The sequence below is a fragment of the Panonychus citri genome, unplaced genomic scaffold (genome assembly GCF_014898815.1).
Source record: "Panonychus citri isolate SS breed McGregor unplaced genomic scaffold, ASM1489881v1 Contig00093, whole genome shotgun sequence".
NCBI lineage: Eukaryota > Metazoa > Arthropoda > Arachnida > Trombidiformes > Tetranychidae > Panonychus > Panonychus citri.
Window position 1 is genome coordinate 54116 of NW_026515498.1, and position 121622 is coordinate 175737.

The 121622-nt window shown below is 31.2% G+C and overlaps 21 protein-coding genes and 1 long non-coding RNA gene across 33 annotated transcripts; 8 read left to right on the top strand and 14 right to left on the bottom strand.

Moving 5' to 3' along the window:
* The first annotated feature begins 15770 nt into the window (after positions 1-15770).
* Positions 15771-19781, top strand: LOC128387802 (uncharacterized). The gene is made up of 3 exons (XR_008325178.1): positions 15771-15915; positions 16066-16227; positions 17166-19781. It is a non-coding gene; the product is annotated as an uncharacterized LOC128387802 (long non-coding RNA).
* Positions 19782-20334: 553 nt separating this feature from the next.
* LOC128387788 (ataxin-10-like) lies at positions 20335-23215 on the bottom strand. Its single transcript, XM_053347061.1, has 6 exons — positions 22023-23215; positions 21722-21931; positions 21482-21649; positions 21342-21416; positions 20999-21264; positions 20335-20925 (listed from the first exon to the last, which is right to left on the bottom strand). The coding sequence occupies exons 1-6, from the start codon at positions 22322-22324 to the stop codon at positions 20516-20518; spliced, it is 1431 nt and encodes a 476-aa protein (XP_053203036.1). The 5' UTR covers positions 22325-23215; the 3' UTR covers positions 20335-20515.
* Positions 23216-23482: 267 nt separating this feature from the next.
* Positions 23483-53181, bottom strand: LOC128387783 (plasma membrane calcium-transporting ATPase 2-like). Of its 9 annotated transcripts, XM_053347050.1 has the most exons (17): positions 52876-53180; positions 52644-52761; positions 51745-52454; positions 51430-51555; positions 50072-50206; positions 49245-49280; positions 47160-47243; positions 45519-45707; positions 44861-45066; positions 44166-44408; positions 37941-38447; positions 37136-37702; positions 36472-36685; positions 35613-35824; positions 35172-35465; positions 27535-27603; positions 23483-24844 (listed from the first exon to the last, which is right to left on the bottom strand). In XM_053347050.1, exons 3-17 carry the CDS (start codon positions 52388-52390, stop codon positions 24545-24547), a joined length of 3828 nt encoding a protein of 1275 aa, XP_053203025.1. In that variant the 5' UTR covers positions 52391-52454; positions 52644-52761; positions 52876-53180; the 3' UTR covers positions 23483-24544. The 9 variants fall into 9 exon arrangements, with proteins under 9 accessions (XP_053203025.1, XP_053203026.1, XP_053203027.1 ...); XM_053347051.1 differs by lacking the exon at positions 27535-27603; XM_053347053.1 differs by lacking the exons at positions 23483-24844; positions 27535-27603 and adding an exon at positions 27875-28797.
* Positions 53182-53512: 331 nt separating this feature from the next.
* On the top strand, positions 53513-55453 carry LOC128387793 (DNA repair protein RAD51 homolog 1-like). Its single transcript, XM_053347067.1, has 5 exons — positions 53513-53829; positions 53986-54123; positions 54207-54324; positions 54400-54700; positions 54760-55453. Exons 1-5 carry the CDS (start codon positions 53662-53664, stop codon positions 55142-55144), a joined length of 1110 nt encoding a protein of 369 aa, XP_053203042.1. The 5' UTR covers positions 53513-53661; the 3' UTR covers positions 55145-55453.
* Positions 55454-55497: 44 nt separating this feature from the next.
* Positions 55498-56187, bottom strand: LOC128387800 (uncharacterized). Its single transcript, XM_053347075.1, has 2 exons — positions 56034-56187; positions 55498-55952 (listed from the first exon to the last, which is right to left on the bottom strand). Exons 1-2 carry the CDS (start codon positions 56035-56037, stop codon positions 55585-55587), a joined length of 372 nt encoding a protein of 123 aa, XP_053203050.1. The 5' UTR covers positions 56038-56187; the 3' UTR covers positions 55498-55584.
* Positions 56188-56443: 256 nt separating this feature from the next.
* Positions 56444-57344, bottom strand: LOC128387799 (bursicon-like). Its single transcript, XM_053347074.1, has 3 exons — positions 56880-57344; positions 56686-56802; positions 56444-56620 (listed from the first exon to the last, which is right to left on the bottom strand). Exons 1-3 carry the CDS (start codon positions 57069-57071, stop codon positions 56495-56497), a joined length of 435 nt encoding a protein of 144 aa, XP_053203049.1. The 5' UTR covers positions 57072-57344; the 3' UTR covers positions 56444-56494.
* Positions 57345-57564: 220 nt separating this feature from the next.
* Positions 57565-59943, bottom strand: LOC128387798 (guanylate kinase-like). The gene is made up of 5 exons (XM_053347072.1): positions 59143-59943; positions 58980-59021; positions 58494-58590; positions 58110-58419; positions 57565-58017 (listed from the first exon to the last, which is right to left on the bottom strand). Exons 1-5 carry the CDS (start codon positions 59303-59305, stop codon positions 57982-57984), a joined length of 648 nt encoding a protein of 215 aa, XP_053203047.1. The 5' UTR covers positions 59306-59943; the 3' UTR covers positions 57565-57981.
* An 829-nt stretch (positions 59944-60772) lies between these two features.
* On the top strand, positions 60773-64619 carry LOC128387784 (ionotropic receptor 93a-like). Its single transcript, XM_053347054.1, has 7 exons — positions 60773-60938; positions 61023-61193; positions 61275-61532; positions 61622-61932; positions 62025-62987; positions 63058-63713; positions 63787-64619. Exons 1-7 carry the CDS (start codon positions 60818-60820, stop codon positions 64421-64423), a joined length of 3117 nt encoding a protein of 1038 aa, XP_053203029.1. The 5' UTR covers positions 60773-60817; the 3' UTR covers positions 64424-64619.
* LOC128387785 (vacuolar protein sorting-associated protein 35-like) lies at positions 64582-68052 on the bottom strand. 2 transcript variants are annotated; one of them, XM_053347056.1, is made up of 3 exons: positions 67825-68052; positions 67238-67709; positions 64582-67154 (listed from the first exon to the last, which is right to left on the bottom strand). In XM_053347056.1, exons 2-3 carry the CDS (start codon positions 67675-67677, stop codon positions 65159-65161), a joined length of 2436 nt encoding a protein of 811 aa, XP_053203031.1. In that variant the 5' UTR covers positions 67678-67709; positions 67825-68052; the 3' UTR covers positions 64582-65158. The 2 variants fall into 2 exon arrangements, with proteins under 2 accessions (XP_053203031.1, XP_053203030.1); XM_053347055.1 differs by having other exon boundaries at positions 67238-68051.
* Positions 68053-69322: 1270 nt separating this feature from the next.
* Positions 69323-70235, bottom strand: LOC128387797 (STING ER exit protein-like). The gene has a single exon (XM_053347071.1). The coding sequence runs from the start codon at positions 70121-70123 to the stop codon at positions 69467-69469; it is 657 nt and encodes a 218-aa protein (XP_053203046.1). The 5' UTR covers positions 70124-70235; the 3' UTR covers positions 69323-69466.
* A 75-nt stretch (positions 70236-70310) lies between these two features.
* On the top strand, positions 70311-73607 carry LOC128387786 (N-terminal kinase-like protein). The gene is made up of 11 exons (XM_053347058.1): positions 70311-70500; positions 70639-70905; positions 71004-71230; positions 71310-71400; positions 71465-71620; positions 71714-71872; positions 71929-72036; positions 72118-72231; positions 72304-72459; positions 72561-72825; positions 72912-73607. Exons 1-11 carry the CDS (start codon positions 70387-70389, stop codon positions 73544-73546), a joined length of 2292 nt encoding a protein of 763 aa, XP_053203033.1. The 5' UTR covers positions 70311-70386; the 3' UTR covers positions 73547-73607.
* A 78-nt stretch (positions 73608-73685) lies between these two features.
* On the bottom strand, positions 73686-79307 carry LOC128387791 (signal peptide peptidase-like 3). The gene is made up of 11 exons (XM_053347064.1): positions 78677-79307; positions 78326-78596; positions 77637-77714; positions 77485-77552; positions 77290-77409; positions 77118-77196; positions 76907-77019; positions 76396-76712; positions 74974-75121; positions 74748-74857; positions 73686-74554 (listed from the first exon to the last, which is right to left on the bottom strand). The coding sequence occupies exons 2-11, from the start codon at positions 78349-78351 to the stop codon at positions 74486-74488; spliced, it is 1128 nt and encodes a 375-aa protein (XP_053203039.1). The 5' UTR covers positions 78352-78596; positions 78677-79307; the 3' UTR covers positions 73686-74485.
* On the bottom strand, positions 79303-80415 carry LOC128387794 (uncharacterized). The gene has a single exon (XM_053347068.1). It carries the CDS (start codon positions 80301-80303, stop codon positions 79329-79331), a length of 975 nt encoding a protein of 324 aa, XP_053203043.1. The 5' UTR covers positions 80304-80415; the 3' UTR covers positions 79303-79328.
* A 1439-nt stretch (positions 80416-81854) lies between these two features.
* Positions 81855-83129, bottom strand: LOC128387796 (protein bunched, class 2/F/G isoform-like). Its single transcript, XM_053347070.1, has one exon. It carries the CDS (start codon positions 82925-82927, stop codon positions 82190-82192), a length of 738 nt encoding a protein of 245 aa, XP_053203045.1. The 5' UTR covers positions 82928-83129; the 3' UTR covers positions 81855-82189.
* A 364-nt stretch (positions 83130-83493) lies between these two features.
* LOC128387792 (serum response factor homolog B-like) lies at positions 83494-85125 on the bottom strand. The gene is made up of 2 exons (XM_053347066.1): positions 84288-85125; positions 83494-84119 (listed from the first exon to the last, which is right to left on the bottom strand). The coding sequence occupies exons 1-2, from the start codon at positions 84892-84894 to the stop codon at positions 83605-83607; spliced, it is 1122 nt and encodes a 373-aa protein (XP_053203041.1). The 5' UTR covers positions 84895-85125; the 3' UTR covers positions 83494-83604.
* Positions 85126-85463: 338 nt separating this feature from the next.
* LOC128387801 (keratin-3, type I cytoskeletal 51 kDa-like) lies at positions 85464-86247 on the bottom strand. The gene is made up of 2 exons (XM_053347076.1): positions 85724-86247; positions 85464-85626 (listed from the first exon to the last, which is right to left on the bottom strand). Exons 1-2 carry the CDS (start codon positions 86008-86010, stop codon positions 85554-85556), a joined length of 360 nt encoding a protein of 119 aa, XP_053203051.1. The 5' UTR covers positions 86011-86247; the 3' UTR covers positions 85464-85553.
* A 231-nt stretch (positions 86248-86478) lies between these two features.
* On the bottom strand, positions 86479-90408 carry LOC128387789 (high mobility group protein DSP1-like). The gene is made up of 5 exons (XM_053347062.1): positions 90238-90408; positions 89761-89968; positions 89171-89394; positions 88284-88643; positions 86479-87305 (listed from the first exon to the last, which is right to left on the bottom strand). The coding sequence occupies exons 1-5, from the start codon at positions 90256-90258 to the stop codon at positions 86781-86783; spliced, it is 1338 nt and encodes a 445-aa protein (XP_053203037.1). The 5' UTR covers positions 90259-90408; the 3' UTR covers positions 86479-86780.
* A 224-nt stretch (positions 90409-90632) lies between these two features.
* On the top strand, positions 90633-93007 carry LOC128387790 (CCR4-NOT transcription complex subunit 10-like). Its single transcript, XM_053347063.1, has 3 exons — positions 90633-90841; positions 91015-91227; positions 91767-93007. The coding sequence occupies exons 1-3, from the start codon at positions 90821-90823 to the stop codon at positions 92814-92816; spliced, it is 1284 nt and encodes a 427-aa protein (XP_053203038.1). The 5' UTR covers positions 90633-90820; the 3' UTR covers positions 92817-93007.
* Positions 93008-93864: 857 nt separating this feature from the next.
* On the top strand, positions 93865-95135 carry LOC128387795 (serine/threonine-protein kinase Nek7-like). The gene is made up of 2 exons (XM_053347069.1): positions 93865-94065; positions 94148-95135. Exons 1-2 carry the CDS (start codon positions 94045-94047, stop codon positions 95000-95002), a joined length of 876 nt encoding a protein of 291 aa, XP_053203044.1. The 5' UTR covers positions 93865-94044; the 3' UTR covers positions 95003-95135.
* A 2645-nt stretch (positions 95136-97780) lies between these two features.
* LOC128387787 (protein Aster-B-like) lies at positions 97781-100844 on the top strand. Of its 2 annotated transcripts, none has more exons than XM_053347059.1 (2): positions 97781-98354; positions 98617-100844. In XM_053347059.1, the coding sequence occupies exon 2, from the start codon at positions 98960-98962 to the stop codon at positions 100754-100756; it is 1797 nt and encodes a 598-aa protein (XP_053203034.1). In that variant the 5' UTR covers positions 97781-98354; positions 98617-98959; the 3' UTR covers positions 100757-100844. The 2 variants fall into 2 exon arrangements, with proteins under 2 accessions (XP_053203034.1, XP_053203035.1); XM_053347060.1 differs by having other exon boundaries at positions 97781-98086; positions 98204-100844.
* Positions 100845-101641: 797 nt separating this feature from the next.
* Positions 101642-104926, bottom strand: LOC128387778 (kinesin-like protein KIF2A). Of its 2 annotated transcripts, XM_053347041.1 has the most exons (7): positions 104586-104926; positions 104325-104339; positions 103332-104219; positions 102769-103233; positions 102395-102571; positions 102221-102322; positions 101642-102144 (listed from the first exon to the last, which is right to left on the bottom strand). In XM_053347041.1, the coding sequence occupies exons 1-7, from the start codon at positions 104811-104813 to the stop codon at positions 101941-101943; spliced, it is 2079 nt and encodes a 692-aa protein (XP_053203016.1). In that variant the 5' UTR covers positions 104814-104926; the 3' UTR covers positions 101642-101940. The 2 variants fall into 2 exon arrangements, with proteins under 2 accessions (XP_053203016.1, XP_053203017.1); XM_053347042.1 differs by lacking the exon at positions 104325-104339 and having other exon boundaries at positions 104586-104925.
* A 1727-nt stretch (positions 104927-106653) lies between these two features.
* On the top strand, positions 106654-111519 carry LOC128387777 (ras guanine nucleotide exchange factor P-like). The gene is made up of 2 exons (XM_053347040.1): positions 106654-107756; positions 108803-111519. Exons 1-2 carry the CDS (start codon positions 107321-107323, stop codon positions 109870-109872), a joined length of 1506 nt encoding a protein of 501 aa, XP_053203015.1. The 5' UTR covers positions 106654-107320; the 3' UTR covers positions 109873-111519.
* Positions 111520-121622: the final 10103 nt, after the last annotated feature.

The window sequence follows — 121622 nt, forward strand, 5'->3', positions numbered from 1 at the left end:
GGGTCAAAAGGTTGATTCTGCTGGACTGGATCAGAAGGTTGGATCTCATTGATTGGATCAAAAGATTGAAGCTGTTGGACTGGATCAGAAGGTTGGATCTCATTGATTGGATCAAAATATTGAAGCTGTTGGACTGGATCAGAAGGTTGGATCTCATTGATTGGATCAAAGATTGAAGCTGTTGGACTGGATCAAGATATTGAGTCAAATTGATACCATCAGGAAAGAGTTCGTTGAGATCAGGCAAGTAACGCTCTATATCAGCGATGATTTGGCTATCAAAATCTTCATTAAAGTTAACGTTTACGTCCATCACCTCATCATCTGAAGAAATATTGATCAACTCATCGTCATCACTCGTAAGATCTATGCACTCAGCCTGGACGTTTCGTGAAGTATCATTCCTGATAGCATCTACGATGGGAAGACAGCTTGAAGATCCTAACGTAAACAAGCTATTTCTCGAACAGGGTTGGACCAAACAGATACAATCATGTAGAATATACAATTGAAAATTTCCATAGGAATGTTGACAACATGGGCAGATGATAACCTAATATAAATATAAATATAAATATTTGAACAAAAAAAATTAATATATAGAATGATCGGTTTTAATTATTAGAAACGAAACTATATTTGTCAAAATACAATAAGATCAGCTTTTACAAAGTGAAAGCTAAGAAATCTTACGTATATTGATAGTAATGTGAAGAATTTCTCTCAATGAAAAATAATATCTAAAATGAAAACAACTCACCATTTTGTTAACAGAAAGATGAGACAGATTGACGAAGAAAAAAGAAGAAAAGTTTAAACAGTTTGATTAGAGATGAGAAAGATTGTTTATTTGATTGTTGACAGTTAGCGAGTATGAATTAGACTGATGTTAAAGTGAAAGTAATCTTGTCTTTTTATACTTTCTTGTTAAAAACATTATTTTAATCTTTAATGTGATTGGTTAAAACTTGTTTGTTTAATTTTAACATTTATTACGTAAGACATTCTTGTTACTTTAATCTTTAATGTGATTGGTTAAAACTTGTTTGTTTAATTTTAACATTTATTACGTAAGACATTCTTGTTACTTTAATCTTTAATGTGATTGGTTAAAACTTGTTTGTTTAATTTTAACATTTATTACGTAAGACATTCTTGTTACTTTAATCTTTAATGTGATTGGTAAAACTTTTTGTTTAATTTTAACATTTATTACGTAAGACATTCTTGTTACTTTAATCTTTAATGTGATTGGTTAAAACTTTTTTGTTTAATTTTAACATTTATTACGTAAGACATTCTTGTTACTTTAATCTTTAATGTGATTGGTTAAAACTTTTTTGTTTAATTGCAACATTGCTGTTCATATCTACAAATAATCATATAAAGGCTTCGGTTTTTACTACACTTAGTTCACTTAACTTTATTCCTTTCAATCATCAATTTCACTAAACTTCATAAAAATGGATTTACTATCGTTTTTTTATTGGTCTCTCATTTTCTGATGATGTTCATAGCTTTTTGTTGGTTAGGTGGTATCTTCTTCCACAGAAGAAGATTATAAAAAAGTAGATCTACTCAGTGTGGGTCAACTTAGTAGAAAATCGCTGATGGATGACGTTAATCGGATTGAATTACTTGCGTAAGTATTTTAACTAATTTATGTTTCAAAACATGTGCTAATCTTATTAAATTTTTTTAAACGCATCTAAGAGATCCGAACGTATCAATTTCCATAAGACATCTCCGTATGATTAACATGCTTTCCATGAGAGACAGTCATTGGACTATCACACCAGTGATCAAGTTACTAGGAGAACTTCGTTGGATGATTATAAGCGAGCTATATCAAACAGATGGAGAAGCTTTCGATAAATTTGATATGGAAGAAGAATTACTAAAATAAAAGATTTAAAAGTATACTTGATATCAAATTGAAATTATTTTATTTTTTATTCACTTTTTAAATAACATAGTACGCGTACAAAAATCATTCAGAGATGAATCAATTTGATGAATCTCTTTAGCTCCGGTTATTATAATTGAACCTGTTGTATAATAAATAATTGTTACATTTTCTATTTTCATATAAATGGCTGGATATATTTCTGGCTCATATTTAGTTACATTGGAATAGGTTTTAATCAGATCGTTAGTGTTGAACGCGTAAGGAAGGAAACTGTGGGCAGTGATATTTACTACTTTAATAAAGTTAACACTCCGATTTGAATAGATTTCTTGTAATAGATATCCTGGTAGTGTTACATCTTTGAATCCTGTTGCGGTTATTTTGCCAGATGAAAATACTAGAATACACCTCCATTCTTTCGAATAACTTCGGCATTAAATCTTTTCTCCTTCCGGAATTATCGACATTTATAACAACAGGACCATCTAATTTCCATAAGGATACAATGTTAACGATCTCATATTTTAAAGAATCGGTTTCCATGATAAAATGAAATATGACGGTATTGTTTTATTAAGCACTATCCATAAAGTTGAGAACAGCAATATGATCGTTAGTATCAATATCACCCTTTGATCATTCTTTTCATCAGTAGATCCAAGTTCTTTATCTTCACTGACAGTTTCAGCTGTAGATGTTGATGGTATTGATTCTTTGAAATTGTACCTGGCTGACCTTCAGAATCAGATTCCTCTATTTTAGCGATCTTTTAGCACTTTCGCTGTTGTATGTTTTATCTTGAGGTGGAGAATCAAATTCAGGTTGGATAAGTAATATGTATGTACGAGGTTGAATTATTAATTGAGCGATCCGATCACCTCTTGATACAATATGATCACTTTCACCAAAATTGAAAAGAAGAACTCTAAGAGGACCTTTGTAATCTGGATCTATTACACCGGCGCCAACACTGATAAAATTGTTCCAAGCTAATCCAGATCTCGGTAAAATATGACCAAAATGATCAAATGGTAGGTCAATCGAGATATCAGTATTGATCAAACTTTTACCTTTAGCTGGTACAACTGTATCGACTGAGCTATAAAGATCAAGTCCAGCGGAATGAGCTGTACCACGAGTTGGAACGTGAGCGTTTTTAGAGAGCTTTTGGTACCTAATAAAAACAGACATTACGAAATATTATTCTCGAATGAATGTCATTTTGAGGTTGTTTGCCTTTTATACTGTTTAATTTGTCCTAGAGGTGACAGTAGTTAAACTGATTAAAACCTGTTTGTCTTGGAGATGACAATGTATTTTAAATGTATTGAATTAAAACAGGTTTGAGGTGGAGTAGAAATGGCAGTGTTACTTCTAAGCCAAATTATACGCGCTGTTTTGAATGGGGTGGGTGGAAGTGGCAGGACATTTCTGGACATGGGGTGAAATGACAGTGGAGTAGAAATGACAGTGGAGTAGAAATGACAGTGGAGGAAGTGGCATGTAAAAAATTATGGTGGGTCCGGGGTGGACATTTATTGCTACTAGTGACTTCTGTGGGACGATGAATGACCACCATAATCTTCATGGACAATCTTCATCCTTATTCTTTATCATGGAAACATGAACCACCATTTTCTAGTTTTGGTTACACCAGATTCATGAGATTTTTTTTCTCTGCTTCTTTTCGGGTTTACTCAGCGAAATAAAGATAAAAAACTAAAATGATCCTCTTTTCATAGAAAATACTTGTATGGGTTAGTAAATAGCCTGTGGACATTCAACCCATGGGTATTTTCAAGTAGCTATATACTTTTTTCTGCAAACTATACATGAATCAAAAGATCCACGTTTTCCATACCAATCATGATAAAGAGACTGACAAAGGCAAAGAATTGAGTTCAATAGTTAACATGATGGTTTCCATCAAGATGAGGATGATCATCATCATAGTGGTAAAGATAATGAAAAGATAAATCTAGATGATAAAAGAAACTATCAAAGATGAACATGAATCAAGGTTATGAAAATAAGATGATGAAAAGTAGGAAAAAGTTTTCACAAAAGTGAGAGGAAAACTCTGAATTCTGATAAAAGTTTCATCCTGATTCCATATCATTTTCATTGGCATTTTATCACTCAAACAGTTGCCATGAAATCAAAAGTAAACAGTAATTATACTTGAAATTCATGTATATATATACGTTTATATAACTTATCGGTTCATACTCGGAATTTTTTTCATGATAATTTTTCGTTGATGAAGCAATTTCAATTTTGTTTCATTTTATCAAATGTTATAACATTTTATTAATAGGAAAAGGAAAACGTAAAACTATAAGTCAATACAAGAGGAAAACGATGAATGAAATTCATCCACTCTCAGTACTTTCACTCCCAGAGTTTTATATTATATTGACTCTTGACTTTGATAACTATAAACAAGATATTTGAACAAGGAAAACAAAACTACAACATGATAACAAGAAAGACTTGAATCATTTCACAGAACGAGATTCAATCAGATGATCAGTCTAGTGAGTTGATGTGATACCTTTCTGCCACCAACTCAGCCTCATCTCGCCAATTCCTGACTACATCCAACAGAAAAGACCCAAAAGTTTGACATTAAATGTCCGTTCAATCAACAATATAAGAGATATAAAATATGAAATAAAAGTTATTGCCAATGAAAAGCTATCATATTACCGATATAATATCAGGGTGAAAATATATCTACATCTATCTATTATTTTTGTTCCTCTTATAACAATATTAACAAAGAAAATGAAAGTAAATATCGATCCATTGGATATAATAAACAATCTCAATGTCTACACAGTTTACCGATTACATTTTATCCTTTTTTTTTCCTCCTATTCTTTAATAAAATCTTTCAGTTGATCGAATCATCTTGTTATTATTTACTTGAATTTTCATCATGTTCCATCATGTTCATTAGTTTGTACATGAACTTTTTCCTCAGTGATAAAAGCAACTTGATTATTGATTAGCCAAAGGAATGGATTAGATGTTTATGTTTTTAACATTTTTTTTTCTTCTTCTCTCTTTCATAAGTTAAATTAGTTTATCATTCACGATGATGAAGATGATGATTACCGTTATTTTCATCATATTTCACTTGATCAATGAATCTCAAGTCAATGACGTTGATTAGATGTATGATTGATAAGGAAGCTAATATTTTATAGTTAATGGCAATGGAATCAAGATCAATTTCATGAAATAAAAGTGGCAAAGAGAGATAATCTTTAAGGGGAAGAAAGGGTGTTCGGAAGAGGAAATTCAGGGAATCATCATGATGAAGGATGAAACAGAAAAGAAAACGAGAAAAACTTTGATGGAATAATATGAATCGGCCAAGAAGATATTATCATGATTCTGATAGGATGCTGATGATTATGATTATGATGATCTTATAAGAGATGAGGAAAGATCTTTTTCTCAACATAGGTATTTATCCATTGTAACTCATTTAGAATCTTCACTCCCACTCCCACTCTCTCTCTCTCTCTCTCTTTCACTCACTAAATGAATGAAACTGAATCATTTTGAGTGAGAGTAAAAGTCTTTCCTTTTCCTTTACTTCTCATCTTATCTTCTTGATCCTCATCTGATCCCAGGTTTTATCTCCTTTTTGCTGAATCACACATTTCGCCATATTATTCTTATCTTCATCGATTCCCTGTGTGTGTATCATATTATTTACATGGATTCAGAATAACTCAAATTTTCACCACTTTTTCCCCTTTACTCTTTAACTGATAAGATTACCATTCAACTATGAGATAAGCTTAATCTTTAGATTATCTTTGCATATCTTATAATAAGTAAAATGACAAATAATATTTGGATATTTAAAGAAAGGGAAAAGGTGAAAATGACTTGAAATAAGATTCTCATGAGAAACTTGAAATCCAAGTAAATGTTGTGTAAGTTTCAAGTGAGCAGATAAAAGGGAGTAAAACGATGATTAGGATGATTACTATCAAGTTTTTGTTACTCGAATCGATCTCTTAAAATTACGTGAGAAAAGGGAACCAGAGAGAGAGAGAGAGAGAGAGAGAAAGGGATGAAGATGGAGAAGGAGAAGATAAATCCCTTTTCCTCCCTCTGTTCAGGGCAAATTCAGGGATGAAATAAGAATATTAACTTTGCCTGTCATTGGATAAGAACCATTTTAACTCGAGAGAAAGAGGACAACATCTGAGTCTGATTGGAACAACATGAAACATGTTAAGATTAATATGTTACCATTATAGAGGAAAAGAGGGCGAAAGAAAAAACCTTAGACCCAAAAAAAGATCAATTTAAAGGTCATTTTATGAACAAGAAATTGTCGAAAATGAATAAAAGTTTTCGAAATTATTTTCAATCAAATGATTTCCATGATCAATTTAAAATAATGTGTCATTTTGTCAACCTTAAGGAATGAACAACATGAGAGTAAGTGAAATAAAAGACTAATCTGAATTTACCATGTAAAAGTTGAAAAATTTTCATCACGAGTTTGAGGTCACATTGAATGAAAAATAGTATTGGTAATAAAAAAAAAGTTTCTTCCAAGATGAGGGAATCAATTGATAGTATTATCATTATCATCATTCCAATCGTATTCATTCATAGATTCATTGATCAATGTCTTTTTATTACATGTATCAACCATCATCATCATCATCATGAATCCTGAGAATCGTTTGGAATTTTTTTTTCATTCCTTCATCCCCTGAAATGGAAGAGGATGAGAAAGAGAGAGAGAGAGAAATATTCTTAAAGATGAGGATGAAAAAAGTTCCAAATGCTTTGGATTATATAATGTTATTGTTGCCTGATAAAAAACCATTAACAGTAACAATGGTTGAGATTTTTTCCTCAATTGCTGAATAAAAAAGAGGTCAAAACATTTTCATACTTTTGCTCAATTGTTATCATGAGAAATTATCATATCATGATAATATCATGAATGAGTTGAAATAGTGAAAAATTGACAATCAAATTTCATTACAAAGGATAAAGAGAGGAAATAAAAAAGTTTCCATCTTTTTCATTCAATTGCTTGTTAATCATTAACAATTGATTTCGATTGGATCAATATTATTACATTTATTTAAATTGTCGAGTGAATTAATTGCGATGACGATTATCGTTAAATTAGTTTCAATGATCATCATCATCATTCTGATAATCATAATAAATGAATTGTAAGCAATTATTTGTATTAATTTTGAATGGAAAGATGATATTGGGAGAGAGTAAGAAAAAAGTTCTAATCAGATTCGAGGAAAAGTTAACTTAAATGATAAATGGTTCGAATATAATTTTTTTTTCTTCTTCTTTATCATGATGATGATCACTTTCTTCATGGTATCATCAATATTGTTCAACATATTAGTGATCTGTTCAATCGTTATCTTTACATGTTTTATCTTACACCTTAATCTTATTTGAGTTTATCAGTTGACACCATGTTTATATCTTTTAGGAATATCATTGAGTCTTTTTTTCATGGAAAAATGTTATTATTTCATATTCTGTGTGAATATTATGGGAACAAATTTTTTACTTCGTCAAGTGCTTTGTCTAAACAATATCAAAGTGTAGACAAACTTCAACATATTGATGATAAGGTTCACTGAATATATTTATATTTCCATGAGCAGAGAAAAAGTCAAAAAATTTTTCGGATACACTTTTTTTTCATGATACTTTTTGTTTGAGAGCTGATTTGTTGAACTGAACTCTTTTCATCAACTGTATCTTCACGTTGCTTGGTTTGATAAACCAAACAATTGAATACAATTCAAGTGAGAATGGAAGTGGGTGAAGACATGGGTGGGAGGATGAAGATGATGATGATGGTGAAAAAAGAGAGAGAGAGAGAGAAATGCTAAATGTGAGCAAATGTAAAACTTGAAATGTCATTGAAAGATGAAAATTGAATATCAAAATAGTTGAATGATTTCATGATAATCATAAGTAGAAATCACAATGAGAATGGAAAACTGTTCAGTTGAAATAGATAAAGGAATGAATAAGAATAGATATTGAGAGAAATGGTGGAAAAATGTTGCTCTTTATTTTCCTCATGTTGAAAAATCGATATGAAAATTTCATTGGAATTGAAACAAAATTGAAACTTTTGTGTATCTGTAATCGGAAGTTAACAGGGAATCAGAATCTCTCTCTCTCTCTCTCTCTCTCTCTCTCTCTCTCTCTCTCTGTATTTTTCTGTTTCAACAAAAATTCTGGTTAATATCTGATTCTATTTACTTTTGTGCTTACTTGATTGTCTCATTGTGTCTCATTAAACATTAGGTGATAATGATTATGATGATGATGCACAAGTGATATTATCAATTTAAAATGCAAATCAAATGCCAATTAAACATTAGGCCAATTATTCAATCAAAAGATGCAAATGAATTGAATTAATTGTCATTTATCCCATTAGATTGAGACTATGAATTAATATAACTATTATTATTATTCAAATGATAATGTTGACTAAGATTCATGAGACAGGGTGAAAAAAAAACTCTTTTTTGAAATGATGATTATCCTCAAGAAGAAGTTGAAACTTTTTTTCTCACTCATTGCTTGTTATCATTCCCTGCATGTTCATTGTATGTAACCGAGCATGATGAAAATTAAGCTCAAAATCAAATTTCATGGATAATTACGAGCGATAAGCGGAAAAAGTTGCTTCAGAATTGAGGCTTAAATTGATTGAAATCAAATCGTATCAGATTTTCCAATAACGAAAGATAATCAATCTGAAATGTCAACAGAACTTTATTTTTTTTCATTCTCTCCTTCAACCCAACAATTGATAATTAGGTTACGAATATGAATATAAATTGTTTGAAACTTTCTCTTCTCCATGCATTCATTGAGATCAATTACATTTCCATGTATTATATGAGCTTTTTTTCAACAATCAAGATCATTTCATGGTGATGATGATAAAAGACAATGTTACATGTCACCAATCAAGATTATATTGTAACTTGAATTGTTATTTTGATTCTTAGGACAATGTGATGATATATATCATTAGGAACTTCCGGTCAAATCGGAAACAAGTCATCGAGTTTATGAAAAATGATTAGCTGACAATCAATGAATTAATGTTTCATTCATGTAGATTAATTATAATTTGATACAAATTGTTGGACGTAATTGTGATTATCAGTTTTGTTCAGACAAATACGTTAATTTAATTGTTATGATTAATTGTTTCCTACTGAAATTCAATTAGTTTGGGAAGCAATTTTATGAATGAACAATTAAAAATCCATTAAAATCAATTGTTACAACAATTAATCGATATTTAATTTTGCAGTCTACGATTTTGGATTTTGTTTTCACAATTTAATCAACACTTGAATTAATTTTATTTTTCTTGTTTTGATTAAGTAAACTTTTATAAATTTAATTAACAATTTAGATTTTGATGTGAAGTGTAACAGGAATAAAAAAGTTAATTCATTTGCAGATATCAACAATTACTTTTTCATGATACAGTTTATTTTGTCTTGATGGTGATGAACAGCAATTAACATTAACCAGTTTCCGGTTTCATCAATGATTTAAGGTGAAAATCAAGAAGATTATCTCTGGTTAATGATTAAAGTTAACGAGCTTTAGTCTTATCGATGATTATCATTTGGTTATCATGTAATTTTCTGTTGTTACTCTTGTTTTTATCATGAGAACAGGAAAAAGGAATGTGTTCAGCAGAGAGGAGAAACATGGTCAAGGTAAATGAGTTTGAAGATGCTACTGGGAGTAAAAAGGGAGGGAGAGAGAGAGAGAAATGAGGATGAGGATGGATGCTGAATGTTAGGAGGAAGGGAGGGGTTGATGGGGTGGGGATGCTTGTTATTGATGCAGTGAGATAAATGGTATCATTTGGGCAAAAGGAGATGAACTGACGCCTCAAAATAGGAAATAACACTTTTGGGAGATGAAATTGAAGGGAAGGTGGGAAAGACACGTAAAAGAATTCGGATAATTAGGGTGACCTGAAATGGCCTCAATGTACAAATGATGATGATGATCATCAATGATTGTGATGCATCACGGAGATTCAATGAAAGAATAAGATGAAGAAAAGAAAAATGGTTAAATAAAGAAACGACAAAAAAGGTTATCAAATGATCATCAACTCAATTCCAATAAAGTGAAGCCTTAAGGCTTCAGGGTAACGATCATATTCAGTTTTCCATTTTGGTTATTTGCAGGGAGAGAAATGGAAAGATGAATAAATCCTATAACTGAATTACTTGAGTTTATGAGGATAAGAGAATGAGAATTACTGTTCACATTATCATTTCCGCTCTACCGCAATTCTCGGCGGATTAACGAGATGATCGATAATACAGTTAATACGATATTCGATTCCAAGTCTCATTTTTCGTCTTTTTCTCATCCATTCATATCGCTCTCTCTTTCTCTCTCTCTCCTCGAACCTTGAAATGAGTACATGGTAACATGCTCACTGAATTCAATTCAGGAATAGATCAGAAATCTGCTGAATTCAATTAGTATCTCATGTCCTTGGCTGAAACTCAAAGTTTTGAAAATCTTTCCCTGAATAAAATCACAATTAAACCTTTGATATATTTACATTTATCTATTAACTGATTACCTTTACCATGAGTGAAAAAGTTTCCGGTAAAAAATTGAGCAAAAGTTGAAATAACGATTAATTGTAATGAACCAGAAATTAATCGTCAATTAATTAATTAACATTGGACATTAAATCCAATTAAATCAACAGCTAATTATCTTTATTTATATAATATATAAAACTAAACTGTAATTAAAAAGTAGTCAAATAGAAAAGGTGATAAATTAGTTAATCAGTGTTGGATAAATTTCAACAATTAACATTTACTGTTTTATTGTATTAACCTACTAAATTACAAGTGAACAATTTGATTAAATTATTATTATATTACACAGAAATTATCATCGGTTTGAAAGTGTTAATTGAGTAAACGATTAAGTGAATGAACAAACAATTTCCTTGTAAAAGATAAACTTAATTCGTTTAATTGTTTCCCTTTTACCGTTAATCCTTGAAATGAAAAAGTGAATAAGTTACATGATAATGACAAGGAAAAGTTAATTTTTCTCATTTCCTCATTCACAATTTTCTGTTGAAAATTTTAGAGCAAAAAATCAATAATTTCAAGTTAGAAGGCAAAACATGGCTCAGAATCCGAATATCTCTTTCTTCATCATCATCAGCATCCAACATCTTCCAACTTCATCTTTTTAATATTCTCTCTCTTATTTTCTATTCTTTTTCTATTCTTTCCATGTTCAAAACTCTTCCCATGTTCCCATGAACGTTCCAATATTTTTCTTCTTTATCATCAACATTTTCTTCATATTCTTTTCTCTTTTTTTCTTCAGCCAATTCATTACAATTTTGACCAAAAGAAAGAAACTGTATCATTTTAGTTAGAATGATTAACGATCTTGTTAAAGAAGATGATGAACATAATAAAAACGACAAAAAAAGGCTAACGAAAATGTTACGTAAATTCTTAGCACTTTCACCATCATCTAGACTGAGAATGCTCTCATTTTTTTCTGAGATAATCTCGAATCTTTTTCATGAAATTTTCTTTCTTTTCTTAGTCTTAAATTATGTCTTAAGAAATTTTCGCATCCATAATAACCTCTAATCTTATCCTTGATTCAAATTAATTTAAAGCCATTTTATGTTAATACTTAATCTCTGGGATATCTATTAAATTTTCTCAATCTTTATCATCATTATAAACTAATTTAATACTTTAATTGTATTAAGATTGTTAAGGATAAGATTTTAAACATCAATTGTCTTAATGTCAGTTTCATTTCTCATCATCATCTTCTTCATCTCTCTCTCTCTCTCTCTCTCTCTCTCTCTCTCTCTCTCTCTCTCTCTCTTATTTCTATTCTTCCCCCTTTGAAAATTTTCCAATGAGGCTCAACGTGAAACTTGAGGATAACCGTCTTAAGAGCTTTGATCATCATCATCATCTCATCATAGGATGAAGAAGAACGAAGGAGGAGGAGGATGATGAAAAGGAGCATCTTCAGAGAGAGAGAGAGAGAGAGAGAGAGAGAGAGAGAGAGAGAGAGAGAGAGAGAGAGATTTAAAATGGAAATAGATGAAGAGATGGGAAGAAAAAAATAGAGAGAGAGAGTGAAGATGATTCAAAATCAGAACGCAAACTTGAGCCAAATGGAATTAAGGAGTGATGAATGTGTGTAAAGAAGATGATGTTGAAGATGCTGAAGAGAATTAGAAAACGAGAGAGAAATGATGATCATCATGAAGAAAAGAAATAAGAAGACAATGAGAAAAGAAAATGATTTGGTAACATTGGTAAAGAAAAAAGATGTTAGATTAACATTGCTCTCGTTTTTTTTCTGTCTATTGATCTTTTTGTTGGGACAATTAATTAATTATATTGTTTTCCATCAACATACTTAACAAGTTGATATGCAGAACAATTAATTGTTACAGAAAAAAAGAGACGATGACATTTTATTAAGAAAAGCGAGAGGGAAAAACAAAACAATCATGATAATTATGGTTAAGATGATTAAGATGAAAATGTGAATATCTAATTAACATGGTTGTCAGAATTGTCTTTCAATTAATAAGATCAGTTTAATCATGTTAATCATAATTATCGTAATCAGATGTTATCATCACTGAAAGAGGGCTCAGTTTATCATGAAAGATTATGAGTATTTTCTTAATTATTTTAGTAAATATTTTGATTGGAGCACAAAGTTTACAATCTAAATTGGACACTGGTCACTAATGATAATGATAACCAAGCATTTTCCATATCATTGACTCTTGATAACCTTAATTTTGATTGAAATAAATGATTACTTTATCAAATTTGTATTCGCAATTTGTTATCATTGCCGATGATGATTCTCATGATGATCATCATTCCGTATAGGATAAAAAGATATGATGGTGATGAGAAGATGTTGAGATATTGAAACTGATTCAGCATTCGGTATAAACTGAAAGAAGATGATAAATAGTTTGATTCATATCAATCTTTAGATACGAAACTTTGACATGACTTTCAATTTTGTTTTTCGATAACAACAGAAGAAGAAGAAGAGGAAGAGAAGTGAAAGAGAGAAAGTAGAAGATTGAAAAGGTAAAGAGAGTGGGAGGATAATCAGGGAGGAGGAAGAGAGAGAGAGAGAGGAGAGAGAGAGAGATGCTGAATGATCTTGAATCTTTGGTGAATAGTTCTGAGGGTAGAAAAAAACTCTCGGAATCTAAATTGAAACATCATCCGTATTCTCAACATTTTTTTCACTTCTTCTCACAATGAATCAAATACCGTGACTTAGTGTCCATAGAGATGAGGTTTTCTCGGATGATTATGATGATCATCATCATCGCTGATGATGATTCTTTCTTGAGATTTATATTCTAAGAAATGGCTGATATAATGTTGTTGAATGATGATCATGATCATGATGATAATGATGAGAGAAAGAAAGAAAGAGAGAGAGAGAGAGCTGATATTTCACATAAAAAGGATGGATGCTTCTGAATCTTATTCCTTTTTCTTCATCTTCCTCTCTACAATATCGATTGATAAGTATTGATCATTTAAATAATGATTCTCATTGTTGGATACAATGAGAGAGCTTAACTGTCATTAACCAATTTAGTTTTCTATGTATGTTTATATCTGTTTATCTATTTAGATGAACAAGACAAAAGGAGCATCATCATCATCAGAATCATCTGACAACTAATTTACTCTTTTTTTTTGATTGTTTGTTTGTATGCTTTTTGCATTTTGCTTGGGATGAAGATGAGAAGATGATACTGATGACAAGAATAAGATGATCGCCTTAAGATAATGATTATTATATAAGCGCTCGATTGTCACATCGGTAATTTGCAGATAGTTAATAGTTTTCCTCGAATCATTGTAAAAGAATAGATTTTCTCGATAAATGAATGTGTCGAGAAGATGATGATGAACAACAAGAGAAAAATAGAGATGAAAAAGTTCGAAGAAGAAGATAATTAATGAAAGAAAAACTGTTGGTGATAACCTTTAATAGTGATGAAGAAAATGAGAGAGAAAGAGAGAGGGAGAAGCTGATTAACGGGAATATCTTTTGGCTTTGTGATGAACACGCGCTTCCCCCTTTTCTTATCTCCATCATGGAGATAAAAATGATTATATTAAAGTTTCAAAGTCTTTATAAGGATGAAGAAAGGTCATCATCTTGATACTCATAATCATCATCTTCTTATGAGGGGTTACAATGTTATTAGTTGTGCGTGTGTGTGTCTATTTCCAGAGTGTAAGGTGTGAAAATGTGGAATGAGATTCATGGTGATGAAGAAGATGAGGAAAGAAAAGGAAGTGGAAAAAGAAAAGAAACTGCTGATGATGATGATGATGAAAAGAACTGTGAAGTTTTTTAAGAACAAATGTAAGTCTCTCTCTCTCTCTCTCCATTTAGCTCTCTATTTGACCTAAGCATGAGATGAGAATAAAAAGAAAGTTGAATCGATGTTTGGGAATGAAAGAGTGAAAAGAATAGAACAGGAGAGAAAAAGAGAAAGGGAAATGGAAAGGATGAAGTAAAAAAGATGAAGAGAAAATCTTCTGGAAGAGAAGGAAGTAAGAATGGTGGAAAAAGTACTTAGGATGCTTGGCACCCTTTTCTTAATTTTCTCTCTCTTTTTTCTCTCTCTCATTTTGTGTTACTTTTCCATGAAAATGATGATGATCATCATCAGCATCCTCATCATCTATTTCATCATTTTCTCTTTCTTTTCTTACAATTTTTCTTACCGTTATCGTAGAAACTTAAAGTGAAGCTAATCTGAAACCAGTGATTCCAATGTTGCCAAACTGTGTTTATATTCATCTTTATGTCTGGAGAAATCGAAAGAAAGAGAAAAAGAAAGAGAATCGGAGAAAGAGGATGAATTTCGTTTGCGCAAAATCTTTTACTTTCTTTTTTTTTTCCTTTCATTGAATGAGCATGAAAAGAGATGATGATGATGAGGGAAGATGAAGAAGAAAAAGAGATTGAAGAAGTGAATCTAAATCTGGAGATAAATTGGTTACCATTCCTTGGATCCGATTCACCACTAAATATAGTTTGTAAAAGGATCGACTTATCTGCTGAGTTTAACTTTACCTTTACGAGTTTAACTCAATGTTCATCCTCATCCCTTATCCTTATCCTCATCATTGACTGAGATATTTCCAGAGTTTCCAAATCTTTACCATCGACAAGGACAAAAATATTTGATCCCAAATGAAGTCGCTCCTTCCCTGTCTCTCTCTCTCTTTATATCTCTCTCTCTCTCTCTCTCTCTTTCGCTCTCTCTGACACACTCCCTGTGATACTTTCACATTCTCATCATTGTTACTCTTCCAGTTACTCACTAACCATATAAACTTGTTCTCATATGTTAACATCTTTACCTTTCAGTTTTTTCTCTTCATTTTCATCACAACTTTTTCATCTTCATCTTCATCTTTTTCTTCTTCTTCTTCTCATTTTCTCTCAGTGTTAATTTTACTCTTTTCGTATTGTTCAGTAATAAAAGTCTTCTTTTTTATTAAAGTGTTTCACTTTCGAAAAGTTGATGATTATCATGAAAGATAATTTAAAGTTCTAATTCAATTATTTGCCTGAATGGGATTGGAAAAAGAAACCCGATTAGTATTAAATTGTTTTAGTGTTTCTTTTAATTTTTATACTTTTCGATTTTTCTATTTTTCTTTCATGGTGTTTTTTTTTCATTCATGATATTTCTTTGTCTCTCTCTCTCTCTCTCTCTCTCTCTCTCGAATCCATGGGAGAGATAATATCTTAAAATGCTGATGAATATTCTTGATAGAAGAAGAGAAAATTTGAACCTGAAATTTGATGAAATCGTTTCCTGGTGTTCCATGAGATTAACAGTAAGAAAGATCGATCAACTTAATTTACTTAATATCTTTTGATAATCTTACGATTATTTGGATTATCCACTTTTTTAATCGAAACATTTTCAATCAATTGGATATTTAATTTACCTTTTCTTATCCCTCTGGAAACACACAATGAACAAGATCAAGGTTCAGATGAGACAAGATGAACATTACATGTTCATTTTCACTGAAAACATGGGGAACAAAAAAAGATGAACTCTCTTGGGATCCCCTGAAAGCTTCATGATAACCAACATATTCAGTGAATTTTTTTTTCTCCATCACATGTTCAACGATTTTCTTGTAAGTAAGAGGAAAAATATATATATCAATTGAAACAATAATGTCCAGATAGAGTTCAGTGAAGATTCAGCATAACATTATCTCCTTAAATTGAATGATCAATAACTTGAGTTAGAATATGAAGAAGAAGATGAGAAGAAGATTGAACAAAAGAATAGAGGGAAAGATGATGAATAAATAGAAGATAAATGGGATGAGAAAGAAGAGAGAAAAAGAAAAAGGATGTTAATGATGTTGAGTAGAAAAAGATTGCAAAGCAAAATGTTCGAGACTTTTTAAGGTTGACTGATTACTAGAAGTTCATGGGAATAATGAACAACCATGAGTAATTTCTCTCTCTCTCTCTCTCTCTCTTTATTGTCATTAAATTGTCTCAATGGTTAAGAAATAATGTCAACTGAAATTCAGTAGGAAAAATAAACCCAAAGATTAAGATGATGGACAAGAAGAGGAGGAAAAAAAAGTTCTGAAACTGATGATTAATCCCAAATGCTGATCTCTAGTTGGTTGAATCCGGGCCAAATTGATTTTGTTTCATCACAAGATTATTAAATAATATTTGGTCCCCTTCAACCAGCTGTAGTAAAGCATTAATCAACCTCCACAATCAGTTGATTGTAATCAATATTTACGAGACATTTGTATTAATGAAAACTTCAAATCACGTCAACAGTTTCATGTTTTGTTTTCATCTCATCTTCATTCATGATCAACTTTCCATTTGCTATTCCATGATAAAAGTTCAGTTGAACGATTCAGTTGAGATATATTTTGTTACCCTTTATAATGTGTATGAAAAATATTCAATCAATTTAATCAACTGAAAATGAATACGAGATTGATTAATGTTAATCGATTTGACCAATGGTCTCTATTTGTTCAATTCAATCATCACCTAAATCTTACCTTTGATTATTTTGTTTTCCCTTTGTCTGTAGCTATTGATCAGAGTTGTTATTGATTCTGGTGTAATAGTAATAACAATTAACTTTGATTGTCAACCATCAACAAGTAAGTAAAACAATTTCCAATGAAACCGTTGAAATCACAATTTAATTATCCAAGTTGAATGAATGAAAAAAAAAACTTCAATCAACAATATAAACAATCAAAAGGTTAACCTGAATACGATTGATTTTTTTTCTGTTCACAAGTTCTTAATCATTATCAGGGGATTATCATCTGAGGCGTTGTCCACTTTCATCATTAGTATCATGTCTATGGTCAGTGAGCTCAATCAGGACTGAAATTAGGTTAATAGGGTTAATCAAATGGTTAATTGTTACAATTGTGTTACGATTTTCATTTCTATCTCTCATCCATTGACAGAATAATAATAATAATATTTACTCAAAATGTTAATGTAAATACTATTGAATAACATAATCATCTTATTTATTTTGTCACTCAATGAATTATTTAAGAATCAATAATAATCTCAATTGAGTGTAAACGATTTGCTGTTGTTTTCCATGATTAACTCAATATAAGATTGTGAATGCTGAATGGAAAATAGGAAATTTTTATCAACTGAGAAAACAATTTATCTATTTAATGTGAACTGGATCAGAATTTTTTTCTTCTTCTTTAAGTGTTTAATGTGACTCTTGGGATAAACTTATAATCGTCCTGAAGGTAACGAGTAAAAGTACTGATCAAAGGATAAGGTGAAATAATTCAGTTCCAAGTTTATTTTATCCCTGAAACTGATCAACTAACATTAGGTAAACAATTGAAATCCATTGAAAGTTAAATTGAAAGATAATTCAGTTCCAAGTGATTAAAAAAGTTTTTCTAATTTTCTCAGGGACCTTAACATTATTTTCCTTACAGTGCCAAATATTATTCAAGATATTTTGAGTATTGGCACTTGGAATCATTGGTAATTAACATGGTATTTCCTTAATTACAGAACTGAGTTATTATTATGTATTGAATTCATTATTATTGACAACAATTTGAATTGATAAAAGTTCAAGTTCAAATTTGATTTAAAACTTAACTAATTAGATTTCAACTGAACTTTTTCATGACACAGGAAAATTATTGAAAATTTGTGTGTCTTTCAGCTCGTTGATTAACTTTAATTATTTGGTAACATATTAGCTTGATTATTCATTAAGATTATCATGTTGATCAGTTGATACTGATACTCTGTGAGTAGATAAATGGATTAATTAAGAAATTAATTGACTTTAGATAAGCTGAATTGAGAAAGAGTGAGAGAGAGAGATGAAATTAATGAGCAAGGTGAAAAGTTATTCGAGTGTTATTATCTTTAATCAAGTTTACTCACAAATAATCAAGGAAGTTGATTGAAACAGAAGATGAATCGAAGGCAACTTCCGGTTTAAGCTCAATAAAAGACATGGTATATTCATGGAGGCAAACGGATTTCCTTTCAACTATTCACATTCAATCAGAAAAGTTCAGAAAGTTTCAGATGAATATAATATTAGAAATCATTGGATAACAGTATTGATCACAACATCTAAATTGATAATGATGATTACGTTGAATCTCATCAATGAAACAAGAACGAGAATTAATCAAGAAAAAAAAACGATCCGGAAGCAACAATCAATTTCCAATTGTGTTGCTATCACAATTTACCTTTCAATTTAAAATGATTATCTGATTGTTATCAACATTGTAAACTATTTGTAACTATTGATATTGACCAATTGTTGTTATAATTAAATTGATGAAACCATTGTGATTGAAATTTGATTGAAAGTTCAACTAATTGCTGGATTAATTTACCTTCATGTTATATATATTATGTGACCATCATGAAGTTAATTCTGAACATTAATAATGAATTGATTGATGATTGATCAACAATTAATTGACTACGAATTGTTGATTCATATTTAGCTTCATTATCAGCAATCAATTATCAGTCAATTAATCAAATGAAAAATAAATTATTCAATTGAATTGTTATTAAATCATTTTGATAACTAGGGACATCTTTTGGTTACCAATGAAAGTAATTGGATCACAATTAAGAAAACAAATTAAATTAATTACCTTTGGCAATTGTATTCTAATCATCGATAGTTAAACTTATCTAGTTAATTTAGTTGATATTTATGTATGAAAATTGATTAATCATTTTAATTACTCTTTGTTAACTGTTGTGAACTTGATTTTTGGTATATAAAGTTAATTGTTTAATTCAGTGTTAATGATTAGTACAAGTTGGTGACAATTTAGTCAACCATTTGATCATTAGATTAGTTTAATAGTTAATAAAATAACGGTACAATTAGGTCAAGTGTAAATCAAGTTAAATATTAAATTAAATGATTGTCTGATGTTGATCAAGTTTATTTGTTTTGGAAACAATTTATTTTATTATTAAATTTGATTATTTAAATTATTAAACAATTTGCTTCGATTACATTATCTTAATTGTTAAGGGTGAAATTTAACCGGAAGATTAATGAGCTAATGAATATAATTTCCTATAACAATACAATTAATTAAATTGATTCAATTAACTTAATGATTCTGTGATTGTTTTTGGATATCACATCGTATATGTAGACAAACATTAAACATTCAATGTACAATCAATTAATTGTCTCAAGTTGAACGTTAATTGTGACAAAAATTTAGTATAAATATAAAGATTTTATCGAACTGAAAATCATTCCAATCAACGTTCAACAATCAGTCAACAATCAACTTTGAGTATTTTCAATTGTTCTAAACTTTCGTCCTCTCGAATCAACCAAAATGCGTCTTTCGATCATCTTTGTTTTCATCTTCGCTGTTCTCGCTCTTATTGGTACTAATGCTGTCGAAGCGGGAAAGAAAAAGTCTTATAAGAAGTCCCCACCACCGAAAAAGTCTCCACCACCACCACCAAAGAAACATGGACATGAATAGTGTTCCAATCGGCGATTTCATCAGCTGATCAAAAAATGGTTCGTTATTTGATTACCTATTTCATCCTTCAGAATTTTATATTAACAGAAACTTATTCAGATTCCAAAAACTTTTAAAAAAACTTTTTACTTGCGAAAATTTTTCCATATGAAAACTGTAAGCCCGAAATTCAAAACTTTTACCCGATTAAAATGATTTAAAACTAACTAATTGTAGTCATGATTTTTTTACTGTTCAATTGTGTTGCTGAATTTGCATTTCGCTAAATTAACTAACGATTATTACAAATTTACACCATTTTCGTTGTCAGAAAATATGTCATTTATAACGATTTAGCTTTAAAATTATCACAAGAAACCTAAAGGTAGTGACAGTTATTAAAACGAATCGACTATTCTTGTTCTGGTGATTTTTTCGGTACCAATTTACCATCGACCAGATTAAGATTAAGTCTATCCATTAGATCAGAATCGGTAGTTAAATTGAGATCTTTCAATCCTCGAGCTATTTCCATGTTTTCGTTACAATTAAAGAGTAAATTTCTTGTCGCATACGTGGCCCATTCTCTGATGAAAGGGTTATTCATATCGAATGAGTGTAAATCAAGAATCAATGGAATTGCATCGATCTGAGAAGCAATTAATTGTAAATTTGGTCGATTGTGAGCTAGATTGGATACTAAGCGAACTAAATCTTTTTTCAATGTCGCCAAATTGCCTCCATTTTGTTCAGAATTCTGATTCGATTCTCGGTCTCGCAAGGCTTTCGCTTTATGTAAGAAATGAATCCTTTTAAGAGCTCCTATGGAAAGAGAAGACGAAAAAGAAAATATCAAAATTAGAATATATTAGTAAACGTAGAAGAGCAGTAGTACCAATAGTATTTCTGAACAAATTATCGTCATCAAGTGAAGGTGATTGATAAGTTTCGTTACAAGAAATCTCACAAACAATACTGATCAGTCTTGCAATGAATGTGACCTCATCCGTTGTCCAGTTTCTGACCTCATCTTGTGACAACATCAAGAGTTTTTCCTTCAATAGATTAACCAGAATATTAATATTATTCTCCTTGATTCTTATTCTACATCGATTATCATTATCCTCGGTAACCATTTTCCAAATTACATCGAGAATATTTCTGAAAAGTTAAGAAAAAAAAAAGAAAAGTCAAATGAAATAGCCAATGAAACAGAAAGAAAATAACAATAAACTTACAGATGACTTTTGGACTGATCGATAATCGATTTGAAATTGATATTTTGTCCCAACAAAAGCTCCACAATAAATAAACTGCGAATGACAAGTTAACATTAATTTTGAACTATTAATACGATTCAGATTCTACTTCATCTTACCTCCATTCTGAAAGATCATCAAAAGATTTCAACAAAAGCCCATTGATCAGACTTGCGACATGAGATTCATTTGAAATGAACTGATTGAGAACCTCGTTGTCCAATAAGCAATGATAAATAACGGCACTTGCAACTTTCACCAAACTATCATCAGGATTGACAATCAGCCTGAAAATGGAAAAGTCATTAAAAAGAGATTGAAATTGAAGGCAACAAAGTAAAGAGATTGATCTGAATTACCATGGATCAGATTTACAATTTAAAACTTGGAATATAAATTTTCTGATTGGCCTTTTTTCCGATTCTGGTCCAGCGGTGATATTGGCATAGAATTGTAAAAGACATTTGATAGCATCAAGTTTATTTGTTTTCTCTTCACTTTGATCGAGATTAAGGTGACAAGAATTAACTGAAAGCCAATCACCTGAAAGAAAAAGTAAATCACTGTGTCTATGATAAAAATAGAGAATAGAAAACAAATAATTAGAAAAACATAAGAAAATAAAATTCGAAAATTGTGACCAACGAAAAATCAACTTACCCTTCGATAAGCTCAAGATTAGCTGAACAACCGGCGCAACAATTTCTTAATAATCGAAATATATTACAGAGAATATGATAATAACATTCATCTTTTTTATCTCCGTAATGGTCATTAATTAACCTGAAAAGAGAATAAATGTTTTGAAGACATGGACAATCAAGAACAATTGATCTCAATGAAATGTGACTTTTTTTCACAACAAGATCAAGATGAGAATCCAAAGAGATCCAATCCTGTTGTTGGCAAGTAAATAGACAATTACCAAGAGATGAATCAAAAGATTCCAAGTTCCACTCCATTAGAAATTGGTGGGTGAGGGAGAGAGATAATTAATTACTTTGCTATGGGTAGTAAACAATTAACATTAATCATTTAATTGGGAAAAAAGAGAAAGAAACAAAACAAAAACAAAATTAACCGAAAACCAGATCAACACCAGACTCCACCTTCTCCTTTGCTGTTTGTTTACATCCGAAAACCGCGACTTTTAGATGAAGACAATTAAACAAATTACCGAGAGAATAAACAATTAAAAAGATTATATAAACACGAATGTAAAACCGATAAACAAAATTAATTATATAACAAAAGAAAACAATTAAATGATTAATGATCGGAAATTTCGCTTCTGTAATTAGCCTTCTAGACTTTAGATTTAAATCTAATTAGACTTGAACCCAAGTCTAAAGTCTAATGAATATTTAAAAATTTTCTAAAAAAAAGTTTAAAATTTTCCTCGAATCCATAAGTCCAGGCTAAAGTCCAAATAAACCGTTCGAATCCAAGTCCAAAGTCTAATCATTTAGTTGTGAAAGTTAAACTTTTAGAAGCTCTGATCGGACAAAAAAAGAAAACCAGAAAATCCTTGAAAGAATTTTTCCTCTTTTCTCCGATAGATGGCGACAAAAAGTTCGAAATTATAATTAATCTTTTGTTTCGTTGGAGTTTTTTTTTCTGATCTCTTTCTCTTGTTGTTTCATCTCAATTAGAATTCTTGATTAAAAAGGAAACAATTAACATCCATGTATCCGAAATGGAAGAGAGAAAAAAAAATCACTCTCGATGAAACTAATTCGTGTCCCATTGACCCATTAGATTTATTGTTCGACTCATTAAAGATTAATTGAGAGTGAAAAGATTAATCTATTTGATGATAAACAACAATAACAACAACATAAGGTTGAAACATAAATAATTAATTAATTAATTAGTTAATTAATCCATCATGAAAAGAAAAGAGAGTTTAGTTGTATTCATTATGTTTAAGGATTTAAAAGATAAATGAGAAGCAAATTAATGTTAATTGACGCGAATTAATAATAATTATTGTATAAGAAGAAGAGTAGAAAGAGAGAGAGAGAGAAAGAAATGGAACTGAACAAATTTCAAGTTAATTGTGATAATCAAATTAAGAGCGAAAGTTAATCACTCAATAGAAATAAAAACAATAATAATGATTAATTGTATATGAAAAAACAATCCGCTGAGGAATAACCTTTATTCAACATTAGTTTTGTATCTAGAACTTGATTTGCGCTGTTTTGTGATTTACCACAAACAAAATGTATTTGCATCGCAATTTAAAACAATTTAGTTGCAATTTGTTGCTGATTAACAGGGTAGAGGAAAATTTTAAGAGAAAACAAGCCAGAAAGAAAGAGAAACAGAGAGAGAGAGAGAGAGAGAGAGAGAGAGAGAGAGAGAGAGAGAGAGAAAAGATTATGAGATTGAAGATAAAAATGATGAGTATGATACTGATGATGGTGATGAAGAAAATGAAAGGATGAGGATGAGGATGAGGATGAAGATGAAGATGGAAAACGAAAAGAAAGAGAAAGAGAAAGAGAAAGAGAGAGAAAGAGGGTGTGGTTGTAGGAAGAAAAAGGGTATTCATGATAATGAACAATTCAGAAAAGGAGCAAGAATTTATGGTGAATGAAAAAATGCTCAAAACTATAGAATTTTTTGTATTTTTGATATTTTCTTTTTTTTTTCGTCAATTTCAATTTCTAACAATTTATTAATTAGCTTTATCATTAATTAGCTTTGTTTCGTCGTCTTTGTCATCGTTATTATCGTTATGTATCAACAATATCATCGGTGTATATGTCGTGGGGTGAGAGAGAGAGATAGAGAGAGAGTTTGTGTAAATGTGTAAGAGAGTTTAGTGTATATGAGTGGGTGTTTTTTTCTTCTTCTTATATATAAATGTTTTCTTTTTTTTTCATCACGATTCTTGATTCTTTTCAGGCATTAATATGAAAAGGAGATTAAGGAAAAGAGATAAGATTTCATGATGAGTGAGAAAAGAACGAAAAAGAAAATGTCAACAAATGATTTCGATTTTTGTTTGTTGGGTTGTCGTTTGTTTGCTTGCCAAATGTGATTTCAATTTTATCGTCGTTTCATTTTTTTTTGCTTTAATTTAGTTCAATTTGAAATTCGAAATCTATTTATATATTTATATATATATATATTATCGTAACTAATGTTATTATTATTATTGAAAGTTTTCATCATCAAACCGCTGTTTCGATACTTTGACTGTTTTCTGAGTCGATACTTCGAGCCTTTTGATTAATGGTTTCCGGTTTATCCTTATCATCGTCAAAACTAAAACTATGAGCCACACTTGCACTTGCACTTCCTCCTCCACCACCACCTCGGTCTCCGGTGAAAGGAGATTTACTTGTTGGGGACATCATGTTGGAACCAGTGTCAAGGGAAGCTGATTTCATGGCCGCTGCTCGACGGAGAAGTGACTGGGGAGGAGGATTCCTAGAGTCAACACCGCTCCTAAATGCGTTCACAACACGAATCTGATAAAATACACGGAAGAAATTAAAGTTTAAAGTCGAAAACAAAGGAAAGAAGAAAAAAAAACGAGAAAAAAGAACAAAATTAGAACAAAATTAACTGATAATTGCGATTAAATCATAATAATGATAATAAAAGACAAACAAACATTGAGAAAATTGATTAGAAAAAGGTGAATGCAAATTGCGACAATTTTTATAAGCAATCAATCACTAAAACAAAAGTGAGCAAATGATAAAAAAAACAATCAAGTAATTAGAAAGCATAACAATTAACAAATAAATGACATTAATTATTATCTATTGATTAGTAATAGACAATAACATTAATTGGAAAAGGGAGTTAAAGATAATATATTCATGATCCATGCAAATACCACGAGCTTTAAGTTTTTTTTTTGCAGAACTTGGTGAGATAACAATTAACTTAATTGTGAAAATAACAATGACAATAAGGTGTTCACAGTTAATTTGATTGATTGGTGATAGATTCAAAGTGTGTGAGTGAGCATTGTGTTGATGTTATTGTAGATATTAGGTTAGTATTGATACAAAATGAATACTTATATTATTTTTCTGTGCATTGTTGTTGTGTTACTATTAATATTAATACAATTAAATTTAATTACCATTAGATTAGTTTATCAACAAGTCAATTCTAATTGCATCCAAGTAATAAATGTTGTTTCTAAATATTGAAACAATTAAAGTGAGTTGAGTGAAGGTGCTTAAAGGCTGTTAGATAATAATTTCACTCGTTAACAGTTAATCCATTAATCCAAATGATACTTAGCAAATGATTATCATGATATTAAACTAACAGGGATCACACCCAATGTGATTACATGTATACACTTGGATGCAAACATGAGAAACTATTGAAATAACATGAGAGATAGATAATGAGTTCATCATCAATTCATCTTTCACAATGAGATTGAAAAGTGAATGAGAAAAACAAAATGGTTGCTAATTGTGCGAGTTGATAAATATCATTAGAATTATATAATTGATTGATTTGCTTAATCTCATTCTTACATCTAAATTGTTATTATTTTGGTTGATTATCTTCAGTTTATATTAATACATTAAAGTTAAATTATATTTTCTCCTTGTAGTTTTTTATCAATTGGGAAAAAAATTGAGGAAAAAGTGAAAACCGAAACAAAATTTACACAAAGAATCATGATAATGAATCCCTATTACCAGAATTATTCATTCATCATGCTACTCACCATTTGAATAATAGGTTGGAAATACCATGTTAATGATTAATCATTTAGTTTACAGGTTAATTTTCAGCGCTGAGAAATCACTACGTTCTAATAGGCTTCTCGGTGTACCCTGAATGATATTGTTACATATTATATTTCAATCAAAAGTAATCAGAATTATATTATAATTAAAAAAAAAGTAATTGTTACTCTGTGTTCAGTGAGAAAAAAAAAGTCAAAGCTCAGTGATTTTTGTTTATCTTCATTTGGAGTGAGAATATGTTATCAGGGTGAATTTGAGTGTATCAATGGAGAGAGATGATAAGTATTAGAAAAGGAATACAAATGAAATTAAAACAGATAAATTCAGGGAAAAGGATGAGGTGTTGATGAAGAAAATGGTGATAATAATGATTATATAATGTGTATATTATCATTTCTATCATTATTATCAACTTCTTATTCAAATATTGGGATTGATTTGATAATGAATATAATACATGGTAATGATGATACGAGAAGGAGGCAAGCATGAAAAAAGATGATAATGGTTTTCTTTCAGCTCATATAATATATAAATCAATTCATTTTTTTCCTCTTCCTCTTGCAAACACAAGCAAATATGAAAGGATAATAATATATATATACAGTCAACTGCCAGATAATGAGACTCTCTTAAAATAACGTTTCTATTGTAACCAAGACAACCGAGCTGTGTTTTTAATTGTTTACTTTTGTTAATTAATCATTTTTAAGAAATTTGATCGAAATTTTCTTAATTAAAAATGATTAAAATTAGTATTGGTCATTCAAAAGGGTAAATTGATAGGAAAAGGGGCTCAAAAAGCTCATTAAGTGTTTCAGTAATTAATTAATAGAAATCAAATTTTCTGTGTAAATAGTGATTTTAAGCTATTTTCAGAGAGAGTCTCATTATCTGGCAGTCTCATTATCTGGCAGGTGACTGTATATGAAAGAAGCGACAAAGAGATAATTAAATGCAAAGAAGAAAAAAAAACAAACTGATAAAATGAATGAAACATTGTGAACAAAATAAAACGTGGTGCAATTGATAGTAATCAATGAATTCATATGAATTTGAATTTCATGAGTGTTGGTTAAAGAAGCGGAAACAAGAGTGTGAGCGATGTTGACACTAAGTATTGTGAGTGTTTTGTGTGTGTGTTATTATGTGTGTGTTTGTGTGAGTGAGAGAGTGAGAGTGAGAGTGATAATTGTGAAGAAGACAAGATTCAAGGTGAGAATTAGGAACAGAAAATAACAAAATTTGATATAAAAAATAAAGAAAATGAAACATTGTGACATTTAGGGAAATGCTGGACGAGCGAGGACGTGTAAGTGAGTTTATGTTTGTGTGACTTTGATAATCATCTTTAAATGATTAGTTGATTCAACTAATTAGTACAATTAATTGAGAGACTGTTTTAATTGTTTGGGAGGGATAAATGAGGAGCTTACAGCTTGATCAGTTGCACTTTTACTGTAGGGTACAGGGATCAATCGATCCTGTAGTTCACCTCCAATGACCTTTGGTGGGTATTCAAGATGTGGAATCAAGTGAGTGTGTCAAAGTGTATTTTGTGTGTGTGTTTGGTTGTGGTGAAGAAATGGAGAGAAAGAGAGAGAGAAAGAAAGAAAATGAAGATAAGAAGAAAAAAGAAAGAGAATGATAAAGAGAAGAAGACAAAAGTAGAGAAATGATGATGATGATGATGATGATGAAAGATAAATGATGAAGATGAAGAAAAAAAAGTTTAACGATTAGTAGATAGAAAATGAAAGCAAAGTGACCCAAGGATAAAATTAATTAGGTTTTAATTAACAATTAAATAAATTGTGAATTGTAACTAAGATACAGATTAAAGTGTAATAATAATGAATAAGTGATTAGGTGATGAAGGAGAGAGAGAGAGAGAGTGATGGAGAAAGTGATTTAAAGGAAAGAAAATGTGATGAGGAAGATGATTTATTCTTCTCATTCGAATGGGATGTTATTCTAATTTATTCTAAACTCGAGCTACTGACGGATCGTTAGGAATCAATTAATTATCGTAAATTAATTTTAAATCGTTAGTATTGTTTCCAGAAACTAATTTAATTCTCAATTGTTATCGCTAATGAGCAATAACGTGTTCCATTAATAATAATAATAATAATGATAATAGTCTAACATGTAAGATGACAGGATCGAAGTGGGAATTGGAGAGGACGAAAGGAGTTCGGTGTGAATGGACAATAAACGATAAATATATAAGAATTATATATTCAAATGGATAACAATTAAATGAGTAATTTGACTGATTTAACAAATGAATACAATTTGATTGGGGATTAGGATAAGTGTTCATTTGAAATTACAATAGGAAACGAAACGAGAAAAAAAAGAGATTGGGATTTATAAAGTGACTTTGTTGTTCAACTAAAATCTAAATTGTTGTTCGTCAAAAGGGATATTTGGTTTTAATTGTTTTTCGTTTTAACGATTAAGAAAGTTGATTAAATTGACTGTTAATCAATCTACGTTATTGTTTAGAACTAGATCATTTTTTTCGTATTTTGTTTTCGCATAAAAATTAACAGCACTTATCCAAAGAGAGTAATAGATTTGCATCAGCGCTCCAAAAAAAACTGACCTCAACCAAAGAGAAGGTAAAGTTTTGTTCTTATAACGAGATTATTGTTACTCTACGTGGGGCGAAAGGTTGAGCACCAATGGTCCGTCTGTTTGAGTGAATGAGTGATTGATAATTGAAGGGAAAGTGATCGTGATGAAATAAAAGGAAATGGTGATGGAGATAAATGAAAGAAAAGGCGGGAAAAGGTGTGAAAAAAAAGAGAAAAAAGAGAAAAAAAAAACAAAAAAAAAACGTAAAACAAAAAGATAACAAATAAAAGTTTTGAAATTGGAATAGGAAGTGGCCTGAGATGTTCAGTGAGACATGATAACGATTGAGACACCAAATTGATTGTTAATTATTAACCCCAATTCTGATGACAATAATCACTGTTTACCAAAACTCTTGAATCATTTAGATGATCACAAGTAAATAATGATCAGAATTGAAGTTAAAGTTTCAGCGCAGTTTTAGTTGAATGTTAATTGTTAACCATTAATCTTTTAGCAAAATATTTACTTAATCAACTTTTTTTTTCGTCTTTGTTATTGTTTTATTATCATTATTATTATTTTGTCTTCAACTGTATGTTTGTTTTATATGTTCAATCAGTTGAGAAACTTGAAGAGATGAACTTTTTGTGTTCTACTTGACTTTTTCGTTTGAATCTTATCATGAGATGATTATCATCATGATAAGAGGTGAAAACAAAAAGGGAAATGAATGGACAAAGTTGTAATAGTAGTAGTGTCAGTGTGTAAGTGAGAGAGAGAGAGACAGACAGACAGAGAGGGAGAGAATATGTGAATCAGTGAGTATGTGAGTAAGAGAGAGAGAAAGTGAGTGTGTGAGAGGTTTTTATTGTATTTGAAAAAAAAATGATTTCGTTTTAAATAACAATTGTAAATTCAATTTTGTTTGTCAATCAATTTGAATTATCCTATGAGATTTTTTTTTGGAACAGAGAAAAAGATTCATTGTTTTCATGAAGAAAGATGAACAAGAAGAAAATTTTTTGTTGATTAAAGTTTTTTTTTTGATTTACGATTCGTGGTTTTGACCAAATTGTCGAGTCAATAGTTAAGTTTATAGTTCATTTATTAATTGTGATTGATTAAAGAAGAAGAACAAGATTGGATGAAAGGATGGAAAGAGAAAAGAAAGATGAGGCAGGACGATGAGAATGATGACAAGGATGATGAATGAAAATGAATCTTAGAGAGAGAGAGAGAGAGAGATAGGGAGAGGGAGATAGAGACTGAGCTTTGTTAATCGTTGTTTTCATTTCATTGTAATTTGTTTCTGATTAATTATAATCAATTTTTTCATCTAAATTATAATAATTATCATGAGTATTATCATCATTCTAACATATCGATTGTTATATTTTCATCCATAATTATCATCCTTTTCCAATAGTAATAATAATAATAATGACTAACCAAGAAAAAGGATCACAAATGATGATTAAGAAGCGAATAGTGGATTAAGATAAAGATGAAGAAAAAGGAAATGAAAATGAAAAAGGAACTAGAGGTTGACGATAATGATGGAGAGAGAAAAAAAATAGAGAGAAAAAGATGAAGAAAAATTGATACAATAAATGGAAAAGAAGATAATTATTATGATTATTGTGATTCAATTTAGAGAAAGGGAGAGTGAGAATGAGAATGAGAGAGAAGGATTAAATTGCTATTGCATTGATTATTATTAATTTGCTTTTTCTTGTCTGATTAGTTAATTAACAAACACTCATTGACACTTTCTATTCCTTTAAGTGGCTAGGAATAAGGCGTCGAAGGCAAAACTTCAATATATTGACACTGATTAAGAGATAATAAGAATAATAATAATTAACTAGTAATTACAATTATACTGAAAGAAGATGAAAGGCTTTTCGTTGTATTGAGAGAAATTATGAGTTGACTCGACAGAAAAAAGGATGAAGATGATGAATGGATGGAAGATGAAAGGGTAAAGGGTTTTGTTCAGGTGAGAAGGTGGAATAGAGATGGATAAGATTATCTAATGACAAGGGAAAGGATCAATTGGAAAGATTAGATTCCCTTAGCACATCTTAATTCACTTTGATTAATTAGAATAACAAACAAACAGAAAGAAGAAGAAGAAGAAGAAGAAGAAGAGAGAGAGAGAGAGAGAGAGAAGGTGAAGAAAGAGAAACTAATAGTGATTTAAATTTTCAGAGAAAAAAAAAGTTAAGCGTCACAATTAAAAGTGAGAAATTAAATTAAGTTATAAATCAGCGACCGAGGCTCATACAGCACGAATGTTACAATCAGATGATTGTAACTCACTAATTAGAATTAAAAATCAAAACAAAATCAAATAGAACTTTTTTTTACCGTTATCTTATATTCTAATCGAAGCAAACAAGAGAGAGAGAGAGAAAAGAAAAACAAAGCAAAGGATTGTAAAGGTTAGAGATTTTCGAAACAGACCACGTGATCCAATGAAAGAAAATAATTATTAATTAACTAGGGAATATAATTAGAATTCTTTATATTAATGTTAGTAGTAGTAGGCGATAGAGTGAGAGAATAATAATGATAATAAAAAACCGTTATAATCGCGCACGGAATTAGTTAAATTAGCGAATATGAAACAATGAAAATGAAATTTGAATTGTAATTGTTGACGAAAAACTAATTTCAATTATAAAAGGAGAAAAATCAACAAAAAAAGTTTGTTTTTTGTTTATTTGGATTGTTAACCGTTTATATATTATATTAGAGTGTTTTTTTTTTGTGTATATATATTTATATAAAGCATTGAAAATAAAGTTTAATCAATTAGTTTAATTGTTGTTACGCATAAAATGCATAATTGGTAATAATAAGTTATATTAATAATAATAGAAAACAAAAAGCTATATCAGCTAATAGACTAAATTGTAAATTTTGTCTTTTCCATTGATTTAAACAGTTGAACAATTTAAAATCTCAATTGGGTTGCAGGTTATTGTAATTGTGTATTGGGAGGTTTAATCAATGGTGCTGATTAACTTTTATCTTGTCTTTGTGAGTTTGTCGTGATCAATATACGTAAGAAAAATTAAAACTATTGATTAAACTTCAATTTCAATGCTCAATATCAATCATATATATATTATTGATTAATATATATATTAGGTTGTTATATACTCTCTCATCAAATGCTTGTTTCATGAATACGACTAGGTTCAGTTAGAAGGTGATAACCTTGGACTAGAGGGTTATTAAGGGCAGCCTGAGATCGCCCGTTAGGACCGACTGGTGATGGTGAAGAGGAGCTTATTGATGTTGCAACTGATCCTTTGTTACCTCCGTTTCCTCCTCCTCCTCCTCCTACTATTCCAGTTTTGGCCTCTTCTGAGATTCCGATTGAACGAGATGATTTAGAACCATTTCCGGCTAACTGCCAACTCGATAATGGAGCACTTTTACTTCGTTCAAGTTCACGTTGTTGAATTGAAGATGCTGATTCCATTGCGGTTGAACCTTTAGAGTTAAAGGGTAACCCAGACTCTCCATAGGGACCAACAATGTTACCAGCAAGAGTTGCACCTCGATAAAGAGGAGGTGGATGACGACGAGATGATTGATTTGTATGATTATTATTGGAAATCATTGATGATGATGATGAATTATCTCGAGATGAATGTTGAAAATAAGATTGTTGTTGGTTTGATGGTTGATGTTGTTGATTATTTAAATGTTGATTCTGGTATTGTTGTTGTTGTTGTTGTTGATTTGACTGCTGTTGTTGTTGATGTAATGATGGTGCTTTACTTGAGCTTGAACTGTTGATGCTAAGATCGTACGGATAATCGTACGGAGAAGGAGTTTTATCATCCTCATCGATATACGATATATCGGACATCGGACGAGGACCAGGATGACTACGACTGCTTCTCAGAGAATGTAAACTATGAATGCTACGTTTGTCCTCCATATCTTCCAATGTGCTCTTAAATGCCCTGACTACTCGAAGCTGTTTGTAGGAAGAGAGAAGGGAAAAAGGAAAGAGGCGGAAGAGCAAGAAGGAAGAAAAGTGGATGATAAACAATCATCTTCACATCAAATTCAATTTGAACTGAAAGCGAGGGCACCACATACATATAGAGAGATACATTTATGTGTATATATTTATATATATAACATTTAGAACAAACAAAAACTAATTCGACGAAAAGAAAAATTATATAAATAAAAGAATCGAAAAATATAAAACATTCAAATTCATTTTCATTGGTATACTTAAATATCAATGTGTTAATATGCAATCTCATTGATTGCAATTGATTGGAGATCAATATTCTAGTTAAAATATTGATCACCGAGAATAGGATAGTCCTAATTGTAGTAATATAATTAAAACAAATTGATATTAGTTTGATTAATATTATGCGATTTTGCGCAACCCAAAAAAGTTATTAGTAAAGTTAAGATTTTAAAATAGTCTAAGTTACGAAAATGTATATAAAAAGAGGTGCATGTCTATTGGGAGAAACGATGATAATTCAACATGGAGCATGTCAATGAAATGTATTCATAAACAAATATCGATCTCCTTGAGCATGAATCAAGAAAACCAGAAGATTGAAACTGGTTCATCATCATCATCATCCTCATCATTATCATTCTATTACTAACTGTAAATGTTACCCAAAAAAATTTGGATCGATTTGACCTTCCCTTTTTTATCTTACTCTTCTTGTCCCGGAGTCGGCTCTGTTTATTTTCTGGTTCTGTTACCTCTGAAAGGTCATGATAAGGTCATAATCATTCATGATGCTAAGTAGGAAGAGACGGAGAGAGAGAGAGAGAGAGAGAGAAAGAAAGAAAGAAATATGGAGAGAAAGACTTTGCTCGAAAACAAATATATGTAATTATAAACTCGATTGGATGACGATTGTTATCAATAATAATGACTAATTAATACTAATCAATGTTTTCCAGACAAATGAATAGTTACCATGTATAATGAAAAGATTTTACTATCATCATGAAGAAAGAGAGAAAGAGAGAAGACAAGAGCAGATAAAAGAAAACACAGTTAACAGGGTGACCCGAATCTATGTGAAGATTTTTTCACAAGATGATAGATGTCACTAAGAACTTAGATTGAAACATTTTATCATTATAACTACTGGGAGGTTGATTGGGAAGGGTTTTCAAGGATCAAGTAAAATGAACAACAAGAAGATGATGAAGGCGAAAAAAAGATGAAAGAAAAATTGAAAGAAGATAAATAAAAGAAGATAGAAAAAGAGAGAAAATATCAAGTAAAATATGAAAACAACGATAAACAGAAAAAGACATTAGTTAATTTGGTCACGTGGTCGAGGTTTTTAGTAGCAATTAGCAATCAACAATTAATGATAATTAGAGGTTGGTGATTGTGCTCAATCATAACAACGATAATAATAAAAATAGTAATGATAATTATAATAATAAAGGGTGTGGCTATCATCATGATGATAATAATGTTAATAAAAAATATATAAGTATGATTGGTGAACAAAACAGAAAGGATTAGGATTAGGATTTAAATCAAGAGATTAGTGGATTAAACATAAAGGTGCATTATCATTAGGTGCGTATTGGCTTCGGTCGCTATGTTCAAATAATAATAATAATAAAACAAACAAAACATAAAACACAAAAGTGCCAATGATGGCAAATGGCTAATCCGAAATGATAATAATCAAATTATAATTATAGTAATTAAAAGAAACTGATTAACCTTAATTTAGTTTCTCAGTCTGCATCATCTCAAAGTATAAAATAAAAGTATAAACACTTTTCTTTGTCTTCGTTAAAAAAAGTGCACATTTATATATATATGAGTGTCTATGAGTGTATGTGAGAGAGAAAGAGATAGAGAGAGTGTGTGTGAGAGTGAGTGAGTGTGTTAATGTTATTTAATGAGTGAGTGAGAGAGAGAGAGATATATATAGTGAGAGTGTGTGAGTGAGAGTGTAATAAGTGCGTTTGTTTGAATTATGAGCACTTGCATCGGTACAAGGGAATCTAATAGATCCATTTATTTGAAGTTCATCTTTCTTTTTGATTGCAAACAGATAAATTTAATTATCTGTTAGAGTATGAGGATTCTAAGAGGAGGGAGAATTGGATGTAATGAGGATGAGGAGGAGGAGGAGGATAAGGAAGGAAAGTGATGAGAGGTTGTGAGTGTGTGTGTGTGTGTATGTGAGTGTGAGTGTGTTTGTGTGTGTGTGTGTTTAGTGTCAATTGAGAAATAGAAACAAGTATTAACTTATTTCTATTCCTCAATGGTGGTGACGCCGCCGCCGCTACTATTGCTGCTACCAGCAACTCCAATTGCACCGGGCCCGGGAATCGAGGTGGCACCAGTGGGGGACGTAGGTGACCCTACACTGAGTCTTTTAAGACCTAATTGTTGTGCTTGATGCTGTGCCTGGGACACAGTCTGATTGTGAAGTTGGATCAGACATACCTGGGTCTGTAGCCTGGTTAAACCACGAATCCAGAGGATTTGTCCGGTTCGTTTAACATCTTGTGACAAAGATCCACTGGAACCATCTTCAACAAGGGAACTTCGGGCAGCCATAATATCTTCCGGTGTTCCACTTCCCCATGTAAACTTTTTTGGTATCCTTTTGGTGGGAACGGTGGTGATTACTTGACCCCAAACAAGGACTCCAAGTCCGAAAAATATGCACCAAAGCCATTGTTCTAGTGTTAACCTTGCTGTAGAAAAAGCTCGTCCACCGAACTGTACAATTATTATCTAATTTGATGAGGGAAAGGAAAAGAACAGCAGAAAAAAAATAATAATAATGAATAAAAATAAAATAACAAATCGATTAAATTGATTATCGATAATAAAAAGGTAAAGAACAATGTAAGATGGTAAAATAGATGATAATATATGTACCTGAGCACCCGCGGTGATAAATAAAATGGAATAGAATATGGGATTGGTGAAAAGACCTTCAAAGATGTTTCGTTCCCCATGAATTTTACGGGAATTTATCTCATTGAACAATGTCATCATTACGAAAGTATTGAAAATGATAGTAAAATGTTGCGATGGTGGCGCATTCAATGGAGCATACATTCCAGAATCGATATCAAAAAATTTATCACCTTTCATTGTATTTGCAATACAAAAAGAAGATAAGAATGAGAAAAGAGAGAAAATTAAACTTTTGAAACTTTTTTCATTTTGAGAAAGAAGAGAAAAAATCGAGAGAGAGAGAGAGAGAGAGAGAGAGAGAGAGAGAGAGATTACAATTGGGAATGGAAATGGGATAAGTCAGAGAGAAAAAGTTCCAATAGGAAAAAGATCGAGAAAGTTGTATGAAAATTACATTGATACTGAAAATTCAGTAACTTTGATAAATCATCTTTAATTGATTACAGTCTCTTTGGGTTACCCAAAGGATTGTCATCAGGGAGAGAGAGAGAGAGAAAAAAAAATTATTCTATTCTTTTATAAATAATGATCATCATCATGAAGATGGTAATATGATAAAGAAAAAACTTCAAATGCTACATTAATTCACATCATTTTCTGTTCACGGTGATGAATGAAAATGAGAATAACAGTAGAAAAAAAATCCAAATATATATAATATATTAATATATGAGAATGAATATAAAAAAAAATTGTGAAACTAATTTCAAGAACCGGAAAAGAAAGAGAAATAGAAAGAGAAATTAGTGGTTAAGGAAGTGGGTGGTTAACGGTAAAGTAGAAAAAATATATTTTCTCGTCTCTTGTTTATAATTACCTCCAAATAAAAGAAAAAAGATTATAATTAATTGATAAATAGCGTGGCCTAGAATATTTTTAAACATAGTTCTCGATATAAGAGGTTTAGTCCGTCCATAGGGTTTACGTAAGAGCAAGGCTGGTGTTGGCATTTCCGTTGCGAGTGCTAATGAGGCTAAAGTATCCATGATTAAGTTAACCCATAGCATTTGAACAGCTTTCAATGGACTGTCCTGTGATGTTCATGATAATGTCCAGGTAAATAACGGTAATTTAAATTCGAGAGAAAAAGAGAGAGAGAGAGAGAGAGAGAGAGAGAGATTATGATTAATATTTTGCAAGTTTTTTTCCATTTCCAGATGATCTCCTTATGGGAATAATAGTGTTGCAAATTATCAATCAATTATAAGAAACAACAAATTAATCATATCAATAGTGAACATTGAAAACTTATGATTGATAATCATGTTATTGGTATAATCTGATTATTGATGAAACTAATGGAGCATAAAGTTAGTATTAAAAAAAACAACAAGACTGATGATATTAAATGTGTGATATTAACAAAATGCTGATAATTGACATTAAATTGAAAGCATTAAATTTGGGTCAAATATCAATGATTGACTTGTAGATAAATAGGTGATAGATATAAATCAAGAATTGACATTTAATCAACTTACTTCAATAGCACAAGCACCAACAAAGGCTACAATAACGGCAACAACATTAACGGTCAGTTGAAACTGTAAAAATTTGGCAATACTATCGTAAACGTTTCGTCCCCACATAACGGCTTTAACAATGCTACTGAAATTATCATCAGTCAAAATAATATCAGAGGCTTCTTTGGCTACATCGGTACCTGCCATTCCCATGGCAAAACCGACATCAGCCTTTTTCAATGCAGGACCATCATTGGTACCATCACCGGTAACCGCAACAACCTCACGGTTAGGGTTAAGTTTACTTTCAATTATATGCTTCACTAAAATATATTTGTCTGAGGGTGATGATCGGGCTAAAACGCGTAAACGAGGCCAAACTTTATCAAATAACGATTGTTGTACTTGTCCTGCTGAATCTCGAATTCGTTTATTAAATTCTTTACCTTCCAAAACAATAAAATCTTCACCAGGTTTAATAATACCACATTTTAACGCAATCGATCGTGCGGTATTCACATTATCACCAGTTACCATACGAACTGTTATACCTGCCCTTTGACATTTACGAATTGCATCAGGGACCTTTAATTAATTGTTAAGAAAATAGGTAAACATAATGAGCATCATTATCTAAATGTAATGTAACGTTAACAATTGTAACAATAAACCAATCAAAATAAATTGTTTCACGGTTACTTAAATTGCCAAGTTTAGTTATGCTAATTTAGACATTGATGATTTTTTTGATTCCATTTAACATGTGATAATATATAAGATAGATAGAGAGATATATATATGTGTGTGTATAGGGAATACTAACCTCAGGTCGGACGGGATCTTCGATGCCAAGTATACAGAGACAAGTTAGACGAGAGATGATAAAATCTTCATCTTCCCAATTTGGCTCTGTTTCGATTTGAACCTCATTTGAGGATCGAGGCTTTCGCTTAACAAAATCTTTAAATGCCACTGAGATGGTTCGTAAACCATCACAGGCCATTGGTTCAATTACTTCTTTCACCATTCTTTCTTGATCTTCTTTGGTGAACCTTTCGATTTTACCTCCTTTACCATAGATAAACATACATCTTCTCATAACAATTTCGGAGGCTCCTTTGGTGAAAACACGAAAACCATCAGGAATCCTAATAACGGTGCTCATTGATTTACGAACTGAATTAAATGTATAAACTTTGTACAATTTGTCTTCCGGAATTTCATCCCGTTTAGTTTGATAGTCTTTTCCAAGGGCAAGAACGAATCCCAACAAAGCACATTCAGTTTTATTACCAACATGTTTGGGAAGTTCACCAGGGTTATCAGGATGCTGATATTCAATAATAATGATTACAATTAATTATCAATTGGAAAAAAAGTCAATCGTTTTTTAATCAAATTCAAAAGCAAAGACATTGATTGATTTTCAATCTCTTGTTTTTCTCATCTCTCTGCCTCTTTCTCTCTCTCTCTCTCAATTTATTTTTCAATTAAAAATTAATACTTTTTTTCTGGTCGATTGTTATTACTATTTCTCTGTGTTTTATTTTTCTTTATCATAAAGAAATGTCATAGAAAAGAATGAGATTTATGATTAAGTGGTCAGTTACACAGAATGTCCATAAACAATGATTGATAATCATTGATGGTTTTTCATAATAACAGTTTCATTTACACCTTTATAAGAGTTAAAGGATCTCTCTATTGTGTGTATATCCTTTTTGTCGCAACTTGTACCCCCTTCTAATAGATTAAATATCTTTTATCATGTAATCATCCGATTTAAACTAAATTAGTTATCAACAGTTAATGTGACAAAATAAACTATTGAGAATCGTAAGAGGGATAAATGAACTTGAAGATAAGTTTCATGATAGAAAAACGAAATCAGGTTAATTCAGCGATTGTCTAACAGATTATAATGGAAAAGGTTAACCAAATATGAGAGGAGAAACAGGTAAGAGTAGAAAGAGAGAGAGAGAAAGGAGGTGAGAAAAGCAAAGAAAGGAAGGAGAGAGAATAAGAAGATGAAAATTTGGATGATAAAGATGAAGAAGAAATTGATTAGATATAAAGTGTAGATTGCAATGGAATTTGCTGTTGAAGGATCAATGGAAGGTGGTTTTGGGCACCTTCCATTCCAAGATGGCTCAACTATCTTTTTACTTTTCTCCTCTCATCATTTTCATTCTTTCTGATTTCTCTTTCTTCTCTTCCTCTTCTACATCCACTTCTCTCTCTCTCTCTTCATCTCTCTTCATCCCTTCTCTTTTCTTCATCACTTACTCACTATTTTTTTCTAGGTTACATAAAAATCAATATTGGCCTCAAAATGATTCTATTTTTAGATTTGGAAAAAGCAAGTCCAGGTAACGACTAAACATTCAATGAGAATGTGTATTTAAGGCAGAAAGACGAAGAGTTGGGATGATGATGATGATGATGATGAGGTAGAAGTGGAAGGATAAGGATGAAGGGAGAGAGAGGGTAAAGAGTAAAGTATAAAGAAAGATACAAGGTCAGGTCAAGTCTCGATTCTAAAATAATACAAACTAAGAGAAGCGATAAATTGGCAGCCTATCAGAACGAATCCTTTGCTCAAACTCAATTATGATTCTAATGCAGAAAAAGAATGAAACAAATAATCTTTACGATGAAAGAATATAAAAAAAATAGAAAGAGAGAGAAAGAGAAAGATAAAAATAGGTTGGAGTTTTTAGTAAATGATCAATTAATTGTTAGAACATTTTGTCACACGACAATTAATGCGATCATCATCATTTCCATCATTCTCTTCATCGTCGTCATCATCTTTTCTTTCGTTTACTTTTTGCAAAATAAGTAATCTCAAGATTCTGAATAAAAGTTCATATTCAAGTTTCTTTGTTTGGTTCGTTAAAGTAAAGAGTAAAGTACATATCATGACAATAAAAGAATAAGAAAAGAAAGACCCAAGTGTCTCTCTAAATACATTGTCTGAATATTCATAGGACCTTGGAATTGTTCATCACTACATGAGCTGATAACTAAGAATCGACTTGATTCAAGATAATCAATTTAAAGGTATCATCAAGTAATTCAATACCTTTAAGACGAGAGAGAGAGAGAGAGGAGTGAGTGAGTGAGAGAAACCAGATAAACGTCACATTCTGTGCGTCACAGCATTTAGAATCCATTTGATAAAAACATTGCAAATTAATTTCATCTTTTCTCAGTCTCTTATTCTGGATAATATTATTGACTATCGTGATGATATCAATCATCATCAAGTGCATCTCAGAGCGCTGATTATTGCAAAGGTAGAATTGATAAATTAAATGGAAACAAAAAAATAAATAACTTATTAATCAAGGAAAGCAATTTAAGCAAAGATATTTATCTATTAGTTTTTTTTTATTTTCTGAATAAAACTATTCATTGCAATCAAATTGCTTATTTCATGATAATAATGATGATGATGAAATAAAACACATAAACACAATCAGCCCAAAGGCAAAATAAATCAACAACACATTCTAATAATTTAGTTTCATAGTCAAGGAATAGAGAGATAGAAAGTGTGAGAGAGAATTAGTCAAGATAATTTCCAAGAGGAAAAGGATGCGGAAAAACGTTCGCACGTTCAAGTGTCTATGTATATTATGCAAATATAAATGAATTCCAAGTCATGTGAACTGAGATTGTGATAAGATATCTTCATGATTATATTGAGAGTATAATGGAAAGTAAATGGTTCTTAAGTTGGTGAAGAGTGATGAGGATAACCAAATAAAATCAATGTAATGTTAGTTAACAAGAAAACAAACGAGGTTTTAGCTGATGAAACCTAAATCAAGTAAAACCAATTTTTATATCATTTACCCAGGCGCATACAAGAGATGGATGATGATGGAAATGATGAGAAGGATGAGAGGAAGAAAGAATAAAAGAAAGAAAGAGAGAGAGAGAGAGCATCGATATTTATTCAGAGACCAGTGTAGATGCTTTGGTTCCTTGGGAAGGAGAGAAAGAAGGAGACAGGGAAGGGTAAAAGAGGAACAAGCAAAGGAAGAGAGGAGAAGAAGAAGATGATGATGATGATGATGAGAAAGATAAAGAAACTGGATAAAAGGAAAAAAAGATGAAAAGGGGAAATTGAATGCAGGGACTGAAGAGTATGTAGGCTTTCATTTGTATCTATCAAGATATTGATCTTTTTTCTTTTATTTTTCTCTCTTTTTCTTCTGTTCTATGTTAAGATTCAACTTTGGCCCAGATAAATGTAATGGTATGTCAACATATATTCTTGAACAATGCTCCAGGCAAAACGCCCCAAACAGAATCAAGATTGCCCAATGTAAGTATTTCACCTCCAATGCTTAACAGAATCTTATCTCCATCCCTCATTATCATTATATCTTTAACATCATCTCTGCAACAATAACAACATAATACAATGAAATAAGATGAGCAAGAGGAAAAGAAGCAAGAAAAAAAAAGGTTACAAAAAAACTACAACATCTTCTTTACGTTTTGTTATTTTCGCTTGAATAAGTTTTGAGTCAAGAAACAATTCTGCTAAAGTGATTTTCAGCCAAGACGAAGGCTTATTTTTCCTAGAGATCATTTCATCTTCTCACCAAGGAAACTGTTATCTTTTTCCTTTTTCTTTCAATGGAAAGAATTGAGAAGATGATTATGATGTAGAATGGAGCAAAACTACAAATCTTTTTTACATGGAGTGAAAAGTTCGTAAGAAAGAGAGAGAGAGAGAGAGAGAGAGAGAAAAAATGAGTCCGGCGAAAAAAATAGAGGCGAAAAAGGAAATGGATAAAAATCCCGAAGAACATAAGATAAAATTCTGAAGATCATATTTTTCATCCTTTTTTTTAAGAAAAAAAAGTTCCAAAGAGAAAAAAAGTGACATAAACAGATATTACGAGAGAAAGTATAATAAATATATTTTAGAAAAATGAGAATCATAATTTGATTGGTGAAGTTTCATGAAATTCAAAAGAAAAAAATATTGAAATGAACTTGTAAGTGACAGACTCGATTTACGTCATGTCTCTTGTACATTGGCAATAATCAACTTGCAAGGAGAGAGAGAAGGAGAGAGAGAGAGGGATATCATGTTTCCATGCTTTACTTTAACCAGCTAACATTTTGCATCATCATCATCCCTAATTTCATCCTCATCCTTATCATCCCTCCTCCTACACCATCAAAGGTCAGTCCTGGGGTTGCTGCAAAGCTACAATAACATGATAATCATGGTAGCAATAGTAATCTCAATTCAAATTTAGCTGAAATCCCGAAAGCAATGAAGGAAACTTTCTCAATATTAAAGTTTCTCACTACACTTTCACCGTAAGAGGTAAACATGTAAACAAAAATTACATCTCTGTTACTATCAATTTGTTATTCGTTTATTTATTTTAAAATTGATCAATTTAAACTATAATTTAACATATTCATCGTTTATTATCATCATTATATTAAATGTAATATCTATCATTTACTTTGAATTAAGATTGTAAGGTTATTTTTCTTGGTCTTCCAACTGATTACCAGTATTATTATTCATTGGGTTTTCCTCTCAAAGTTTTTCATCAACAAAAATTTGAATATAAAAATAATATTAATTCAATGCGATGTTTATCCAACAGAGATGGAGAAAAAAAAATTCTTATATCATTTGTAGATAAATATACAAGTCAAATAATCTAATTATCAATTAGATTGATATCAAGATGAGACAGAATATTTTTCTAATTCTTACTTCAGATTCATATCAATTTATCATGAAAGTAACATCATCTCAGGAATCATTCAAGAAATAAGGACAAGATGAAAAACATTGTTTCCTTTTCTTGTTTCTTTTACAAATAACATCATTTCTCGAAATGAATAAACGGTGAACATGATGATGATGATTTAAAGATATATAACTTGAAATGACAAGTATCATGATATATATTATCGTGAAAACTTTACATTGGATATCAAAAGTTTCATATGCTGATGGAGATGCTGATTATCCACTAGAAAAGGCTAGTAAAATGATCATAAATAGAAAACAATGGTAATAATGAAATAAATGTTAATAAGTATCAAGTAAAAGGCAAAATGGTTGCCAAAAAGATGAACAAGTTTGTCAAGCAAGAATGACAATCGAACGAGAGAGAGAGAGAGAGAGAGAGAGAGAGAGAGAGAGAGACGGCAGAGAACATGAAAAAAGGATAAAGACGATCAAGAGCATTTCACTTTCTTTTCTTCCATATCTTCATCTTCTTTTCTTACTCATGTCTTTTTCGGTTGATAACATTTTTCTCTCTCCTTCATCTTATTCTGTAATAAAAACACATCTCTGAGCATAAGAACGAAAGAGAAAATAGAAAGAGAGAGAATATTTTTACAAAAGAGTTTCTACATTTTCTTCCTTCTTACTCTCACAAGCTAATCGATCATATCGATTGATCCTTCTGTACTTGTGTGTACGTCGATTGTTATCTATAAGTAAAAATAAAATGTCTCAATGGATCGTACGTTATTTAACATACATCATATATATTATCGACCAAAAACATAGGATTTTCTTTTTTTTTCTTCGTCAATTTATTATGAGATGATAACACGAGAAAAGTGAACCAGAAAAAAAGAGAACCATTAACAGATTTTAATTCAGATTCATGAAAACAGGTTCTCCATCGGATGAGAACATGAACAAGGAGAAGATGGAAATAAGCTACTGACTTATGTTCCTTCAAGAAAATGGCCTCACTTTTTTCTATTCTCTTTTATTTTCTCTTTTCTTTCTTTCATCATGACTGAATTTCTCTGAGAATAAATTTATTCTCTACAAGAGAAGAAGAAAAAAACAGTTTCTTTCTATTTTCCATCTTCATCTAAATACTAAACTGGGTCGTTCAGTTATTCCAGTCTCTTGGTATCATCATTATGCTATTTTTGAATTACTTCCAACAGACAACATAAAAGTAACACAGAGAGAGAGAGAGAAGCAGATAGAGAGAGAAATATAATTGAAGTTTTATAATCATCAGCTTACCATGATTCTGGTGGTATATGCACTATTGATGGATATAGCGTCAATAGAGGTGCGGGCAACCTCTTCCGGAAGTTGCGCATAATTAGGAATAGAAGTATATCTTTCACCGCAAATGTGACACTGAACCACAGTCATACGATTTGTTGTTAATGTTCCGGTTTTATCGGAGCAAATTGCAGTAGCATTACCCATAGTTTCACAAGCGTCAAGGTGACGAACCAGATTATTGTCGAGCATCATTTTCTATTATTTCAATTGGGATCATTGTGGTGATGGTGATGGGGGAGAAAAATAATATTTTCGTTACAACGAATTAATAAAATATTAATAATTGACCTTGATAAATGTCAATTCAATTTATCCCATTAGGTTAGATGTTTAGATATATATTATTGTTTAGTAATTAAAAAAAAATTCTGTACAAATATTAATTGAAAAGTAATCATGATAACAATAATAAGTCATTGACTTAAGTAAATATTGATTGTTAACTTGAAATTTTAGTTTCAAGTAGCTTTCATCTCGTAATCTTAATTATCATTTTAAATCATCATCATTCGGCTTCCTCATCTCCCTCTCACTTACACACAAACACAAACTCTCTATTACTCTCAATCTCTCTCTCACTCTCTCAATGAATGACGTAAATAGTAACTCATAGTCAATTACATGATAGTTTTAAGTGAGTAACTCACCTTGACAGAATATGCAAGTGCCAGAGTTACGGCAAGTGGAAGACCTTCAGGGACAGCAACTACAAGAACAGTTACACCGATGATCACAAATTTGACAAAATATTTTAAATGATGGGCTGTTGACCATCGCTCTTTCTTGATTATAAATTTTTTCACTACGAATCGAAAAATTAAGATAAGAACAGTGAATATTGCTACAGCAGAACCTGTTAATTAAAGAGAAAAGATAATAAGTTAATTAATATCATTAACGACAGAAGAAAAAATAGCAACAACAACAACAATAAGTATATCAATTCCCCTTCTTTCTCTCTCTCTGTTTCCTTTACAAAACTTTAGTTTTTTCTTCAGCTTCTTCTCCAGATTATGAGCTTACATGGTTGTTATTGTTTTCTCAAGTCATCACAATTTACTATTATTATTATTACAAACACATAAGCTTAACAATCAATCAGCTTGAAAAATCAATTGATTGTATTTTGTTTTGTTTTCTGTGTCCTTCAATGATGTGATGATCAGAAAACAATTAGAGAAAAAAACAAAGATTCAGCTCGATAAGTTTTGTTTCTTTTGGTTCTTGCTTGATGAGGCGGAGAGAGAGAGAGAGTGAGAGTGAGATGTTGCTTTGAGTGAGTTAATTTGTCAACAATTAATTTACCTCCATAACCAATTTGAATAGCTAATTTAGTCAATTTAGCTTGTAAAACTGATTTCTCTTTTCTAGGATTAGTGTCATCTTCTTGTTTCTGTTTATCCGAGTCAACTGGTGCCTCTTCTTTACCGTGAGTATTGGCAGTGATTGCATTCATCGTATGTGAGTTACCAGCATCTTGATTAGATTCGTCGTCTAGTTTAATTTCATTATTAATAATTATTATTAACCAATGGTTGAGATGTGAGAGAGAGAGAAAGAGAGGAGAGAGAGAAACGGAAGGAGAAGAAAAAAGAGAAAAAGAAAATTTTTTTTAGATTGAATAAGATAATGATTATAATCTGAAAATAATGATCATAATAACGATAATGATAATGAAATTATATATATAACAAGAAAAAAACATTAAAGGTAAAAAAGGTTTCAACATGATTGAACTAAAACCCACAATTATTTCAAAATAGTTTCAGAAATTATCTGTAAGGTCAGAAATATATATATTCATTGAAAGATCATCATGTCATGTGATCTTGTGATAAATAAAAAAGTATTATGTTGATGATAAAAGAGAGAGAAAGGGCAAAGTGAAAGGTAAAAGTTGAGATAAAAAAGTGATGATCATGTTGGTGATGATGGAGATAAGAAGAAGGAGCATTCAGGTGAGAGTAATGATCATGACGATGAAAAAGATGAAGAGACAAGGAAAAAAAAGATGCTCAAAATGAATTGAAATGAATGAAAAGGAAGATGAAAGGGGAAATGTTTAGAGAAAAAGCTATTAGTAAAAAAGATGAAGATTAAGATAGAAATGGAGACAGGAGATGGAAAATGATGATGATGATGATGATGGTAAGAGTTTGACTGAACAATCTACAGAATTTCATCCATGGTGATACATGACCCTTGTTTCTTTCTTTCTTTAACTTCTCTAACTCTCTCTCTCTCTCTCTTATATTCACAATGATCTATTTCTCCATGAAGAAGACTTATTACTCTGTATTTCTATTTATTCATGAAAATGAATTTAAAATCATTAACTGCATATGAATTCGATCTAAATAGCTGATAATGTTCATCACACATTAAGGGAAAATATGTGAATCTATGCTAATAACAATACAATTATCTAGTTTAATCATTCTTTTTATCTTCATCATCAACATAATCATCATGTTAATCGCAAAGGAAGAGAAAGAAAAAGATAAGAGGAGTAAATAAGGAAATGCAGGCGAGAGCATTTTCTAGGTGTGTTTAGAAAGTATAACTAAATATATATGTTGTTGGTAAATGAGATGATGGAGAGTTGCCAAAAAAGAAGAGCAAAATTTCAGGCAAAGAAGCCAAGTTAGTATTAGATGAATGCTACATTTCCAATCCTAATTTTGGATCCATTTGGCCAAGGTGAGACAGAATTTAATCTTGCAATTGTTTCGAGAATTCATAAAAGAACAAGAAACTTACATTCACAAAATCACATGACATGGGAAACTTTCAATGTTGCTCTTGTTATATATCTATTTTTTAGATGTGTGTGGATGTGCTTATTTTGCTTGTGTGATTATCAACCAGACAAAATTAACAATTGCTACGCAATCAATTAGATGGTGGAAATTTATATAAAAAGATAATTAACAATTTGCATTTTACCATATATATTTGTGAAGGCACTGGGTTGGTTTAAGGGAATCAATTCCGGGCTTAGATCGTTTTTGGAGCATGCACTTTTCCTGGCTGAATATATGTGTATAAATATATTGTGTTAACATGAATCGGGAATCAACAGAGTTATATTTTTAAGTGCAGGGTTTTTTATGCATATATATATATTTATATGTGTAGGTTGGGTTACCAGCAATGTTTTTTATCATCCAAAGTTTAAATTGGCAACATTTCGTAAAAATCAACAAAAAGAAAAGGAAAAAAAAAAGAAAGTCAAGCAATTAAAATTATAATTAAATAAGAAATTAAATAACATTAAATAACATTCACATTAAGAAAGTTTTTTATCAAACAGGGGAAGAGGTGATAATGGGTGGACACAAACATTGGAATGGTCAATGGGATTGAGTTGAAATAATAGAAATGAAGTAATATTTAAAAAAATGAAAGGACAATTAATCAATAGTAAAAATTATTCAGAGAGAGAGAGAGAGAGAGAGAGAGAGAGAGAGAGAGAGAGAGAGAGAGAGATGTGATTGCGTGAGAGATATGGACAAGGAGGGTGGAAAGGATAAAGATGATGGAGACATGGTTCATTTGATTGGTCAGAAGCTTATATTGCAGGAGGTTTGTGGTCACGAATACATATCCTGAACTTGATTTTCAACAATAGTTTAAATTTTCAGAAACATAAGTTATCGTTATCATTTTAGTTTATATTTGGGTGACTTTCAAGAAACATGATCAATCGGAACCAACAGATTAGCGAGTGATAATATTATTTGATAGAAAGTAACAGAAAATCAATGATCAAGTTTTACGGGTAAATTTATATATAAAGAAAATTATAATAAACTGTTTTCATATTTTCATGTTAGTGCGCAAGATAAATCAATTTTATCATTTCAATCAAGTATTTCTTTTTTTTCAGAACTTTTCTTCCATAGAGAAAAATCAAGATTATTGTTGCTAAGTGAAAATTAAGCTTGAAACATGACAATTGGAATTCTCAAGAAAACTACATGGTGGGTGAACATCATGAGTCCAGGAAGAGGATTGAGAACATAATTTGGAAATATTTGAGTAAATGTTAGAAAAACAATCTCCATTTGCGTTCGTTACCACTTAATTTTCAACTTGAAGATGATGAAGGAGAAAAAAAAACTCTCGAAGAGACAATTAAAATTAAGTAAGTGATAAATTCTGATTGATTAAATGAAAATTAACTCTACAAATAAATCGTTCACTTTATCGTATCTTTGTTTATCCAAAAAATTGTGAGATAAAGGAAAGAGAGAGAGAGAGAGAGAGAGAGAGAGAGAGAGAACTGAGAAAGAGACGAAAATAGAGTAAAAGAAAGAGGATATTATGATGCGTAAAGATGATAAAAAAAAGTGATGACAAAACTGAAATGAAAGAAGAGTAAAGTGGATCGATTTTACTGTCCGAACTCATGAATGGGAAGTATAAGAGTTTAACCAAGATGCTAAATGGTTTATATGGATATGCTTGGAAAAAGTTATATAGATTATTCTGAGCCAATTGATTAACCAAGCAAAAGGGTAAATTGATTTTTTAATCTATGGTCACTATTCATCCTTTTCTTTTGCTCAACTTTGTATGTGTGTGTTTCTCATTGATCAGAAATGAATTAAAGAGAAAGTAAAAGTGCGAAAACTCATTTGGGTCATTTACGGGTAAACAAGAGAAGAGTAAAACGAATAGCAAAAAGAGAATAAGGATGAGAAGAAGAAGATGATGATGATGATGATAGAAAATAGGAATGGTGCAAGATGTTAATCTAATTAAATATCAACGGAATTAAAAGCCATGCAATTAGTAGGAGAAGTAAAGAAGGTAAAGGAAAAAAGGAAAAAGAATGGAGAAGAAGAAAAAACAAGTAGAATATATCTTTTTGTTATTCGAAATGAGAGAAAATAGTAAAAAAAAAACCTGAGAACAAGGAAACGGATCAACAGACACAGACAATTAGACAGTAACGAAGACGAAAGACAATAGACAATAGAAAGAAACGGAGAAGATAAATAGACACTCATTATTGTTTATAATCACCTGGAAGGTTTGCTTTCTTCTTTTCGTTTCTTGCTTCTTTTTTATGAACAAAGAGCAAGAGAATGAGGAAGCAAAAGAATAGGCAAGCATCAATTTTTTCATGGTGTCAATGAATAACCAATGAAAATGATGTTAATATCATACATGAAAAGAAAGAAGAGAAAGAGAAAATAGGAAGAGAGAAAATGGATAATTTTGTTAATATTTGGTTGCAATTAGTTTGTTTTGTTTTGTTTCTCAATTTGTTTGGGTTAGAGAGAATATCAATTAAATTGTAATTAGAGAGAATTTTAAAGTTAGCTAAATTCTAGAGAGTTTCAGTTTCGTTGGATACTTTCGTTAGAGATGAGGGAGAAACAAGAATAAAAAAGGTCAATCAATCGATTAAATTCGTGATTTTAAATGTATATAATTTATCTGAGTCTAGAATTAAATTAGAAAGTTAGAAATTAGTAAAATGCCTCAAGCAATTAGATTGTTTTTTCTTTCGTCTGTTTTTCATTTGATTACAATGAATCCAACTGTGTGTGTGTATGTGTGAGTGTGAATGTATTTGCCATTTCATTACAATGTCAAATAATCTATTGGTTAAGTAAACCTTGTAAGGTGAATGGAGAGAGAAAGTTAGTGAGTGAGTGAGTGAGTGAGTGAGTGAGGCGTAACTAGCTAACTACCTGTCTAAATGGTCATTTGATACCCGAACCAAAACAAAAGTAATAAAAACTGTGAGAATAGAGTATCGAGTGATTGATCATTGATATATCATGGAAGAGGATAAAATTAGATATAAATAACAGTAATTATCTTTATATTCAATGAAAATATACCTTTTTTCCTTTTCTTTTTTTGAGCGTCATCCTCAGTTTGTGCAGCTCCCAATAAAGCAAATATTATACCGGCCTGTGAATTAATACCAACAGCGGTCACAACCATTCGGCCGCTACCTTCCATTACGTGAGTGCCTGTTAGGAATGGAAAAGTGATCATATTGAGAGATTAGATTAAGTCATCATTTAGATAGGCTAATAAATTGTAAGCTCTACAACCAAACAGGTTCTAATTATCATAAATTAACCAATTGAAGGATAAATTAGAATCAACTTCAAATTTTTTTGCGGGAATTAACAACAATAGTGTTTACATTTATAAATATTTTCTTTCAAGTTCTATTGTGTTACTCAAGTGAAGTTTCGAGTGTCCTGAGCGCAAAAGAAAAAGACAAGTTTTAATGTTCGAAATTTCATTGCGAAAATGAAACTTTTCATTTAATGATTCTCTTCAGATTCTCAATTATCTTACGATAGTTTGCAGAGAAAAATAAAATAAAATCGATTTGCATGGTCACATAATCGCGATACGAATGAGTTGAAATCCTGAATTTCTGCCAATTGATAAAACGAAACATTTTTTTATCTTGTTGGAACTTATATATTTTCTTTTTCTCTTTCATTATTACTACTTAAACCTTACGAATTATATGGAAATCGAATAAATTTATTGCAATATCAACGCCAAAAATGTCCTATCGAATCTCCCTGTACATAAACTCATCGTTGTTTTCTGTTATTCATTCGGATATCCAAAGAGATGAACTAATAACCCAACAAATTGATTAGAATGTAAATGGAAACCATTTACTCAATAATTTGTTGAAAATAATATCTGATTTCTCAATGCATAATTGAGTCAAGTAATAACATCGGGAATAATAATAATAGCATTTTCAATCAATTACTGATAATGATAAATCAAAGATTATGTTTCAGTTCATCTGAAAAATGAAGATGCGCATTAGAAGATATGGAAAAAAGAAAAGCTTAACTTAATTTTCAAGGCTTTATATTTATACTTTTTGTCAATGGAGCTCATTGTGATTGTTGTTAACTGTTACAAGTTAATTAAGTTAAAAATAGTAATAAGAAAAAAAGAGAAATATAAAAAAGTCCAACCTCTAAACATCGATTAAAGATAAACATCAATTGAATGATGGTTGAACATTCATTGAATCAATTGATTAAAGTGAATTTAATATCATAATACTAATCTTAGATTAGAAATGTAATAATTACTAAGAAATATTAATTCATTTTTATATATGTGGACAAGAGACTGGGAAATATAAGTTGATAATTATCCTGTTGATAGATAATTAAAGAGATTAATTAAAATAATTGAGAAATATTACCTGAGAGGAGGAGTGGATTTATATTTTCTCCTTTCTTTACATGGTCCGATTCCCCTGTTAAGGAGGATTCGTCTATTTTTAAATCATTGCTTTGAATAAGTACTCCATCGGCGGGAAGAAGATCACCTATGATAGATAAAACAGTTGAATGAGAAGATGAGAGAGAGAGAGGGAGAGTAAAACAGCTTCAGGTAAGGAGGAAGAAGCTAAAATGGATAAGCTAAATAAACATAAATAGTTGATTTAATTTCACTGAATGAAGAAAATAGGAATATCCATTAGAAGGAGAAGGAGAAAAGTCCAAAATGACGTTACCATATTTAACTTGACAAATATCACCCACCACAATCTCATTCACGAGAATCTGAATAACTTCACCACCTCTGATCACAGAGAATTTATGTTCATGTTCAATGCGGTTCTGTAAGCCACGGAATTGTCGTTCCTTGGTATAATCATTAAAGGCAGTAACTAAAACAACAATGAACACACTGACTAGAATGGCAGCTCCTTCAATCCAACCGGCTTCGGATTCTTCTTCAAGAGCATTTCCGGCTGTTTCTTCATCTTCGGGTGGTGAATAAAGAGATAACAGAAGTGAAATAATAGCGGCAACTTCTAATATAATTAATGTCACATCTTGTAGCGCTTCAAAAACTAATTGAAGAAATGTTTTTGGTGGTTTAGGAGGAATAACGTTGGAACCGAAAACAGTTCGCCTTTCCTCTAAATCTTTTGGCGAACCACTTAGGCCTTCATTTGGTGAAGTATGAAGTCCCTGACACAACCCTTGGACACCCCCAAAATCTTTTTGAATTTTTGCTACAGCTTCGGGTCCACGGCAGTCCATTAATTCACGAAGATGACTGAGTGAAACACTAAAATTTCCCGAAGGAGGTGAGGAACCACTTCCTGGACCACCTTTACCGGGTGTTGATAAGTGACTGCTAACGTTTGACATGGTTGGGATTTGCTGGATTTAAATTTTCCAGATAATTTTCTTTTCAATCTGGTTTCAAATATACCTTTTTAAATGATAGAAAATAAGAGTGAGAGGGAGAGTAAGAGAGAGAGAGAGAGAGAGAGAGAGAGAGAGAGAGAGAGAGAACATAAGAGAATGAAGAAAATAAGACAAATACTCCAAAATTGGAAATTAAAATTATTTAAGAGAAGAAGAGAAAAAAAAATGAGAGAGAATATAAACTTTCACTTACCGCCCAATGATTTATCCAATTGTTTGGAACCAGTGGTGATGGTAATAGTATGGGAACGTTTTCTATGAAATCCCTTAGCAATGGTAAACCCAATTGATTCTAACTTTTGATCATCAGCCTAAAAAGAATAATTTAAACATTTGACCCAAAAGGAAAATGTAACACAAACACTTGGAGAAAAAAAAAGAAGAACAGAATGAAAGAGAAAAGAGAAAAGAGAGAAAAAGCTTACCAAAAGTGTATCAGCTTTGGTATCACTTATTCCCTCAATAGCGATCAAATTTTTTTTCGGAGCAAATACTCTTGTATCCACAGTAGCATACCCAGTAGCTTCTGTTAATTTTTTAATATCTTTAAAAGTAAAACCATTGCTTCCAAATAATTGATCAATAAAAATAGAAAACAAAGATAAATTAGATAGCATATGACTAAGAACACCAAATAATATTAACAAAAGACATGATGAGAACAGAGAAGAAGAAGAAGAAAAAAAAATTCACAAAATTAAACTTGATTACAAGCAAATCCAAAGAGAAATGAAAACAAAAAAATAATACAAAATAAATGACGAAAAACGAAAAACGAAAAACTGTTCCATCTATTGAGCGGAAAAGGAAAATTTTTCTTCTCTTTAAATGGTTAACCGAGGGAGGTTAATTCTCACCCAACCAGATGGCAGTTTGTTCGTTGGTTAACATTGGATAATATTGAGAAACTCAAGAGAAAAGTGAAGCAAATGTTTCGCTCGGTTGACATTTTATTCTAAACGCGGAGACTTTTTTACCGTAGCGGTTTTTTCGTTTACCGAACTTTTGAAATATTCTTTTTTTTTATTTATTCTTTTTCTTTCAAACTTGGATCATTGGTCATTCTAATTTATGATTAATTAAGTTGAAATTTGAGTTTCTCATTTCTTTTCATGGTTTAAAAAAAATTTAAGTTTAATTATTGATTAATCGTTTTTTTTATGCTTAAAGAATTGAATTGTGATAGATGGCAGTAGTTTCGGTTTTTCAACATGAAGACTTCATGTTTTGATATTTTGTCTCGTTTGATTTTGAATTGTTTCATTGGCGGTAAAATGCAAGGAACTCAACAAAGGCGATCTGAACAAATTTCACAGGAAGTTCAAGTAGTTGAAGATGAAGATTCCGAATCTGGATTCCATAAAGTAAGCCAGCTTCAGGTAAGTCGAAAGAAAATGAGATAATTTTGTTTGTATTCGATTGGATCTGAGAGTCAATTTTCATGCCTTCTCTTTGGCGTGTTTACTCTTGTTGTGTGTTTTTCTTTGTTCTTCTGATTAATTTATTCTATTCTTTTTATTTTGTTCTTAATTTAGGGAAATGGTGTTACTCCAGGAGATATTAAAAAATTAATTGAGGCTGGTTTTGCTACTGTTGAATCAGTAGCATTTGCCCCGAAAAAAAGTTTGATTGGGGTGAAAGGGATTAGTGATACAAAGGCAGACAGGCTTTTGGTAAGATTTTTTATTTGTTGCATCATTTTCTTTTTTCATTAATTACTAATTATTTTTACTTCTCTTTTGTATTCTTTTTCTAGGCTGATGCTCAGAAAATAGTGCCAATTGGATTTACTACTGCTAAAGAATTTCATAAAAGACGATCGGATATTATTACCATCACCAGTGGTTCCAAAGAATTGGATAAACTGCTTGGCGGTAAATAATTTATTTCTTCATCAAAATTTTCGTTTTGAGTTTTTTTTTCTTACTAATTTATCTTATCTTCTTCAGGTGGATTTGAAACTGGAGCTATCACCGAACTGTTTGGTGAGTTTCGAACTGGAAAATCTCAGATATGTCATGCATTAGCTGTTACTTGTCAATTACCCATAGACATGGGAGGTGCAGAGGGAAAAGCCATGTACATAGATACTGAGGGAACATTTAGACCTGAAAGGCTTTTAGATTGTGCGGCTCGGTACAAATTGGAAGGAGGAGATGTGCTAGATAATGTCGCCTATGCTCGAGCATATAACACAGATCATCAGATGCAACTCGCCGTACAAGCCGCTGCTATGATGTCCGAATCAAGGTAATGTGTTTCTTTTTCAATATCTTGCTATTTTACTAATTTCCTGTATTCTTCTTTAGATATGCTCTTCTCATTGTAGATAGTGCAACAGCACTTTATCGAACTGATTATTCTGGAAGAGGAGAATTAGCTCCAAGACAGATGCATATGGCTCGATTTTTACGGTTACTTCAGAGGTTAGCCGACGAATTTGGTATTGCGGTTGTAATAACTAATCAAGTTGTAGCTCAAGTAGACGGAGGTGCTGGAATGTTCAATGCTGATCCCAAAAAGCCAATTGGAGGTAACATCATCGCTCATGCATCTACAACCCGATTGTATTTACGTAAAGGTCGAGGAGATTCCAGAGTCTGTAAAATCTATGACTCTCCATGTCTACCCGAATCGGAGGCTTCCTTTGCAATTACAGTTGAAGGCATTTCTGACACTAAAGATAACGATTAAGTGCCGTTTACTTTTTATCACTATTACTTTTTACTATCAATTATCTTTTCTAATCCGACTTGTTAATCCATCCTAAATTTGAAACAAAACCAAAAACAACTACAAATCACCAGCGCACGTTACACAATCTAAAAAAGTACTCACATTTATCCTGTTTCAATCACTTCGAAGTTTTATCATTTATAATCAATTTGTTAAAAAGTTTGGTACACCGGAAGATGAAACATCAAATCATCACCAAATTGAAGTTTCTCAAATCAAGTCAAAATTAAACACATTACGATGATTAAAATTGTGAAACAGCTTAAACGCTTACACGAAGTGTTTATTTTCATATTGGAATATGATTGAGATGAAATTGGAAAAAAGCAAAAGGCTATTTATTTGTGTTTTCTGAGGGAACATAATTAGTCCATTTTGTTTTTCTTCACTTTACAAAATCAACTTAATTGTGATTGTTTTTGTGAGATCAATTCCCTAATACTGTCTTCCTTTTCCTTCAAACTTTTACCAAGATAAACTTTATTCTTTTCCAATTCTTGACATTTATCGGTATTACTCTTGATCGCATCACTTAAATCACTTTCAATTTCATCCTTTTTGGTTTTAACAAACATCCGACCAATCGATTGATAAGTAGTTATGGATTCGGGAAGATTCTTCACTTCGGACAATGTTAATCGATAACGTTGACTACTACGATTAAGAATATCAATTGTTGTGTCAATTTGTCGCATTTTCCCTCGAGTTTCACCAACTTTCATTTGTAATTCTTTGAAATGTTTCTTCAGTTCAAGATCAACATTCGCTGTCAAGGGAAACAAATAAAACACAAATATCACATTGATTAGAAACAATTACTAAATAGACAATTAACTGTGACACTTACCCATGATTACGGAGATTAAATCACCAAAAAAGTTAACAATTTGATTGGAAAATACTAACAAATCAATGGACAATCAAAGGCCTAAAAATGAAAACAATGAGAGTCAAAAGTGTAAACAAAGCATGGGAACTTTGGAGACAGAGAAATAGACAGAGGAAAAGAAAGAGGAATGGAAAGGGAAAGAGACAGAGAAAGAGACAGAGGTGAGAGTGAAGAAAACCAGTTAACCAAAATTAACCAGAATTTAATTATTGATTGTTTGCGATCAATAAATTAATTTGTTAATTTTGGGTGATTTATTGATAACTTGTAATCAACTTTGGAAATGTTTACTTGTTAAATTAAAGTGTAAATGATTAAGCAAAAATATATTAGATGTATGAGTTAATTGTTGATAATTAGTTATTGAGATAAATATGATTAATTGTTTTTGGTGAAATATTAATTGTGATGAATCATGATTAACTATGTTGATCGGTTTTTCTCAGTTCTTCGGTTAAATTGATCAACTCTTGAGGTTTAATTGTTGATTCATCGATACCAGTACAGGGTCGACACATACAATCAACTGGAGCTTTGGTTGTAATCTAAGGAGGATTTAATCAGTTAATTATTAATAATTAATCTTTTCGATATCGTTAATCAAATTTACCTTTCTAATTTTGGGTGTTTTTTTGGGGCAAAAAATACCAATTGTTGCCTCTCTTTCCCCCATTTCCTGGCAACACATGCATGACCTTTCAACTTGCCAAAATTTGGACCCCGAAACCTTAAAATCCATTGATTGGAATCAGAAATGAACGATCAATATCAATGTTGGAATGACAATTGTAACAATCAACTCACCTGAACATATGATGAACACGAACCATGACAAGCAAATGACGGAATCGGTTTCGATAAACACCCTGGGTGACTGAGTACGTGGATAACTGGCCTTAAATGACAACCTTTCGACGATCCATCTAATCCAGCGATTAACATTGATACTAAAATAGTCATTGGAATGAGAAAACTAATCACTTGAGAAAAATTCATTGACAATCAACTTTTTTCTCCAACAACTGAATTAGACTGAAACTATTATCACAATTTCATCAAATCAATTTGATTGTGATAAGAATAAGAGACTCGATCAAATGTTCAACTGTCGATTTTCTTGATTAGACTGACCTTAGGCGATTCGACCATGAATTTGGATTAACTTTTACTTAGAGGAAAATATCTAATACCTCCCGTCAAGAATAAGTAAATACTATTAATATTTATCAATAGAATTTCAGTTCATTAGATCAGTTGGACTCTTATCGAACTTGATTACTCAAAAGTGTTCTGATGTTAATCTAATGACCCTGACAGTGAATTAAGACAAATATCAAACAGAGAAAGAGAGAGAGAAGATTTCAGAACTTATCGAAATGCTCAGAGTTAAGGTAATACGAAAGGTGAATGAGCCTTTCAATTTGACCGATGGTTAAATTATCACAATTGCGATGGGCTAAGATGAAGATCAATGAGGAACAATTAACTGTTCGGTTCACAATTAATGTAATTTTATTTTGTATGTGCAATTAAATTGGTTACATGAATGTTTGTTATTCACTATGATCGGTAGTTGGTGAAATTTGTTGATGTTTAATTGATAAAATATAAAAATTTCAAATGATTGAGTTGAATGAAATTAAGATTACTTTATAATTTGAATCGGTTGTCAAATTGATTGGTCAACAATTAATCGCATACCAATTCATATTGGATAACTATTGGTTATTTGTGATAATATTTATGTATAAATTTTGTCCATCATGAATATCCAGTAATTGTTAATACACTTTAATGAAGTGATTAACAGATTATCCTTCATGATAATCATGGTAAATGTGAGATACTATTTTCTTTGTGAGATTAATGATTTTCAAGTATTTGGAATATGATGACAGTCAATAGATCAAATAGTTCGTGAGGCCTTAACAACTTCGATAACCTATTTTCGAGACAACATGGGTACATGAGAAAAAAAGAGAATTAGTTTCGAGATGATTAGAATTGAACTATTGATGAATCCAAGTTAATTACCGGTTGAATGAAATTCTTGAGAGCAGCATAAGCTTGATCAAGATCTTCATTGATCAAGACCAGGTCGAAATAATTTTCGATTCCTTCCATGTTCAGATCTTCTTTGGCTCGTTTCAAACGTCGTTCTATGTTTTCGTCGGACTCGGTTGCTCGAGCTCTCAATCGTTGTTCCAAAACCTCGAGACTCGGTGGTTTCACGAAAATGAACAATGGCCTGAAATTGGATTTCTTCATATTCTTAACTCCTTCGATCTCCAGGTCAAGAATACAAATTTTTCCACTGTTTTGAACATGTTCCATGGCTTTTTTACTGGTAGAAAAAAAGAGATAAATTCAGTTTCAAATATGAGATAAAAATTCCATTCACATGGTAAGGGTAATTACCTGGTTCCATAAAGATTCCCAGAAAACTCAGTAAATTCAATGAATTCACTTTCCTTTATTGCTTTTTCCATTGAATCTCTTTCCATGAAATGATATTCTAAGGGAAAAAGATACAAAAATAACGGTTACTTTACTTTACTCTAATTAAATTAAATAGATCATGTTTAATTAAACTCAATTTCTATTAGATGGATTGAAATTTTTCTGTCATCATGTTGAAAGGAAACAAACTCTGTTTACAGATTGAGATCATGACATTTCCTATGTATAAACAAATGGATAATTTATATCATCACTTTCATGTAATGAGAAATAATCAACCAATTAAATTAACCAAAATATTGATACGGACGATAAATGTCATCAGAAATTGAGTCCATTTTAACAGATTAAAATTTTGAAGCTAATTAACAGTAATTAACAGTTGATTAGCTTCCATTGGATCAGTAACATGATGAAATTTAAATTCTCAGTCCATGTGATTACCTCTTCCATCAATTTCCCCTTCACGAGGTTTCCTAGTTGTATCTGGAGGGAAATTAAGACAATTTAACAAAGAGTAACAATTAATTAAAATCCCAATGGATAAAAATATGGAAAACCATCAAGATGGATCAACTTTGCCTGATCAATGGACAGAAATACTTACGAGATACTGTAAATCCAAGATAATCTTTATAATCGTTAATGAGTCGCCTAAGCAGTGAACTCTTGCCCGAACCTGAAGGTCCACAGATCACAATTGGCCTAATAATTGGATCAATGGTATCACCTCGTAAGGCTGAATCACTTGGAACCTTATCAGAAGTCATAGTCTTGGAATGGCACAATCAAAGGGAGAGAAGAGGCTAAAGAGGTTTACTGATTAGTCTCTGAATGAAACTATGATTTAATGGTTTTCCTAATCAATTTAGAGTAAAATTGGAGGTTAAATGGATGTCACAATTTTCAATGATAATTTAATAAACAAACGTCAATTGTTGTGTTAACTGTCAAGCTTATTTTCATTTTCATTCAATAAAAGGTTGATGATAACTCGGTTATGTTGTATGGTGATGATAATGTTAAAAATGGTTCTGATGAGGTTGTTGTTACAGTTGATCATGGTGGAGATGATGAAGAAGAAGATGATGAGGATGATGATGATGATGATGATAATGATGTTGATTTGAACATACAAAGGTTGATTTTGAGTTTAGCTGTTTGACAGGAATGAGAGAGTTAATAATAACTGTGATAGGTCATGTTAATGTTGATTGAAAATCATCAATTGATGAATCGAGGGATTAATCAATTGCCTGAAGATAAACATCGAGACACTTTTATCATTAAAAAACCTTGATATCCTGTTACCAATCATCAGCAAATAATCAGTGGTAATGATTTAACTCAATGGTGGAAATAATAATTACTATTTAACCAAACATTCATGAAAACATGATCCCATCATTATCATCATCATCTCGAGGAAAGAGAGAGAGAGAGAGAGAGAGAGATTTGCTCCTAGATAGAAACATGGCTTCCTCTTTCTTTGGATTTTCTCTTCTCTTTCTTTTTTCTCTTAGTCTTGTATTTGATTGTTGTTTGGGTTACAATTTAAAAGAATCAATCATTAACTAGAAATTAATGATTCTGATAATTTAATGATCAATTGATGGTCACATCATCAACTAATCATGAGAAACAAAGTAATGACCAATGCGAAAACAAATATAACTCAACCATTAATTTGGTTTATTACAAGTTTCTGGTAATCAGATAAGTTAATCATTTTGCTACTTCAATTTGATACTTTCAACAATTTAATTGGTTAATTTAGTTGTGATCATAATCAAGTTCAGACATTTATCTAAACACGAGAAGAAATAAAATCTCATGAAAATAAAGTTCTTAACATTATTATTATGTTTTCTTGAATTTTCATGAAAATTTTCACAAATGAAACTCAAACAAAAAAAACTTTCATTCATTAGATTCAATTGTTCAACCCTAACGTAAGTATGATTATCATGTTATCATGAAATTCACTACAATTCAATATCTTAAATCGTAAATCAATCAATATATCATTTCGATAACGGTGAAAAAGGACATTGGATCAAATTGAAATTAGAATCATTATCTAATATATATTTTCTTGACCAATATCATTAACGTATTGTTTTCATTATATAAAAAATATCTCATTACTTTTATTGATTAAAATATCAGTTAATCAATATGAAGATGATTCAATTCTTACAATTAATCTGAATATCAAAGTAAAGCAACTCTTTCAATCCTGATATAAGTAAATCAGTGTTGTTTTTTTGTCGCAAAATTGAATGATGATTAAGATTAAATTGTTTGATTGTTTGTGTTTCATAATTATTGTTTTACTTTACTCATCGACATTTACTCAATCAGAATCGGATAATTTTCCAATTGGTCAAGTAATTAACTTAGGTTTGTATTATGTGTGTTCCTTGTCTTTGGGATTCAATTAATTTAATTAGTTTTCTCATCTTTATATATCTCATTTGTGATTAGGAATCTTAATCCAGTTCAATGATGAAATATCTAGAGCAATTAGGAATGAGACTTTATTTCAGTTAATCAATCGGATTGAAGGACCATTGATTGATAATATTACAACAAAAGTTGATCTAATTGATAACTTTGATGATTTCAATCAACAAATTGAAGAGGATCCAACAAAATGTAACAAGTTGATTGTTGTTATTACATTTTCTGTACTCATTATGATTAACTGATTGGTCATTTATTTACTTTTTTCTTCAGGTAATAATTACATGGGATTAATTTCAATTCTTCCTTGTTCATCAACTAAATTACTTTACTCTTTAATTCGTGATTATTGTTCATCTACTCTGTTAATTTCAATTCATGATCGAACTTGTATCAGACCAAATCGTGATCATGGAATTGGTTTTCCAATTCTATCATCAGTTGATCATGTTGTTCCAATGTTAATTGACATGAGACATGATTTCTTACGGAAATGGGATCATATTAATCTGATTCATGATGATACAATCGGTGAGTTTATCTTAACCATTTTGCTATTGACAAATTTCAATGATCAATTTAATTGCAATTTAATTTTTCTCCCTTTTTCCTTTCCCAAGATATTGGTGCTCTTCATGATTTAGTTGATGGATTGAGTAAAATTCATGGGCCAGAAATAACTCCATCAATTGTGACAACTTATCACATTGGAAAATCAACTAATTCAGTTAAGAATAAGTTAATTATTGAATTAGATGAAATATCTGATAATAATGATACTGAAGTTACTTCAATTTCACAACGAGAAACAATTAAAATTGATTCGTCTCGTCTGGAAGAGCAATTTGTTGATCATATTACTAATGATGAAAATTATAAACATTTCATTATCATCGCTCGTAGTAATCATATCAGAGAGATAATTAAATTGGTCTGTAATAAGATTTAATTTGATTCTATTAATTTCTATCATATTTGATTTCGCAATTTACATTGTAAGTTTTTTTTAATTGTTAATTTTAGGCTCACTCAAAGTCACTTCTTGTTTCACCTCGTAAATGGTTAATTATCTTCAGTGATAATCAAGAGAATCCTGATTATTGGTCACAATTAAGTCCAATTTTAGCAGCTTCTCAAACTGCAATTGTAATTAGAGAGGCTTCTGGATATGGTCAGTGTAATGTGATGTCCGATGGATGTCAAATTAGATTAGCATTGGAAACATTAAGATCATCTTTAATTAAAGTTGGTCTAACTACTGATTATGATTTTACCGATGTCGATATGAAAAGACGAACTCGAAATCGGATTTTAACTGAAATCAGATCACAATTAGGTTCAACTGAATCAAACTCTGGACAATATTGTGGTAATTGTGATCGTTATTCACTGAAAATGTTTGAAAGAGCGACAGTTGGCCAATCAATTGATTACATACGTCGGCCGTTTCCATCATTAAACTGGCCTGAGACTAAATTAGCAGCCGAAGATGAGATTGATAATATTAAAATAACTCAAACTGGCGAGTGGACTCCGTTCAAAGGGTTAATTCAATCTGCTGACCCTTTGCCCATTGATGTTGTCAATGGCGGTGGTCAAGTTATCAAGGTTGGTGTAATTAACCAGCGTCCACTAATTAATGCTGAACTGGTTGAGGGTAAATGTAAACCCAATGGGACAACAATTGAGTTACTAAAATTAATCGCATCTCGAATGAATTTTACCTTGGAATATATTTGCTGGTCAAGCCTTGAAGATGATAAAATTGGTACTCCACAATCAGATATGAACTGGGACGGAATTCTGGGTAAATTGCTTTCAGGAGAAATTGATTTAGCAGCAAATGGTATTTGGAAAACACCATCGAGAATCCAATCAGGAAAATTTGAATTCTTGTTCCCTTACGATGTTGATACGGTTTCGTTGGTGGTTGCAAAGTATCCCGAGGATGAAAAGTTCTTGTTCATTTGTCCATTTACTCCAGGGGTAAGCACTCATTCAGATCTTTAATTTGACCCTAATAATAATCCAGCGATTTTGTGTCGATTAATATTAGACTTGGACCTGTGTTATACTTTGTATGATCATAATTGGACCAATTTTCTGGATTATCCACCGTTCAGCAATTTACTACGATTACTATAAGATGAATGATGGAAAAGGTTTCTACAAATTGTTCAACTGTGTTTGGTACTGTTATGGAGCGATGGTCCAGCAAGGAGGTGAAATTTTACCCCAGGCTATTTCTGGGCGGATTCTGATTGCTTCTTGGTGGCTTTTCGTTATTGTAACGGTGACAACATATTCGGGAAACTTGGTGGCTTTGTTGACTTTCCCAAAGATCATTCAGCCGATTCAAAATGCTCAAGATGTCAAAAACTCTTGGGGAATCTCAGTTGGTGCATCGACTGACAGTTCGATAGCTGAAATGATTCCGATAATTAAATATTCTGACCTTGCAATTATAAGAGATGATGTTAAATATTATGATTTCAACAAGGAGAGAGATGAAATCTTTGAAGATATTTCCGATGGAGACTTGGCTTATATCATGAAGGAATATGAAGCTCGTTATTGGGTGACAACTGAATTCACGCGAACCGGATTTTGTGGAATGCATGTCGCTAAAGATGCTCTTTATCGAACTCCTGTTCATATGGTGACAAAGAAAGAAAAATTTCCAGAATCTTTGTTGAATGAAATCAATCGATTGTAAGATTAATAATAATAATCTTTTTTTCTTTCTAATCGATTTTATTTTCATCCAATTTATACTTTGATTCAGATTATTTCTGATGACCAGAGCTGGAATCTCAACTTATTGGAAGATGTGGTTCCAAACACCAGGTAACGATTGTATGTATCCATTGATTATCCATGCAGGAGACGTGAAAAAGATTGACGTTATTCATATGATTGGTTCATATGTACTTCTTGCCTGGGGCATTGGAGTCGGTTCGATAATATTGATCGGGGAAATTGTTCACAAGAAATGTTTCGCAGTCAATCAATTTGGTTCAATGAAAATGGAAGATGGTTCAAAGCGTGAGAACTCTGGTTCGTCGGGACTTAACGATATACTCAGGAGCATGTACACTCGATACAATTCTGATCCATCATATTCAAAATGGGCGTCGAATGTTGATTATTTCAATTCATCTGATAATCGTCCAACCAAAGAGTCCAAAGTAACTCGATTATCGTTTAATCATCCAAGCATCAGTCGAGCTCCGTCAACCAATTTCAAAGCCAAAGCCAATTGGGCCTCGGGCGTCGCAGCGGCAAGAGCGAAGGCATCGCCAAACCTTTATTACGATCAAAGTGGTTCGATGTATTTAACTCAAATCAGAGGAATTTACAATGATCCAGAAAACTTTCAATATCCTTACAGTGATTTACGATCTAATTACAAGTTCAAATGATTTCGAAAATCGTAACAATTCAAATTGCTATTGGTTTTGTTTTTGTTTTCTCTCGTTCTCATTAATCTGATTATCTTATCGCATCTAAATAATAACCATAATCATTATGATCAACGAACAATAAATTTTGATTGGTGTGTAATTGTTGTAACATTGAATTGTTTTCATCAAAATAAAGTTTTAATTGTTGGATAAAATTTTATTGAAATTATGCTCCAATAAGAACTATTATAATTTAATTACCATTTAAATGAGTTACATACAAGTTCCCGTTTTCCAAATTGGAACCAATAATTGGTTTGGATTATGTTAAGATGAGAGAAAAAGTTTTTTGTGCAATGAGAAGGGAAAAAAACATCAATTAATTGAAGTATTTTGTTGCTAATTAGAAGTTGATTTAAGTTGATTGTTTGCAAAGAGAAGAGAAGACAATTAAACAAACGTTTGATTTAAAAAGACAAAGGAAATTGACACTTGAAACAACAACAATTTGCTGATACAAAATGGGCTATTAGATTGACTTTAGGCTCTCTCTTTGTGCTTGATTATTATTAGTTTTTTTTTTAGATGATAAAACAAACGAATGTATGATTTTGTATTGTGATTAACTTTCCTCCTCTAGATTCATTGATTGTTATATTTAATATATATTTATATGTTGTCATCTATTTGTAGGATTTTAAACACTTTGTTTTGTTTTTAAATTGGTGATCCAACCTCTCGAGAATTAGATTATCATTGGAGGGATATTTCTTTACTTTTAATGAATTCTAATGTGTTAGCATATTGTTTCTCAAATGATTCCGATAGGATAATCTCCTTTTTTTGTTCAATTATCTTCTCGTTTATATCTTTCATCAGTTTAACCAGTTCGTGATTATCTGGAGCAATCAGTAATGTTGTATGGGAAAGTATCTCGATGTAAAGTTGTAATTTTAAATCATTGTCCATCAATGATGAGGTTATTTTGTCACTTGTTTTTATGCATTTAATGGCATCTGATGATGTTGGGTTATCACAAAATAAAAGACTTGAACTTAGAAGTGCTCGAACTTGATCTGGTTTTTGTACCAATGTAAGACCAGCGCGAGGCAACCAGGCGAAAAGAGGACATTTTTGTTTTAAAGATGATGAATTATCTTCATCTTCATCGATAGATTTGAATCCCATCTCTTTAACAGCGCCAATGATCAACATTAATGACGCAAATCGCTCCTTTGATCCGCTGATCTCTTCTTCGTATATGGAAACAGCTTTTGCTGCAAAATCGTAAGCGACAGTTTCACTTGTCTCGATTCCAACTTTACTCGCGTTCAATGCAGCTTGAAGGTACAAACGGAGGCATAAATCGGGACAATTACTGTCGCTGAGAGCGGAAATTGTTTGTTTAACAAATTGGAATATTTTGGTACATTTTTTATCCCATTTTGAATCTTCTTTCGATCCAGAGTATCTTAAAGCAAGATCTAGTGATTCGAATACTAAAGATGGAAAAGTGTAACGAATTCGTTTCGATCCTCCTGGAGTGAGGATCTTTTTACATGATGATAGAATTAGATATTGTAAATCAAGATCATCATCGGCTACACAAATAGGTGAAAGTAAATAATGAATAAATCGAGAGAGTAGAATCTGTTCATCTACAAAGTCTTCATCCAAAATACCATCATGTTCCTCTGGATTTGGTCCTTTAACAAGAGGATCACAAAGTTCACTGAGGAAAGTTTCAATCTCCTCCAAGGTTAAACGATTCTCTTCAATAATTTTATCCTCAATTCCAGAATCTAAAGCAGAATTAAGCAAGGAAAGAGTAATTTGCTTCTGTAGATCGGAATCGGTAACATCTTTAAGAAGGTTCTTGAAATTTTTCAATTTAAGGGACATTTTTATCGGAGCGATACCAGAGGTTTGACCATCTTGATTACCATGAGTTATTGGTAATTTCAAAAATTTGAGTAACTCTTTACCAATATTAGTTCGATATTGAATTCGCGATTTATTGCATTTCTCCTTGATGACATTCAGAGTCGATCCTAGAACTGAATCAATACTTTCTTCCCGTTTAGATTCATTGTTTATCTTTTTAATCGAGAAGTTGATCAATGATCCTTCCATCAGAATAATATCTTCCAATATCATGTCTGGTCTTGACTGGATTATGTTGGATATTTGAGCAGAGAAAATATCAAATAGATCATCAGGTAGCTCAATATCTTTGGATGAGGCCAGTCGATCGATTAGTGCGATAATGATATTCTTTACATTAACAGAAGGGACCAACTTAGCACATGAATGAAGAAATGGTTGTAATGTTGTAAGATGAAATTCATCGGGAAATACTTGAATTAAACATTCCATGAGATATTCTTGAGCAATACCATCTCTACATGAGACAACTTGCTCAAGAATACCAGGTAATACAACCGCTTTGTAACGTTCGATATCAATACTTTCCAAATGAGATAATCGGACCAAATTGGTACCAACAAGAAGTCGCAATTCAAGCCTTTCCTTTTCCCGTCTATCCTTGTCTCGAGTGTGCCCTTGGTGTTGCATTCGTACCCAAAGTTTATTCATCTCAGCAAAATTTAGCAAAATAAATTCAATTGAATCCTCAATGGTACCAGAATGCTCTTCTTTACCATCACCATCACCACAAATTTCTTCAACAGTTACATCAGGAAGTATATTACGACATGATTGTAGAAGATAATTACGCAGAAACAAACCCCTATAAATACAAATAGAGAATAGAAATTAAAATGAAACAAATGTAAACATAAACACGTAAAGATAATCAATTTCAATTCTAACCTTAAAGGATGTTGGACACCTCTACACATCTCAACTAAATCTTTTAAAATATCTCGACGGCTTCCGGGTGTAGTTTTCATGTAGACAAGACCAACGGTAATTAATAGATACAATCGGGGAATAATATTACCAGCATATTGAACAAGCTCATAAAGATCAGCCAGTTTCCTGCCTCGATTGAATTCATCTAGAAGATACATCTCAAGGTGTCTTAATTGATCACAAACAGCCATGTATAATTCATAATATGATTTAGGACTCAATTGATTTGTCCTTAATTCAGTAATCATATTGGATGCATGTTTCAAAGCTTCCATCAATTTACCCTTGTCCAGGCAGCATTTCATATGGAATGACTGAATCTTAACATTACCAAGAGATTCATCAAGTCGCTTTTCTTGCTTATCATCACTAGGAGTAGTTGCAGGAGTTAAAGGCATCTTGGTAAACACTTTTCTGCTCTTCTTAATTGCTTGAAAAGGAGTAAAATTAAAATAAATCAATTGACAGTTAATTCCTCGTGATTAACAATTGGAAAAGGAAAAGAAGATGAGAAAAAAAAATAATAAAAATAAATGTAAACAAACAAGAAAATTATGAGATGATACAAAAAAGATGATGACACAAAAACAAAACAATGACTCCTTTCAATTGAATTTGAAGATTTGGTGTAATGATTAACCTCTAATTTTACTTGACAAATTGCTGGAAACACAGTGAAATTAAATTAGTTGACTGATGGAAATAATCAAGGGGATGATTAAAGATTAAGTCAATTATTTGGTAGGCGTCTTCATCAATCACAATCTATTATGAATGGAAACCAAACCGGTAGAGAGATTCACTTGGGGACCGTTAACTCAATAAACATTTTCGACAATTAAATTAACTTTTTCATTTTTTATTATTGATTTTCGTTAATTAGTTGATTTGGAAATCATATCATCACTATTATCTTTCTCTTGGTGTGACATTTTTTTTTTTCTTCATCAAGGTTTGTGGAAATTAATTTAAAGAAGAGTTTAAGACTTTCATTGATATCGATTTTAGTGTGATGATGGTGAGAGAGTTGAAATTAATTCTAATTGTTTAGTTGATTAGTTTCTTCGTTGACAATATTTCAATTAAAGATCATTAGAGTTTTGATTGTGCTTTCATCAGAACGTTAATTGTAGTTGTTATCTTATTATTTGCTTTTTCGTTGAGAGTTTTTGTTTTTCGTCCTTTCCTTTGAAACTGAATTGATGTTTATTGGATTTTGTTGATTAGTTGATTGTTTGGGAATTTCCTTCACTTCTGCATTTGATTTGATTTTCTAGATCAGTTAACTAATTGTTTCGTAATGGTGAGTATGTGTTACGATGGCAATTGTTCAATTTTCCCTAAGTTGACAGACTCAGAGAGAGAGAGAGAGAGACTTTTACATGATAATTTGATAAAAATCGTTTCAATCGATCATCAGTTTAATAGTAATCGTTGAATTGGTAGAAAATGTTTTCAAAAATTTGCGCTCAAAATGTTGAGGAGAAAAAAAAACTTCTCTTTCTTTTTCTCTGTCTAATTCTGGTTTTTATTCATTCGATTCTGGTGATAATCGATTAATCGTTTAAATCGAAATCTAATTGTGACTTTGATTGTTTGAAACCCTTTCTTGTGTTTGGATTGATAATTGTTGACAAATTTATGGTTTTTTGTTTAATCACAATGACAATTACTCATAAATGTGATTCTACTGAGCGACAAATAAATGAAATAATGTTTCTAAACGCTGCCCTTCAAAGTCAAATTGAAGAGACAAAGATAAAGATTGGAATTGCCAAAGCTGAGAGAAAATATCTTCTCAATAAATTACTTTATTACGAAAAGGAATCACCCGAGGAAGTTTATACCTGTAATATTGGTAATGTGGTCTCATCATCGAGTAATAATGGAGCAACCAGTGGAATCCTTCAGCAAGTTCTCAGTCGAAAACAATTGACAAACAAAAATCCATCAAATTCTAATTGTGTATATCAACCATCAACACCTATTAATCCATAAAGATTCCTGGAAGACACATAACAAGAAGACAAAGAAATGTTCCAATTGGTGCAAAAATTATCGATTTATTTGAATTAATCTCAATTATTTAATGTAAATTGCGAAGACGAAAGAAACAAAATTCTACAAATACAAATAACCATGTACAATAAAGGAGAAAAAAAGAGTTTTCAAATGATTTACTGATTCTCATTTATCCCAATCGACTAATGTTCCTCTAGGTTTATGTCGTTTATCACTTGAATCTTGTGTTGAATCAGTTTTTCGTTTTAATTGTCCAGTTCTTTCCAATTGTTTCTCGATCACCTTAGCATTTTGAGCATAACTATCTGCAACTTCACGAGCTTCAATTTCCTCTTCCTCTTCATCGACAGTTGAAACGGTGACAGAACTAAACTTTCCCATGTCACGAGTCTTCTTTGTAACCATAACCTTTTTATTATCATGAGAAGCAGGAGTTCTGGTTTGAACATCTCGAGGTCGATATCTTAATGCTCCTTGAATAACAAACAAAACATTAGAATCGGGCTTATGTTTATAGAAAATTGGAAGATCACATCTTTTACAATTGTATCGAAATTGTTTCTCGATTCCATTTTCTCTTCTCAAGTAGACAATATTTTCCTCAGTCGACTCAGCGATATGTAATTTGTACACGCGCTTTTCACCATCAATAACACGAGCTTTATCACGAGGCCTCAATGGCAATCGATCCAAATTACAATCAAGAATTAATGACATTTGACCACAAATACAATAGTAAACATTGAGATTCTTTTCATCATTATATTCCTCTTCATTCTTGGAATCAGTGCAAGCGATACTTCTGGAGACAATTTTAGGCATAATGATAAACCTTTAAAGTGAGAAAAAAAACTACAAGAAGAACAATTAATCAACTAATTACAAAGAAAAGAGAAAAGTAAAACCAAGAAAGAGAAAAGAAAAAAAAATTGTTTTGTTTACGATATTTGGAAAATGGAATCTCGATGATTCGGATCCTGGACTTGGATCTTTATCCACATCTGATTGATTTTCACTCTTTTTTTTTAATTTGCCAATTGACAGTTGATTCATTTAATTAATTTAAATTTAATTTTCTATTTGAAATGTGGTCCTTTTGGTCCCGTAACCCAACCAAAGATTTTCCTTACGATTTGGGTGATGTGATTAACCTGCAACCCGACGAATCAATTTGGGTTATTCAAAAGGGAAAGAAAAAGGTTTGGAAATATTTCTGTTTATGTTAATCTAATGGTGATGATGTCAATCATTTTGTTGCACTGGTGTTTCTTTCACTGATTTGATTACATTTAGAATATTGATTTTCTCTTTTTTTTTCTCTGTTTCACTTTTCTTAGGGGACTGGAGAACCTGTTACAATATTTCGGTTTGAATGTAAATTCGGAACGGAGCATCTCTTGGAAAGAGCCAAATCAGCATTAAAACGGATAAAAACACTGAGACATCCATCGTTTTTAACTTACGTTGACTCACTTGAAACAGATAAAATAGTTTGTATTGTCACAGAGCCTGTTGAGCCTTTGTCTTTGTATCTTAAATCATCAGAAAATTTTACTCGTGAACAATTATCCAACGCTATTTCCTTTGGTTTACATCAAGTAGCTGTGAGTTTTATTGGTTTGCTTATATTGATCATAGTTTTGTGTTTTCTTTTTCACTTTTTCACGATTTCATCTTCTTTTGTTTTTATATTTTACTGCAGATCGGACTTGGATTTTTAATAAATGATTGCAACTTTAATCACAATAATTTACATTTAGGCTCAGTACTAGTCAACTCATGTGGTATTTGGAAAATCGGTGGCCTCGAATATGTCACTTCTAACATTCAAGAGGATCAATCGTCCATCACTAAACATCATTCATCTCTCGATAAATACAATCCTCCTGAACTATCCGACTCTTCATCAATCAAAGGAACCAATAAATGGTACGAAACTTCATTTATATAAATATTAGATCTGTTTTCTTAAAAATATATTTCTCTTTCTATTTTATATTCACTTCAGGTCAATTGATAGTTTCGCTTTTGGATGTTTGATCTGGGAAATATTCAATGGCCCAATGTCTCAAAGAAATGATCTTAAGTTACCACAAAAGGTAAATAAATCTAACCATCGATTCAATAATGTTCTAATTTTCTTGAAACTTGTTATTTCTCAAGATTCCAAGTAACCTGGTAACCATTTATAAAGAACTGATTGATCCTAATCCCAAGAACAGAATCAGCCCATTAGAGTTTGTACAGAAATGTCGAGCCAAAGGTTGTTATATGAAAAATCCCTTCATCGATTCCATGTTGTTTATTGAAGAGATTCAAGTGAGTTCCAATTTGTAATTCTTTTTTTTTCCTCATGATAATAATCACAAGAACGATCAACTTGTACTAATCAATTTCTCTTTCCCGTTCTAGATTAAAGATCAAACTGAGCGAAACAGATTCTTCACCCATCTCAATGATGCAATGAACTCATTTCCTCCCGATATTTGTAAAAATAAAATGTTACCACAGCTTATTATTGCTCTAGAGTTTAATAATACCGGTTCAGCGTTTTTAGGACCACTTTTAAAAGTAAGAATTAACTAATTGTCACCTAGAACCATTGATTAACCCTTTTCTCTTTGCAGATTGGTAAACTTTTAAGTGAAGATGAATATCAAAAGAAAATCGTCCCTTGTGTCATAAAATTATTTGCATCTAAAGATCGAGCCACTCGAGCCAAACTCTTGCAAGAAGTGAGTGAATTACTTAGAAAATTAATTCTTCAAATGATGTTAATTAAAATAATTCTAAATGATTAATTTTTCTATAAATAGATGGAATCATTTATTACTTATTTACAACCAAATGTTGTAAATGAACAAATTTTTGTCCATGTTTCTCAAGGATTCGTTGATTCAAATCCTACAATAAGAGAGCAAACAGTTAAGGTAAGTATTAAGAATTAATTAGTCTCATTACGATTTAGATTCTAATTAATTTACATCTTTTTCTTCATCTAGTGTATGCTTCATTTGGCTCCAAAACTAAACTATGCCAATCTCAATGATGAAGTTCTGAGACATTTCACTCGGTTACAAACTCGAGACGAGGAAGGAGGAATCAGAACCAATACCGCAGTTTGTCTTGGAAAAATCGCCAACTATTTTCATCCTCAGGTAGATACGAATTCCGCCAATTCTGACCTTTGTTTATTTCTTTGTTTATTGTTGAGTAATTTCAATTCTCAATTTGATTTAAATTATTTTCCACGATTCAGATAAGGCAAACTGTTTTGATTCCTTCGTTTTTAAGATCTATGCGAGATCCATTTGCTCCTGCTCGAATTGCTGGAATCCTCGCTCTTTCAGCGACTCAGAACTTTTATTCCCTTCGTGATACTGCCACAAGAGTTATGCCCGCTCTGTGTCATTTAACTATGGATCCCGATAAATCAGTTCGTGATCAGGCTTTCAAAGCTCTCAAAGGTTTTGTAAGTAAAATCGAAAAAGTTTCAGAAGATCCATCATTAGCTGAGCAAATGGGTAAGTTGATATACATGTATTTTGGTCGATTGTTGTTTGAATTTTTTTAAACTAATTAGATGATTTTGATTGGTACTTATTAACAGAGGCTGATCTCAATACTTCGGGAACTAATGTTTCTTCAACATTAGCTGCTAGTTGGGCTTCTTGGGCTGTTAGCTCATTAACGTCAAAGTTTTATCGCTCAAAACCAGCAAATATCAATACCAGCAATAGTCAAGCTTCTGGTGATAAGATAACAAGCCCTTCGAGCAGTATCAGTCCTAAATTAACCGATTCTGACATAAAAATGCCTTCAGAAGACTCGAATGCTGATTATAATGAAGACTGGGCTCCGATTGATTCTAACCTTTCTTCAAAAGGTGACAGAAATGACCTGGAAAATAAGAAAGCAATGGACGGATGGGAAAATGACGATGGTTGGAATGAAGAAGAAGATTTTGATAAAGTTATCACCGCTTCGAGTAATATTAATCTTGAGAACAAGTCAGAAAGTAATGAAGATAATTGGTTGGATGCCCAATTAAGACCAAGCAGTCGAGCTGATTCTCATCGATCTAGTTTAAGCTCTTCAAGTAATATTCAACAAAACGACCCGATTAAATCAGAAACTGAAGACACAACCGAAAAGCGACCTCCACGAAGAGTTCGAGCTGTTGTCGAAAGGAAACCGAAGACTAAAAAAGGTCCAATGAGATTGGGAGCTCAGAAAATCACATAGAACATCAAAAAGAACCAGTGTTCCAATGTGAAGAAATAAAAGTATTTTCTATTCATTTCAATCTGACAACTTGTGTAATATTAATTTCCACCAACAATTAGCTCATAATTAACAGTTAAATAATCAATGGAATGAAAAATTTACGGATAAATATTTTATTGTGAAAGCAATAACAAGAGTAATTAGAATGCAAGATTAGTAAATTACTCTATGTACTATGGATTAGCCTTGATGCTAACGATTTTTTGGTTTGAACATATTTGATTAAATTACAATAGAAAACAATACAGAATTTAAAAGGAAAAGGGATTAATGTTCATAAGATCGTTTTAATCTTAATCCACAAGTGCTTTTAATCAAAGTTTTGTTTCTTATTCTCATGATCGTTCATTTAAATGTAATCATTTTGAATCGGTTTGTGATCATTAAATCAGGATGGGCTTTAAGTTGATTGCAATTGTACAAAGGAGATTATCAAGATGCGCTAAACAGCAATTTATCAATTTCTTCAACTAATCAATTGATCCGGTTTGTTTTTCAGCGACAGAATAGCAAAAAGCAAAAGGATTTCACGAAGAAAACGACAAATTAGTTTTGAAATCATCTGAATATTTACATTGATGTGGAAAATGACTTTACAAATTTAATTATAAGATTGATGAGTTTCTCTGGTTTTCCTTGCAAGAGATAATTGGAACTTTGCAGAAAATTGATGAAGATGAAGATGCAGCGAATTAACCAAATAGAAGCTTAAATGATGATGAGGTACTAATCCAATTTGGAATTAGGAAGAGTGAAGAGATCAACAATCATCGTCATTCTCATCTTTGGATTTTGTGACTTTTTTTTGTGCTTTTTGTACAATTGTGGCCTTTTAATCAACCAAATTTAGTCCCAATCATTTCAACATATCAATTTATTATTTCCAATGAAGGTCGGTCACACTTCCAGATTTTTAGGCAAATTTGTTGGTCTAAAAGGTTCACTCCACATTCGACGAAGGTCACCCTAAGAAAGATAGAAAAGCAAATTAACAATTGAAATTAATAAATTAAACCATTGAAACGTAGTCAGGGTTAGTGGTTTGCCCATGGTAACCATCAACGTTTACTCATATAATAAGAGGACTAGCTGGTTCCATGGTTTTACTTTTAATTGTTGCTTGAGTACAGATAATAAATTGAATTAAAAGTCAACGTACTTTGATGTAAGCCATGGTTAACAAAGGTAACAATGTGAATGGAACCAAATAAAGTAAGGCTGGTTGAGCTGCTTTTGATAATTCTGATGATACTGTAGCTGTCAATAGGCCTGATGATAGACCGAGAGAGAGAGAGAGAGAAAAAAAAAGAAAAGGTAAATTGTGAAATTCAATTAAGAATTGTGATTGATATAATAATAAAGAAATTAGAGATTGATTTTCTTACCAAAAAAATAACCAATAAGAGAACAATGGAAATAAGTTATTCTACTGAGATGATTTGGAGGAGGTAGACCAGCTTCGGTTGAGGTCAATAAAGATCGTTTGTAAGCATCGTATCGTAATACGAAGCACAATAGGAGACCAGGCATAACCTGACAATCAGAGAGACAATCAATTGATTAGAATCATTTACAAGAGAAAAAGTAAATTAAAAGTGTATGAGAGATGAACCATCAGCAAACGATCAATGTTGCAAAGTAACAATCAGCAGGAAATTTAGTTGATAACAGTATGAAGTTAAACAATCAACTATATAATTAACCTTTAATTAACTAGAAGATGATTATATATATAAAATCAACAATCATTTTCTCAATTTATATTGAGTTTATTGTGTTTACTTGATACATGTAGTTTATTAACTGGTTTCAATAAGAGATTATCATTATTCTGAAAGTCGTAATCAAACTTGAATTTTAATCTGGTCATTTTTTGATTCGGAAAAGATTAAGTGTCATCAATCTGTCAAATATAGTCTAATGACCAGCAAAGCATTAACTAAATGGTCAGTAAACAACATAATAACTTTAAATGTAAAATGATGTCAATCAAATTATTATTTACACAATTGAATTCATTTCTTTTTTCTCTGTCTCGTAACAATAACTCAACATTTAAGATCATGATGACAGGTAACAAGTTTTCAACAATTTATTGATTGACATCAAGTATGAAATTGGATCAAAATTGTTCAAAATTAAACTTATTATATCAATTTGACATTTTGACTATGGAAATGAGTTTGTGTAAATCATATGATTCAAGGTGAATTTACATGACATTTACATGATATTTTTATCAACTTTTTGATTACTCGAAGCTCACTAATCAACACTAAAGACAGAAATAGTATTTTTACAAATTCGCGGAAACAGATCAATGATCACGCAATTTAAGTTCTCAACTTGATTCTAGCTCATCTTGTGATTCATTTTTCTTTTTATCACATTTTCATGTTTTTCCTTGTTTTGAATTAAAATGTGAACATAACTAATACTGAATTCAGGGTGAGGTCAAATGAATTCTCAAACAATATAATAAATCTTTGTTTGATCGGTGAATTACTTGCAGAAGAAGATATTGTAAACTAATTTTTTTCTCTTATTGAAACTTGATCAAAAAGAAAAGAAAAAAAAGTTTTCAAAAGAGTATTTTCCATCTCTCTCTCTCTCTCTCTCTCTCTCTCTCTCTCTCTCTCTCTCTCTCTCTCATCGCGATAACAAGTTTATCAATTGGATAATAAAAAAAATAAGTCGAAAACAGGTCATATTTGATGTTAACAGTTCATTAAAAGACTGTCTGGACTCTTAGAAAACAGGTAATTAGCAGTGATCAACTGAATAGACCTGAAATTGAGTTTACTTACAATATCACCGAGGCCCAACATTGAAAAGTGACCATTGTTGTTCATACTTGGAAAGATGAGTTTACCAGGTAGCGATAGTTTTGGAGGATCACGACTGACCATGCTGGTTAGATGAAGCTTTTTGGCCATTACACCGACTGGATTATCAGCTGGTCGAGTGGCCACTTTGACCATTACATTTGAATTAAAGATGTATGAGGAAAAGAAAACCCAGAAGACATCGTAGATTAAAAGACCAGTAAGTAAAAGGGTTGAAACTTTGAGACTTGGAAGTCTAACAAGCGCAATGAAGGCAACACATAAGCCCATTCCCATTGCTACCATTTCCATCACGTTAAGATAATCAAGTTGATTCAGTCCGTTTGCCAAAATTACAGCAGCGTAACCGTTAATATAAATTGGCAGATTACAGGGTATCATCATTGATGAGACAAACCAGGAACACATTTTGAAAATGAAAGAAAGGGTTAGATTGTTACAACAAAATTCAAAACAATTGTATCATCCTTACCATCCATTAGTAGCCAATGTCCAGTAAGAATCCAAATACAGACGATTGTCACTGATAATGTGAATGAAATTAATTCAGCAACAGTAAATCGTCCACAGAATCCAAAGGAAATTCTGTATGAAAGATTAAATCCATTATTAGTAATCCAATAAACATATACAAATGCTATTAGAATATATTAACTGGAAGAATCCATTTAAATGATATTTACTTTTTCTTGTCTGTACAAGGCCTAACCATGTATTGACACATTGGAAGTAAAAGAAATGCCAAAGCTATGGCTGCAATTACTAAATTGGAAGAGAATTAACAATTAATAATCGTTATTGGGTTAAATTGTGTTGATTGGATTCATGTTGACATATCGGTATTGATCCACTTACTTGCAGTACAAATTGCGAAAAGCATTTGCATTGAATCAAAAAAGAAAAACATAATTAAGAGTGAAATCGAAGCTCCCAAAGGTAAACACAAGGCTTGCATCGTATCGAGAGTTTGAACATCTAAATTAAAAAGGAAAACAAATTATCAATCAACAGGAAATTAATCTCATAATTCATTCAACTCAATCAACTTACTATTTTCTGCAGGTTGACCATTAGAATCTTTTTCTTTTTCTCTGGCTTCTTGTTCCATGTTAAGTGATCTGAATAGAATAGAATATAATTAATAAGAAAATTAAATATTCTAAAAAAAATTGAATTCACATGTAAAGTGATCTTTTAATTACCTGAAACTGCCATAGACAATTAAGAGCATTGAGATGAGGAAAGTGGAAACTCGAGATGAATCCACCAATGAATAGACCCTGGTACATAAAGAAAAAAGAAACAATTTAGATGTAATCATTTTCAACTAATAGAGAATTTGATTCTCATTAATAGTAATCAAAAATTAGTTTCATTCGCTGGATAGAATAGAGCTATTAAAGAAAATCTTATATTCTAAAATGATTATCTGGTTTAACCTTTTTGAATAAAGTGTTTAAGGTTGAGAAATTTAGTTCTACAATGTTTCATCAATCACAGACAATTAGATTGTTGAATAGTATGTGAATTGTAAGCTGACATTAGTCCTGAATTTTCATCTATCACAATTGCATTGAGTTTACAGATGAATGAGATAACCAAAAAAAGATGGAGTCGTTTAGTTGATTTCTTAAAGATTAACAAGATATCCTCATGAAGATACAAGACTGATGTAAATACAAGAGATTTAACCAACTAATCAGCTACAATTTGTTCAGTTCAATCTAATGAAAAAAAAAACAATGAATCTTGAAATATATTAAATGTATTGAATTTCCTCATCAAGGAAATGATCTGTAATAGTTTTCTGTTTAAAGACAATTAAATCACATTCATTGGACACTATGAATATTTAACTGAATTTTAGAGTAAATTAGATGAAAATAATCACCATTGATAGTTGCTTGTTTTGGACATTCTATACACAGAATATGAATTAAGATGAAGATGATGATTGAGGATAATAAAATATTATCAAAGTGAAGATAAAGTGATGATGATGATAAAGATAAATCACAAATGTGGCTCAGGTTAAATTGACCGAATGGCTTAATTAATGGAAGTACGCTGAGTATTTCCAGATTATTGTAGTTGAACATTTAACATTAAATGATGATAATCCATCACATTAATCCACCAATCAACCTCAATTGAATCTGAAACTTAAAATAATAACAACAAATAAATACAAATGTAATCATGTAACAAGAATAAAGGAAAACAAGTAAAGGGAAAAACTCACCATTTTGATATTGACCAAGTCAATGTACCTAAATTTGTCTCTAATAGATGAATCAATGGACACCAATAAGCTAAATTAATCGTAATTAAGTAGACCACCATCAGGTCAGCATTGTTAAATTGTTAACTATTAAATTGGTTAAATCATTTGAATGTCAACAATGAGCAAAAAAGTAAAGGAGAAAAAGGAAAAAGAGAATAGAAAAAGAAATTAGAAAATAAAAAGATCACATTAACACCTTTGTGATTGTTTTAGATGGAGAATTTAATTTACTTGATTAGAATTAGAAATAATTGTTCAAGTTAATTAACAATGAGAAGAACATTAATCAACGTTAACAGTTTAAAATCTGATAATAAAATGGGAAAAAAGAGTAAAGAGGAAAAAAGATGGAAGATGAAAGAGAGAAAAGAAGATCAACTGGGAGAGAGAAAAACAACCAAAAGAAAGAAAACCAGGTTATCTCTTTCTCTCTTTTTCTTCTCTCTCTTCTTCTCTTTTATTCTATTCTCTTTCTGTTTATTTGGTTACTTTTGTTTCTTCTTTGTTTCTTTTCGTAAGATTTTAAGGTGGACTTTTCTGTTTAATTAGAGAAGAGAAGAAGAAAAAAAAAATGATAACTCATATTTGCATCAATATGAACATTTTTTATTCATCGAACTGTTAGATTGATGAATGGATGGATAATAGATTTCAAGAGTTGAGCTGATTCTTCAAGTCTCAACAATCTGATGTAAAGAAAACAATTTAGCACCGAAAGTAATACAAGTAATATAAAAACAGTTCTTATTAGGAATGAGTCGGTTTGTTTGTTGATTGGTTCGCTTTTGTGAGAAGATTGAATTTTCGGTGTAATTGAATGATCTCTTCGTGCTTTTAGCACTGGTTCCAAGGGGGATGTTTGCTGTTCAATTATGTTGGGTGAGAGTGAAGATGATGATGTAGATGATGATTGTCTCTTCCTTAGGCTTACAGAGTTTGAAAGAGATAAAGGATCACAGGTAACGACAATTGATTCGGTTAATTGTGGACTCGTTTCGTTTGTTAAAAATGAACCATTGACAATTTCCAATGTTTTAAAATCGCTTTTGGTTAATTCTGTTAAAGATCGGGTTAAATCGCCAATGTAATCGTTTAATCCTTGCATTGATGATTCTTCTATCAAGGTTTTCATTCCCCAGGCACTTTTCTTGAAAACCACTTTTCCATATACTTGAAGATTGCACTCGTTTTCGGTTTCACCTCGACTCAGATAATAAACTGTATCAACACGAAAGCTACTTGACAATGGGAATCCCATATTAGAGGCTTCGGATTTTATCACATATTCTTGACCAGGAATTGAGGTGGAAAATAGATATTGAATCTCTGTGGTGGTAACAGTCTTTGCCATTGATTGATTAACGTCCATACTGTAAGCAAGGTTACGATATTGTTTAAATTCTTTCAATTCATCTGATTGTTTACATGGATCAATTTCCGTCCATTCACCAATAGAAACATTATAAGTGTGACGTCTCGCTAAAAGAGATTGAAAAAAAGGACTATCAACAAAGACCAAATTAAAAACATCGTCAACGTTTAAAGGAAAATTTTTATCGACAATTTGTATTCCTCCAGGAGCCATGATGGTGGACACCAAACAATCAACAATTGCAAACAATGAGAATAGAAAAAAAAACCAAATTAATCCAAAATTATCTTTAATTTCAAAGCCAGAAAATTATCTTTGCAAAGATAATCTGGCAATAAATCGATTTATCGAATAATCGATTTGATTTTTTTCGATTTTCAGTCGATTGTTTTTTCTTTTCTCTTTGTTTATTTATCGGTGTTTTCTTTTATTCTTGACTCGGTGAAAATATTTGCGGTGCTTTTTATCAACAATTTGGTGAGTAAATGTTCAATTTATTAGTAAAATTTTCTAATGTTTTCCTCTAAATTTCATCTGTAGTTGTATAGGTTTTAAATGGATTCACAGTATTACCGGAATGGTCGATCAAATCTGTTGATAGATAAAAAGTGGCGTCGATCTGTTAAGAAATTACCATTCGAGGAAATAACTGTTCCTCTTAGAGAATTGCCTGATAGTGAATCTGACAATGAGAATTGTTTCAAGACCATAAAAGATCAAGAGAACAAATGGACTGACTTGGCCTTGAACCGAATTAACGACAATCAACAAAGTAGCTGTTTCCCTATAAACCGATTTTAATATCAAGTTAATATCTCAATTGAAATTCCAATTGCAATTGCAACATCATTTTGTTATATTTAGTAATTTGACAGATTCAATATGTCATCTTCATCGAAAAGTAAAGTGAAACGAATCAGACGGAGAAGATTATCATCAAAAAAGAATCGACATGAACGTAAATTAAAGTTGAAACTAAAGAATCAAGAATTGAGATTACAAAAAGAGATGGAAATTGATCAATGGCTACAATGGAATCAAGCTGAGGAAGAAAAGTATCAAGAGGAGAGTGAATTTCACCAGGAGATTGTGTTGGCTCAAAAAGTTTTGCTCAATCAAATTAAATCAATTAAATCCAATCTGGATAAATTAAAACTTCTTCAAAAAATCAGGTCAATTTACTGTGTAAACAAATCACCGTCCACCGATTCAGATAATCAACAATTTCAAGAAACTATTACAAATCTACGACTTAAGTTACTTGAAATTTTGAATATTAAGAAAAATTCACTAATCAACTTGAACAATTTACATAATGACAAGTCTACAAATAGTCGATTGCAACAATTAACAATCCAAGAGTTAAATTCAACCGATACAAACGAAGCTTTATTTGGTTCTCCTTCCAATGGACCTGATTGTTATTCTAACAAATTAATTAATCAAAGGAACATCAAATCAACTGATAAATCACTTTCACAAATCAGATCACTTTGGGATTCATATATCGATAATAATAATGGTCACCAATTCCTTCAAAATGGTTCTATCAAAATGAACCAAACAAAGAATGGAGTCAATTCGTTCTGGATCATCATCATCATCATCATTCTAATTAATAAATAAACTCTAGAATGGATCATTAACCAGAGAAAATGATATTAATCTGTTGATAAATAAATTTTCATATTTCAATTGTGACAACGGTTTCTTGATGTTAATCATTGAGAAGAAGAATCCGTAAAAATGTTGTAAACAACCAAATGAAATTGAATCGAAAATTTAAACAAAATTTACATTAATTGTGAAACAAACACTATTTGAATGAATACATTGAATGTGGGGATCAACAAATATAATTAGATTACTCGTGTCATCATTTTCCATTTGATTACAATGTTAATTTTCATTGGCATTTGGAAAGTTTACTGAGTCATGATTAGTTTTTTTTTCTTCTTCTTTTGTGTCTGATTTTTTTTTCTTCTTTAAATGCATAGTAGAGAAAGAGGAACAATGATGAAAATTGAGAGAGAGAGAAAGAGAATCACCTACAGGAGAGTGTGTGTGTGTGTGTAGATTTTGATAGAAAATAATTAATTTCAATTAGAAACATTTTGGTTATTCGATCCATACAAGTATGTTAACACTTCTTGAGTAGCATGAGTCCTTAAAATGCCATTTTCAAATTCTAATTGTGTAATTTTTGACGTTAATTCATTGATTCTCTCCTTGAGGACAACAACTTCCTCTCTGACAGCGGACATCAAATGATCAAAAGTCTTTTCATCCACCGTAATACCTTCAGTGTTTTGATTAATCACTGGAATCGTATTAGAATCAATATTTGTTAAACCAACTCCACTCACTCCAATACAAACAGGTTGGTTATTTGTTGCTTGTCCAATCATCTCACTGTTAATTTGATTATCTTCATTACTTGAATCGGCACAATTAATTCCACTACTAATTGTTACACATGTAGTAGCAGTTGTTAGACAAGAACCTGTAATCCCACTGGTACCTGGAGCTAATGGTGTTCCTGTGACAACAGTTTGTCCAATGGTTCCGGTGCTTTGAATGGTGTTTACTGAAGTTCCCACGGTGGTTGTGGTGCTATTAGAGGTATTACCAGACATTATTGAACTCGAAATATTGGATGGAGGATCATTAAAGTCCATACATGACCATCTACCGCGTTTCATTGGTTCTTTGGAAGCGATTTTTACAACTTTGAATCGATGTTGCCATTCCTCAACTGTTATCGGTGGTGTTTCTGGTGGTGCCGAGACCACAGGATTCACCAGAGTCCTTAAGGTATCGGTTGTTACTGATTCCATTTCCCTTTTGGTAATAAACTAACTTTCACCTTTAACTTTCAGCACACATAATGATCACAATGATGATTAATTAATTCGGAATCAAAATAAATTGCTCACATAAATAAAAGAAATCACATCAACTTGACAACCATTTCTCGCTTTTTATCAGCTGATGACAAGCGGGTGGAGCAAATCAAGTAAAAGATCAACATGAAGGAGGCGCCACTGATTTTCTAAGAGAAAATTTAAATTGTTGGTTAATTGTAATTGAGAAAATTCAATCAATTATTGTTCTTTGCTAATTAAAAGCTAAATGTATTCGAAAAAGGAGAGAGAGAGAAGGATAATCTTTGACTCGGATTCTTTAATCCAATAGAATCAGATAGCCAATTGGAAAAACGAATTTTTTTCTAATTGAATTTTCTTTTGGTGAATTAATGTTAATCTAATTGGTCATGGGTTCGAAATGAATGAAATTTACAATTTATTCCCTATTAATGACTAACATTTGACTTTAATTAAAAAAAAGAACAAAAGATTTAATAAGAGTTGAACATTTTCGCTCAATTTGAAGCTAAAAGTGGTTTTGGTTTATATGAAAAAAAGGATTTCTCACTCTTTTTAATGGTAGATTAAAAAAGATTCAACTTGAGAGTTTTTAACAAAAAGAGATTTTTTAGAAAATAGTAATTTTTTTAATTAACAAATTCAAAATTTGATTCAATTGTTGGAGGCAATGGAGGCCCAGATGCTGGTGCTACTTCGCCTGGCTGTAGACCATCGGGGCCACCGATTGATACAGGAACGTATTGAAAGGCAGCAGGTAGAGAATAATACTGAGGTATTAGTCCATTGGGTGTGGAATAACAAGGTTGAGCAGGAGGACATAATTGACACTCAGGTTCACAGCAAACATATGGAGCATATTGGAAGGGAGTTGCGGCGACAGAAATGAAATTATAACCACCAAAAGTATCGACAGGTACACCTAATCCTGGACCAGTTGGCATAGGAGCAGTATAATATCCACTGGGAGGATATTGTATTAAACTACGATTAACAATTCCACCTCGATTAGTATTGTTGAAGCCTCGGCCTTTTCCTCCGCCTCGACCACCACGGTTGCTCCAATTACCGCGCGAATTGTATCGGTTAGAATTTGAGTAAGAGATGTATGGTTTAACCATGGCAGTTTGATCACAGTCATTGACTAAAGGAAATGTGAAAGAAAAGGAAAGATGGAGAAAAGAGGAAAGAGAAAAACAGGTTAACTCAAGAACGAATGTGAAGGTTAACGAGGTGAACACATCGATATGGTAAAAGATGAGAAAGGGAAATTTCTATGAACAACGTGGTTCAAATTTTAAAAGATAATTACCTGGATTTAATTTTTTTTCTCCTTCCACTGTTTGGTAGTTTTCTTTTAGAGTTACTCCAGTAACTTCTGCTTTAACCGGTCCTTGGACATTTGGACTGATTGGAACATTCCGCTTATCTGGACCAGAGGTCAATCGAATCCCTGGGTTTTGACTAATGTTCGCACCTTCAGTTGGACCCGTATTACTATTATTTGGGTTATGAGGAGTAGAGTTATGGCTGTTGGCATCTCTTCCGTGTTGACGACCTTTGAAGATATATTGATTCCATTCTTGACAATATTGATTCCAATTAGAGTCTGAATGACCTTTACTTTTTACACTTGGGCCTGACACCGATGGAGTCGGTGATTGGTTGACGCCACTGTTGCTGCTTGTATTGCTACTAATGCTACTATTGCCACTACTGTTACTTCCAGAAGGATTATTATTACTTGTATTGGTATTTAGCTTGGGATTTCCAGAAAATCTCGAATTGTTATTTCCACAGCCTCCATTATTGCCAATCGATCTATTCTTCCCGTTTCCTGATTGATGATGATTGTGATTGGTACCAGAACCATTTCCTTGACGATTGATTCCTAAATTCCTTTGATGCCCAGTGTACATTATAACAAATTTAACTTTTTCTTTCAAATCAAAACAATTAAGACTTTTTTCTTATCACAAAAAAAAGACAATCCAATGCATTAAAAGGTCCGTTAGAAATGGTTTATGATGATGATGAAGAGATGAGAAAACATGAGAAAAAGAAACAGCGAAAGACAAAAAAGAAAGCGCGAGTCAGAGGAAGACACAAAATAGACAGAGAAACCCGAGTATTGGAGGACAAGTGAAAGGAGAGAGACAGAGATTAAGAAAGAGTCAAGGGGAAACCAATGAACGCAAATGAAAATTAATGTTCTAAATCCTAGAAGGGAAAGTGAATTCCCCTGGAAATGCGTCGAAAACCAATTTCGCTTCACCTTCATGCTAATTTTTGTTCTTTTCGCGCATTTTTTCCCCTTTTTATTTTCACTCTAATTTGCAGTGAGAATAAGTGAGAATAGAAACAATTAGATTAACATTTTTTTCTATTCTTTTTTCCCTACTAATTATTTTTATATTTTCCCCTTTTTTTCATTAGTTAATTTCTATTAATTGTTTGGTTAAATTAGCAAATTAATGAAGAGTTTAAGTTAATTAAAATAATTCATTTATTTCTTTTTGTTAATTCTGTTTGGCTTTTATCACAATTCTGCTTTGTAATTTGTGAATTAGTGTTTGAATCAACCAAAGGATTGACCTGATCCTCCACCAAATCCTTGTCCTTGTTGAACATTAATTCCTGGTCCATTGATACTAAGATAGAAAGATATTCAATTTGGTAATTAATTTTGTATGTTGATTGGTAGATTGAAAGGAGAAAGAAATGTTTCTTTTAATTGGTTCAACTTACGAATATCCTGACCCAGCACCGAATCCAGAACCAGCTCCATTGGGACTAAAGCCGAATCCTCCTCCCATTCCTTGACCGAAAGATACTCTGTAAGGTCCAGCGTTGAATGAACCTCCTCCACCTCCACCGAAACCTGATCCTCCTGATGGATAACCTGGAAGAGGAGCGATTGGGTTTACTGGACCCACAGGAACTAATTGAGCAACTGGACCATGATAAGTTGGATAACAATTGACGGTGTTGACAATTAAGAGAATGGTAATTGCAATTGAGGAAACACAATTCATTTTAAAATTGTTTACTTAATTCACTCAAACTATGATAAAAGTAATGATGAGAATAAACAAGATGAGAAGCTTTTTATACAAGATGAGAGTGGAAAAGAAGAAGAAGAGTAGCTAAGTGGAAGGGTTAAAATCTAGTTGAGTTATTGATCTCAGATTAGCCTGAAGGGTTCAAGTCAATTTCAATTTAATTACCTGAAGAATTGATGGTCAAATATTGGAGTCATTAAACTTGATTCATTCTCTTCATCAAGCTCATCGAACTTTCCAGGTAACATTCATCTTGCAAAACTTTTCTACTAAATTATTGCACATGCAATCTGATGGTTAAGGTCAAGTTCATCTGATCATCTGAATTTCAATAAATCAAATAATGAGCATCAATTTCAATACTTAGAGAAAATGTTGAAAAAAGCATGTATTTAATTAACTTTCAAGGATTGGAAAAAAACTGAATGCAAATTTGAACAATTAAGAGATTTTTGAGGATTTTTAATTTTTGCTTTCGATTATTTCATTTTAAAGATTTCCTACGTTAAAATTACATGCCACCAATATTAATTAAGATAAATTGTTATAATTATAATAATTGTGATGATGATGATATTGATGTTGTTTGTTGATACTGATGATGATCTCTCGAAAGCAAATTGGTGCGTTGATGATCGAAGAAGGATGGAAGTAGAGAAGAGAAAAATGAAACGTTTAAATGAAAAGCGCTCGAATGAGCTATAATTTCCGAGATTAGCTCAGCTATTCCTTTTCAAATTGATTCAGTTCCAATTGTAATGAGCTCCAGAGAGTTGGGATTGCGTGTATGTGCCTGCAGCTCCTGTGGGTAAGTAAGATGAGCTACTAACAGGTAATCCACCTTGATGAGCTTGGTTATAATTAGCTGCCATAACACCAGCAGCACTATTTGGATGTACAAAGTTAAATGAGTGCTGTCCATATCCCATGGAGGCTAATGCATGGTTGGTAAGGGCTGAATTTAAGTTCATTGAAGACATGCTTGAATTGTTGAGGTTTTGTTCCTGTTGATCGGGTTGATCTTGTTGCTGTTGTTGATGTTGTTGATGATTTGCAGGACTTGGCGATGAAGATGCTGGAGATGGTGTTTCCTGTTGCCTGATGACCATATTCTGAGCTTGTTGTTGTTGATCCTGAGATTGTGATTGATTCGAATGATCTTGATTATTGTCATTAGTAGTCGATGCAGAGTCTTCTCCTCCTTCAGATCCTTCTGTAGAAAGCCTCTCTTGCTTAACTTGTGGCCCACTAGTTAGAGATTCTGCGCTCTACATATTGGGAGAATAGGAAAGGAAGCGTAAGGGAGTATGAAAGAAAGAAAACAGTGGAACGCAAGAGACCCATGATCAAGGAAAGAAGACAGATAAGTAGAGAAAGATAGAAAGAGAGAAAGAGAGAGGAGAAAGAAAAAGATAAATGCATAGATAGAGGAGATAGATGGTTAGCAAAAAAGAAGATGAGAAAATCCAGAGGAGATGTATACGAGATAGCAAGATAGATAGGGAGATAATCAAATTGATAGAGAAAGAGTGATGAGAGGGATAAGAATAAGAGAACGAGAAAGAGTAAGAAAGGAGAAAAAGAAAGAGAAAAGAGAACATGAGACATGAATAAAGGGAATTTGTATTTGATATACAAGGTATGCACGTAATGATTTGGGGGGTGAAGCAAAAAAAATGAAAACATGAAAATGAAAGTAAGAGAGAAAAAGAATAGCAAAAAAAAGAAAATAAATGATTGAAAATAGAAAATGAGTGAATAATAATGTATGATAATGAATGGGAAGTTGAACAGTTCGAGAAAGCGAATTTAAAACTGAGCTGAAAGATAATCATTAAACCTCTCCTCCCGGAATCACTGCTGCCTAAAGTTGACACGAATTTTAAATCGATAGCGAAAAGAGATCAGAGAGTTTGAAATTAATCAAGTTAAAATTGAAAATAATTTGAAAAGTAAGAACGGGTCAAGAGAGGAGGAAAAGTGATCAAGGAGGAGAGGCAATGAGAAATTGAGAATGAGGAGGTGATAAAAATGACAAGATAAAAGAGAAAAAGGGAAGGGAAGAAAGAGAAGATAAGGAGATAATTGAAAGTCGACGATATTGTAAGAAAATAGAGGAGGTGAAGAAACGAATGAAATTTGCGTGTGGAAAAGGTAAAGATAAAGGTGAGGAGGAAACGAGAACGGGAGAGAAGGATTGAGAAACTGATAGGGGCAAAAGAGATGAAATTGATTTCGATATATACCTTTCTACGATAGTCTTCCATATTGGCTTCATAACGAATTTTCTCTTCATTTTGTTTTTCAACGTATGGCCTTTTATCTTCATCAGTCATACCCCTCCACCTTTCACCACCCAATTTGGCCAAAGCAGCTACACCACCTTCAGGCTCTTTACCGGCCATTTCTTTACGAAAATCTCCCATGAATAACATAAATGCTGTGCCAGGTCGTTTCGGTTTATTTGCATCACGCGCAGGCTTATATACAGCCATTTCTTTTTTGTATCTTTCTCTGTCTTTGGCAGCTACTGCGAGAAAAGGTTGTTTCTCTTCTTCGCACATTTGGTTCCATTTTGCGGCACACTCTTTGCCAAAGTCACCAATCTAAAATAAAAACGTACAATGTTAATTTTCACAATAAATAAAAACAACACACATACAACATTCAAACTCGATTCAAAACTATTCGCAAGAAAATACAAATCGTTTTGGCGGGATCAATCTAATCTTCACAAATTAAACATAAAAAGCTTGTGATTTAAAAGCTTATCACAAATAAACGTGTTTGCTCATGATCCAAAGATATTCTGTTCTTTTGAAAACAAGTCTGTCGACAATGAAGATTAATTGCATTAGAGACATTTCATTTCGTAACTAAACCTTTCAAATAAAGGCCAAATTAAATAAATAAATTAATAAATAAATTATATCAACTTAAACCTGAAATCATTCTAATCATTCTCATCACCATCAAATAGATTAAATATCAAATCATATCATATCAAATCAAATACAATCCAATCAAGTAAACAAAGTCAAGAGAAATTGCATGAAATTCTCATTTACTACAATGAAAATCTTTTTTCTCTCACTCTCACTCTCTCTTTCCTTTTTTTTTAATCGAAACGCACCTTAGGAATAGGCCGACCTGATTTCTTTAACTCTTCTCTGTACCATTGAGTGAAATTTATGTATGCAGTTGTGGCTCTTTTAGGCGCAGGTACTCCATCCTTGTTAACTTTAGGCTTTTTCTTATTTGATTTACCGTGATGATGAACCATTAAACCTTGATTTTGTTGATGATGTTGGCCTCCACTACCACTGGCATTCACAGCTTGAACATTCTGATACATCACTATTGGAAGTAAGAGAAATAAAATGCAAATTAATTCAATAATTAGATTTGATAAATTTCCGTAATGTCAGATACAAAAATTGTTCGCTCATCTCTTAAACACCCATTCAATGTGGTAACGGTAAAATTAAGAATAATCAATGATCCGAGAAAGAAAATAAATTTTGCCAGAAAGCAACGAAAAGTAAGATTCTAGCCAATCAGGGGTAGCATTCAAGAAGGGGGAAGAAATGAATGTAGAAAAGGCAAAATAAGAGAGGGGAGGAAAAAAGAGAGCGAGATGGGTGAGTAGATAGGAAAGAGGAAAGGGGGAAGAGTATGTGCGTGAGAGAGATTGTAAAGTGCCAGCAAGTAAAAAATGCTTACCGTGATGACCTGAAGTCGTAACTTGGCCTAAATGATGTTGACCTGGATTATTGCTCAAGCCACCGGACATAACCTCTACCATTGACCAGGCATCACTCCCGGGAACAACTAAATGATTAGGGTTTCTTGCCATATGACCAATTTTATTTAAATTCCAGTGACCAGCTAGAAACGAATCATCAACACCCCGTTGGTGTTGGTTCTTGTCCTAGAGTATAAAAAAAAAGGAAAGATGAAAGGAAAGAAAAAAAGTAAGAAAAAAAAAGAAAGATAGAGGGAAAAAGAAAGGTAGAGGGAAAATGGAAGAAAAGAGGGTAAACCAGGAGAAAGAGAAAAAAGAAAGAGAATAAGAGAGGGATAAAATGAGAGAGAAAATGGAAAGAGAAAGAGAAAGAGAAAGAGAGAGAGAGAGAAATAAAGAAAAGTCTTTGTCTATCTTTCTCTCTCTTTCTCTAGAAAATTAATAAATAAACTTACCACTAAGGAACCGGAACTCATTATATGGTCACTTTGATTATATTAATGGTTGTGAATTAAACGAAATCAATTAAATATCCAAATTTTAAATCAATAATTAATTTAAACAAAATCACTCAGTTGGTTTTTAATACAAAAAAGAATTTGTGAAGAAAGAGAATAGCTTTAAGAGAGACAGAGAGTGAGACAGAGAGAAAGAGAGAAAAAGAGAAAAAAAGAAAGAGAACTTCGAACAGCGACATCTGTCGTTCTATTAAAGATCTTATAGGGAATCACGACTAAAGAACAACCCACCAGATGGCAGAACTAAATTCTCTTTCTTTTTTCGAGTTTAGTAGTTGAGTCAGCAGATTTGATTCTCTTTCTCATTGTCTTTCTTTTTGCTTCTTTCCATTTTCTCTCTCTCGCTCTGTGTCTCATTCTCTGTCTGTCTTGTTGCTATTCCCTTTCTTTACAAAACCATTTTTTGTATTAAAACAAAACAACTGAGTGATTTTTATTAATTTAATTATTGATTTAAATTTGGACGATTAATTGATTACGATTCTTTTACAACTATTGATATAATTGAAGTGATTATAAGATGAGTTCCGGTTCCTTAGTGGTAAGTTGGTTTTTTTTTCTTATTCTAGAGGAAGCAAGAGGAAGGGAGAAAATGTGTGTGTCCGTGTGTGAGAGGAAAAGGCAAACATTTTCTTATTTATCTCTGTTGGTTTATTTCTCTTGCTTGTTCGAATTTTGTTTCTAACTCTTTTTATTTGTTTAAAATTGTATCAGAATGTTCAAGCTGTGAATGCCAGTGGTAGTGGAGGCCAACATCATCAACAAAATCAAGGTTTAATGGTTCATCATCACGGTAAATCAAATAAGAAAAAGCCTAAAGTTAACAAGGATGGAGTACCTGCGCCTAAAAGAGCCACAACTGCATACATAAATTTCACTCAATGGTACAGAGAAGAGTTAAAGAAATCAGGTCGGCCTATTCCTAAGGTGCGTTTCGATTAAAAAAAACAGGGAAAGAGAGAGTGAGAGTGAGAGAAAAAAGATTTTCATTGTAGTAAATGAGAATTTCATTCAATTTCTCTTGACTTTGTTTACTTGATTGGATTTATTTGGATTGTATTTGATTTGATATGATATGATTTGATATTTAATCTATTTGATGGTGATGAAAATGATTAGAATGATTTCAGGTTTAAGTTGATATAATTTATTTATTAATTTATTTATTTAATTTGGCCTTTATTTGAAAGGTTTAGTTACGAAATGAAATGTCTCTAATGCAATTAATCTTCATTGTCGACAGACTTGTTTTCAAAAGAACAGAATATCTTTGGATCATGAGCAAACACGTTTATTTGTGATAAGCTTTTAAATCACAAGCTTTTTATGTTTAATTTGTGAAGATTAGATTGATCCCGCCAAAACGATTTGTATTTTCTTGCGAATAGTTTTGAATCGAGTTTGAATGTTGTATGTGTGTTGTTTTTATTTATTGTGAAAATTAACATTGTACGTTTTTATTTTAGATTGGTGACTTTGGCAAAGAGTGTGCCGCAAAATGGAACCAAATGTGCGAAGAAGAGAAACAACCTTTTCTCGCAGTAGCTGCCAAAGACAAAGAACGATACAAAAAGGACAATCCGTATTATAAGAATAACGAAGCCGTGATTCATTTCTACAGTGGAAACAAGAACACAGCAGTTCATTTGCTCAGTAAACAAATTAACTTCTCACCGACGGAAACTATTTACAATTATGGTTTAATGAATTTGTTCACTGGAAACCAAGCAAATGCCTTCGCATCATTTAGAAAGTGTTCAATTCACTTTAAAAAGAATCCAAGAATCTGGTTAAGATTAGCTGAATGTAAACTCGAAGAAATGAGGAAAAACAGGATCGATGATTTTGATATTCTCAGAAGAAAACAAGATATAATCTGGGGCTATGTAGGTGAAGGAGTACACCGAAAATTAATTTTTCGTGGACACATTGACAAAATAGTTGATGAAGAAAAATTACTCTTAATCCGGAAATGCCTTCTCAACAGCCTTACTCTAATTAAAAGCGAAAATGAAAGAGATTTCTATCCATCCAATTATCCATCTGAAGTTGAGTTGAAAAACTTGACCATTTCTGTAATGCTTGACTTAGCATATGTACATTTATGTCTACACGATTATCCTCATGCTCACACATACGCCATGGAAGCCTTGGAACTGTCTCCCGATAGTACTCAAAAATGTTTAGCTCATCTTTACGCTGGCGAAGCTTCTGTTTGGATGGACAACATTAAAGAAGCAATAGATCATTTTTCTCCCTCATCCTGCCCATCAGATGAAAGAGCCAGTGTTTATAAAGTTGTATTATGTTATAATCTCTCTGTGGCATATACATTAAGAGGAGAATTCAGTAAAGCAGCCGAAACACTTCAGCAATTAAGTGATATTCAATCTAAGTCTAATCAACAAATGTTACCTATTCAAGTTATTGTTTTAGCCATTTATATCAAATTGGCCTTAGGATGTGTTGACTCTGCCAAATCAATAATTAAACAACATTTTCCTCAGTATCGATGAAGGTTCGGTTGTACAAATGTGAATCACCTTTTACTTTTTTTTTCCTGTTAACTATGTAATGATTGTGTATTTTTATCGTTAAATTTATTGAAAAATTCAAATCAAACTTGTTAATTTAAAAGCAAAATTCAAAACTTGGAAATGCATTTTTTTTTTGCTTATTATTAATTAACACAAATATATTATTTGAATGCACTTAAATGTGTCATTTAAACAACTTGAAAACAATTTTCGCAATTAACTCAACTTTAATTATTCAATTGTCTCATTTGTACTTTGATTGTTGATGTTTCTCTCCTATTCCCAACAGGAACTACTCATTTATTATCATTTGACTCGAAATCAGATTAACATCTTCAATTAATCTGCTCTTGTTATTTTTGCTTAACTCTTTTCACTAATCTCACTTAATCCAAACTTGTGCTTATTAAGGATAATTAAATGGATCGAGAATATCATCAGATACAATCAAGGTTATGGAATCCGATTAATGGAAAACTATTAATGGATATTAAGGTTCACCGTTAATTTAATTGTGGAAAATTGAATTTATTTTCATTTGCTTGTTTATTAATCAGTTAATCAATTAATTACTAAAAAAAACTTTCTAATGACTAGAGTAATAATCAATCGGAATCTTAATTAAGTAGGTGTACCTTTTTAATTAACATACTTGAACAATCTGATTAATATGTTTATTATTATTTTGTTTATCTAGTGATTAATAAATTACAAGATATTGTTATTGATTATCTAGTTAAATTAAATGACAGAAAAAAGAGTTAAATGAATTGAAGTAAACAATTAACCAACAATCAGCTTAATTCGTGTAAGTGTTGGGAAGGGAAAAAATTGTAATGGAAATTAACTGAATCAATAATAATCTATAATTTTGATTAACGCAATTAAAAGCGTAAAGATGATTTATAATTGATAAATTGTTACCAGATAAAAGATGATTAGTTTAATCAATTGCCACGAAGTAAAATAATCAACTCCCATTACCAACAATTAGAGATTTTTACCAGAAAAGATTAAATCAACTAATAGATGGAGTAACTTTCGACTCTTTCTTTTCTCAATTGGATTGGAAGCAAAAATAGCTCAGATTAATTAATTGTCTAAATCAAATTGATGTTGTGTTAATAGAAAATTGAGTTTGAAAATTTTGTGCCCAATCAATTAAAATTTGGATTAATTTACAGCCGATAATCAAATCATAGCAAACATGAGTGTTGACCCAACAATCGTAAGTCTTAATAACCCAATTGACTTGATTCTAATCTAATTAACAATTTAATCCTTTATCTCTGTTGTCTAATCAATCACAGTCAAAATTAGATGATCTCGAGATCCTCGAGAAAATTGGTAAAGGCCAATTTTCCGTTGTGATGAAAGGACGATGTAAGAAAAGCGATCAACAAGTGGCCCTGAAAAAAGTGTCAATTTTTGAGATGATGGACTCAAAATCGCGTCTCGATTGTATCAAAGAGATCAATTTATTGCAACTTCTCAACCACCCGAACATAATCAAATATTTAGCTTCATTCGTCGAGAACAATGAGCTTTACATCGTCCTGGAATTAGCGGATGCCGGTGATCTTTCCCGATTGATTAAGTACTTCAAACAACAAGGTAAATATATTCCAGAGAAAACGATTTGGAATTATTTTGTTCAAATTTGCGGAGCACTGGACCATATGCACTCGAAGCGGGTGATGCACCGAGACATTAAGCCCGCTAACGTTTTCATCACTTCCCAAGGAGTAATCAAACTGGGCGATTTAGGATTAAGCCGATTCTTTTCAACTCGAACCAATGATGTCCACTCACTCGTTGGAACACCATATTATATGTCACCCGAAAGAATCCACGAGTCGGGTTACAATTTTAAATCGGACATTTGGTCACTCGGTTGTTTACTTTACGAAATGGCTGCGCTTCAATCTCCCTTTTATGGTGAGAAACGTAATCTTGTCTCTCTCTGTAAAAAGATTGAGAATTGTGATTATCCACCATTACCCAGTAATCTTTACTCAAAAGATTTAAGAAGTTTAATCGCTGCTTGTCTTAATCCCGATCCCGCTAAAAGGCCAGATATCGATGAGATTTACAAGATCGCCCGAAACAAGACAACACTATCAAGTAAACCATTCAAACGACTTTGTAATCTTTTCTCAAAGTGATTCCAATTGTTACAATCAACTTTTTTTTTGCTCGTTTCTTTAGGATCATCTTTAATTCATCTCATATTTTTAATCGTTTACAATCAAAATTCATTATAAATATTGTCTATTATTATTATTACAACTAGTCAAATGTTTACAATTGTCTCAATTAATTTCAATCAAATAAGATTAGGAGAGGATACAACTTGTTGTTATGTTGAAAATTTAACAACTTGTTAAGGATTATCAATTTTTATCCTATTTATGATTAGGATGAGATGACATCAGGCTGATTACGTTGATTAAATGCATTAATTGAACTCACAATGAGCACAATTTAATTAATCATGAGAGAGAGAGAGAGAAGGGAAAGCAATAGTAATCAGTAAATAATGATGAAGACCTCCAGTCAACTATTAATTTGCTATTGTGATTAACGTTACTTGATAAACTTTGATGAGATTTACTGATGAGAGAAAGTTTCAATATCTAAGGTCAATCACATTCAATTAGTTGAAACAATTGTAATTGTGATACTTTAATCGTTGTTTGAATTAAGATCAAATCTGAGTATCTACTTGAAAAGACACACAATCAATTATTAGAAGCGAAATCCTTTTCTATTAAAATTAACGAGTGATAAATTGTCCAATTGTATTAATCAAGTACAATTGGTTTGGTTTGTACCAAATTATAATTAAATATGATTACATGTTGATTACTATTGATAAATGAACACAATCAATCATTTCAATCAATATCTTGTAGACGTTTTCATCGTAATCAATTAATTCAATTATCAAATTGATTACAATAATCAATCTCTCTTGTTCTTAGTCCATCATCAATATATTTATAATGAACAAATGTATTAATTAGTCACAATTAACTAATCACTAAATGTCAACCAGCATTTAAGTTAATCGCTAATTTCTTTAGGCTTGTAACTGATTAACTTTCCATTTGTTTTCTTAGTCGTTTTAAATTTAATTAGTTGTAATTCAATCATAATTATTGACGATTGGTACACAACTAGACCTTGATTACTGGTAATTAAATACGAAACCCATACACTAATTAAATTGGTAATTTACACGAGTGATTAATTAATGAATGTAATTATGTTGAAAATTATAAACCAAATTGAAAATTTATTTTGGTCTTGTAAAGTTCAATTGAAATTGTAAACAATTAGATCAACTCGTTGACAGTTAATATGATACTTGATTTACCATGAAATTGTTGACAATTAACTCATATATATTATTATGATTGAGATTTAAGCTTCTATCCATTTGAATCAAGGTTAAATTTTAATTATAGTAATCGACTGATTTACCAACGATCATTGATTATGTAATGTTGATTTCAAGGTTTCTCAAGAAAATCAATGAGAAAATCAATCTATTATAATCTAATTAAGACCTAATGAATTAATTACCAACTCTATTGTTATCATAAACATGAATTGATATAATCATCAACATCTTAAAGTTAATTATTGTTGTTCAACTGAAAGGGAATCAAATCTAATTATTTGACATAAACATTTGAACGAGTTAATCTAATCCTTTACCATTTACATTTACAATAACACAATTTAGTCTCAAGTGTTTGTTGTGAATTAATTGTAACCAATCATATTTATAGTAATTAGGATAATAAAATTAATCGATTGCATTAATTGTGAATCTTTCAACTCAATTTTCATCAATCAATTTTCACAAGAGGTCAATGTATTTCTCCTAATGATCAACTCGTAAACATTAATTATCTGTTATTCAATTCACTTTTATTTACTGAATTTCCAACGATTATTATTATTATTATTTTCCAATGAGGAAAAATTTACCATATTAAATGTACGTAGTTCTAGAATACAAATTATATATAAGATGTCACATTGTATCCAAGAGTGAGAGAGAAAAGGTCTTGAGCTATTATTACCTGAGTATTATTGACAATCAAACACTTCCTGGTTTGAGTATTAATATAAATCGATTTGAATAGTTTCAATTGATAATCTATTCACGTCAGAGGATTTAAAGGAATCATATTAGATTGAAATTGTTTACAGCAATTTAACAAGATGATTACTAGAAATTACGTCTTTCCAATTACCGAATCATCAACAACAACAACTTGACCTAACAATAGTTAGTTAAATTTCCGATGGTAACACCAATCATCATCATGGGAATCAAAGGTAATTACACTTAATTTTACTGACGATAAACAATCATGATTTAATGTTAACCATCAATTATTGACAATTAATGACGATTATAAACAATTTAACTTTCCTCAAGGTTAATAATCAAATTTATCCAAACTTTTGCATATGAAAACTTTTTACTTACTTAATAACTTTGATTGATAATCTTGTCTTTAAAATTGGATTAAGTTTACAATTTAATTCATACAATAATCATCATCAGTTAATTGATTTAATCTTGAAGCCATTTAAAATAATCAGGAATCAATGAAAAGACAAACAATTTATTTTTGAAACTAAATTGTTGTTGGTTTACCGTTTAATAGTAATAATAATAAATATATCGATTTTAATTGTTGAATAAAAAAGTAAAAACAAAAAATTGTTCCATTAAAATTGATTGTAAGTTAATCAAATAATTGGTTTGAAAGAAAAACGGTTAATTGTTTGGTGAATTAACTCAATTGATTTAAATGTATGTGAATGAGAAAACTAATTTCAAATTCCGCTCTAATTGTCTACAATTAAAAAGTCAATAGAGAGAAGAAAATTATTTGAAACAATTTACTTTCACTTGTTTTTTTTTCTCATTCTCCTCAAACAGAATCAAATTAAATTAACCATATTTGATTACAATTAGCGTGTAACATTACCTGAAATAGTTAACTCTCAATGGGTAATTGTCAATCGATTCAATATTGATTAACAGTCACACACACACAATCAACATTTCAGTTCCTAAGCAACGTCTCAATCCCAAGTCTCTTAATACATTAACCATAATTTAAATTGTTGTTTATTGGTTAACTGTTACTTTCTAAATGGTGACTTAGTTATATCGTCACATTTAACCCAACCCTCGATATCGCCTCTTAAAAATTTATCAGGTAAGTGCGTCAAATATAATAACCTGTAAGGTAACTAATGTTTTCCTCATCTCTTAATATATTAATATCTCATCGTGATCAATTTTTTGAAACATTTCTAATTCAACTGATGATCAGTAATTTACTTGAGTAAAACCTTGAGTTGTTTTCTTTGCTTGAAAATCAGTGAAAAACTTTTTCTTGCAAGAAAAAGTTGCAAGTCCATTTATCATCAACTTTCACCAAACAACAGGTTATATTCACATCGTAATCTCATCTGGTGATCCAGGTAAATAATCCAACTGACCTCTTCCATTTTACATAATCATCCTCATCACTTTCTATCCTCATCCTCATCCTCATCTTCATCTTCATCCTGTATCTTACCTTTTCATCTTTGGCTCTCTCTCACTCACTCTAAATCTCTTCGGTTATCTTGGTAGTTTTATCTGAATAATTTGAAATTAAATCGACGGTTGATAATCATCATCATCATTCAACTAAACCGGTTTACCTTTTTTTTTACTATTTTCTTTTTTTTCTTTATCAAGTTTTTGTTCATTCTCAATTCTCAAAAGCTAAACAGGTAAAAAACTATCAGATTGATTAAGTTGCAAATCACTGAAGTAAAAACACTCATCAGGAAACACCGTCTATTTGCATTGATTGTGCGTTTGTGTTTCTCTCATTTGCAAACACGTACTTATTGTGTATTCCCTTTGGTTCATCAATTTACTCAACCGAAAAACGTTTAATTGTGATTAACAATTAATTGTCAACTTACGATACTTTTACTCTGTTGATTTGTTCCCAAAGTTGATCAACTGAGAGTGAAAATCATTTCCGTAGTTTTGTGTTCTGCCTCTGTGATTAGGATTATCCATTTAAAAAGAGATGGTTAAATTGACGATCAATCAATCAGCTTGTCTTGGTAATCAATCTATGGATAAACAAGTTAATCCAAGTGAAAGTAAAATTAAAGTTAAAATGAATAACAATAAGTTTAGAATGAAAAATTTTGAGAAATTGTTTGGTAAACAAATTGGATTAAATGAGAGGTTAATTGCTGATTATTCTGGTGCAATTTTACGCGATATGATAATCGCCGGGCGATTGTACATAACCTCGAGCTATCTTTGTTTCTATGGATCGTTATTGAAATGGGAAACTAAAATTGTCATCAGATTATCCGATATTTCATCAATCATTAAAGCCAAAACAATCAAAGTGATTCCAAACGCAATTCAAATTGTCACTCGAACTGGAGATAAATACGTTTTCACTTCGTTAACTTCGAGACAAAAAGTTTACAAAACTCTGGTTTCTATTTGGACGGCAAATGTTTCTCATGAATTAGCTAATTACGATTCTGATACTGATAAATCATCAATTGATTCATCAATTCGTAAATGTTATTCTAACCTTGAATCTGGATCTAAACGAATAAGCGACAGTCAGGTTACTAATAGTAAACTAATTAAAAGTAAAAGAAAATACTTTTCAACGGGAGATTTAGCTGATACTAAATTTATTAATAATTTCGGTGGTAATTTATTATCAACATTTGATCCGATGCCTGATAAATCACCAGGAATCAATAAGAAAATTCGAGATCCAGCTAAATGTCCACATACGGAGTCGTGTTTAGCTGATGTCGTTTTACCGATTCATTTGAATCGATTGTTTGAAATGCTTTTCACTGATTCACCATTTATCTCAATGTTCACCAAGAGTTTGAAGCACACAGTTACCATGAAGAGGGAATGGTCAGTTCTAACCGAAAGTGATCTACAACAATCAGGAGGATCTATGGTTGCAGTTAGACAATTAAGTCGAGAGATGATATTAGATTATCCATTTGCAAAGAATATGTCAAGTGAAGAGATGATGTACCTTGAACATTTCGATCCTTCCAACTTTTACTCGATCAAATTGATATCAGAATCATCAGGAGTTCCTTTATGTTCACTATTTAATGTCGCCAGTTATTATTGTTTACATCGAACTGCGAATCCGTCGGAAACTCATTTGCATTTTCATTATAAAGTCGAGTTTAAATCAAAGGCTTGGGGATTCAGGTCATTTATCGAAGAAGGAACCAAACGAGCTTGCCAAGATTATATTGACTCATTATTAGAAATGATTAAAAAATGGTCGATGGATAATCCGGATTACATAGTTAATCCCGATTTTCCTTCTCAATTGAAACCTTTCAACAACGAATTATTATCCACCGATGAGAATCAAAATGATCGAGAGAAAACTTGTAACAATCAACAGTCGATTGTTAATCAACCAATTGCTCAGTCAACGTCGAAATTAACTTTTGCTCAAATGTCCAACATGGAAAAAATTGAATCTAATCAAACGAATTGTCTTTCACCTTCAATACAAAATGAAAATTTTACTGAGAAAAGTTCATCTCCAGATTGTAATGGTCATTTTGATGACCAGTATTTACTCAATATTGTCAAATATTTGAAACCTTTAATTGTTTTTCTACTCATTTTAACGATAATCAATCTTTTCTTAATGATTAGATTAATTAACACCCAAATCTTGTCATCGTCATCATTTTGTCCTTCAAATCAAGTTTCATCACAATCCAGTTTCATTGGTTTATCAGGTTCCGATGAAACATTTGAATCGTTAACTAATTATGGTTACAATTCATTGGGCTGTCGACGATAATTTTTTGTTAAATTTAATTATTGATATTAATTCATAACTTATATTGTTTTAATCTTGATTATCTTATTAAATATTCAATTTAAATTCATTTCCATCTTTTTCTCTAAATCATTTATCATCTAAATTTGCTCATTACTCGTCTTGACCTGAACTTGATCAAGATGACCAACAACACCCGGAATCTTAATGAAACAGTTTAACAGGTCAACTGTTAACAAACAAAATAAGTTAATTGTTCAATATCTGATTGGAAGTGTTTCTTTTAAAAGGTCAATGGAAAAGGTCAACAGATTTGAAATCGTTCATTTTAGTTACAGTTCATTGGCGAAAACAAGTTAATATTTGACCTTTTGTTTCGGTTAGAAACCAATATTATCGAGATCAGAATAATTGATTCATTTCAATTCCATTGTAATAATTTACGATTAACAGGTAAATCCAATTGCTGAACTTCAATTAGACCAATTTACTGAAATAATCGTCGAAAATGATTGTCGCCATTAGAAGCCTATTGAAGCTCGTTCTCTTTTCAATAGAATTACTTTTCTAATATTTTATTTTTTCTTTTTTCACTCAGAATTGTTGTTTTTCTCAATGAATTTATTTTGGAAAACAAGATTAACTAATTTGGTCGATAACAAGAAATAATTGTTTCCACAAATTCCGAGAAAATTAGTCAAGTTTTATTGGTTATCTTTTCTACGGAGAGATGGCGACAAAAGTCAAATTCGTTGAAATTTCAAATCGCTCGATGAATTTACTTTCGAGCAACTGTAGATGGAACTTTGGTTTACGAACTTAATTAAGTTAATTATCGTGTCTTGATTGATTTACAACTTAATTTCCATTTCTTATCATTTTGATTGTAATAAAAAGCAATGTCAATTCAACGACTACCTTTGCATTTTATTGGGTTAATCAAGTTGAGGGGAGATGTAAATATTAGTTTGATTAGAATTTGAATTAACATAGTAAATGATAAATTTTTTATAACCAATTTACAAATGATATACACGAAAAAAAAGAAAGTAAACAAAGAGAGAAATGCATAAAAGAAGAAGAAGAGAAAAAAGAAAACAATAAGGTAGCAATAGAGATTAGGAAGAAGAAAAAAGGAGAGAGAAAGAGAGTAAAATTATCATGAACGATGAGAATCCAGTGAATCAAATTAAATTGTTAAAAATTTATTTAACTATCCGTTTGCTCATTAACTCTTCCTCGGCCAATTGTCCTCTAAAATTGCCCACCCTTTCCTTAAATCGTGTTAAAACTTCAATATGATCTTCCAGCGAATCCTCTAATTGGGCAACATAAGAATCAACATCGTAATCAACATCGGCGGTCATTTTCAGTAATTGTAAATGAGATGATGACCATTGAGGTAAAGTCTATTGGAGAGAAAAAAAAATAACAAAATCATTGAAAATTAGTCTCAATTAGTTGGAAAGACAGAATTAATTTTACCTCAACAAATGTCTTGTGAATATCAAGAATTTCATCTTCCAATTCTTGAAGGTGGGATAAAGTTTCATGGAAATTATATAAATCATCCGGTAAATCCTCCGCCTAAATCAATATGAAAAGATATATAAATCAGTGAAAATGAATATGATTTATGATAGATAGTAAATCTCTTACATTTGAATTGTGTAGTAATGCTAAATCATCACCATTCTTGGTTAACATGTCATCATCTTCATATTCAATATTTCTCGGTCCGGGATTATCAGCTCCAAGCTCTTTTACTCTGTCAGCATATCGAAGGGTATTCAATGAATGCTCACACGATTGCATACCAGGTGAAATCATGGAAATCTATTTAATCATGAGATTGAAATATTAGTGAAAGTGAAAAGTTATTAACATGACCAATAGTAGACATGGGAATGTAAGATTGAAAATCAATACAGGATGACAATCATAACTTGTAATAGAGTTACGTATATATTTCAAATGAAATTGTCTAGAGTATTCCGAGTATAATGAACTTTAGATAATTAAAGGTAACTTACCATACAAGTTCTTGAATTTTCACCAATAAATGAGTCTCGAAGTACTTGTGTCAATTTACTTGCTCGAAAAGGTAAATGAGCTCCTTTTCTGCCAAGAGCTCTGATACATTCTTTTAATGCTAAAAGTGATTTATTAATTTCTGCTCCTTCCATACGAGTTTGTCGATTAGCTGATGATGTATCTGCTCCTCTCTCATTTCCAGCTAAATCAATTAGTGAGAATTTACCTCGAAGTCGATTGTTATTTTTTCGTTTCAATATTATCTGGAAAACTGCATGAGATCGAGAGGAATGATTATTGGCCGATGTAACACCCGAAGTACGAATATTATTTCCCATTTGAATCAATTTCAAAACATCATCAACAGTTTCCACTGATCTCTCTTGTAGACCAACAACTTGAACCTGATTTTTGGCATCTTCCAACACTCTCAGCTTTGCTTTGTTATTTAGAAGATCAAAAACCTAAACAATAACAACAATTAACAAAAGTAATTAATGTAACAAATATACAATAAAGGAAGATGAAAGTGAGAGGGAGAATGAAACTGATGAAAACTCACCTTTCCACTGTAAATTTCAAAGAAACTAGCATAGACTACAAAATCTTCATTCCGATATTTAGGAGATTTAACAAGTTTAAATACATCTCGTGCTGCCAAATAGTAAATACCTCGGGATGAGTCTTGAGATTTACCATTGAAATCACCTCCCATTGTATGAGTTTTACCACTTCCAGTTTGACCATAGGCGAAACAAGTAGCCATTCCGCCTTCAAATATTGTCTGTACAAGAGGCTTGGCGGTATATCTATAAATCAGCTCATTATCAGCGGTTTCATCAAATGCATAATCAAATCTAAACATATGATTCTCCAAGTAACGTGTTAAATCAACTTTATGTTTAGGCTCATGAACAACAATTAAATCTTTTGAGGGCACAGTTATCACATCGATATCTTTCTTTCCAACTTCTTTCTTATTCATTGGCCTTTTTCTTACAGCGACACAAATTTGTTGATATGCAACCGGATCTCCCATACTTAATGGTTTATATTCAATTTGTGATCGATATTCACGAATCATTCCTAAAAATTCCCAATTTGGATTCCCTTGATCAACAGCTGACATTAAATCTTGTTTCTCTTGTTTCTGTTCTGCTTGACGGTTTCTCCTTTCTTCTCGTTGTTTCTTAATTCTGTCAACCTCTTTAACTACATTCGATCGTCGCCTTGACTGCGCTGTATTAGCTGCAGCAGATTTTTGGGCTATAGTTTGATTAAGTGTCGACTGGTTGATTAAACCACAAGGAGCTGATGTTAGAACTGTCGGCAAGGCTTCCGGTATACTCATTCCATTGCCATTGCTGATTGTTGTCCGTTGATTTTGCCTCATTCGAAGTGATCCCTTGGTTGAATTAAGAGCAGCAACTGATGGTCGAGGTGGTAGAACCTGAAACCAATAGATGTCATCAAAAGATAAATTAGAAAAACAAAGAAATATTACAATCAGACATTCAATATAAGACTAGATTCCAAGAATTTACAGCAACAATACCTCTTCACTATTGTACTTATCATTGGTAAGCAAGTAAAGAGAAAAAAAGAGAAAATGTTATTGTTAGTATGTGATGAGAGATTAGAAGAGAATTTAAGATGAATAGATGGACATACACACCCAAAGGTGAAATTTTGGAAAAAGTAAAAAAAGAAGAAAAAATTTGACAAGAACATGTAATGTTTCTTGATTGGAGAATAAGAAACATGAAGATGTTGTTGAAATTTTTAAAAGTCCACAGGAATAAGAGGTATTACTTACCCTTCTTGGAGCAACAGTTTTACTCTGATTTGAAGATTCATCACAAAGATTAGGGTTAAGTAAGTAAACAGATTCAAAATCAATCTCTTTTCCTTTAATTTCTTCCGATTCCGACCATTCAACTGTAACACTCCTATTCACATAATCAACATTACTTATAACAGCAGAATGAATTCGACCATTTGTACGTTGAATATCGACATCTAAACCAATTCGAAGTTTCTCCATAATTAATTATTCCGAATGATAGAAAATAAAAAAATTAAAATAGAAAAAAAACCAAAGAGACAAATAAAATATTCTAAAACCAAACTAACAACTGAAACAGAATTGAAACAACTTCCATTCACTGGAAATGCTACGATTTTCAATCGATCATTTGAATCTTTTCAAAAAACGATCAATCGTTTTAATGATCGATCTTTTTTCTTTCTTTTTTCACTTTCTTTTTCTTTGTTTGTTTCCTTTTCTTTCATCTCGATTTATTAATCGATCTGAACATCATCTGGTAGAATGAAGATTAATTGTTGACCGGTTGTCACTTTTTCTATTAAGAGAATTACAATCAGTGAAAACTTTGTAATTAATTGGAAAATAAATTACGAGAAAAATGAAAAAATTGATAATCAGAAAATCATCACTGTTTAGTTTACTTTTCTTCCAATAGATGTCGCTAATTGTCGAAATTTTTTTCTTTCCAAACAAATTGTTTTCTAATTAAATTAATCATCTTTAAATTTTCTTCTTAATCAAATTATTTCTGATGATAATTGAATAAATTGTTAAATGAATTAAGAAAATTATCCATTTTAATTCATCAAATTTGTAGATCAATTTTTCTTCGCAAAAGTTGACTAACCTTTAGATTGGATGAATGGAAAAGTCCAAAAGTTTTATTACTCTTGTAATGTTAATTTCAATCAATCAGAGCCAAAGAAAATTTGATTTAATCTCCTAAAAATGGCCAACTAACTGAATTAAATCAAAAATGTAGACCAATACTCTTGGATACAATAGAAAACGTTATTTCAACAGAGTCTCATTATCTGGTAGTTGACTGAATCTATCAATCAATTAATCTAATTAGAACCTTCGTTTTAAATATTTTTACGGTTTTTAGATCAAAATTTATTATTTAAACTTGAATTCTCTTGTTAAATTGTCTGGTACAACTTTTCGCAATCAATCACTCTGAAACTAAATTGTTAAATCATTACACTGAGATGTACTATTGGATGAACGAAAATCTTTGATTGTTTCCTCGTAGTGGTCAGTGTATTGACCCTTGAAAATTTTTCGCAAATTTTCACTCCCATGGACACTTGATTATCGATAAGATTGAATATGAACTAGTGAAGGTTATTAATTGCTCTTGATTAACATTATAAGCTCATTTCTTTGACTCTGAGCAATTGATAAATTTTATATTAATAACTTCACTTGTGATAATTAATTATTTGTGACATTCAAGTTTTGCTAAGAATTGTTGATTATTATTAACTTTTTAGATTAAGTGAATGCTAATCAACAAGAAAATCTCAGAAGGAAAATAATGTGAGAAAAAAGTTCTACATGAAAGTCTCAACCTTCAAACAAATTCTCTAAACAGAACTAAACTTTACATATCAGCGAATAATTTCAATTATCAACCAACAATTAAGAAAAATCTAATAATCATGATTCATGATGAACGAAGTAAAAAACATGAAACCAAATCAAAAGTTCTAATCAAAAATCTTCATAAACCAAATACCCTAATCTCAATTAGATGCAACATTGTCATCTACACACACTAAAAGCAGAAACGAAAAAGCAATTAACTTAAATTATTAATAAATTAAATTAAACCACTTCGATAATTAAGATTTTCCTAGCGGAGAAAAGACAACTGATCAATATTCCAAACACATTGTTGTGCATCTAATTACCCACATAGTTGAATTCAAAACGAAGCACAAACGGTAAAGACTTTTTACGAAAAGTTTCCCCACCGACAGATGGCGCTACTTTCGATAATCAGGCTCAGTGTTGCGAGAGAAAAATTTTTCAAAAAATTAAGATGAATTAAATTGTCGGTGTTATTTCAACGAGCATTAAATAATCAGTTCTTTTTTAATTATTAAAGTGATTATTAAATTAATTAAATTGATAAAATAGTCGATTAAAACTGTTACTTTTGGACGAAGAAAAGATTGATTAAAGAAAAGAGCATGCGTTAAGTGGCTACTCTCATTTTCCTTTTTTTCTTGTTCTTGTTTTCATTTCGGTTTAGTTGAACACTTACTTTTTATTTGATTGTTACAATCAATTTACCTTCATGTTCACATTTTCTTTTTTTTTAATTGTGATTCTAAATGCAATTCAAAGTGATAATCTTTCTGCCAACATTTTAACCAAAATTTTCTATTCACCAAACACGGCGAACAACAAAAAGCAAACCAACCTCCATTTTGTTGATTCTAAAATTGTGATCTCTTTCTTGTTCTTTTCTTATTCTTTTCTCTTGTTACATAATAATCTATATATTGGATAACATTGAAGATACATCAACAATCACAACCAAAGGTCTTCACCTTTTTCTCTCTCTCTCTATAAATATTATCGACCTTTTATCGACACAAACAAGAACCAACAAAAAAAAGTGGTTATGTTCACCTTGATCACTACAATCTTAATGTTCTGTTGACAATCATCTGAACCTCCATCATCTTTACCCTATCATCGTCTTCATCATCATGTCCATCTCAAAGGATGATGAGATTGGTGTCAATTCTAGGATAGTTAAAAAAGGAATCTTATGGCAACAAAATGGTTCCAGAAAAGGATTTAAGAACATTTTTAAACATAAATGGAAACAACGTTATTTTATTCTTACCAATAGTTACATTGCCTGTTTTAAGAAAAAGAAAAGTAAAATCTGTGAGATGGGATTGTTTCTATTTAAATTGTCTCTCACAGAGATTAAATCAGTTACCATGATCAATGATACCCTTAATATTAACGCTGATTCAATAATCTTATGGGATGGAGATAATTCATTAATCATTGATTGGTTTAATTGTATCAATGATGCCAAAAATAGTTGCCTCAAGCGAACCTCATCAAATAGTTCACTAATTAACAGTAAATCAACACCAGTTCTTGATACCAAACGTCTAAACCGAATTTCAGGTAAATTAACTAATCATTTTTCTACACTAATTAGTGTAACAATTTTCTATTCTTCCATCTTCATGGTGAACAACAATTAATAATCATTGAAAACACTCACAATCAACATGACAATTTGATCTGTAAATCACTTTGTCATTTTATACCTGAGAAAATTTTTCTACTCAATTTACAACCTTTTTCAGAATATTAATTAATCAACTAATTTCTGTTATCTGTTACTTTTTTTATTTTCTTTCTCACTGATTAATCTTAATGATTAACTGGCTTGTAATTATATTTAATTAACGGTCATGTTTGCCAAGAAGATTATCCTCTAGGATTAAATAGAAAAGTTGATTATTAAATGAAAATTATACCGAAAGCAATTAAACATCAAACTATTTTCTTTTCTTTGATAACAATTAAGATAATTGGTGTTCTGTGTCATTGAATGTATATTTTGATTTCTCTAATTTTATTGATTATGTTGATAGTAAACAATTCAAATTGATCAATCAAATCAGAACAAATCTTTAAATTGTAAACTACCGGAAGAAATTACTGGTTGGACACAATTTAATATCTACAGAAAAACTGTCAACCATTAAAGTTTTAAAAAAAAAATCAACTAAATTGTTTCCATGATCATGTTGATAATGATCTGGAATTGAACTTTAATCAATTGAATCTTTTTCTCAATGATCTCTTAAACTTTGATCATTGACAATTTGAAAGTAATTCCTGTGATTACTCATTTCTCACTTTCACTTCCTTCAATTTCTTAATCATTTTCATCTCGAATGTTGATCAACACTCAACAATTTATTAATATATTGTTACCATTGACAATCTCAACATGATGATGACGATAATGATGACTGATTATTGTATGAATCAAATGTATTGTGTGTAGGTTTTGAAATGATGATTTTGTTTTTCACAATCAAAACAGTTCCAGTCTCATATTAATTGTTATGTCTCATCGCAAGTTGGATACCATGTAATTAGAAAAATAATAATAATTGACTTTTTTCTCTCTCTCTCTCTCTCTCTCTCTCTTTCAGTTTTATCTGCATATGAACGTCGTCTATCATCAATATCATCCTCCTCTTCATCATCTCACCTTCTTCCAGATCCACCAACTTTCCCTCGTCTTGCACCACAATGTAAAGGTGTAATTAACAGTTCATCCTCGCACTTCAATACAACCGGTCCACCAGCCTACCATTTGAAACCATGTCCTTTCACCTTATCCATATCACCTTCACTTACACAGCGATCACTTTACGCCCAGAAGATACTTTCATCAACCTCATCACCCAATCCAACACCAACCCACTCGAAGTTTTTTCGTCCCTTTAAATCATCTTTAACCTCAACAACATCATCATCATTCCTACATTATGCCACTCAACCAAGGTTACAATCTTCATCTAATCTTAAATCAGCTGCATCAGAATTTTCATTCATCTCATTAAGTTCAACTGGTGCATCTCAAGCATCAGCACAGGCTAAAGCACAACAACAACAACAACAACAGCAACAACAACAAACACAAGTACTACAGTCAACACCTCAACGTCACTTAATTAATTCACATTCAACTTTACACCAAACTTTACTTCACCAAACACTTTCAAGACACACACCTTCACTGCCATCATCTTCTGGTGGACCTCCGTCATCATGTCCCTCCGATTCACCGAGATTTTTATCCTCTTCACAAAGTCCTTCTCATCATGGTTCTTTTGATTCAGATTCACCACCACCACCGCCAGTTCCACCTCCACGAATTGGTACAACTGATCGAAGGATTCGTCCTTGCTCATATTATATCGAAGCTGCGAATACCTCATCAAGCTATTCTTCAAGTTCCTCCACATCGGCTGGAACAACAACTTCCATGACATTGCCATCCCATAATAGGAAAACATCACCTCTGGTAGATAATTTAAAAACTAGTAATAACAACACCTTAAATAATCACAATCATCATCACCATCACCTTAACAACATTATCAACAATGAGAATAATAATAATAATAATAATATGAACACATTGAAATCAGGGACAACCAAGAAAAAATCTCGAATGGTTCGTATCATTGAAAATTCAAGTCGACCTTTTCGTTGATTAATTTTTAGTCAAATTAGCGAGATAATCATTTGTAATTATCAACGAGATTAAGATTTATATAGTTTCAGCTTGATTGTAGTCGAGAACAGGAAAGTAACAAATCCTGTCGCACTTTCTTGGATTAATGACATTTGGATTAAGTTACCTTAACGGTACGAGAAATGAAAGCATTAAGAATATCTAATAACATCAATACCTCGTACTAGTGCCAAGCTTTCATATTTACCACCTCCCACTCCTCATCAGACACTCACATACACACACTCTCTCATCCACTACGAGATTAAGTCAACTTAGAAAGTGAGATGATGTTTGAAACCAAAAGAAATGGAGGAAAAGAGGAGATGATGATTTTCCAATGCCAATGAATTTTGATCTCTTCGAATCTTTTTGTACATTTTACATTGAAATTTATGTATACACAACAACAAGCCACTCGACTTATACACTCACTCACTTGCACATTACCAAGTTTTTGCAATCTTTTTTGTTGGCCATCTTTCATTATTTATTTGTTATTAGTATTATCATGAAATTCAGTATGGAAAGTGAAAGGAATCAATTAACTGACCACTTCCAATGGATTAAATGGATTATCTGTGAAAAATTTGTTCCAACTTATGGATTAACTTTTTTTTTCTTCTCTCTTTCCTTTTCTATTTCCTCCTTTTCCCATTTCCTCTTCCTTTTATCATGTAATGTTGAAATATTCTGAATCTACCTTATTCTTTCTTTGTTAATGTGTCTCCTCATCCAACCTTCACCCACTCAAATCCTTCGGTGTTGATCAAGGGTAAAATTCAATTTACGTACTTACCTTTTTGATTTGTAATTCTAGTTCATCATTATGTTCAATCATCTGTTTCTTCAATCATGTTTCATGAGAAATTCTCAGATTCCCTCTTTCAGAGCGCAACTAAAACAATAGTCAACCCCTTGTTTCAACTTCCGTTTCCAAGTTATCTTCTTTATCCGTTTTATCATCTTCCTCATCATCTTGATTATCATCATTTTCATCTCTCTCTCTCACTTTCAGGCAAAACAAACAAACTGAAACCAAAACTCACTCAATTTGTGTCATAATAACAATGTAGCAAGAAAGAAATCAACAAACCAAGGCAGCCAAACAAGCATAATAACATTTCCATCACCAATCTCCTTTTCATAGATTTGTTTCCCTCCGTATTATCAATTTCATCTCCATTGATTCAGCTAACCATCTCTCTCTCATCACCCACAGTCCATGATGAAAATGATGATTACAAAAGATGAAACTCTGGAACATCAATGAGGAAAAAAATGTCAACCTCAAAGACAAAAATCATTTCATCTTCATTATTGGTAAAAATACTAAACAAAAAAAAACGAGACCAAGTAAACTCTTTTTTCATCCTCATCTTTCACTCTTTCTGCTCATACTCATCCCACCATCATCATCATCACCCTCTCTCTCACACTCACTCACTCACTCGCCCACACCATCAGAATTGACCCTTGCAAATTAAATCACAAGGAGGAAGTAACTAGGAAAAGTTATATTAATGTACAAATGTAACCTCTTTTTTTGTGTATATAAATTGATGTATAAAAACAAAGACAAACCAAAATAATAATAACACTAAATGAAATTAAATCACTTGAAAACTTGTTTACCTTTCACTTGATCCAGTTAATCAATTTGATTAACAATCAACATTTATTACCTTCATCAAGCCCGATAAGGAGTTAAATTGAATAACAAACTTTTTACTTGATTCACTTTCAGTTAATTGTTAATCAATTTGATTAACTTTATTTAGACAAAACTGGTTACCTTTAATATAACTTTTTCTGGTTCAAATGTTAATCTGGTTTATCTGGTTTGTTAATTCATTTTCACTTGATGATGAAGATGATTAATAATATATAAAAATGGTTAATAATAATCAAGAGATTAATTTAAATTAAAGTGAGAGATTAATATGATTATCAATCCGATTGGTTTACAATTTAATAATCATCACAACATTTTGATTTACAATTTCAACCTGAAACTAAACTGTTTCAGCTAATTGTCATCTTAAATCATTATTATTATTATTATCATTTACTTTCACAATTTAAGGATTTAATTTATATATAAATAGCTGAATGTAATTATTTTACCTGTTGTTAAATTGATTGTTGATTTAAAGAAACTGTAATGATTAGGTAAAAGTGATAAATACAATCACCTTGAGGCAAAAAGTTGACAAACTTTGACAAAAGTTAATGATATATAATCAAGTTAATTTAATAAAGTTGATCAACAGTAAAACGAAAGCAATTAACTAACCAAATTGGATTCAGGTAAGTTACCCAAAAATATCAATTATCATCACTGAATATCATCATGATCCCTCATCCACCCTGTTTAATTATCTTCCACCACCCAATTCCTCCTCTTTAGGCTTAATATATGATATATATTTAGCAATCAACGATCAACAATTAACTTTATTTCTGGAAAATGATAATAACATTATTATTATTTAAGCAAATCAATTAACATTTATTATCTTGATTCATGTTTACCAATTCAATTCATGTTTTCTTGATTCTAAAAGATTGATTTAACCAACAACAGATTAAACTTTTATGGTAAAAGGTTAAATTTAGTTTACTAATTGTGATTAATTTAAACACAGATTACCTGTTAATCTTGAACAAAACAGATCAAATGAATAAAACAAACATTGAACTTGAAAATGATTAAGATTTAATTTCTATCAATAAAATTGATTTCATGATAATCTTCAACTTTACATGGGAGTTGAATTTGTTATCTGTCATTTTATCTTCACCATGAATTCAATGGTTTCTCCTGAGGATTGAGAGCAAATAATTGTAATAATAATAATAAGAGTAACAATTTGATTCTGTTCCATGTTAATTCATCCAAATATATTAATAATAATCTAACAATTCATTGAACCATATATACGATTCATGAAGATAATCATGTTGATGATAATTTATTATTTGAGTTTCATCAGAATGATGAATGAAATAACATCATGATAACATTTAGATTAATCTAATATTTTATTTCTCCAAATTATAATTACAATTGATTATCATTGGCTATTCAAAAATTGTTAATTATGACAAATTACATGATAACTTTGATCATAATTTTCAATGAATACTCAGTAATTAAGTGGCAGAAATAATTTATAATCAAGCAAAGTTGTTTTGATTGTGGTTGAAAATCATAATCACAAAGCTTCATAATAAACATTACACCAATTTAATTAGAAATTTGTAATAATTATGTTGATTGGACAAAATCAATTTAATCAACTGATTGTAACACATTAGCTGATATCCCAATCAGGATTATCGTCATCATCATCATCTATTTTTGATCATCTTCATCCAGATCTCATGGTGGTCATTTCCATTGCTGGTCAATTCACTTGAGAGTAATTTTTATTTTTTCATTTCACTCAGAGGTGGACGGTGGGGCTGAATAGAGTCAGAGAGGAAACATCTCAACATCTTCATCATCTTCCCAATTTTATGCTTGTGTTGCATTGTAAATGATGATGACGATGAAGATAATGATGTTTGGAGAGTGGGGAGAACAAAAAAAGTTCAGTTTCAATTCGTGACTTGACTTTTTCCTCTTCATGTAAGAGAGAGAGAGAGAGAGAGGAGAGGGAAAGACTAATCCACTCTGTATATTCATATTGTATCTAATACTAAATTTGTAGCTACTTTTGTCCCTCGTGTGAGTGTTTGTATATATACGGTGAGTTAACTTGAAGCTTGAGTTACCATAATTTTCAAAGGTTTTCATAAGAATCTGGCTCAATCTCATGGTGGAAACTCAAATATATATCTAATATATTATCATGAGAGAATGATAAAAATAAAAGATGAAGAGAAGTGGAAAGTGTGAAAGAGAAGGAGAAAAAGTTTTTCGAAGAGAGTGAAAGGAAAAAGTTGAACCTCTTCTAGTGAATAAGATAAAACTACTATTAGAACTAAATTGGAAAATTGTTCTAACAACTTCTAAGATTATCTCACTTGAATGAATTCGATAGAATCACATCATGATGACTTACATCATCTTTCTACTTATAATCAAATTGACTAATTGCTCTTAGAGATTAAGTGAAAAACTTCTCAAACCAAATTCGTACTCACAAAGAATCGAACTTTTTTCTTCTCCAATCCAATCCAATCATTCGAACTGATTAACTGATCATAAGTGGTTTATCATTCTCACTTCGTCATCTATGTTACTCTAATTGTTTCCATTGCAATCAATAGATAGCAAAGTATCATATCAACTGGTCGAACCAATCGAAGGAGAAAATTCTGGTCCAACAATCAACCGAAAATCTTGTCTGATCGAAGTCATTCAACTTTCTTAATTCTTTTGATTAATTTCACTTTAATTCTCAATTAAAGGTAGATGATTAACTAAATAATCTCATCTTATTATCTTCATCTTGTTGATCATCTCCATTCTAGAACATGAACAAATTGTCCTTTGAATGTTTTCTCTCTTTGTGGGTCAAATGGAAAATAAGAAGAAGAAAAAAACTAGGCCAAGTCTCGATCGATAGACTTATAAACGATAAAAAGACATGACAGAGATGAGGATAAGGATGAGAGAGAAAGATGATAAGGCTTAGAAGAAGATGAGTAGACAACAGTTTAAAGAGTTAGAAGATGATACGAGAGAGAAAATAAGAGAAAAGAAGATGAGGTTGACATTTTCTCTTTTAAAGACTTTTGTCTAAGCAACGAAAATGAGGATGAAGATACTGAGAATACAGAGAACTCAGAATCAGATAAGTTACTCAGTTTTCATGGAGAAAGATTTTCCTCCTTCTCGAATAACTAATATCGATAATTACTTTCAATTATAAAGTTCAGACGATAATTATTATGGTGATTCTTCATTTTTTTAGCATTTAAGATGATCGATCATTTTGAGATATAATAAATTAGGTTAAGTTATCTGAGTATCATGAAAATAGTAATAAAGATGATCAGTTTCAACTTAATCACTTGTACAACACCAGAAATTAAATGAAGGCAGTTTAATAGACAAGGAAAATGATATTATTATTACCATGAAATCACATGAAAACAATATGTTACTCAAGAAAAAGGAATAGGAAAATATTGACTCCTTCTCATGATGGATTCAAATTCATATTGATAATTTATTCATTCATGGAAAGTGATTCAATATGCAAACATGAACATCTCAGGGTAATTTCAATCAATAATAATAATAAAACTGTTTATGACTATTTATCGTGTGTTATCATTACAATTGTGAATGATTTAAGTTGGGTGAACATTTGAACAGTAAATGAACCATCACCATGAGCAATTGGGATACAGTGTGTGAAGAGAGTGAGAGAGAGAGACGATTGGGAGGCGGAAAGAAGATGTAAAGTTACATCTTCTTTCTGAGAAGGAAAAAAAATCATGAAATCTTTTTCCAGGGAAAAAAAAGGTTAAGGTTATTTACTCAAAGAATAACAATTTTTTTCTTATGGTAAATTACTGAATAATCTCAGAGGATTGAATCTTTTTTATCATCAGTGTATATCAACATTGAGACTTCATCGGTCCGTCTCTTTTGTTAAGTATCTTTTGTTGATGGTCCTTGATGAGGATGAGCATGATTATCATCATGGTAATCGAGGTGGAGAGGAATGAAGATAATGCTAAAGATGATGAGGATGCAAAGCTTGAAAGCAAACATGTCATAGGAAATTCATCCAACCATCTTAACTCTCTCTCTCTCTCTCTTTGTTTTTCCATCTTTTCATTTCACTATTCCTGTGAAAGTATAAAAAAGTTCAGTGTTCATTGGATATGCTCTGAATCATCATGTTTTTTATTCAGGAAACTCTTCAGGCCTTAATAAGAATCGGTTTGAAATGAAAAAGTTTCCAATGAGAAAACAGTGTTAATCTTTTAGGTAAAGAAAAAAATTTTCATCTCATGTTGATTTTGCTGCGTTTTTTTGCACTTTTGCAAATTGTTGTTTCTCTCGATTGCAATTAATTGCAGTTAATTGCAAATGTAACTAAATTGTTTCTTCATCTGATAATTATCAATTATAATTGATGGGAAAAACATTGAAATTGCATTTACACATTGGTGTCTAATTGTGATTCCTTTCTGTTAATTGCAAACTTTTCAATTCACTTACATGTTAGTTGATTATTCTGAGTATTGGATGAAAGTTTTTTTTTATTTCTTTCATTAATTGTGATAATTTATTAGGGAAGAAATAATCATCCCAATGGTGATAAAAATGAGCATCATGAAATGAATGAAATAAACAAAAAATAAGAGAGATAACAATCAAATGGAATGATGAATGAAATTGGAATCAATATAATTAACATGATTAGACTATTTGAAAGATATTCATTTGAAATGAACGATTATCATGATCAACAAAAGGATGATGATGATTAAGCTAATGAATAGGAAAATAGGGATGATAATGATGATTAAGTTAAGCTGAATTGATGAATAATCTAAATTCTGAATGAGTTTCTAATCTGAAAACTGTTTCTATTCACGAATGACCATCAATCAATCGTAAAGTTATTATTGTAAAGTGAAAAGTAGACACAATTTTCAAGATGATTAAGATTATCAGAATAACTGTAATTATAGTAATCATGATTAAAGGTCATCAATATTAAAGGTTAATCAAGTTTTTTTTTATATTCGGGCAAAGATTAAGGTGTAACTTTTTATAATCTTATATCAGATTAACTGGTTTACCTTTATTTTCATTGTCAAACTGTGATTAACTTTTGATTAGCCTTTTTTTATATCATTATTATATTACATTTGATTCTTTGTGTTGGAAAAGTTTGTCCAAGCAAATTAAATTAACGGTTAATTGTTTGGAAAATCAGTTGAGTTTATATTTATCATGAGAAGGATGAAGAAGATAAAAAGATAATCTTGCTTTTCAGCTGAATCTTCATCATGATGATGATGATATAAGAGGAAAAGAAAGTATCATGGTGATGATATTGCATTGATGAAGATTTCAGAAAGATGATGAGAATTCATGATGATAAAGATGAGAAGTTAGACTTTCTCTCTCTCTCTCTCTTCTATTCATTCATCTTTGTCATGGTAAACAAGAAGAAAAAAAGAAAATGGTGATTAACAAGATGAAGATAAAGATGGAAAAAGATGAAGATTAGTAAATATAATTCCATCTCTTTATTTATGATAAAACTCTGAACTTTCAGTATTAATAAGATCAATATGACACCAACATGATCAACAGATTAACCAATATGATATTTATTAGTATGTTAATCAACTTCATCTTCATCTTAATCTACATAACCAAATAAATATAATAATAATCTAATCCGAATGTCAAACTTGATTAAGTGTCAGGTTTAGTCTTGTAATTATCAATCTCAAGATATATATATATATAAGATTATCTATTATTAGATTAAATTGTTATCCAACTATCACTTGGAATTATTATCATGATAATACATGTAATTGAATGAGAATTATCAACGATAAATTGATTGAGTTTCATTAATTTCTCTGTTTGTTTAATTTTCCCATCTCTCAAATAAAATTAATCCAAACAATTGATAATCTCAACACGAATCACGTGACAAATGATCTGATCATCTAATCTGATTGAACTCTCTATTCTCAGTCATTATCAGACTATTATCATTCCCTGATTGTCAGAACTTTTCCCTTCCCCCTTGGCTCATTTTGATATTATTACTTTTTGCTTCCAGTATTTTTCTTGCTTACCTTTGGCTATTTAGCTACACGATAATAATAATAACCCTGCCCATAGATTTCAAGGAGATACTCCCAATAGATTCAGGTCAACATTAGTTTCCTATCTTCGTCCTCATGATTATCTTCATGATCATCTTCATCCATTAATCACTCAGATAACAAAAAAGGTTTTTTTCCCATTCAGGGTAAGTTATTTTTTCCAACCTCCCGCTGAAACATTATCACCATGATCATGAACAATTTAACGTTAATTATAATTCATTTAGTAACAGATTGTTGACATTTTACCTTTTTTTTATATTTATTTCGTCTTGATTATCATGAAACAATATTGACGATAATCATATTCCAACCATGATGATGATCAACTGAATAAATCATATCAATGAAATTAACAGCCAGTTAGTTAATTTTTAAACTTAATCTACAAATAATTAGTTTTTCACAGGATAAAATTAAAAGTTACCAAACTAATTATTACCATTAACATAATCAAAAATGAACCGGATTAATTATCATCATGATGAAATTCAAGTATGCTAATTTTTTTTGATACACTTTTAATTACATTCAAATGTTGTTGAATATAATTAATATTCAGTTCAATTTGAATCACAATAATCATGAACTTTGTTAGAGATGAAAAATTATACCAAATAAAAATTCAGATTCATGACAGTTTTGATCATGGAAATTGTCATTTTGAAATTTCCATGGAATTCAATTCATGGGATAAAAAGATATGGAATTTTTTTGTTTCTCTTCCAACAATCAATCAAACTTTTCACCTTTATCTTATCATCTTCATCATCATCTTCTTCCCATCATCCTTGTCATCTTCATGATGGTGAAGATTATGATAAGATGAGTTTCATTGTTGGAGAAATTTTCTTATTTTTTTCTCTATTCAATTTGTTCATTGACAATTCACTGATTAACTTTGATTATCAGTTAATTGTTCAACCATGAACATGAGCTTCATGTTACCTTTTGTTTGTTTGTTCAAAGTTTCTGAACAGTTGATGAAATTTTGAAACTTTTTCATGATTATGTTTCTGTCATTTGATTGTTACGATAAAATTACTTTGACAATTCAGGTTTTTCAATCAATTGACTGACAGTTAATTCAATTGTTAATCAATTGTAATTACTTTTATCAGTTGCTGTTATCCCTTAGTAATAAATAGATTGTCAATTGTGCTTTGAATTTTAATTAGACACAACAATCAGATAATTAATAGTTTTAACTCATTGTAACAATTGACTTTTTCATCCTCGTGTTTAACAAAATTGAAGGATATTTAATTTAACCAGCAATTAATTTTAATCAATCAACTATTATATTACATGTATATGGATTTGAAATGATTAACTTAAATTGTGAACAATTTGAATTTTATTTGTTTGGATAATCAATTAAATTGTGGATGAAAAAAATAAACAAAAATTTAACCAATGATTAAAACGGTAAAATTTAAATTATTAGAGCCTTAAATTGTTACCTTGATTGTTGTTAACCCATTTGATTGATTGATTATTGGTTGAGTTGATTGTCTTGTTATCAATATTAATGGTTATTCAGATAATCAACTCTAATACAAATAGTAATGATTATTTATCAGAGTTAATCTTGAAATGTCATGAAATGAATAAAAAAGTTCAGGTAGTTGAGGATAAATGGATTAAACTGAATGACCATTGGTCAGTTTGATCATTCTGGTTGAAGTAAAGGAAAACAATGATTTCTGGACAATGGTCAATGTTACTGTCAGTTACATGAAAAAGGAAATACAAAGATTCAGAGTCTTCCCATGAAAATTGTTACTCAAATTGAAATAATATGATTGATAAAAACAAAGTTATCATGTCTCATGAAACAATCTGATCATTTCAAGGATTCAGTTAATGATGAACCGATGAACAAAGCAACAACATGATATTTTTCATGGTGATAAATGATTTTAAATCATCAGTTCCTTATCATTTATCATGTTTATCATTATTATTCGTGTTATCTTTTTTTTTATCAGAACTTTGGATCTCCCTGAAGGGTTTCTCATGTAATGAATTCCTAAATTGTTTAGATGATGAGTGAGAAGAAGGAGAGAAAAAAAATTTCAACCATTAAGTTGACATTTGACATGATTTGAAGGTGAAGATGATTTTAATGATGATGAAGAAGATGAGAGGAAGAATAGTAATGAATTCAAGAATTAACGAGATAATTTCTCATGATGTGAAAGTGGAAATGAGTGAGATATGAAATTATCATGGAGACAACTGAATAAGTAGAACTGAAAACTAATATCATGAATATGAATTTTTTTCTTCTTCTTCTCTTTCAATGCCTTCAGGAAACTCTAGAAAATTGTCAACTTTTATTCCTACGAATTTAAACTATTTTTTTTTCTATTCTTTCGACCCCATGTAATGAACTTTAATTGGATTCACTTTGGTTGTTCTCATGATAGAAAATAAATAGAATTCATGAAGAATGAACTTCCTATTTGAATGTTTTCCTTTCTTTCAATAGGAAACAAAAAAGGGAACGAAAAGATTTGAATCTTTGAAATGAAATTTCAGTTTTTATTCCGATTCCATTGGAATCTGATTAATATCAAATCATTTTCCATCATGATTCATGATCAATTCAGGAGAAACTTAATGACCCTGATAACAAGTGAAGAAATAAAGTTTTCAATCAAATGAAAATGAGGCGAGAAATTATTTCAACCATTACCATGATAACGGTCAAGAATCTCATCTTAAATTCATGATAAATCTGAATAAAGAGTAGCCAGAGTTTCAACTTCTCCTCCCCCACTGGTCATTTTCCTACTTTTGTGAGCATTCATTTCGAGTCTGGACTGTTCAAACATCGAGGATAAAATGTTACATTATAATAATAAAGTAACATGTGAATAAATTGGAATAAATTTTTCAGGTTAATATTTTTTTTCTCGTCGAACTTTTTTTTCTTCTTGTTCTTTTACGATAACATGAGTGAATTCAATGTTAATCATGTAGGAATAACAAGAGATATAGACATTAACATTATCGAGTTGTTATAAAACAAGACGCTCGAAGGGAAGGAAAAAAAGTTCTTATCGAATTGATAATGATTTAGATTAGCAAATACAATAATCATGGTAATGATATTTTCCCATCATCAGAATTAGGTTTTTATCATGAAATCGAAATGATAATAAAATTATTCTGATCAATTTTATCTCTTTTTCTGTTTCCATGTAAATTAAGTTTTGTTTTCTCTTCTTTTCCTCTCCCTTTATCGAAATTGAACATTTCAACCTGATCAATCTTCCAACATGAGATTCTGAATGGAGAATCGGATAAGTGAGAGAGAGAGAAAGAGAAAGAAATTCAAGAAAATTCTGGTTCATTTCATTCATGTAACATGTTATTTTTAGCTTATTCATGTTTCTACTTCCATGGTGATTCAATATTTTTCCTCGGAAATTTTTATCAAAATGCTCCATCAGCAGTTTCTTTATTAACACAATGAGTTTATTTTTTTCATCATCATCATGATAATAATTCATCATCGTCAAGATGATTATAATCATCTTGAAATCACCAGTTTCATTGAACAAAACAGACAATAAATTGCCTTTGATTTTCATGATACTTTATTTTGTTTCATCGTTATAACTGATTTACAAGTTGAACTTTTCCCACCCACTGAATTATATTACCTTTGAAATTTGCATCATGAAGCAAATTATTTCCAAATCAAAATCTTCAGAATAAGCTGATTATTAATGTTATCATGTTAAAAAGCAATTTCACCAAGATGAAAACAAGAAAACAACAAACATGGGGAAGAAAAAGTTCTGAAAAGGAATGAAAAAAAACGAGCTTACATCATCAGAATTGACAGGAAATTTCCAAAGAGAAAACAAACTGAAATTTATTCTCTTTCTCTT

Bases quoted from the DNA above. Each gene is read 5' to 3' on its own strand.
- LOC128387783 (XM_053347044.1), bottom strand. From the start codon at position 52,390: ATGTCAAACGTTAGCAGTCACTTATCAACACCCGGTAAAGGTGGTCCA. The intron at 35,825-36,471 runs GTAATTATAAAC...ATACAATGAAAG, and splicing joins CTTTTTTCTTTTATTTGGAG to GTGATAAATTTTTTGATATC. The intron at 35,466-35,612 runs GTACATATATTA...TCATCAAATTAG, and splicing joins TTATCACCGCGGGTGCTCAG to ATAATAATTGTACAGTTCGG.
- LOC128387792 (XM_053347066.1), bottom strand. From the start codon at position 84,894: ATGTACACTGGGCATCAAAGGAATTTAGGAATCAATCGTCAAGGAAAT. The intron at 84,120-84,287 runs GTAATTATCTTT...CATTTCCTTTAG, and splicing joins AGAAAAAAAATTAAATCCAG to TCAATGACTGTGATCAAACT.
- LOC128387795 (XM_053347069.1), top strand. From the start codon at position 94,045: ATGAGTGTTGACCCAACAATC. The intron at 94,066-94,147 runs GTAAGTCTTAAT...AATCAATCACAG, and splicing joins TGAGTGTTGACCCAACAATC to TCAAAATTAGATGATCTCGA.
- LOC128387786 (XM_053347058.1), top strand. From the start codon at position 70,387: ATGTGGTCCTTTTGGTCCCGTAACCCAACCAAAGATTTTCCTTACGAT. The intron at 70,501-70,638 runs GTTTGGAAATAT...CACTTTTCTTAG, and splicing joins TTCAAAAGGGAAAGAAAAAG to GGGACTGGAGAACCTGTTAC. The intron at 72,826-72,911 runs GTAAGTTGATAT...ACTTATTAACAG, and splicing joins ATCATTAGCTGAGCAAATGG to AGGCTGATCTCAATACTTCG.
- LOC128387785 (XM_053347056.1), bottom strand. From the start codon at position 67,677: ATGCCTTTAACTCCTGCAACTACTCCTAGTGATGATAAGCAAGAAAAG. The intron at 67,155-67,237 runs GTTAGAATTGAA...TTGTATTTATAG, and splicing joins GGTGTCCAACATCCTTTAAG to GGGTTTGTTTCTGCGTAATT.
- LOC128387777 (XM_053347040.1), top strand. From the start codon at position 107,321: ATGTCCATCTCAAAGGATGATGAGATTGGTGTCAATTCTAGGATAGTT. The intron at 107,757-108,802 runs GTAAATTAACTA...TCTCTCTTTCAG, and splicing joins ACGTCTAAACCGAATTTCAG to TTTTATCTGCATATGAACGT.
- LOC128387794 (XM_053347068.1), bottom strand. From the start codon at position 80,303: ATGGCTCCTGGAGGAATACAAATTGTCGATAAAAATTTTCCTTTAAAC.
- LOC128387796 (XM_053347070.1), bottom strand. From the start codon at position 82,927: ATGGAATCAGTAACAACCGATACCTTAAGGACTCTGGTGAATCCTGTG.
- LOC128387784 (XM_053347054.1), top strand. From the start codon at position 60,818: ATGATGATTAAGATTAAATTGTTTGATTGTTTGTGTTTCATAATTATT. The intron at 61,194-61,274 runs GTAACAAGTTGA...TTTTTTCTTCAG, and splicing joins TGAAGAGGATCCAACAAAAT to GTAATAATTACATGGGATTA. The intron at 61,533-61,621 runs GTGAGTTTATCT...TCCTTTCCCAAG, and splicing joins GATTCATGATGATACAATCG to ATATTGGTGCTCTTCATGAT.
- LOC128387788 (XM_053347061.1), bottom strand. From the start codon at position 22,324: ATGGAGTGGAACTTGGAATCTTTTGATTCATCTCTTGGTAATTGTCTA. The intron at 21,932-22,022 runs GTAAGTTGATTT...TTTTTATCATAG, and splicing joins AATCTTGAGCTTATCGAAGG to ACACAGTGATTTACTTTTTC. The intron at 21,417-21,481 runs GTAAGATGAAGT...TGTCATTCGCAG, and splicing joins GATGATCTTTCAGAATGGAG to TTTATTTATTGTGGAGCTTT.
- LOC128387789 (XM_053347062.1), bottom strand. From the start codon at position 90,258: ATGAGTTCCGGTTCCTTAGTG. The intron at 88,644-89,170 runs GTGCGTTTCGAT...TTTTTATTTTAG, and splicing joins CAGGTCGGCCTATTCCTAAG to ATTGGTGACTTTGGCAAAGA. The intron at 87,306-88,283 runs GTATATATCGAA...CCCAATATGTAG, and splicing joins TGGAAGACTATCGTAGAAAG to AGCGCAGAATCTCTAACTAG.
- LOC128387790 (XM_053347063.1), top strand. From the start codon at position 90,821: ATGAGTTCCGGTTCCTTAGTG. The intron at 90,842-91,014 runs GTAAGTTGGTTT...AAATTGTATCAG, and splicing joins TGAGTTCCGGTTCCTTAGTG to AATGTTCAAGCTGTGAATGC. The intron at 91,228-91,766 runs GTGCGTTTCGAT...TTTTTATTTTAG, and splicing joins CAGGTCGGCCTATTCCTAAG to ATTGGTGACTTTGGCAAAGA.
- LOC128387778 (XM_053347041.1), bottom strand. From the start codon at position 104,813: ATGGAGAAACTTCGAATTGGTTTAGATGTCGATATTCAACGTACAAAT. The intron at 103,234-103,331 runs GTGAGTTTTCAT...GTTATTGTTTAG, and splicing joins TTGAAATTTACAGTGGAAAG to GTTTTTGATCTTCTAAATAA. The intron at 102,323-102,394 runs GTAAGAGATTTA...ATATTGATTTAG, and splicing joins CATTACTACACAATTCAAAT to GCGGAGGATTTACCGGATGA.
- LOC128387791 (XM_053347064.1), bottom strand. From the start codon at position 78,351: ATGTCCAAAACAAGCAACTATCAATG. The intron at 76,713-76,906 runs GTAAGGATGATA...TGGAAATGGTAG, and splicing joins ACATTGGCTACTAATGGATG to CAATGGGAATGGGCTTATGT. The intron at 74,858-74,973 runs GTAAGAAAATCA...GTCTATCATCAG, and splicing joins TCTTATTGGTTATTTTTTTG to GCCTATTGACAGCTACAGTA.
- LOC128387801 (XM_053347076.1), bottom strand. From the start codon at position 86,010: ATGAATTGTGTTTCCTCAATTGCAATTACCATTCTCTTAATTGTCAAC. The intron at 85,627-85,723 runs GTAAGTTGAACC...TTTCTATCTTAG, and splicing joins GGTGCTGGGTCAGGATATTC to TATCAATGGACCAGGAATTA.
- LOC128387798 (XM_053347072.1), bottom strand. From the start codon at position 59,305: ATGACTTCTGATAAGGTTCCAAGTGATTCAGCCTTACGAGGTGATACC. The intron at 58,591-58,979 runs GTAATCACATGG...TTTTTCCCTTAG, and splicing joins AGGGGAAATTGATGGAAGAG to AATATCATTTCATGGAAAGA. The intron at 58,018-58,109 runs GTAATTAACTTG...TCTCGAAAATAG, and splicing joins TCAAGAATTTCATTCAACCG to GTTATCGAAGTTGTTAAGGC.
- LOC128387799 (XM_053347074.1), bottom strand. From the start codon at position 57,071: ATGAATTTTTCTCAAGTGATTAGTTTTCTCATTCCAATGACTATTTTA. The intron at 56,803-56,879 runs GTGAGTTGATTG...ATGGATTTTAAG, and splicing joins CGTGTTCATCATATGTTCAG to GTTTCGGGGTCCAAATTTTG. The intron at 56,621-56,685 runs GTAAATTTGATT...AATCCTCCTTAG, and splicing joins AAACACCCAAAATTAGAAAG to ATTACAACCAAAGCTCCAGT.
- LOC128387797 (XM_053347071.1), bottom strand. From the start codon at position 70,123: ATGCCTAAAATTGTCTCCAGAAGTATCGCTTGCACTGATTCCAAGAAT.
- LOC128387793 (XM_053347067.1), top strand. From the start codon at position 53,662: ATGAAGACTTCATGTTTTGATATTTTGTCTCGTTTGATTTTGAATTGT. The intron at 53,830-53,985 runs GTAAGTCGAAAG...TTCTTAATTTAG, and splicing joins ATAAAGTAAGCCAGCTTCAG to GGAAATGGTGTTACTCCAGG. The intron at 54,325-54,399 runs GTAAATAATTTA...TATCTTCTTCAG, and splicing joins ATTGGATAAACTGCTTGGCG to GTGGATTTGAAACTGGAGCT.
- LOC128387787 (XM_053347059.1), top strand. From the start codon at position 98,960: ATGGTTAAATTGACGATCAATCAATCAGCTTGTCTTGGTAATCAATCT.